At 33.4% G+C, this 144179-nt stretch overlaps 11 protein-coding genes across 14 annotated transcripts in view; 5 read left to right on the top strand and 6 right to left on the bottom strand.

Annotated features, from left to right (window-relative positions):
* LOC130613395 (zinc metalloproteinase nas-6-like) overlaps window positions 1-2611 on the bottom strand; it is a 3039-nt gene extending 428 nt beyond the window's left edge. The window contains exons 1-7 of the mRNA XM_057434746.1: window positions 2608-2611; window positions 2069-2215; window positions 1615-1756; window positions 1171-1358; window positions 959-1030; window positions 420-647; window positions 282-332 (exon numbers count right to left, since the gene is read on the bottom strand). Coding sequence (XP_057290729.1) covers window positions 282-332; window positions 420-647; window positions 959-1030; window positions 1171-1358; window positions 1615-1756; window positions 2069-2215; window positions 2608-2611 — 832 coding nt within the window. The remainder of the gene's footprint in view (window positions 1-281; window positions 333-419; window positions 648-958; window positions 1031-1170; window positions 1359-1614; window positions 1757-2068; window positions 2216-2607) is intronic.
* Window positions 2612-22036: 19425 nt separating this feature from the next.
* Window positions 22037-23369, top strand: LOC130613393 (slit homolog 3 protein-like). Its single transcript, XM_057434745.1, has 2 exons — window positions 22037-23195; window positions 23340-23369. Exons 1-2 carry the CDS (start codon window positions 22155-22157, stop codon window positions 23367-23369), a joined length of 1071 nt encoding a protein of 356 aa, XP_057290728.1. The 5' UTR covers window positions 22037-22154.
* A 6494-nt stretch (window positions 23370-29863) lies between these two features.
* On the top strand, window positions 29864-31144 carry LOC130613392 (leucine-rich repeat-containing protein 15-like). Its single transcript, XM_057434744.1, has 4 exons — window positions 29864-30565; window positions 30607-30665; window positions 30784-30895; window positions 31061-31144. Exons 1-4 carry the CDS (start codon window positions 29864-29866, stop codon window positions 31142-31144), a joined length of 957 nt encoding a protein of 318 aa, XP_057290727.1.
* A 2324-nt stretch (window positions 31145-33468) lies between these two features.
* LOC130614763 (enhancer of filamentation 1-like) lies at window positions 33469-50298 on the bottom strand. Of its 2 annotated transcripts, none has more exons than XM_057436212.1 (3): window positions 49362-50298; window positions 37329-38882; window positions 33469-36470 (listed from the first exon to the last, which is right to left on the bottom strand). In XM_057436212.1, exons 1-3 carry the CDS (start codon window positions 49362-49364, stop codon window positions 34773-34775), a joined length of 3255 nt encoding a protein of 1084 aa, XP_057292195.1. In that variant the 5' UTR covers window positions 49365-50298; the 3' UTR covers window positions 33469-34772. The 2 variants fall into 2 exon arrangements, with proteins under 2 accessions (XP_057292195.1, XP_057292194.1); XM_057436211.1 differs by lacking the exon at window positions 49362-50298 and adding an exon at window positions 39441-40130.
* Window positions 50299-53071: 2773 nt separating this feature from the next.
* On the bottom strand, window positions 53072-62107 carry LOC130614765 (charged multivesicular body protein 1a-like). The gene is made up of 9 exons (XM_057436213.1): window positions 61954-62107; window positions 59310-59329; window positions 58860-58937; window positions 57631-57777; window positions 57194-57262; window positions 56979-57038; window positions 55973-56026; window positions 54604-54746; window positions 53072-53370 (listed from the first exon to the last, which is right to left on the bottom strand). The coding sequence occupies exons 1-9, from the start codon at window positions 61958-61960 to the stop codon at window positions 53349-53351; spliced, it is 600 nt and encodes a 199-aa protein (XP_057292196.1). The 5' UTR covers window positions 61961-62107; the 3' UTR covers window positions 53072-53348.
* A 1471-nt stretch (window positions 62108-63578) lies between these two features.
* On the bottom strand, window positions 63579-64064 carry LOC130613391 (uncharacterized). The gene is made up of 2 exons (XM_057434743.1): window positions 63740-64064; window positions 63579-63676 (listed from the first exon to the last, which is right to left on the bottom strand). Coding segments are annotated over exons 1-2 (327 nt in total). The 3' UTR covers window positions 63579-63674.
* A 4481-nt stretch (window positions 64065-68545) lies between these two features.
* Window positions 68546-73333, bottom strand: LOC130614697 (hatching enzyme 1.2-like). The gene is made up of 8 exons (XM_057436136.1): window positions 73200-73333; window positions 72295-72447; window positions 71531-71648; window positions 71167-71270; window positions 70521-70592; window positions 70133-70348; window positions 69383-69502; window positions 68546-68721 (listed from the first exon to the last, which is right to left on the bottom strand). The coding sequence occupies exons 1-8, from the start codon at window positions 73276-73278 to the stop codon at window positions 68594-68596; spliced, it is 990 nt and encodes a 329-aa protein (XP_057292119.1). The 5' UTR covers window positions 73279-73333; the 3' UTR covers window positions 68546-68593.
* Window positions 73334-75303: 1970 nt separating this feature from the next.
* LOC130613725 (uncharacterized) lies at window positions 75304-104733 on the bottom strand. Its single transcript, XM_057435060.1, has 24 exons — window positions 104495-104733; window positions 101912-102451; window positions 100031-100129; window positions 98831-99055; window positions 98226-98469; window positions 97578-97855; window positions 96147-97166; window positions 95234-95413; window positions 94484-94618; window positions 93511-93757; window positions 92880-93044; window positions 88851-92425; window positions 88398-88650; window positions 85859-87993; window positions 85454-85700; window positions 84645-84996; window positions 82081-84463; window positions 81193-81418; window positions 78919-80657; window positions 78632-78751; window positions 78132-78249; window positions 77553-77875; window positions 76927-77152; window positions 75304-76764 (listed from the first exon to the last, which is right to left on the bottom strand). The coding sequence occupies exons 1-24, from the start codon at window positions 104529-104531 to the stop codon at window positions 76056-76058; spliced, it is 15576 nt and encodes a 5191-aa protein (XP_057291043.1). The 5' UTR covers window positions 104532-104733; the 3' UTR covers window positions 75304-76055.
* A 9774-nt stretch (window positions 104734-114507) lies between these two features.
* LOC130613856 (glutamate receptor ionotropic, NMDA 3A-like) lies at window positions 114508-126989 on the top strand. 2 transcript variants are annotated; one of them, XM_057435212.1, is made up of 6 exons: window positions 114508-115018; window positions 117119-117481; window positions 119014-119462; window positions 124131-125058; window positions 125729-125892; window positions 126514-126989. In XM_057435212.1, exons 2-6 carry the CDS (start codon window positions 117179-117181, stop codon window positions 126881-126883), a joined length of 2214 nt encoding a protein of 737 aa, XP_057291195.1. In that variant the 5' UTR covers window positions 114508-115018; window positions 117119-117178; the 3' UTR covers window positions 126884-126989. The 2 variants fall into 2 exon arrangements, with proteins under 2 accessions (XP_057291195.1, XP_057291194.1); XM_057435211.1 differs by having other exon boundaries at window positions 124101-125058.
* On the top strand, window positions 119180-121780 carry LOC130613858 (uncharacterized). The gene is made up of 2 exons (XM_057435215.1): window positions 119180-119298; window positions 119400-121780. The coding sequence occupies exon 2, from the start codon at window positions 120080-120082 to the stop codon at window positions 120977-120979; it is 900 nt and encodes a 299-aa protein (XP_057291198.1). The 5' UTR covers window positions 119180-119298; window positions 119400-120079; the 3' UTR covers window positions 120980-121780.
* An 815-nt stretch (window positions 126990-127804) lies between the features above and the next one.
* On the top strand, window positions 127805-136713 carry LOC130613857 (large neutral amino acids transporter small subunit 1-like). 2 transcript variants are annotated; one of them, XM_057435214.1, is made up of 2 exons: window positions 127805-127976; window positions 133473-136713. In XM_057435214.1, exon 2 carries the CDS (start codon window positions 133494-133496, stop codon window positions 135009-135011), a length of 1518 nt encoding a protein of 505 aa, XP_057291197.1. In that variant the 5' UTR covers window positions 127805-127976; window positions 133473-133493; the 3' UTR covers window positions 135012-136713. The 2 variants fall into 2 exon arrangements, with proteins under 2 accessions (XP_057291197.1, XP_057291196.1); XM_057435213.1 differs by lacking the exon at window positions 127805-127976 and adding an exon at window positions 129599-130149.
* Window positions 136714-144179: the final 7466 nt, after the last annotated feature.

Raw genomic sequence — 144179 nt, 5'->3', positions numbered from 1 at the left:
AATATTTTCTGGGATCGTTCTAAACGTGCCTACATTCAAAAAGACTGAAATTGTCCCTATAAATATTTCTGCACGATTTTTTTTTGCCTTATATGGAAATTCTTCTATTCATCAAACATTATGCGTCAAATGTTACACCAAATGTCCATCTTGGTATCATAAGTATCCACATGCATCCTCACACTCTTTTTACATGAGAACCACTTTCAAAAAATCGACAATCCACAGAAGGTTCAGGTGCATTTCTCGTTGTGATGCCACATTTTTAAATATTTACTCACCTTGCGGTGGTCTTGTATATGGCTTTGGACCAGGGGTCGGGAAATTGTCAACTATAATGAAAGTAGATCATTTACGCATCACATAACGTGTGGATTTTGAAAATCTTATAAAAATGTCTTCATTGTCACGTGACTTACTTTGCGTGCAATAATACATTTTGTTAATCTGATATTGATCCGAGACCGAAAGATGAGCCCGCTGTCCGATTTCATATTTATCTAAAGGATCTTTTGTTTCTATGGTAAGATCTCCAAGCGTCCATCCAAAAGCATTCCATGCACAATGCATTATTGAACGCAGGTCGTATGGAACTTTTCTTGAGTCGACATCTTTGATGGATCTTTTGTTGAATTTGTCCTGGTAGCCTGTCAGAAATAATATGATATTTAGTCCAGATTTAATTTAATATTTCAATTTAATTTGAGCAGAACCAACAAAATAAATAGAAGAAAGGTAGCATTTTTAGTAATAAATAATTTCCCTCATATTTTAAACAAAATATGTCGTATATTATTGTAAAGTTAAAACTAGGAAGGTAGAAATTCCAGCCTTCTTGGCTAGACACAAATTTAAATCTCTTTAAATTTCATTGGATACATAGTGTATGAGAATGCTGATTGGCGCTGCCTGCAAAAGTTTAAAAAGTTGAATAAGATATTAAATACAATGAGCTAACCTTTCTCAATATTGTTCCAATTGATTTTTACATGATTATCTCTATCTGGTCGATTGTGTTCGTGATAAAAACCTAAAAGGATATAGCGGAAAATTCTAGAAAAGACAAAGGCATTGGCAAATTTCACTGCATATTCAACAATGACTATTTTAGACTAGCTTAAGTGACCTCGCACGTTTAGGTGCAAAATTTGAAATAAGCAAACATCATACCTAATACATGCATAATTTGATGCATTACAGTTATATTGTAATAGCATCCAGCACCTAACGAGATAACATGTTTCTTTCCTTTTCCTTTATATCCAACTTCAGAACTGCATCTGCAATGAAAGAAAGGTTTAGCTAATTGAATGTCAATACTACTATGAAGTTTAACTGTTTCAATTTGTGCATTACTACTAAGTACAAGAAAATATATAGTCTGAATTTTTTTGATAAATGTCACGCCAATAAGAAGGTAATTCACATTAAAAAACAATATATGCAATTTTTACTAAATGTATTCAAATTCTAAAACATAGGAATTTCAAAATAGTTTTTACGTGTCAAAACTTTTGCATTTAGAGTAGTCAATGACTTCTTACTGCTGCAAGATTTTTGCTAAAAATTTTTTTTTGGGATAAACTACATTGTCAGAGAATTTTATTTTCTTACCCTCCTTTTCCCTTTTGAAAAGAGATGTAGCCGTGATACAGATTGTTTGGAAACCTCCATCGATTGTTGAATTGAACACACGTATATTTCTGAAACATGGCGATGGCTTCCATTACTCCTTTCTTTGCTTCACTATTGTTAGCTAAAAGAAAAAAAACATCTAAACTGTCTTAGGTTGTGTCACTTAAACTCGTTTATTTTTTTTTTTTTACAACATATGAAAATTATTGTATGAGTTTTATACAGGTTGAAATATTATATATACCTGTTATTTTAATTTACTATCCTGCTTTGTTTATTTGCCTTTGCTCAAAAACTACATCAACCAATTTTATTCAGATCAGTTCTGTTGACTAATTTTTTTATGTACAATTGTATAAAGCTGAAGGTGGCATAACTGTTTATAGAGTTAACTATTTAAAATTATTTTAAAAGATATGCAAAAGCACAGTACCTATTTCTGGTGTTAATTCATACCACACGATACCAAATGGCCATGTTCTACCATGTCCTCTCACTGCTGCAAATGAATTTGTGTTTGTTAGAATTTCCTGTTTTTGCTTTTCATCCACCACCATATCTCCTTCAAATAGGTCTGGATCTAAAAATAGTTTATTGTATATATAATTGGAAATCACTATTGTCGATAAGTATAAGGCTAATTTTATAACAACAGAGTCTTGACGAAGAAAAATATAAACAAAAAGTGTAGTTATTCTTGTTATTTTGATAAGTTAAAAGACATCATTCCACAAACTGAATATAAACTTTTTTAGTTTTTAATTTTTTCGGATTTAGTTCATTTTGCTATTTATTTTGTCGATGACAAGTCAATGAAATGGACAACAATGTATATTAATTTGACAAATCAAATGTCTTCTGGTGTAAATAAATAAATTACACAAATTTGTCATTTAAATTGACTTTTATGACAGGGGTTTTTCTCTGATTTTCACATTTTGTCAACATGCTTTGATGAAATGTTCAAATAACCCATTTTCTGGACTAAAAAATGTTAAAAATGTTTTTACGTCTTTGAGTGATAAAAAATTTAAATAAAGCATTTTTTTAAAATGTCTTCACGTTGTTCTTACTATAAAAACGCTGAAATAAAAACTTATCAAGTGATAAATTTACGTGCAAACTGAGAAAAAATATGTAGCAGGTTCTGAAACCTAACAATGTAAGGGCAACCTGAACTTATATTATAAAGCTTGAACATGTTCAAGAAATGATAAACTTTCCACAGTAATATGAATACTGAACAGACAAACCGAAATAATATCTTGAAAAGATGGTTAACAAGTCTTTTTAAATTTTTTGAATTTATTTTTTTTTATCTGAGTTATAAGGATTTGAGAAAATTCTAACTTTTGAGCATAAAATGTTTCTTTAATTATTTTAAAATATCACAGTTTTTTTGTTTAAAACTTCGTATGTCGGCAGAGGTTATTGGGTAATTTTTTAAAAAAGTTGTTTTCTAATTAAAAAAATATTTATTGAAGCAAATAAGACATTATGAAATTATTACGGGGTCACAATTTGGAAAAGAGGACTTGGAATGAGAATTTTTGTTTTTGTACGCTACATGCCGGGAGAAAAATAATATTTATATCTAACAAGATTCTACTAACATTTTTGTTCGATTACAATAAAAACTATTCTTTACAATGTCATTAATTTCAGACTTTTCGTAAGGTTTTCTTTATGACAATGTTTTCATCAATTTAATTTTATTATTTAACAAAGACTTACTCTATAAATTCTTTACAATGTCATTAATTTCAGACTTTTCGTAAGGTTTTCTTTATGACAATGTTTTCATCAATTTAATTTTATTATTTAACAAAGACTTACTCTATAAAAAATGTTATTGCAGTCAAAGGCAAAAATACAAATCCATGTATATCATTTCTATTCACTTAGTCATTGTAGCAAAAATAACGAGAAAATATACATTTTTTTAGTATGTTTTACTATGTGTTTGTACAAATTCTATGGCTATATAAAAATTAATAAGATTCATTGTTCATTAAAAATTTCTGAGCGCAGCATGAGCTACGCCTCATTCTCTTTTTTTTTTTGTAAATCTCGAAAGTTTTTTTTTTTTACAATGTTCTAACACATAAATAATATAAATAAATAAAAATTTGATGAAGTTTTATTTCTTTGTTATCAAATTTACACAAGTAAATATATTTAATTTCAATTTTAATTTTATGCTTTATATTTATTTTTATTAAACGTTTATTTTTTTCCAGGACTTCCCTCGTTTCAGTACATCGTTTTCCTGGAAGTCCTGAACAAAAATAAAATAAAAATATACAAGACTATATAAGATCGCATAATAAACAAAAAATTAATTTTAAAGTGTATATAATAATAATAATAATAATTAAAAAACTTCATACCATCATGCCTATACATTCATATCCTTTATGTCCTTTAGCCATTGGGAATTTCATTATTTTTGAGTGACTATTTCTCACAAAATAGGGATCCCTACGACCGACCGTGTATTTTACAGAACAAAATATAGTCCACTACACTACAAACCTTTCTTTCCGCACTAGTAACTTTTTTTCTATCTTTTTTTTTTTAAAAAATTACTTAAAATTTAGCGAAACTTTAAAAGTTGGCATTTGTAAAGATTAATTCTTTTGCTTGTTTATTCTTAGTGAAAAGGTTTAGGCTTGATTGCAACATGCACTAGTAAAAGGGCCAAAACAAATATTTAAATATCGCACTACAAACAAACATATTTTACTTGAGAATGCATGCGAAACTAAAAGCCATATAGGTGTGAGTTTATTTTGCGTAATTTTTGGGTGTTTATTTTTTTAATAATTCATTTATTTTGTTGGTCTATTACTTTGTTTGTTTGTTTGTTATGTTTGGAAGTCATCAATGTACATTTTACGCAAAAAGAAATCGTGGATGGATTATATTTTCTGGTCTCCGCTGAAAAGAAATTGTATTTTATTACAGCACAAAAGGTACCAGTAAGAATAGTTACACATCTTAAATATCTCAGATTTATGGCATTAAAAATTCCTGAAAAAAGAAATAAATATATTTTCAATTTGAAAAACGCTGTTAAGTATGTATGTGCTTTTTTTTGAAAAAAGGGTAAATATCCATTTATTGACCAAATTGAAAAACAGAACGAAAGGCGTCCTCACTACCTTAACATTTGCTAAAAATTGTGTAAGATGGGATTATATTCAGAACTCGATAATACTGCTGCTGACTTCATATCAACAGTTGCACGTGCTGCAAACTTTTTTAGGATATAACTAAAAATAATCAAAGAGAAGATGGAAAGTCTAATTTTATCATCCAAAATAAAATTAACAGAGAGAATATTTCAACTATATTCCGCAGTGTAAGATGTTTTTAAAATCCCTATTTACAACAAAACCAGAATAACTTGTTTAAGTTTCTACTGGCACAACGTTTTTTCAAGAAGAATGCAAATGGTTAAGGCAATAAACAATACATCGTGACTGATTAAGGGATAAAGAATTTTTATCACTTTTTCGTGGCTGTTTTCCAAATGTACTGTTATTGCCTTGACGTTTTTAGTGAAGGCAATATCTAATCCTTCTCACTAAAATATAATGTTTGCTTTTCTTCTGGCACGATTAATAATGTTTCAGCGAAGTAAATCCAAGTGTTAAAACATATGAAAATAGACTTCAAAAAAGGAGAATTTTGTTATTTCTTTCACTAAAATACAATGTTAGTTTTATAAAGAACAAAAGCTGCAAAGTTCGTTGACTTTCACTTTAGCTAAATGTTTTAAGAGACAGGAATATTTTGTATCTTATAGAATGAAGACTAAACTTATGAAATAAGTCAAAATATGAAGATTTTTTATTTTTTATTTGGGACTTTTAGATTAGTTGAATAACGCTAATTCTAAAGTTTAAATGTGTTATAATAAAGAAAATAGAGTTTATTGAAGCTATTTAAATCTCTAAAAAAAATGTTATTTAAAATTTGATAGATTTAAAGTAATTCAACCAATTATTAATTGGTATTGGCCATAACATATAACAATAATATATAATATATAACACAGAGCTTTAACTAGCTTTCGGCTGTATACTACAGCCATGAGCACGTTTAAGAATTTCAATTCTGTTCTCTCTCTATATATACAACTTCAAGGATCATTAAGAAATAACAAAAACTATATAATAATCGTTTTTTGCTTTATTTCTCGTCTGACGGTTAATTATGCTTATAAATATAACCATATTATGAGGAGATTGCAGCTACAAAATGTAGAAACAACAAGAGAGAGAATTAAAGAATTAAAAACTTTTTTCAAATTAAATATTTTAACAACCCTTCCAGGTTTTTTTTATTATTTCATTATAGCAGACATGATTTTTTGATTGTGATTAATGATTTCTAAAAAAGTATAAAATAGTTTTATGCTTGATCTATCTAATCAATTTATGCTTGATCTATCTAATCAATTTATGCTTGATCTATCTAAATCAAATAAAAACTATTTAATTTTACAAATATTTTAATAACATTTAACTTGCCATAATAATTTGTCAACTTGTTATGATTTAAAATATAAAGTATAAGTATAAAATATAAAGTATAAATACTAACTTTAGAAAGATTTAAAATAGTCTAACGACATTACCTTCCACATATACCGTAATAATCCGAACAAGCGCCCTGGGCGCTTATTAAATTTTTTGGATTATTTGCATGGCCGCTCAATCGAGGGAGGCGCTTAAAAAATGCTGGGCGCTTATAAATTTTTCAAACTTTGTACAAATTAAAGACAACAGAAATTTTTAATTTTGTTTTTTATTACTGAAAAATAAATAAAACTGAACAAAAAATTTAACAACATAGACTTCTCAATATAAGAAAGTAAAATTTTCAAATAAGCGCCTAGTTTCTCAAGGTAGTTTTTCGATTAAGCGCTCGCTTTTATCAGGTGGGCGCCTATTCGAGGGTGCGCTTAATAAGTGCTGGGTGCCTATTGAAATTTGTGCAAATTACCTGGGCGCCTATTCGAGGGAGGGGGCGCTTAATAAATGCTGGGGGCTTAATCAGATCATTACGGTATATAAAACACGACATTTTTCTATTATAATTTTTTGGGGGTTTTCATATGAGATTGAGTTATAGAAATATGCATATAAAAAAAAAAAAACGATCACGTGATCCATTTGCGCGCAAAAAGGTAGCGCAAAATCAAACAATAAAAACCTACCCTTTCTAGTTATTTTTCGCTTTGCAAAGCATAGAAATTCCTTTTTCCCCCAAATATGATTTAATATGATAAAAAATAGGCAATAATGTTTTTACTTAGATTCAACAATATTTTTCCAGCCATATTTATCCATCAATAAGAGAAATAACCTGTTTCAACACAATTATTAACACATGCAACCCATGATTGCAGTCCTTTCACAATTATTGTTTAAAACCGATGGCGTTGCTAATAAATCCAAAATAAATAAATAAATTAAATTAAAATTTAGACAACATAATAACAGCTCTATTTTTGTGTGTTCAAAATGGCTGCATGCAACTCCATACCAGTTTCCCGCAGATAAAATAATTTGCTGACGGCAGAACCCTGTGAATAATATTTTCAATATGCATATAGAAATTTTGTGTAACGCGGATGTAAAAATCACGATTGTGTAGAAAAAACTCTCTAAAAGAGACATCCTAGATCATAAAAAATATTGTCGAAATTTAACACTGGTTGTATGATGTTGTATACTTTTATATTTTGGTAGTTTTTACCTGTAAGCTGTATATATCTTAAATTGTGAAAACAAACAAAAGACAACGAAGAAAATGTTATTGTTATAAAAATTTTTTGTTAGCAACTCCCCTCCTCATACGGATGTTTTACGGCACGATATCGACATAATTCTTGTTTATCCTTCTGTCAGTACCTTTCCGCAAACTATAGTATATGAAACCAATTGAAACTTCATTGTTAATTTCATGCCAGTTATTTGTGTTTTCAATTTTCCCGCCTCTATTGCAATCGTCCTAGTCCTCTTAAACCCATCGAGTATCAAACGAAATAAACAATAAACGTTTTAAATCAAAGAATGTTAACAGAGTTTAGTGGCGTTTTTCTACAATGTTTTAAGATACTTTATAACTAGTTGTTTAGTTGCTTTGAAGAAAAAAGCTTATAAGTGTGTAGAAAAAGAAAAACTCCGAAATGTTTGGTTTGTTTTATAAATTTTGTTCCTTTTTTCTGCTTGATGTAATTTACTTAAAAAACCTAAGCAAGTTTCTTTTCTCTGCTTTGCTGTTTTCGCACTAATTTATAGTTAAATCATCTGCATTTAAGCTGTCTAAGGGGCCTTGATCATGATTGTAAATGAGTAAAAATATTTTTCAAATTTGAATTATCTAGATTGAATAAAATTCTTTAAATTTTTTTTCAGGCTTCTATAAAATACTTTTATTTTTAAGAAAAAAAAATTGTGCTGTAGAATCAAAATATGCGTAAAGTATAAAATATTATGATAGCACTTATCTTGTAAAAATATTTGAAATTGGTTAGATAAGATATTAATTTTAAGCCCACCCAGACCCCGTCTCCCCAACGGTATTGTTCTTTTTTTAATGTGTAAATTGCTACAAATCTGAAGTATTTTCTCATGATGTTGCTACAAGTTACTTTTTCTTTTACATTTCTCCAACAATTTACGAAAGATAGACATGCCAACCAAATCCTTTTTTTGTCTTCCTGATAAAAACTATGCTCTGCATTATACAAGACTTTTGTGTACATTTTTATTTGAGTGGAACAAATCCTGTGATAAAATAAATTAATTTCAGTAATGAATATCTTGCTATTGCATTCTAATTTGTCGTGACGGGTTTTAAAAACACAGGGAAAGTAATTGCTTTGTTATAAATTAATGTACGAGCAAAGACACAAGGAATTAATCATTTTTAATGTTACTGTCTGTTTAAAACGTTTTATTTGCATTTTATTTAATGAAATTAATAAAAAACTGTTTTGTGATAAGCACAATAAATTATAAAAAAGTATTTTTTTATCCTTATTCGGTTCGTAGATTTTCGAAGATATTATGACCAATAGAGGGGGGATATATAGTACGTTATGAAAGAAGCAAAAAATAGCAGCGATGAAACCCATATACGTTTGTCTGTCTATCACGGAAAATGGTACCGAAAGTAGTTAGAGGCACGCAATCCACTTTGGGATTGAACAGAAATGAGTGGACACTTCAATGGGTTTAGTTAAGTACCACCTAAATATTTTTACAGCTATATTGTGTGAAGACTCTGTATAGTATTGATAATGAGAGCTTTTTATGAAATTATATTTTTTTACGGAATTTTGCTTGTAACGAGTTTTAAAAACATTTGATTTGATATTTTTTTTAGAAATCAATCAAATACTTTTTCATGAATATCAAAATGAACATTTTTGGATTAAAAATTGGACCTAATAAAATCTGTTTTATTTCACATTTTTTCTAAAACCTCTAAATTTGTAGAAATCAAAAGGATTATAATAGAAAAAAAAACCCGTGTTTTTTGTATTCTTTTATGTCTATTATTTCACATTCTGTAAATTTAAAAGCGATTTACTACAATTTACGTAGATTAATTTTTAAATTTTTTGTTTCCGTCTTGATCATCTGTTATTAGATTAAACAGTGAAAGAAAAAATGCAACAACAAAACACTTACTTTCCATCTCCTTTACCCACGCCTTTGTGCACGTCAGAAATAAAACGATTAGGTAAAAGCATTCCATCTTCCTGTACAGTCTCTGAAACTTTGAGTTTTTTCATGCACAGGTATATGAAAAAACTGCCATTGACGTCTCTATATATACCTCTTTGCAAAAGAGAATGGGCTCTAGTATTTCTTGTGTAAAATCATTGATGTTTAAGCGGCATTGCAAAAGCCACCTAAGTTATTTAATTCGTAAACAATACGCGCACCTCACAAGAGAATGTGAGGTTTTAAAACGTTGTAGGTGGTCGTTATGTATGAGGTCAAACATATTTTTTTCACTGACTTCCAAGCTTGGATTAACTTAAATCCACGTCATGAGAAGATTGCCAAATTTATAGTTTTACTTAAATTTTAATACTAGAGTCTGTAATTCTTGTCTTAGATCATGATTATTACTTCTTTCAGGAAACTTGTAGATACATGCTTTGCTGGAATGAAGGTACTTAAAATCATACATGTCACATGAATTATTGAGAGATGGATATGCGTTTTGCTGATCACTCTTTGGTCACAAAAGAACTTTTTTGTATTTTTATTTTACGGTACTTCAATTCCCTTCCACTACTACTAGGACACACCCCAGCAAAGTCATTTCATTAAATTGTAAAAAATCAAAGATTGGTCCAATTTTTTGTGAATTAATACAATTTGGTTAAGGCAATGATACTACATTAAAACCTCCCCTCCCTCTTTTTACACCAGTCTTTCCGTTTATTTGGCATATTAGAGTCATATATGTAAAACAAATTATCAGAATAGGCTGGTGCTGATAGGTTCGTGAAACTTTTAGATACATTTTCTGACGAATGAAAATGTTGCTATATGTTTAAAAAAAGAGGATTTTTGATGAGTGGATGTTTACAAAAAGAGAGAAAAAACAAACAAACATATACCACAGCTGTTATCTTCAAAAACTTTTGAGTAAACTTCATACAAAACACTCAGCATTGCGTCTCAATTATTATTATCGACGTTAACTTTTTTTGAGATTATTAATCTGTATTTGTGTATGAAGGAAAGGTACTAAAACTTGAGAGAAAGTAAGAAAAGATTGTGTTTTAGTGCATGTGTAAATTCTTACACAAAATAACCCTGTTGTAAAAAAGGGTGTTTTGGTTACGTTAAACGGAAAAGGGGTAATTTTTACATCTGTATTGTAATTCACAGCATTAGGAGCAACGAACCAAAACATCAATTTGATACTAAGAATCAATGCTGCCGTCATAATTTTATGTCATCATCTGTTTCAAATTTTTCAGACGTTTTTTTTATTTTTTATTTATTCATTTATCTTTGCCCACTTTGCCAAAAAGGCTATTATAACTTCTTTAGAAAAAAAGAAATGTAATGGAAATCTTCGATGAATGCGCACAAAATCTTAATTCTGTTTTACCTTGGAAGTTTCCCAATGGAAATAAATCTCTCACAGCTCTGTTGTTTTTAAGGACTTTTACCCGAATTTCCTAAAAAAGTTATCTTTTTCGGCCGTATGCCGAAGAAGATAACTCCTATTATTTAACTATGAAAGTATGTCTTAATTCACTTTCTTCTTTTGGTACTCATTATTTTATAAAAATATCAATATTTTGGTTTTATCAAAATGATTGCTCCCTAAGTGATCCAATAAGTGTGTCAAAAAAAACTTGTGCAAATCGTTAAACATCTGAGTAAATCTTCGCATAATGTTTGTCTTATGAACGATACTTTCTGACAGGATGTTTTACTATGAAATATTTGTCAAAATAGGTTTAGCGTCACAAACATGTACACACAGACACTAAGTTAAGTAATTAGAGCAATTTCTAGATAGGTAATCCTATATTTGCATCAATCGATGTTGATTAGGTCGAAAAATGTCGTAAAAACCACTTTTGGGTTACTGAAACTGGTGTTAAATTATAACACATTAACTGCTTTGTTTCAGCTTGTATTGGCTTTTAATTTGATATGAATTTTTTTTTACATTAAGCAACTTGTCTTGTGTGCTTGAGTAATCCTTCGATGTTTGTTGTAAAAATTCGAGATATTCTACCAGGAATTCACTCAAACTTAACTTTAAGGAATGAATGGAAACATTATCTTTAAACAGTTATTCTATTAACGTCAGTGACCACTTACTTTTTTGCACAATGTTTAATATACTCAGTGTGTTTAACAACTGGTGATCGTTGTGAGGGGAGTCTTGTTGAGTTATCAAGTCAAGTCAATTTAGGGAACTATTAATATGTTTTCGTCAGCATCTTTGACAATGAAATCCCTTATATTAATACGAAAACTGTGTGTGCGGGTGTGACCGTCAAAGTCGATTATATTTTCTACAATTTCTTTTAAATACGACTAAAAATGTTCTGTATTTTATGAAAACTTTGTGTACATTTTCAATTGGCTAAAACAAATCACGTGATAAAGTATAGCGATTTTATTGGAATTTTATTGTATGCTAATTTAAATTTCTAATATCATGTTTAAAAGCTGCTGAGAATTTAGTGGCTTTCTTATTAATAATTGAAGTGCGGGCAATGTCACGGGAAATCAACATTATTATTATATTATTATTATTATTATTATTATTATTTGAATAAATTAGATACAGTTGACTCTCCCTAATTCGAATTGCCACGGGAAAATTTTTTGTTCGAATTATAGAGATATTCGAGTTATAGAAAGTTTCCTTTTTAAATTTTAAAATCTTTTTTTTTATTTTAAAATCAGGAAAACGTAATTCAGGCTTCATTCAATCTTTAATTTCATAGTTTACAGAAAAAAAGAAACTGTATTTGAAAAACTGTTGAATATTTGATTACTTTACATTTTAGAGACGATCTCTTTCAACAATACGAGTTGCATCACCTGATGCTTTTCTCAGGTCGACATTAAACGACACTCTAAAATTTGAATTAGGGAAAGATTCGTTCTGAAGTGACTGAAAAACTGTTCGAATTAGAGAAAGTTTCAAATTAGAGAGATTCGAATTGTAGAAAGTTTTTTATAAAAGATTCTTAAGGAAAATTGACGGTGACGGAGCACTCGCTTGAAATATGGAAAATTCTTCGAAATATACAGATTCGAAATAGAGGGAGTCAACTTATTATTATCTCATGAACAAGCGAGTTTATTCTAGGCTACGTTTCGATAGCTATATCTGGCATAGATTATTATTATCATATATTATTATAATTTTCCATATCGTTCTAAAGTTTTAATTCATTGTTTGTGTCTTTTTAATGAAAATGACAACAAATCAGCATTAAATCAATTGTAAAAAAGCTTTTTAAGTGAATTCTTTTACAGGTTCATATTTTAAGAAAAAATATGACAAACTTCCCGATCATCAACATTTGTTTATGCTTGATAGAATTACTTACAACATATTACTTAGTTTGGACTTTTAAAATTTAGCATTTTTGTGTAGTTGCTCACAAAAATCACATTTCTGCATTTTTTATTTTTATTTTATTTATTTATTTTAAACAAACTTATACAGGATAAGCATTTCAATATTTACAATATTGCTATTAATAACATCCTATCAATGTTATACCTCTAATCCTAAGATCTTAAACCTTTTTTATACTAAGCTTTCTGGTTATAAATATATCCTGGTTGGTATTGGGACGGAGGGGGTCGGAAAAGAGAAAGAGGGAAGAAGAATTTTTTCAGAACGCTTTAAGCTGCATCTGTGAAGCTTGGTATAAATGTAGCATCATATAAAAAATTAACTAACATTTTTGCTATGACGTCATCAATATTCTTAACACGTGTTTTCGCCACTAACCATTATATATTGGGTTGGTTTGCACATTTTGCTTGCTAAATGGTGACTATGATGTTATCTCTTTTAATATTTTATTTTAAGATAAGCCGCTCAAAAAGGATTTTCTTGGACTACGTTTAGCAACACAGTTGCCATGGTAATAGATGAGATGAGTAGTTTAAGCGAAAAATTATCATGTCATTGAACTAGGAGTTAAAAATTAAAAGGAAAACACAGAAATTCGGTAAAATCAATGCATTGGATTGGTTTTAATAGCGAAAGGAAACGACATTGTTATTTTAGTCCTTTTTTTAAAAAAAAAAACATCTTTAAAAATATATTGGGAGGGCGAAAGTGTCTATGCCCGCCCTTTGTCCACTTAATACGACACTGGATTGCTCTTAAAGTTGAAATGCAACCAAACTCTCAACTTTCTGGAAAAATGACGTAATGTAATTCAAGGGAAAGAAAAGTAAACAAAATAACCTGGAACAAAAATAACAACAATAAAATGTCTAGCAAATACAAACCCACACAAATACTGCGTATGTTCGGATATATTTCGTCGGTCCGAAACTTCACTTGTCCCTATTACCCGCAGATTCCAACCCGAGAGATTTGCTTTAAACTTTGCGCTTACACGTTTCAACTAGTTGAAACAACTGCTTCAACTACAACCTTGGACATAAATTAGTAAAAAAGAACGGCTTAGTCAAAAAAATCTAACGGAAACAAATGCAAGTTTTTTTCTGCTTCATTATATAAAACACATTTTTTACTGATAGTGCTACTATTTTTAAATTGATGAGTTGGCAGTGTAGAAGTGAAGATATTGGAGGTAGTTTCGGTAGTAGGTTACTTACTGTAAACATTGGTAAGGAAGTGTTATTATTGGCGCATTTACAAGAAGAATTGAGCAAGTATTGTTTGGAACGTGAAGAGTTATTTAGCTATAGGGTGTGGTTTAATTAAAGTGCTTATATCTGAGTTTTTGCAACAAATCTATCTAGGCCACATCAATCCTTGGGGAAATAAATCTAAATTAACAGTTGCGTTATATCAAATACGCTTAGCAGGTTTAATTAACTAATTGATAATTTTTAAGGTCTATATTGAAGATTTAAAGAATACAAGTTGAAATTACTTATTTTTAACTAATTTCTTCATTTTTTCAGAGCAGTTTCGTCAGTTTATACGTCTTCAGTCGAAATAATATTGTTATCTTCGTCAATGGCGGGAGCTATAAACATATTTGCACACTACTTCATTTCGCTGCATAGGTTTGCATTTGGTTTGTAAAACAAGCACGAATCCAAAACTTTGTTTGAAACAAATATCTGGACTTAAAGTTAATACAAGTTCATTTACTTTACCCTAAGAATCTTATAGATTTTCAGCTGTTAGGGAGCATTTTTATATATGCAAGCAATGTTTCAAAGTATCATAACATGCTACATACAAGAATATATTGAAAAAAAAATGCGTAGATGCTGTTACAAGAACATTTTTAAACAACCAGCTAACCCAGTCCTAATTAGACTAGTTGATGGCCCGGTGGATAAATCCACGGGTTTGCTTGTCCTTTATTTAACGTATTTCGTGTGTCTCGCTACAGCGGTTACCATTTTGCGTGATAGGCGACGTATACGGCTATTACAATATAGATGGTTTTTAATCGGCCCCTCATTTGAAAAAAAAAGCGTTGTACTTGTAACATATGGATTCATAGTTTATTTCAGTCTTGTATTTGACAAATGCATATTGAAATGGTGAATATAGATGTTGGACAACGACTGGTACCCTCGTTGTAGAGCGTTCGCTTTCCGTGTGGGAAGTCTTGGCTTCAAAGCCCGGTCGAGTCATGCCAGAGACTATGAAAGTGTGAATCTATCCTTTCCCGGTTAGCGTTCAGCATGAGAATTAGGTTTTTTATATTAGCCGGTTGTCTAGTTGAGCGATTGCTGTGCTTGCACGACTTTTGTGGCTCAGATGGGAGCTTTAAATGCACCAGGACCCACCCCTCTCGCTGGATCCTCGTTGGTAGCAGTACCAAGAGGAACTGAAGAGGATATCCTGGGTATACAATTTCAAATAACAATGATATTTTGACTTAGTTTCTTGCATAGCTATACAAGGTACCAAAAAAAGTTATCAAGACAAATTTTGCACTGTAAGAATAGCACCATTTTGAATGTGGTAATATTTTCTTATGCTTAAATTGTCCATCGTATATTTCTATGTTAGACATTACACTAGTTAACGCCCTTCGTTACTAACATCAATCTACGCCCAACTACTTCAAAAAACCTCTAGCTTATGTCCACTCTATGCCCTGCAAAAATTCTATTTTTAGAACTTCCATTACTTATTGGCTTCCTTTGACCTTACTGAAGCAAATTCAAGTCGAAGCAAAATATGTATAAATGATTCCATTTACTTGAGTTTTTCTTAAATACGGTGCTCATTTTATTAGGAATAAGAGTTTTTACACATTTAAGTTAAATTAAAACAAGAAAATGCAGTTTGTTTTAAATCACACATATATAACTAATATTTCAATGCATGCGTTTTGGACAAGAATAGCGGAATAATGGCCAGTCTCGACCTTAGAGCTTCTGTTTCATATAACATCAGAAACAAAAAGAAGCCCTGGAAACGAGTTAGAAATATGTCGAGGTTCTGATGAAAAAAAGAATTAGCTGCATCTCCAGATGCATCACTTGCAAATTCTTAAATTGTGTATTAAGGGCGAATAATTAAAATTAAGCACAGTGAGTCAGACCAAATCGTTCGTTAAATTAATAAGAACATGGTGAATGTGTTTTTACCAAAGAATGAAAAAAACAAAAATAGAAGCAGACTATGACAATCATCCTGATTAAGAATTGTCACAAAGCCATATATATGAGACGAAGTTGTCAAACGTTCTACATTGCACATAATTGTGATTTGAGAATAAAGAAAGAAGGATTATGTATTTCGCCTATAAAAAAAGGTACATATGCGTTAATTTTTCACAAAAAAAGCAGGAGCAAGTAGGAGGCTTTGAGCCTTATCACCAAGGCCCCAGTTATTGAGTATAAAATGTTAATAAATAAAATGTTATATAAATATTCTACATGCATGTTTTTGTTTACTGTATGATTTTTACAATTTTGCCCATGTAATATTACAATACGTTAAGTAGCTATGTGTGAAAGAAAAATATAAATTTCAAAAAATGGAGGTTTAGATATGCTTAAGCTTCAAAAAGCAATCCGATATTTTTTGCTATTTTATGCTCTATTACATGAATATGAGGCTTCCAGGACAACGTTTTATCTAATTATACTCCCAAAAATTGCATTGTATTTTCTCTCTTTATGTTAATGCAAGATACTAATTTTACTTTCTCATTGTTGTGGTGTAAGTTGGATTTAAGTCCTTTGTTAATGATATTGAAGTGCTCAAATGTAAGAGCTCTTCGGAATGAATGTTCTCATGCTTGCTTTTGTCACATTTTAATTTTCTATTCTAGGTTGTATTTAGTTAAGTTATTTGATACTCTAAAATGTGCCAAATGCATTTAATTACTAACACGACAAGGTTGACAACAGGCATGATTGTCCACACAATGCTTGTCTTGACAAACCTTATCCTTAATCAGAAAAAACTTGAAAATTTCATTGTAAGGTGAAAAATGAAATTTCATGTTTTATAGTTTCACAAGTCAACAATGGAGAAATTCCGTGAAAGTTATTTTCTGTAAACAATGTAAACATGTAAATAAATAACGAATCATTAACCGGGAGGTATTTTTACCTAACATAATTCGATAAGAATGTTTAAAATCCTAGGAAAAAAATTTATGCATGATTCTTGGGTTCATAAGAATCACCAAAGTTAAGATCAATCAGAAAAAAGGTGTGTACAATCTACAGAATGAAAATAAAAATAGTGGGTCCTTGAAGAAAAAAAAGTACGTATGATGCTTGAAACCCCAAAAGAATTTTGGACTCTTTGAATTTTGAGCAGATCACAAAAATAAACCACAAAAATAAGGTCAAAACAGCGCTTTGTTTAATGGAAATTTCGCAAACATTTCTTCCCTCAATGGCTAATTTGAAATTCGAAACGAATGTTACAAAGTTCAAATAAAGTTTGCGGTGGTGATGCAAGTGCAATTGCTTTCGTTGTTGATTTTTACATAAGGGCGGATGTAAACAAACAAATGGATCAGTATGCTGTGGTTGTGAAGATAATGTGTCATTTTTGTGTTAATGCAATAACCATTTAAAATGACGTAATAATGGTATCGCCCAAAACATACTTTATCAGGAAAATATTAACCGAAGGTAACTTTCTTCACTTTTTCATTATTATATTCTTTTTAATTTTAAAATTCGTATATTTTAGTCAATGAATACTTTCCTCACAAATAACTCAAATAACGAAAACAGTCATTTGTCAAAAATAAATTAGTCAGGTAAAATTATTCGTGAGGAAAAATTTCGCCTGATAAAATTTTCGTCACTTCACGAAAATTTTGTTACTTCCTCCCGACAAATTCGATCGACAAATTCCCTGTGAGTAGCTACCTCGCGATGGTATCTCTCCTTATTTCGTTCGCTTAGTGTAGCAAGACATATATCGTTAAATTTAAAAACCGCAAATTTCTACAGTAAACAGAGAAGGCCAGTAGTACCACACGCATATCAAAATTTGTGCCAAGTATAAAAATATAGTTGGCAAGGGTGACATATTGTTTATTTGCGTTTATTTTGATAAGAAATAACGCTAATAGAAACATTGCGGAATTTGGCAAAGAAATGAGAAAAACCAGTGCTGAAATTTACTTAAGACAAAAAAAAAATGAATAAACTTATAAAAAATCATTTATTTTTAAAGTTTAAGCGTGCTGATGTTCATATTGGCAGCTTTCAACGAATAATTGACTTTTTATCACTTCTGGTAATGTACAATCCATTGTGCCTCGTGTTTTCTGTTCATTTTGAAATTTATTCAAACTGTCCTATATTTCAATCGTTTAGTTGTTTGAGATACACTCGTGTCTATTTTATAACTGCCAGTTTATTACATTTTAACGACCACACAGCATTTTCCACGGCAGCCGAGCTTTCATAAAAAACATATAATAATACGCAAAAGGTATGGGAAAATCGAAAAAAAAGAGTCTTTTCTTTTTTCTTTCTTGATTTTGTTAGTTTAGTCATAGTGATATGCTCGTTCATCGTTTTACTTACATCTGCCAAATAAATCTTCAAGAATCTTTTAAGGAGAGAATTCTTTATCGCGATATTTTTTAAAAGTTTTTATACTTTTGGATTTAGGTTATGTCAAGTTTAGCAAGTGAGCCTGTATTTTTTTAATTATTTTTTTGGCATTTTTAATTCTAGTATTTGTAAACGACATTTGAAGCTTCATATTCTCAATGGTTATGTTAGGCACAGAACAGTCGAAAGTATTACCGTTATCAACTTTATCACCAGGGCAAAATGCCTTGGCAGCGAGGTTGGTGGCCAATTTTCAATGCTATATTTGGGTAGTTTTTATTACCTACACCATGTAATTCTTTGCATTTTTGTGCTGCATTCTATAAGCGAAAATAGTTTCGATACGGGTACATGAATATTTTATGGACGAAAATAATCATCACTGAAATGAGTTTTATTTCGTTTGTAACCATATAAATTGGGCATAAAGACTAGAGACCGAAATAAAATTATTATCCCCTCCCGCGCTTGAAATGAAACATCATGTAAAGGCAGCTTATTACTAGAGTTTTAAATAAGTATCATTTATCATTCGTAACGGTTAAAAACAATGGACCGTGGATTATTTATTTATCCTGTGACTGTTTAATTCACTTTTTAACTGTTTCTCTACTTTGCATCGTTTTGAATTTTTATGTTTGTTGTTATGCAATGATTGTGGCCTGGAACTTGTCCAACAAACTGTGTGAAAATATTTCTTCTATAAACAATCAGGGGGCACTTTCCTTGCGTAATGATCTTTTATGACGCACCGAAATATGCAACTTTAAAAAATAATTCAAATTACTTGACTGAGTTTCGGAATTTTAAGTAAACGATTGATTGTTTACTGTCTTGATTTAATACACAAAGTAAACTGATACCGACATATAAAGAGATTCTATGTACCTTTAAAGGGAAAAAAAGTTAAGTGGATCCAGCAGACTTTACAGAAATCTGAGAAACTAAATCCCCGTTAACCCTATTCGGTCCGGGGTTTTTCGAACATACTATGACCATCACGACTATCAATAACTTTTCATAGGATTGTTCAAATTGAATCAAACTTGGCACACTTATAGTACGTCATTAAAGGAACAAAATGGCGGCAATAAATTTTTGCTTGCGTCAGCACATTTTATGTGACGTTATCAGAAGCTTGAAAATTGTTAAAAATGCCACTATCTGCTTAAAATATAATTACTTTTGTTCTAGAGCGAATTTTAACATTCTGTTTGAAGTTTCTGAAAGATAAATAAAATTTTTTTAACATACCTTTCGGTTTTTACATGGATCGGATAAAAAATTGCCAAAAATTGCCCGAAAATCTGTTTTTTTCCGATTTTCGGGTAAAATCCGACAAAATCGGGAAATCGGATTAGTCACGTGTCACAATTATTCAAAATGATTCTTCTTGATGAAACAAAGTTGTGTTGCAAGTTTCAAGTTCTAAGGATAATCCTAACAGGAGTTATTATATTTTCCCCATTATAAGGATTTCATAGAGATTTTAGGGGTAGTTTCGAGTAATGGCCAATATCAAAGCCTCTGAAAGGTATGGGACCTATACATTTAGCATGCAGGTGTCTAATAGATAAATGTTGAAACTCAGTAAGTATCATAGCCATATAAGAAAGCAATCAGGATTTATTAAAAAAAAACCGTCTGGGGGGCGGAATCCGCCCCCCCCCTCGGGCCGAATAGGGTTAAAACGTATTTTTTTTAACTAAAAACTACCAATTTTGTCAATTTTACCATTTTTTTTCCACGCCTGTGCTTATAGCTATAAGCTTTGTGTCCCAAAAATATTAGAAGTTGTATCTCCATTTTTTAAGAATTTTTAGTGAAGTACTCCCCAAAATACGTTTGAAACATATTTTTTTATCTCGCTCACAACCTCTTATTCTCCAGAAACTGTCATACTGCTTTCTTTTTTTATCTCAAATTTTCTCTCCTTATCTCAAAAAAGCTTTGCGCAATTCAGTGCGATTACAAGAGAAAGTCTTTTCAACAGAGAAAGACTAAATTGTAACAAAAGAAACGTAGAGGGAACACAGTGATATATAATTAGTTACGCCTGAAACTTTTTAAAGAAAAATCGTCAAAAAAATCTGCGGACAAGAGTAATAAATTTGAGTTATGTTTTTCGGAAGACAGCCCACGAACTTGTAACCACGCTTCACCACAGGTAATTAGTAAATTCTATTCTAAAAACTTTTAATCCGGACCAATTAGCTGAAAGTTTTACACAAAACGAGCATCAAATTTAAATTGTTCAATAACAATGCAAGAATATCGTAATGCTTCGAATAAACGCAACGAATTTTTTTTGAAATATCTATATATGAGAACCTTAGTGTTAGTAGCTGTAATGGAATAAAACTTGGTATATCTATTAGCACTTACGTCAGTAGCTACTCAATAAAGACAATTTGGTCTGTAAATTACCAATTATTATTATATTATAATATTATAATAATTATATTATAATTATTATTATAATTACCAATATTCCGGACTGCAAATTACACAGTATGCATGTCAATATTGTATGATGACTTTTGGTTACTATCACATACATAATCCCATGTTCATATAACTGGTTAGTTTAGAAAGCATTTATTTATAACACTACAATAAAAAAGTTGATATGACCACCTGTCAAAAAGGACAAATTGATATTGACAGGACAATTTTTGGAATTTTTTTTTAGTCCACTAAAAGTTAGAAAAAGTCACAAATTTTCAGGTAATTTCATCCAGTATTTAAAAAGTTATTACACTTTATGCCGCTTTTGAACTTCATTCTCTAAAACGTAATTCTTATTTTAAACAACAGAATACCCAAAGTATCGAAACACCGCCAACGAATCGAAATACCGCCAACGAATCGAACACTCACAAACTCGAACTTCCTGCAACTCAAGCAGTTTCTAAATTGTTCTTAAACCTTCGCTAAACCTTCATACAAACCACCAATTTAAATATTAGCTAAGTCCCTTAAACCTTTAGTAACACTTTCTCATTAAAGCAACAAACTACTGGATCTACTGGATATATATACTATATACTGGATCTCTGGGCCAAAAATACTCAATAACACCAAAATAATACCTTTTTTCTGAAACAAAAGTAATTGCTCTTCTTTAATATGTTTTAATGTATGTAAAGTTTAAATTTGTTTGTTCTTGCTGGTCAAAGTAAGTAAAACAAGGTAAAATAAAATATTGGAAAAGTAAAATTGTATTTTTTGCTAATATCCAACTAAAGGATATTGCAGTAGTTTCGTGTATTTTCGACAAAATCTAACAACCGTTTCGAAACCTAACCATACTACTTCAGAACGGAATTCTTGTCAAGTATAATTCCGTACAGCACGAGACGCCATTTTTCTTTAAATGACTCCAAAATTTACTTTTACCGCTCTTATTATACAAACTTCCTGTTCGAAAGGCCGTATTGCGACGAAAAGGGAAACGCGTAATGTCTTTACGCGTGTTCGTAAATGTCAATAAATTGTAACCACTATTAAAAGGAATAACAAACGCATCTTTTAGTAGTTTGTTGTTATTATTAGTATTTGCAGACACGAAAGAAGATCGATACAACATAAGACTAGCAAAGAAGATTCTGTTATCGCTTTTGCTTCATGAAAGGGACATCTTTCGATTACCTCAGAAAGATATATTAGTTGAAGATTTTAGTTTGTGGTGTGTAAACAATAAAAGAACTACATTTTGAAAATAATCCAATGATGACAATGCTGTCACTACAATTACGGTTACTTGTCGTTGCACAACTTCTTCTTAATAACGTGCAAGCATGTCCATTGCTGTGTTCATGTAATGGGGGAAAAGTTGATTGTGGCGAAACTGTATTAACAAAAGCTGATTTAAAAAAAATTGGACAGACTATATCAAAAAATACTAAAGAACTCATATTTCGATATTATAAAGAAGATATTATGGTGCTGAAATCATTCCCCATCTTAACAAAATTAACATCTTTTTCGATAAAAAGCAGCAGTTTGACTGAAATCCCTGATGGTTTGTCTAGTAAGATGCCATTGCTGAGGTCCTTCATCTCAAGACGCAACAAAATTAGAATTATCCGAAAAGATCAATTTCTCGGTTTGAACAGTTTAGCTAAAGTAACTATAAAACATGGATTGAAGGTCATTGAAGGCGGTGCTTTCTCTCGGCTACCAAACTTGACTAGAATAGAAGTGTCAAATAATAATCTAACAGTATTAACCTCTAGATCATTCTCAAATCTCAAAAATCTAAAATTTCTCTATCTTCGCCATAACCACATAGCAAAAATCCAAGACTCTGCATTTTTTAATTTGAAAAAACTAATTGTATTGAACTTGTTTAAAAATAAAATTAAACATCTATCAACAAAAGCGTTTAATGGTCTTCCAAGCCTATCGCGTTTGAAATTAACACACAATCCTTTAGTGTGTGATTGCAAATTTTATACGATGCTACAAGGTCTGAAGAATGCAAAAAGGGATATAAAACTTAACGGAACATGTTACCTTCCAACACCACTCATTACTGTGCCGATCTGGAAATTTACCATCGCTAACAAAAGTCAATGCACAATCTGTGATTTAACTTCTCCCTGTTTAAACAATGCTCAATGTGTTTCACGCAATAGCACCCATTTTTATTGTAACTGCACAAAAGAGTATTTTGGTGAGAAATGTCAAACGAAGATAGGTACAATGCAAAGCAATGGAAAGTCCAAGTTTATAATACCATTAGTTGGATCATTTTTAGCACTACTGGTCAGTATTATAATTGTTGTTTTCATTTGCTGGTATATACGTCATAAGCATAATTAACATAATTATAACTATAAATCATTCTTGGATTATATAGCTATAATTGTACTATTTTTTACTGTATTGTAATTTTTTACTATTCTTTAGTGGCAAGTCACATTTGTTTATTTTAAATGATTAGTTTTATTGTTTTAATAATAATATACTAGCCGAATTCCCGTGGAAGAATCCACTGAATCTCTCTTTGAATGCATGTACCAAACAAAAACATAAAACATAGTAATTTAAATTTTTAAAACTAACAATCCAATCTCGGCTCTTTGTCTCTTTTTATAACGGCAAGTCAAGAAGAGAGAAAAAAAAGCCCTGTGATCGGGGTTGCTCACAATCTGCACTACTCTATATAGAAAATATAAGGAGGTGCAAAAATAAAAAAGAAATAAAGTAAAATAAAAGTGCAAAATGTCCAACACGAGCAAAGGTTTCTAATAACCGTTATGTAAAAAGCTAAAACTATAAACTTGCTTTGCCATGCCAGAAGTAGCTACACCAGGGAAAACAGTATATCAGGCATATAGTATATCGGACAAAAAAATCCAATATATTTAGAATTCATAAAAAAAGTTATTACAAAAATTCTACAATGCAATGTTGCAATGCATTATACCAAATCAGCTATTCAGTCTATTGCATACAGCAACCCTCCCAAAATTTTGCTCAAAATATAAGAAATCAATAGTTACCAACACGTAAAATAGAAAGCAAAAACTTGAATCATTTGGTATATTGTATATCTACCGAAATATTTCAATCTAAAATCTTAAAAGAACAGAAAGAACAGTTTTTCCTACAAAACCAAACAGATAACCAAGAAAATCACGCATAAATTTAAAGAAGATAACAATGCAGCGTTTTCGAATTAAGGAATCGAATATATTTCAAACGGCAACATCTCAGATGTAAACATTGATTTAAGTTTAGGTTTTAGGTTTAGATTTATTATAACGACACCACACAGTCTGTAGTGTTAAAAACAGTAACAACGAAAATTAATTTTTGCAGTTTATGTAAATTCTTCTCTATGATAGTGTGTTTTCGTTTCAGCCTTGATGCTTTTAACCTTTTGGACAAATGCTATTGTCATTATTTTCAATATCTTCTTAGCATGACTATGGCCTGAAAATATATAATGCCTTAATAAAGTAAATCCTGCTATAAGTTACTATAGCTAATGAAAATTTCTACATTTAACGGCCCATTGCTTGGACAGAAAAAAGTTCAGTTGGTTTAATATACAATAAGAAAAGTTTTGTGCGTCATACATATGTTTATATTTAAAACAAAGTCAAGCTTAGACATATTCTTAGGATATTCTAAACTTCTGACCCATTTTTCGGAGTATATTCTTGCAAAAAAAGTGCTTAAAGGAAATATTTTTCAGCTCAAGACACAACAAGAAAGTTAATATTGGAGGGAAAATTTAACTCTGAAAGAAACGGCTAAAAAACCGTTATACATCCAAATTCATTTCTCTGCCAAATAATCTAAACAACATACCTGCTTTACTTTCGCTTTCTCAGCAGATAGCTTGCTAGCGTTCCCTCAAAAACTTCAATCAATTTCTTACTTTGAATACTAAACTTTGCTTCATCCCAAAGGAAACGCATTGAAAATGTATACTTTGGTCGGAAAAACCTTCGCGAAAGAAACTTTTGCGAATTTTGCGAATTTTGGCCCAGTTTGCGAAAGTTAGACGCGCGAAATCGTCTAAAATCGTCCATTCGCGAAAGTTTATCCAGTGAAAAAAAAGTCCGAATTTCGCGAATATTCGACGACTTCCGATGATGATACTTATGTATGTTTGGTTTTCTTGTTTTAGCTTCTTTTAAACCCGTTCCATCAGTTGTTTAACTTGAACTATCGCTCAAAGTCACGAACCATTCCTTCTCGTCAGTAAAACAAGTACTTAAGTTGTTATTAAGTTGTACTTTTCTGCCTTTTCGCTGATTTGCGAAAGTTTATCCACCCGAAATTTGTCATATTGCCCATTCGCGAAAATTTATCCAGAAAATTTCGCGAGTTTTTGACCTCGCGAAAGTTTTTCCGACTAAAGTAGCTAAAATTGCCTATTATATTTCCAGTCAATTCTTTTTGTAGTGTTAAATTATCGTTCGTTAGAAATATTTCTAACTAACAACACCAACTTCGTTCGACAGCAACAGTTTGTTTCTTTACATTTCAGATTCGAATTACATTCTATTCGAATTCGATAGATTTTCTATAAAAGGAAGCAACCTCGTTCAGAACAAAAAGAAGAGCTTTAGCTAACCTTGTGAGTAAGCATTGGCATTCTGTTTGAAATAACTTTTTTAAGGATTAACTTGAAAAACAGACAACCTTTTTCGCTTCGGTTTCCTTCTTCAGTTGAGAAACAAATTGTTTCCGTGAGATACGGCGCGCACATTGTAAACCGGTGGTAAAATTAAATTATTCATCTATAACGGCCCCGTGGGGCTTTTAAAATAAAAAAACAAATACAAACGTGTACAAAAAATAAAAATAGTTTTAATAAAATAAAAAAAACAGAGTTTTGTTTTCTTAAGTAATAAGAAAAATAATTGACTTTTTAAATAGTAACCCATTGATTTGCGTTTTTTTTATGCATGAGAAATAAAATAGTGACCCGCATACCATTCTCCTTGGCCTCACCGTGCGCACACACAAGGCGTAATAATATATAGATACTTACTTCTTACTGGCAATTTTTAATGGGAATTTTCAACATGCCTTTTCAACGTTTTGTTCTGTATAAATGAAGAAAAGGAAGAAAACAAGAAATAGAACCTATAGGTATAAATTTATCAACAGCTATTCAACTTGGCATTTTTACTAAAGATAATCAGTGAATTTCAAAATAATTCGGAGTCATTATTTTAACAAGCAGGGGAGAAATCGAAGGATGGCTACTGTAATCCGCCTATACGATGTAGAACCCTGAATATTTGAAAGCTCTTATATACAGCTGCTTCCGGAATAAGGTATCCCTTGCATTGCTTTGGAAAATATTAAATTATTTTTTTTAACATGAACAAGAAGCGCAGGGTTTTAAAGATTTCCGCCATTAGCCTGAAAGTTTTTAAAATTTGAAGTAGACCTTTAAAACGGGGAATTATGCGGTAAAAAAAATCATTGAGTAGTCTCAATTCTTATTGTAACTAACCTGCAATGTTCAAATACAACTCAATAAATAAAAAATACAAATTTTACATAGCTATATATATGAAGTACTCTAAAAAAATAAAATGAACTTTAACTGGATATTCTTAAAACTGATCAGAAAAATTTCAGAATACAAATCTTGTTATATATAAATTGGACGATTCGAATCTAAAAACTTCTGAACGAGCTCAATTTGAATGATGAATCAAAAACTAATAATTTACGTACCGCTACACTAGTCTGGTACCCTTCCCTGCTTTACTAGTCTTAATAGTAAAAACGGCGACAAAAAATAAAGCCCATTTTAAAGTTCTACTGGCTAAAGCTGTAGAACGATTAGTTCATTGCGATGAGGTAACCATAGTGCGCATAATGTGTTACCCGATTTCAATTTTTGAGCAACGGGTACCTGATGTATTCGTTTCACGTTCACACTACGGTGCATCGTTCGCTTCTTTTTAACCGTGTATAATGCGGGAAAGACCAATTTGTGTAATTATTGTCTTTATAACCTCTCTTTACCTCTTTGATTAAATAAGGAAATTTAATAAAAGGATACAAATCAATGCCATGTGATGCACAAGATATATTATATATATAAATTTACGTATGTAAATTTAATCAAGCTGGCTTTTGTTATCTTTGTTAAACAAGTAACATATTAAGCAGGTGATGCATGATTTTGAAACCTGTGTAAAATACAGGATTTATTTTGTTGAAATCAATTATTGAATTCAACAAATTTGATTGCTTATTATCATTTTTTGATTCGAATTCTTGAATTAGAATTTCTTTTTGGGAGATCGGATTAGTTGCAATTTTTGTGTTTGAAGGAAACTGATTGGTCTTTGTTTTGTTTCACAAATTAAAAAATATCTAACTTATGGAATTTAAATTGACAAATTGAATTCAGCAAGTTGAAACAAAAAAAAGGTAAACACACAATTAATAAATTTGCAGATTTTGAAGACTTCAACGGGTAATTATACTCTGCGTAGCGTCTAATTATCTTGCATCGGCTAACTATATATTCTTTCACAGGGTAATCATCAGTTCACCCTGACTGTTCGGTGCAAGTAACAATAAATTTTGTCATGTTTCGACAAGTTTTCTGCAAAAAATCAAAAAATATCCTGTGCAAATGTATATAGTTTTATTTGATAGAAGTAGTCCCTTTTCCCATGAGAACAGGATATGGGTGTCCCCAGTCATTGAAATATTACGCAAAGCAGGACAATGGTTTTTTGTTGCTGGCTCTTTAAGAAAAAAAGGCACTCTCATCAAAGCAATATTTTATGTAGCTAGCTAGTTCCATAGCTAAGTAACCAATTAAAAGGCGACCCAAATCAGGACCAAAAATTGAGATAGCTAGCTAGTCAATACACTTCTCTCACTTATAAATAAAATAATTCTTACCTCATAAAATACACGAATTTAATGAAAAGTGTTAAGCTCCCTAGCTACATTAATAAAGCTAAAACGACCACTTTTCGTCATGATCGTACACAGAATTTTCTTGGCACACGAAGAGTACACAAACTCTGTTCCGATTGGTCAATAAATTGGCACAGATTAAAATGAAGCATCTGCATTGGCTTGCAAGAAAATAGAAATTAACCGAGGCTTTAGCCTAAACACAAACCTAGCAGCGTTCCGCATAGCTGCAACTGTCTCTATCATCTATCTGTCTATTTCCTCAGGCGATCGCTGGCGGAAATCAATTATTTCGAATCATTCAAAATTTCATGACTTCTGCTATGGGTATTACTTTATAAGTAATCACTGGGATGTGCGAGAGCTATTAGCTACAGAAGAGGGAACTTCTTAAAAGTTTCATTAAATTATTTTTAAACTTCGTTCCTCGTGTTTTAACAGAGTGTACGTCCTCTAAGTCACATGAAGCGACAGTTTTGTGGTAGATTGCATACTTTATCTGCTTTTTTATTTAATTCGACTTTCGTATGGCAAAATTGATATTTCGATACCGTCATATCGAGTTTTTTCACGCACAGAAATATTGGTTTCTCTCTTTGCTGACCATCCTTTCTTGACCAACTTTGGGCAAAGAAGATGCAGCTATGACTTTTATAGGTTCGTTAAAATATTTTGCAGAAACTTTAAGGATGGATGTCCGTGCGGACTTCAATGATGGAATTTAACAAAACCTATGACGATAATAATTATATTACTTTTGTCTAATGTCTGAGAACAATTCTAAAACCAACCTAATACATTGTGTCCACTTTTGAGATAGATTAAATATAATCCTTCTTTGTTCGATTTTAAAGGCAAGAAAATGACATTCATCTAGAGCTACCTGGGTAAAGTTCAGAAAGTGATTTCTTTCTAAAACTTACTATATACGCTCCTAAACATAGGCCATTACTAAAACAGTTCAAGTCAGCATAGCTGATTTTGTATACTGGTCAAGTTTGACAAAAAAATCTCACAAATAATTCAGAAAAACGGATGATCACCAGATGACAACAAAACTATGAATGCCTAAAGATACATCTGATATAAACCCAGACAGTGCCAAAGTTTCTTCAAAAAGGTTATTCCAAATAGCTTTGGATATCAAAATGATGGACATTGATTGGTTTTTAGTAATCAACGTGCGGACAAAGCTGAGTAATAAAGACGTTGTATAGAGACGATATATATTTATATGCATCTATTGAGATCAGGTGGTAAAATGCTTTGGACGAACTAAAAAGTTGAAAAAATTTGACTTAGTTGCGACGAAATAATTTTCAGTCCAATTGGTGTTTAAAAATATTAAGCTTGATGGTTTCTTTATCAATAGCTTTTCTTGTCATAGCAGTTTAACAGCATTTGAGGGAAAAATTATTTTAAACTATTAATGAAATTACACTGATACAAGATAATGACGAAACAACAGTGCACAAAAGCATATTTCCGAAGAATGTTAATAAAAGCTTTCAAACTTAACCAGATCCTCTCACGATACTCCGTGTAACTTAGGACACTATTTTTCTTTAACTGACTCCAACATTCACTTTTACCGTTCTTATTATGCAAACCTTCCTGTTCGAAAGGTTGTATTGTGACAAATAGGATATATGTAATGTGCTTTCATAAATGTGAAACATCTTTCTAACACCTTTGAAGGAAATAAGACATGCATGTATAAATCAAGGGATTGTTTAGTTATTAATGTTTTCATACTGAAGGATGAATTATATAAAGCAAAAACTGGTGAAAAAAGATTTTTGTTTGTCGACGTAATAAAAAAGCTTTGTTTTAATTTTTGTATTTCTTGACAGAGATTATTCTAACTTATAAACGGATTTGCATAATATAGAGATGGAAAGACCAAGAATATTCATTTGGAGTATATCGACATCAGAAGAAAAAGAATATTCATTAGAATCGCATAGACATCAGAAGAAGATAAATTAAAAAGTTTTATAAATAATTCAACAGTAGCAATGTTAACATTGCATATATTGTCATTTGTCGTTGCACAACTTCTTTCCAACCAAGTACAATCATGTCCATTGGCTTGTTTCTGTTATGGGAGAAGAGTTCACTGCGGGAAGAAGGTATCATTAACAAAATCTGATTTAGAAAGAATTGGACAGACCATATCAAGAAATATCACAACGTTCGTATTGGAAAACTATAACGAAGATACTATTATCCTGAAATCATTTCCCGTTTTACCCACAGTAAAAGAATTTATTATAGAAAACAGCAATTTGTCTGAAATACCTAAAAACCTGTATACTAAGATGCCATTGCTGACTTTTTTTGGCTCGAGAAATAACAAAATTAATATTCTGAAGAAAGAGCAATTTCTAGGTTTTAGCAAATTAGTTAATATAACTATACAAGGCGAGTTAAAGATTATTGAAGGCGGTGCTTTCTCCCAGCTACCAAACTTGAAGAAGCTAGAACTATCCAAAAATAAACTTACAGTATTAACCTCTAGATCATTTTCGAATCTCGAAAATTTAGAATTTCTCTATCTTCGTCAAAACCACATATCAACAATCCAAGATTCTGCATTTTTTAATCTGAAAAAACTAACTGTATTGAATTTGTTTGGAAATAAAATAAAACATATATCAACAAGAACATTTGATGGTTCCACAAAATTACAGCATCTCCAATTGGCAGGAAATCCTTTGGTATGCAACTGCGCATTGTAAAAAATATTAAAAAATCTTAGAAACGTAGACAAGAATATAAGATTATCAGGGCGTTGCCATTTTCCAGAAAGGGCGTATGGTGTGAAGATCAGGAACTTTAACGCTACTGAGAGTCAATGCGCAATCTGTGATTTAACTTCTCCCTGTTTAAACAATGCTCAATGTGTTTCACGCAATAGCACCCAATTTTATTGTAGCTGCACAAAAGAGTATGTTGGTGAGAAATGTCAAACGAAGATAGGTACAATGTCAATCAATGGAAAGTCCAAAGTTATAATACCATTAGTTGGATCATTTTTAGCACTACTGGTCAGTATTATAATTGTTGTTTTCATTTGCTGGTATATACGTCGTAACACAAATAAATAAAATCATCGATCAATTTTGGAAATTGTGAAGCACGTTTTCCACTCAAATTAAACCAAGGAAATAGTATATTTCTACATCCCATGCGGTTCCTTCACTATTTTCCAGCAACGAATCTTTGGTAACACGGAGAGACTTCGAAAGCAAAACGATGACAGTTGTTTTAGCGTGTATTTTGCAAAATTATTATGACAGATAAAAGTTTTATACATATTCAATTTATGCTCTAAATACTAATACACGCTTTTTATTTTATAAGAATACATTATAACATATAAATATGAGAATAACATCCAGCCAGGCCTGAATTTTCATGTTTTTATAAAAATGTGTATTTCTGAATAAGTACAGCCACGAAGTAGTATAGAATATTCCAAATCAACGCATAATTTAGATGCGTCAGTTATGATGCTGTACTTCAGCTTAGTTTCTGATACTTTTCAAACTGTGATCATTGGGCGCGCGCAGCAGTAGAAAAGTCGTCAGAAAACAAAGATAAATATCTTCTAAAGAGAGAGCTGCTGCTTTGAAGACAGACATATATTAGAGTCTTTAATGAGGACCAAATATAAATGATAATAATCTCATATCAATTCATACGCTTTGTATTACTAAACGACTTATTTGAATTATCTAGCTAGACTATTTGGCTACTGTAGTGTATCACTTTGTAATCCCATCGCACATTGTAATACAATTTGTCGCACTTTGCAATGCCATTGCAAATTTTAACCCATTTTTTGTTATTTAAGCAGGTAAACTAAAGTCACCAAATGTTCAGCGCCATTGGGGTAAACCCATCCTAACGCCTTTCTTCTTTCTGATTATATACCTTCGTTACATTAATGATAATACAATGCGTAATTCACTAGTTGCAATACTTTCGTGAATTTTTACACAAGGATATAGCAAAAAAAAACTACATTGTTTGCGAAGTTTCGGATGTTCACACACCCATTCTTAAACAATCAATAATGTAAAAATATTGTGTTAAATGTATACAAAGTGTAACAGTAAGCATAGTTACAAATTAAATACCTAATTGTACAAATACAATGGAGCCGATCTGACTTTGTTAATTTCTGTTCGTTATTAGCAATGCAACGCTCGATTTGTTCAAAGCTGATTTATATTTATTATGTGCAAAAAGATGGAGAATTTCGTTTAATTAAGGCGGACGCAAATGCATGAACATTTTCATCGAAATCGAGTTACTTTTGTGTAATGAGTTTTTTTGGTTAAATCGAATGTTGCATTTGTATTAACTACACGCTTTGGGAGCTGTCTACGAAAAACATGCAAAAATTCAAAAAATTATAAGCTTACTCACTCGATTATTCTGATGGCTATAGAGACTCCAGCATATGAATGTCTGTTTGTGGATCATAAGGAATGGTTAATGACTCTGGCAACGGATATTCAAGACAGATCATTTCAGCTTCCTGCTGACGACAAATATTCTAATGGTGAAACTACACTTCACGTATTTCATGAAGATAATGCGTTCGCTCTTAAAAGATTTATGATAAAGCAATTGTATCAGCAAGGTTTTATCGCCGAAAAGAGCGCAAAGAATAAAACTATTTAAAGTTTAGTAGATGAAGAGTCTTTTTTAACCGCTATTAATCTGGATTCAAAACATGTGGTAGATGGAATTTTTACTTTTCTTCTTACACTATGCTAATGAAAAGCCCAAATTCAACCAACGTTTATCGTCCAGCATTCTTTGCCGATACAATCTTAAGCGATGGAGAAATAGCTGAAACATAATGGCGCGAACATCAAGCCAATGATTTGCTTAATACATTATACGTCTAACTTTATCTCTTATGTTTTTCGCACTCAAGCAGGGACAAAAAAAAATTATGGAATGAAATAACAGCGGATATGTTAGAGTGGTAGCGAATTCGGCTTGTAATCATAAGATTCTAGGTCTGGTGCAGTTTAAATGTGGTGTTGTCAGCCCATTTGGTGCCGTCTACTGACCGCTAACCGGCTTGTGTAGCAGGCAAGTTTGTGTGCAATGCTATACGTATCTCATTTTCATCATCATACCTAATTATTTACTAGAGAAATGTGTATATTAAAAACGGATAAACTAAGTGTCATATTTGAAAACATCATATGATTCAAAGTCCAAAATATGGAAAAGATTTACCCTTTTTTTGTTCAAAGTAAGCGAAATTTTTAATTCAACACACGAAACAAATGAATCATGGAGGTCCGTTTAAAAACATTCCAATTAGTTAGATCTGATAAATCGGAAACAAACTCTTCGCTTTGATAAATTTAATCCTGCTACCTCTATTGCCAGTCACATAATTAGAAGAAAAAAATAACTTCTCCGGATGTTGTTATTTTGGCATTCCAGACATTTTTCATTACTTTGGCGGTTAATTTGCAGAGATTATTTAAAAAATATAAGTGGGTACGTCGAATAAAAATATTCCGATGCTCTCATGCTTATTTTGTAAAAAAAATCCTTCAAAAGGAAATTGCAATAAAAAAATTCATGATAAAATTGTTGATACATTTTTTCATACATGTTTTACATATGATCAGCTAAAAAAGAGAATAAATTACCACAAAAATAGATGAAACGTAATAAAAATTACAATCTAACTCTAAAGACGTATAAGCAGAGAAAGAATGACCAACAACTCTCGAATTGGCAATGTACCGGGAGAAAACACGTCACAGCAAAACAAAAAGAATATGTTGCAAAGTTTGGCTGATTATTTTGACAGGGTTGGTACAGATTTTGTTACCCAGTCTAGTCACTTCCTACATGACTATAACAGTAATTCTACCACAGCTTAATCTACCATTATTGTTTTTAACAGAAGATATAGTATATACATTTCATGGTTTGTGTGCTTACCAATCATGCGTGAAAAAAGATGCGCCGCAGTTTTCACTTGTGTAAATACTAAAATATAAAAATGTTGTCAAATTTTTGACTGTTTGTACAAAACTATAGAATTTCTCTGAACACAAAAAATACAGTCAGTTAGATCAATTTTTTTGCCAACCTCTTTTTTAAAAAAAAATCCTGGCTAAAGGTGCGATTAGGACGAAAATTATGAAAGAAAACCTAGAAGAAAAAAAAAAAAGAAATAAAAAAGCGACAAGCAACAACGTTACGATACGTCACATGCATAAATTAATTGATGACATACATTAATATTCTCTGAACCGCGAAAGTTTACGCCCGTTAAATACTGATAAATTCGTACCAGCTGTCTAGTCATGAGAAGGATAAAAAACACTTAAGCCTAACAAAAGAAATTCATAGCAGATACACATTAGATGTGAAAATGGATAAATGACTAAATATAAATAAAAATAAAAAAATATATCAATTATCAAATAACAAAAAAAAAACGGCAAACAGAACAAACAATGACGAGCGATTATTACCAAAAAACAACTTAACAGTGAAAACTTTTCTCTATTCCATTCTTTAATTCTGCTTTAATTATATGTGGACGTTTGTTTACATCAGTTCAACGAAGCGGATAACCGCATACAAATCTTTGCCAATATATGAAAAAAAAGTGTAGATTCGTGGCCTGTTTGTCTTCATAAAAGTATTAGATTCTACTAAAAGTTTCTTTCAATTTTAAAGTGAGACCTTTTAAGGTTCGCGTGACCATAAGATGTCGAAATACATAGATAAATATTAAATACTGCTGCACGACACCGGGAGGCAAAGGTATATCCCTAGACCGCTCATTCGGTGTGACCACGCTAGGGATCGTGTCGTAAACGTTGCCTTGGTCAGTCAGTTGTTGCTAATCATCGAGACAGCGATAAAGTGCTATGAATTTAAGGCTCTTCTGCATTCACTGTGTAGTATACGAACTGCATCGCCAAGTGCTAGTACAGAACTGATCATTTCCATCATGGCACTTGGTTCAGGATATTCTAAAGCAGCCGTCTTAGTAGATGCGACCACGCCCCGTATGCATACAGTCAAATGGGCGGAGCCATTTTTAAGTTTCATTTTTATTTCTGGATTTTTCAGTCTGCCCAGTATTTCTTGTCCACCGTGCACAACCTTGTGTGCTGTAAGTATAATAAATTTCGAGTGCGACACAAAGACAACGGGCTCGTCACGATTCTCCACCGCTTCAGTTAAATTTTTCATCGACTCCCTCAACAACATGACTTGCGATTCGACTTGCCGACAAAAGAACTCCAACGACTCGATGTCGCGATGATCTAATGGAGACAGCGGAGGCGACTTCGGACCAGTATCTTCATATGCGAACGCGTTTTTCAACCTATCGTCCCATGGCAACGAAGCGGAGCGCGTGTGGAGCGGCGTCAAAACTGGCGATAATATGTTTGAGTCCGATGGGTAATTTCTCCCGAATTGTTCCGTATTAGTCTGTTTAATTTCGATATTTTCCTCTGGTATGCTAGCTCCTACTGACGAGGAGCTGGACATAGACTCAGTCGTGCGGAGCGGGCTGTATGCTGCCGCAGAATTTCGATCCAGGAGAATGGGACAGCTACCACCCCACATTGTTTTTTGTCCATCTGCGTAGGAGGGTGTAGCTGGATCTGACGCGTATTTTTTCTGCCGAGAATTTTCGGGAACGTAATCAGTAACAAGTCGTTCTATATGACCGATACCGCGATTTGCCAACGAGAAACGCGGCGACTCGGGTGGGTCTATTACTCCAGCCAGAGATCTTCGTTGGTTCGGTAATGTTGGTTTCGGTGGCAAGCGCGGAACAGGACGTTGCAATGTTGCTGTGCCAGTGTCTCGAGCTTGTTGTCTTCGCCCAGCTGTTTCTTTACGTAAATCCTCCAACGACGGTACACGCTGCTCAGAAACGTTCGGCTTTAAGGACGATGTTCTCGAGTCTGTTGACAAGGCACCGATTTGCTTGGTTATGGCTTCAACAGGGGAGGGTACGAATAGCTCATTCAGATTGTTCTGCACTGACAAACTGAAACCACGACACTGATCAGGAATGCGTTGTGATAAAATCATAATGGCGTTTAAAGTCGCGAAGAACTTTTCGTTTGAACTTTGTCGAATGTCTGGCACTGACCAGTTATTAGTATCTAAGTGCATCAGACAAATTTTGACCTTGTAATACGATTCTAACAACGGCTCCACCTCACCAATTAACTTATCCATTAAAATTTCTCCGTTTATATTTTTCGTTGTGTTGACAAGTGTTCCCAGTCCGAATTCTGTCAACAAACGAAGGGCCGTTTTTAATTTTCCTGAAAAATCGCGTATTGGCTGTATGGTCGTTTTTAACACCGAAATATCGAGCCAGTTTTCCCTACAATAAGCTATGAGCGTGGTAACACAAGTATCGACAGCTAAATGAAGTTTAGAAAGTCTGTCCGCCGCTTCATTGGTTGTCATTTGAAGCTCCTTTACGGCTTCAAAGTTGATTTGGTCCAATATCGACTTTTTCTGTTCACCGCTAAATCGCTTCTTTGCCGCATCACCGGGGGAAACTGGAGGACTGAGCTCCTTTGCAGATACTCCCTATAAACAAAGAATACGTTAATACTCAAAGATCAGTTCCATTCGAATAAACCACGAAATATTCACAATTTTGCGGAATACACATAGAAATACAAATTTATGAATGATTAAAAATCAGAAATTTGCGGAATTAAATTTCGCGCCCCTTAAATTTGCTGCTAAGTATGTAGCACTAACACTTCCGGTTAATTTGAAAAGATCGTATAAGAATGACTTTTACTTAGAACAAACATATTATTTCTCATTTGGTATCTGTAACAATGTAGCTATTGGTAAAGTTTGAATACGTACTCCTTAACAGGTCTACAAATATGATAATATTAACAATTTTCGTGCGACATGATGTAATTTATACAACATAATCAAATTAAACGCTCAAGTTTTTTAAATTTGAATTTTAAGAGTTTTTTTTAAGCATTTTAAAGAGATCTGTGAAACATGTTAAGCCCTATCACAAATTACTACTTTGCACTATTTCACTGCATAAAGCGAGCGTGTACGTCCTCTGTAATGTGACATTGACTTTTGCCTTGATATTAAAAAATGAGAAATACCTCTTTTTAGTTACCACAACCAATAAAAGACTTCATCTATATTATAATACCCGTATATGTCGGCCCATCGTCTGTCATGCAAAATGGTAACCGCAGTAGCGAGGCACACGAAATGCGGTAAATAGACGAAACCGTGGATAAATTCATGGGTTACGGACAGTTTTAAATAAATTACTTCGTTTTTTTAGGAAAATGTCTGGTCTTAGGGGTTAAACATCTCCTTCATTTTCTTTTCAAAGCCCTGATTTTATATTGATTGTATAACTAAACAGTTACACCATCAAAACAACAAATACACAATTACCTGAGTGTGGGCGCGCAATAAATCCTTGGGCGGCTCTTTGCTCCATATATCATGATAATCCACGTAGTCGTCTTCGAGTGAACCAACTGGCAGAAATGTATCGTTCTGACGATTTCCTTTGCGATGATTACTGTACGCTGGCGTCACATCAGCCATCACGTCGTTCAGGTTGTGAGAGGACGGAACATCGTAAATCTCGTCTCTCGAAATAGTGTTATTTTTCGGTGTATCGTATATCTCCTTATTCACCTCTACGTTGGAGGGTGGTGGAACATCGTAAATCTCCGGCGTCTGCATTAAACTATTTCCGTCCTGCGGCGTCGAGCTTCTGACGTCGATCGATTTCGGGGAGTCGTACACATCGTCGAGCAACTTGCGCTCCAGCACGGGTGTGCTAGGCGAAGACCTGTTCAGAGCTGTTGTTGGAATGTCGTATATTTCTTGTAAACGAGTACTTCGGGCGGGCTGAGCATTTCTAGGGCTAAAACCTTTTGGGAGTGTCTGCGAATTAGGTGGCATTGGTTTATTGGCAGGTGTTGGCCTTTTTAGAGTATTCGAGACGGGCACGTCGTAAACCTCCTGAAATACAGTCTTGAAACCGTCTTTATTGACTTTTGGTGCATCGTACGGTTCGGTTGCTGACATTGCGGAGAGCGAAGTGGTGTTACCGCCAACTGAATTGGGAGTGTCATATATTTCTGCAGATGCTCTTTTTGGCACATCGTAGAGCTCCTGAGACTGCCGCTTGTGTTGTACGAAGCTAGCAGGGGAGTTCATACTGTTTCGCGGTGTTGAGTTTTTGCTGTTTAGCGGAGAACGCTTGATCGTGTTGACGTTGGTGTCAGCGTTAAAAGGAGAGTCGTATATCTCTCCCATTAGTTTCTCCATATCCAGCACACTACCGGTCTTATTGGGGACGTCGTATAGTTCCTGGTTATCCGGACTTAATAAGCTTTGCTGAGCAGCAATGCTTGATTGAGTGGGTACATTGTAAAGTGTTTGCGTTGTGCTCGTCGTTTCGCTTGACTTTGGTACGTCGTAAATCTCTTGCGCGCTGGCCGGTCTTGGAAAGTCGTAAATTTCCTGCACAGGGCTCGTAGTATTTTTCGGCTTATCGTAAAGTTCTTCGTTTGACTGAGCCTTTGGTACGTCGTACACTTCTCCTAAGACGTTTTTATCATTTTTGTAAGGTATATCAAACATATCCTTTATGCTTAAAGGAGAGTGGATGCTAGTGGTCGCTTTAACTGGCGCGGGAAGTACGTCATAATTATGTCCACCGCCATCGGCAAAATCAACGCCGTCAGAAAATTCATCAGTTTCATACGAACTCCGTTTTTTACTGTCTTTTTCAAACTCGTCCAACTCTACAGGAGGGATGACCTTTACCCTGTTTCCAGGCACGATACCTTGCCTGCCGTGAAGAAGACATAACCACCACCCAACCAGCCCGTCGACATCTTGCTCGATCACTGTCACAATATCGCCCTTTCGAAAGCTTAACTCATCGGGAGCATCAGCTAGATTGTCGTATAAAGCCTTCGCTAACAAAGTCTAAACAAAAGATTGAAAATATGAGATAACACACTCACAACAAATAGGTTGCTAGTATTAAAGTTTCCCCGAAATATGTAATGACAATCATTTATGTCATCAGACATATCTGACCAAAGTTTTTGGATATATTAAGATGATAAGAAAGATTTAAAGATGGCCCAAATAATTCGTCGGTTTAGATTATTTCTTTGACCTAACTGACGAAATATTGACCAATAGTAAGTAACTATAGGCAGCCACTGGAGCAACGGACGTATGTATCAGGTCGGCAACCGGTCAACTTGACAATCCCCATAAAAGATCAAAACTATTCTTATGCTTAGCGCCAAACGCTGACATATACTAGTCGGGATTCGAACACACGTCCTCCCCAGCGGGGCTACAAAAGTCATGGTGGATACGACGCTACGTATAAAGCCACGTAAAACTTAGCTCCCAAACTTGTTTTATTTCATATTGACGTCATCTCACAGTATTTATTACTAAGCGTAAATTAAAACACGTTCATATAATATAACGAAAGAAAAAAACACAATGTTTATCGCCTATACCAACCTGTATTTCGTGACCATTTAACTCCAGATCAGAACATTGTATCGCACTATTATTATTATTGGAAGTTTTAATGATGTTTTGTTCGTTGATAATATTTTTCCGTTCTTTTTCTTTCTTCAGAGATTTCTCTCGTTTCTTAGTGTGCCAACCCATTGGAATGAGTTATGTAGTTAATGTCCTTGTTTTTATTTTTTTATGTTATACTATAAAACTATTAAATCGTGAAAAGAACTTTAAAACATCAATAACCGTAGCTGAGTGACTAACATTCTCAGCAAATACCAAAATTAAGACCGAAGAAAAATTTAACGGTTATTAACGACAACATTACAATAACAAAAACTATAACGACGACAACAAAGTAACGACGACAACAAAGTAACGACGACAACAAAGAAACGACGGTACATTAACGACAGTAACGACGACGACAACAAACGACGGAAAATAAGAACGACAGCAACATAAACGATGACAAAAACAGCAACGACGAAGATGGTAAAACGACGACGAAGATGAAAAAACGACGACGAAACGACATCAACAACAACGACCGACGTAACAAACGCAAAAACCACATCACATTAATCAGTAAAAATTTCTACAAATGTTTGAAACTTGAGTAACATTATCATCACACACAAACAATCAAACAAAAATCATTACAGCTATCAAGACACGCTCGTCACTGGCCACTGGTATGTGAACAGATCGCAAATCGAATTGCATACTACTTTTGTCTCCTTTATCTGTAAAAGCTTAACGTGTTATTAACAAAACTTTTACACATTTCCTCTCGTACATCTGAAAGCAAGCTTGATAACATAGAAAAGCCAGATTTTTTCTATTAAGGAATTTTAATTAATAAAAGCATGAGCTCATTAAACCGTCATTTAGAATGATTAGCCGATTAAAATAGTCCGACGAAGTTGACAAAGAAAGCCGACATGAACATGTAAACATAAAGATTAAATCACAGCGAAAAAATTAAAACACGAAATAATAAAAATAGAACACAAAATAATACATTAAAACATGAAATAATAAGATTTAAAAAAAATAAAAAAATTGTACAGAAATGTTATTTCACAATATGTATTTCAGTCAAAAACAAAATCATGACATCACAATGTCTTTTCACTGTATGCATTTTAGCCTGTACAAATCAGGTCGCTTAAAAGCCACGTAATGGTGCACTCTAAAGTTTAAAAATACACACCATCTCAACGAACGATGACAAACTATATGAACAGTAAGCTAATATACATAACACCAAGTTGTCAAGTACACGAGAAAATGCTACATGGTAGCGAGCTATACTTCCTCGTATATAACTCGATGTGCTTGTCTTTTGAAACATTACTCAAACTTATCTCGATCTAAAACCGTGTAAGTGAAAGTGAAAACAATGAAGTAAACCAAGAAAAATAAATCAATCATTTGTTCTTCACAAACTCACAAAAATAGCAACAGAAAGACGTCTATAGGAAATCCCTTCTAAGATAAACGGTCAAAAATCCAATGCCTTATGACCTGACCTATACAATTTTCAAATCAGTCCCCCCCCTCATAGGACCACGCCCTGTAAACAAAGATAATAAAAAATACAATAATTGTCGCCACAATAGCCACGTAACATACGCATATAAATTGAACAGAAATAATTAACACTCCAATAAAAGTGAGCATTTTAAGCTCGTCTTAACAGCAACTAAAATGTTCACTTTTTTTATTTATAAATCAACTGCATTGAAATGCAGGGTTTTTTTATCGACATGATTCGTGGCATCGCACTTTTACGCGACATAATAAACACATGAATTCATACACGCACACAAAAAGAAGTTTAGCTGAGTCTCACAAAAAACCAACAACTTTATAAACAGCTCGAATATAATGAATCCTTTTCGGGAGTGGTGAATTTATTTTCATAATAAAGGAAATTGTATTTAATTGTAACTAATTAGGATGCTAATTGCGAAGATTTGTCCAGAGAGATGAATAATAACACCAGGCTAAATTCGTCAGACAATCCATTGTTACCAGATTTAACTCTTCAATATTGATAACGACCAACTGGAGTGCGGTAATCCTACCAACTACCGCCACCAAGAACCTCACCAAAATAGATGAATTCTCACGCTGCGTTCGTCTTTCATCCTCACGCATAATGAAATACCAGTTATTACCAACAGACGTAATTAGCATAATCGATATGTAGTTAAGAAATTCCAAGTTAACCACATCAAGAGCGGAACAAACAAACAGAAAAATTGAGAGTAACAATTAGGATGGCGGAGAAAAAAAAGAAAATAATTTTCACGACAAAATTAATAAAAAATGTTGAAAAAACACAAACAACGAAAACCAAACAGACAAACAATAACATACATAAAAAACTCAACATTCAAAACGGGAATAAAATTCACACAAATGGTCACACGCAGAGCGCAGAGCAACTATAGAAACACCACTAACAACAATGACAAACGTCTGACTTCTTCAGTGCGTAAATAAACATTAAATTCTTTCATTAAATACGTTGACATCACCGCCAATGTCTATAAATGTAGCACTTAATAATATATAAATCGAACGGAAATTACTACAAACTGAAAGAATTATTTTATACAATTCGAGATGACATCACTGAAACACACACACCTCGCGTTGGTTGCACAAACAAACAGAAGTGAGAATTATACAGATAAAAAATGGCATGTTGAAATTCAATTATTACAATACTTCGTGACGACACCAAATTCCATTTTAAGATAACAAACTTTTACGTGTGATACGTATCCACGTCTTATCACTAATGACAACCATTGTTGACATTACAAAACACGCTCCATCGTAGTTGTTACATCACTCCTCACCATAGATATTACAATTTGCGATTTGTTAGAAAAATCAAGGAATCCAGGCAACGCCGGTATAAACTCAAAAAAAAAGGCGCGCAAACGAAGAGCCTACTATAAAAACCCTTGAAAAGTTCATTTTAAATTTAAAACCTCTTCAACCACTACAGCGTATCTATAATGTTCTTTCCATAAAAGGATAAAGGAAGAAATATAGAACAAAAAAGGATATTGAAAAGCAAAGAATAAAATAATAACAAACATCACACAAAAATGAATGAAACTTGAAATTTTTTTGCAAGATCGACGCTAACCACAGTTGGAAAGTGAAACTTGCAAACTTGATACACACAGATAAGCCTTTAAAAAAACGTAATTCATGTGAAAGAAAAATTGTAATGCCAAAATAAAGTTTCAACACAAACATATAGCTTACAAAGGGATAATCTCATCAAATATTATAAACCCATCATGCTTCTGGCAGTATACGATACACAAACCAATCATGTAAAATTTTCTGCCAATCTGTGAGACACATGTCGAAAAAAAAATGAAAGAAAAAAAAAAGAACAATTTCAAGGATAATTTAAATTTATAACATGTTAAAAAAAATTAAAACAAAAAAGTGTGTATTAGAACGAAACAATTTTAAAAAGATTACAGCAGATTTCCACGAGCCATTTCCTACTATAACATATAACAGCCATTTTGAAAGCCTCCTTTCCTTGGCGCAAAAAACGTTTTGATGAAGAGTATACGCATTTTCTACTAACATAAAAAATTCACAACAGTAGAAAATTGTAATCCATAAAAAAGTAAAGATTTGTATAAATTTTTTAATATCTCCCACAAACCATAATTATCGAGGAGCATGCATGTGCAATACACAATGAAACAGACCTTCGCCAAATTCATTAACGAATCGCACTTTTTTTATGACGGTTTCAAAAAAAATGTCTGCAATCCTCGTCGAGCAATTCAAAATATTCACTAGGTAACCAACCTTTTAAAGCTTCATAAATCTTATTAAAGTTTGCCTCGTTTTAAAAACGAGGCTAGTATTTTTACAAATTGAAATAATAAAAGGCTTCGACCACAAGAGTATGCGACAAAGATTGCACTGCCTGGCAACAAATAGAGTTGAAAATTTACAAAAAGAACGCTTTTGAAAGTATCTATCCAATGCGGTTTTATTACTAAAAATTCAAAATGCGTCGAAATAATAAATTCAAAGACGTACACTTTTTTATTATAAGAACCACAAGGTTTGACTTAAAGTCTTTTTATTTTTCAAAGATGTTCAGCCTAATATTATCCTCACTTTGTTCTGATACTTTTGAGCATTTTTTTAATTTATGTTGCAGTACATTAGGCCCCAAAATATGTGGGGTGAAATTGATACTTCAAAATTTCTGTCTTAAAGATATTCCCCATGTTTTTGTGTCCTTTCAAGAAAAAAAAAACGGTAAAGGAGTTTATGTTGCAGCGACCAAACTACACACAAACACAACTATAAATACTAACAACACTAAATTAAAAAAAAAAATTAGATCGTGTTCAACTTCTACACAATCAACTTTTTTTTCACACAAAACCAAAACATTTGTCCTTACTACACCACCTTCCATTTTTAACAATAGCCTTCAAATTTAATTTCATCAAAGTAGCCATCAACCATCGTTACGGAAAAAAAAACACGTAAATACAACCCCAGCTAGATTTGGCATCTTATAAAAGGACAGTACGCCTTCTCGAACTTCAAAAAATCACTCCATTGTCACTTCTCTTTTGATTCACATGAAATTGACCAGGTGTTAATGAAAGCCCTATGCAAACAATCAATGGAGTTATAAAAACATTTATTTTTTATAAACACTCAACAGCTTTATAAAGAAAAGCTTTATTTTTTATGCATAATAGATTTAAAGACGCAGAAAAAATTTAAATGTTTATGACACCAGTAGCTTAGTCAGAATCACCTTGTAATACGAATTTTGTAATCCCTTTCAATGTTTACTTTCCATTATAAACTGAGACAGCTAGTCACAATCAATATATACACAAAACCACAAAAAGGAATATTTTTATAGCTTTATACTTATTACAATATGTAGAATATATATTGACATAAGAAAACGTATGGGTAACATTTAAAGCTATTAAACCGTTGTGGAGGGTTTTAAAAAGTCCTCCCTAGCGATAACAAAAGATTTTTTTATATAAGAACAACGAGACTGTGAATCGCTGGAATATAAGTACATATTAACAACAATAACAGGGCTGAAATTTTGTTCGTTTTTCTTTTTTTTCCCTAAAAACACTTCGAATAATATCATTTAAACAGAATCTTCCAAGAATCATTTTTTGGGGAGAATTACAAAAAGTTGTAAATAAATAAATTAAAAATAATAATGAAATAATTAAAAAAACGCTCAAAATATAAAAACAGAAAAAGCACAATTTTAGACCGACCATGTGGAAAAATAAGAACACTCTAGGCTGAATCCCAGTTTCGTGTTTCTTACGAAAAAAATAGAGCTAGTTGCCTAAAAGTGTTAAAAATATAGCTAAACTTATCAACGATATCAATATGGCGTAAGAAATAGATTTTTTAAGTGGTTATGCACCGAAGAACTGGTATATGAAAATTTAATAACCTCTGATGCAATTTCAAATTTTACTAACATTTTCTTACGTTAAACTTAAAAGAACTCTCTAATAATTTCACTCTTTTTTTCTTATTAAACATGAATTATAAAAGAAAGAAAGCAAAATTCACACAAACATGGACAATCAAAACAACGTTGACAGTAGGAAATTCTATTTTGCCCATTCGACATTTCTCACAAACTAGCATGAAATATTTATTCAATGTTAGTATGCTGATAAAGGGGTGGCATAAAATATGTATTATGCATGTCTGAAATAATGACTAGCCTGGAAGTCTTCACGATACGACATACCTGTCACAGGCTAAGGCACAGCATCACAGATAAATTTTACCTTGGACAAAGGTTGTATTCACCCAAGGCAACACATTAGATTTTCTTACTTTCATACAAACAAAGCATAAAAAATTCTGAAATAATAAAATGGATAAGGGCTAAAATTATAGAAAAATCAATATGTAATCTTAATTACAAATAAATCAAATAACATGACAGTTCCTTTTGGCAGTGAGTAGTGGCTACTAAATCACACACAAAGAAATTACGTATCCACTTATCTCTGTTGATTTATGTCAAGGACTCTCTTTCATATTCAGTAAATATAAGTATGGATCCAAATGACACATTATAGTTTACAACACGATAAAGTTTACTAAAAATGCTGAACTATAAGAAACACATATTCCCTGCACTTTCATTTCCTCATAAACTATTATCTCCATGTCTTCTTACATAAACAGATCATATAAAAAAGCCAGCAAGTAACACGAAATTTATTTACACAGGTCATTAACTCATTGAGGGAGATCATTTACAAGTTACAATGTGGAATCAACACATGTGCACACAAAACAAATCCCACATTGGTAACATTTAAAAAAAATTAATTTGTCACAGTGCAGATAAAAAAAACATTTAGAAGCACTAACCTTATCATCGTCAATCATCTTTCACATATGTTGTTGTTCAAATAATTTTGATTTATGTTTTAAAAAAATTATCTTTTTTGTCAACATTCTTTATAAACACAACAAAAAGAAAGAACCATTCTATGATGAATTTCTCATCGTCAAAAAATACCAATTCTATAGCTTTTTTTCATAAACTGGCATACAAAAACCAAGTTGAAGATAATGCATATAGCTACATTTGTGTTGAAGCTAAATCTTTTACACCTCTTCATAATGGTTTAAAACAACATCAATAACAGATCCTGAAATCCGTCATGTTTGTTTTTCAAACACTCCTTCCATAAGTTGCCACAACAATGCGACACTTGCATGGAATTTAAAACTTCCATTTTCTAGCAAATACATGGAATAGTCTGGGTCGTACAAAAAGTATCAACTTTCAAATTTATGAATGCTTACAATTCAGATCTTGGAACAACTGAAATCACATTTGACAATGTTTTGGCTGCAAGCAAAGTACAAATAATGGAAAGTTTAAGTTACATCACATATCAAAAGTCAATAAACTAAATCAATAAATTTTATCAGTAAACGTTTGCAGACTGCAATTCAAGTAGAGACCATAAGCAAACCTTGGATTTTTTAGGCTTTTTGGATAGAATAGCAATATTACAACAAAAGTCTATTAAAAAAAGAAAAAAAAGGGGAGAAAATTTGAGAAAAAGTATAAAAACCTGAACCTACACCGAATAGCATTAGTAATGATAGGTATATATACATATATACAACATGAATTTACAGAAAAATGAATCCATTATTAAATATATCTCGTGTACAATGATACATACTAATCTCATTAAATTGTTTTTTACCTTCATGGTCTTTTATTAATGAAAAGCTTTGTAATTTCAAAAAATAATAACATTTTAACACATTTTATATTTCAAATTTTTTTGATTTTTTTATGGCGGAAAAGAAACTTTACAAACATGGTAACTACAACATTGGATCAATGTAAAGGTATGTTTTCAAAGTAAACCTAGAATAAATAAACAAATCAATCAATACTACAAACATAACAGTAAACTTTGGTAGTGTCAAATATTGCATATCTGAAGGAAATTTAGTAAAATATCAAGCTGCTTAATTCTTGGAGTCCTCCACATGTAAAAAAAGACACATAAACAAACAAAAAACAGCCAATTTAAATAAGCGCTTGCATTTTAACACAAAATCCATTACTTGATTATCCATTAGTTTGAAAATAAAGCTCACCTCTCACTCCCAAATAAAGGTTAACCTCAAAATGTTTATTATTAAACAAAAATACATTCGTTTTACAAATAAGTATGTTACCGCTTGTTTAAAATTTGTTTATTCTTAGTACTCTCTTATAAATAAAAATCAGGCAAAGATATATTTTTTCTTAATTACTAATGTTATGTAAAGTGTAAGTTTAATTTGTGTTTTAAAGTGCTTTAATGATTTGAAAGTGGCATGTAAAAACAATTTTTAGTCAAACTAGTAGAAGAACTCACAGGAATTCACCTGAATAAAAATCCACAGGAATTCGGGAATGTTACTACTTGCAAACCATCCTCTGCTCACAGACAGACAAGGAGCATCATGCTCTTAAACATTTTTCGCATAATATCTACTCTTTCAATAAACAAAATGGAAAACAGACGGTTATTCACTTCTGTGTTTTCAAGGACAGAAAGATATTACTTAATATTAAGAGTTTTTCCACCAATCATCTGTTCTAGGCTGCTTTGCCAAGATAATGTCGATATTTATCTTGTCTATGCATTGTGAACACAGGGTCCACATTGATAGTATACTTAGAAAAGCAAATGTAATGTATACATGCATGGAAGAGAGGTCACAAAAACGATACTTTAATGGGCACTATAGATGCCTAAATTTCCAAGTCAGTCCGAAAACAACTTCAAAATTAATAATATTTTTAATAATTCTTTCTGCATCTTATTCTGCAATCATTCCGGTATAATGTAAACAAAGGAAAACAAAGAAAACATTGGAGCCATCAGATCTCACATTTACTCAACAAGCATGAATTTTAACATCTACTTTTGATTTTGAAAATGACTCTGTAGTGTAAAAAAAATCTATACCTTTCTTCTAGAAATTGGCACCATTGGTCTACACATGATTTCAAAAATATTTTAACTAAGTTCATTGGATATAATGGAAAGAGGAATAAAGGATTGCCAAGTGCCTAGTTGCACCCCATATAAATATTTGAAGCAAGCAGGCAATATCTTTTAGATGATATTTTTAGCTCACGGACAAGCTGAATATACCAACACTGAAAATGTGCTTGGTGCAAGTTTTGCCATTCTTGCTTGATGCATCACACACGGAAAACACTCTACAGTATAGTGCTTGTATTAAATGAAACTCTGGACATAAGCAGAATTTTGCTCAGTAGGACAAAATTTCACGGTCCCTTGGATTTCCTTACAAAATTTAACAACAAAAACTTCACTTATCAGGGACCTAGGATAAGTGTGAAGTGTTAAGGGAAACTATTTTCTTGTTGGACATGAAAAATTTTGAATTAAAATATACACTGCATGGAAAATTACAAAACATTTGAATACATTGCATTGCTAAATATACGCACCATTTGTATAAACTATATCAACTTAAATGACGTTATCATCATTGGAAAAAAGCATCGATACGAAAACTAAACACAGCTAGCACTTAAAAATAACAATTTATCAAATTTGAAATGGCTGGTCATTCCAATATTTTGGCAATCAAAAAATCAAAATATTCAACATAATATAAATGCATCGTAAAAGCAGGAGTCTTTAATTAAACTTTGCAAATTTACAAATGCTTGAATATACTTGTATATATATCTACAATTTTTTACAGTGTAAAAAATCTAGTGACAAGGTTAAAAGGAGAAGTTATAACCCAGAATTTATTTTTTGGTATTTTATAGAACAAAAGTTAACAATGTTGCAATGTTTTTTTTTTGCATGTTAATTGACATTTTTAAAATAACATAATCATTTCTTTTATTTCACTATGTGCCAAGAGCCCAACTGAACAGGCAATCTTTAAATATTCTTTTGTAAGTTTCTTCGACAAGTCTATTTAATTTAAGCCTGAAACCGAGGTTGTTTAATAAGAAATCAATAACATCTGCTTTGCTTTCCATGTGTTTTTTGACAAATAAAGGTTGTTGTAGCGATAGTCACAGATATTTTAAATAATTTATGATTACTTTATTATATGCTAAAAATGCTAAATTGTGATAGCTCGTTTTACTATAAGGTATAAAATCACATCTCTAACAAAATCAAGGTGCATGAGAATGATTGTGCACGTAACATTAAATTAAGTTCGCGATGCACCGCTCACCAGGTGAAAAACTTATGACCAGGTCTGCATACATATAAATACATTTCCACAATTTATTATTCAAAATGACAACAAACTTACCATAATTCAACTCTTTCAATGCTTGTGTTTGGATTTCTGTTCATCCCTATGCATCATATAGTATGCTTGTATTTTATTCTGTCATCAAAAAGTAAAAAAAATAAATTATATATTATGTAACTGTAAAAGCAAAATAAAAAGAACTGAAACTACTTTTGAAGAGAGAACAACACACTGAAAAAAATATCAATAATGAATGAATATAATACACAAATTATTAAAATAATGGTTACTATTTATAATCAGTAATTCAATCAAAGTTAATGTTAGGTTCAACTTTTCATAAATTATTAACACAAAAAAATCAAAACAAAACCATGTACTAGGAACATACATACAGCTTTCAATGAATATCTTCATATAAAAAAAATAAAAAAAATATCTTCATTGTTTACAGGCCTATCATTAAAAAAATAACAGCCGAGCAAGAAATCACTTCCCCAAGGTTACAATAGTTTGAGCTGGGCAAGCAATCTGAATAAATAAAATAAGTTTATAAACACATATTATATCACAGTCTTTTTATCTATTTTATTTTATCTTTTTCTTATATTTTGGTTTCTTTTTGCTGTAAATAATAAGAAGGAAAACATTGATTTCCATGCGGGATGAATTAATATTGCTCAGCCAGAAAAACATTTTTTTGAATTGGAGGAGCAATTAATGGCTCATTTGGTTTCTCCTTTCTCAGAATTAGGCAAGCCTTTGTGTGAGCAAGAGCAATTCCTCTCCCCTTATTGATAGGCCTGCATTTATAGATGGAGGAGTATTTCCTTTAAATCTTGTCTGTATTCTAACACTATGGCCCATATATCTCCTATGCAACACCTTAGTAACCACATTTTAAGACATATATATATGTAATAGATAACTAAATGACTAATAAAACACATTGCAACATTCATACATGCAAGTGAACACATTTTAAAATTCACAAAAAAATTACCCCTGTTTAAAAAATGTATGATACACCTACAAAGCATAAAATTTTTCCAAATTTTTTTTTTAATATACATCTTATAATAAAGTTAGGTGTATTTTAGCATTTACATCCCGAACAAAAGTGATGCCAAAAAGGCTGCAGGCACTTCAGTGTTTTTAATGATGCAGACTTTTTAATGGTCATAACCTGTGGAACACTTGTGGGCAAATTATGCACAAGTTAACTAAGCTCCCGAGAAATAACTATTTTTTGCTTTTATTTTTGTCTGCTTTTCAGTTCTTAAAGTGTGTGATTGGCAAATTATTTCTGACTGATGTTATGGTAATCTTTTTACAAATATGTTTAATTGCAGTCAAAGCATTGCTTGTTTTTGTGCTATGTGTTCCAATCAATTTTCAGTGCCTCTCTGGTTGGCGCTAAGAAGGAAAATTTTAAAATATGAGCATTCTGGACTGTAAGAAAACGCACTTTCCAGTGTATAAGCATTGCACAAATAAAAAGAGTTAAAATAATGGTACAAAAACTTCTTTGCTATCTTCTTTTATATACCCTGGATATACCCTGTCTATTATTTCCAGGAGGGGGCATGGCTTAGATGGAGAGTCATAGAGTATTTAATGCTCGTTTTGAGCTACGCAGACCCAATTAGGGCCCGCGCTCTACTAGACAATTCCCAGCAACATCCAACGGTCCACACATGGAACCATTTCCCCAATTTTCCTCATATGGCTTGGGTTTTAACCCGGGGCTATGGTAACATTCACTTGCCCATGTTGAATCGCTGTCAAGAGAAATCAAACCCCGGTCTCCGGCACAGAGTATGAGAGCTATAACCACTAATCTACAGCGCCACATAACCACTAATCTACAGCGCACGATACTTTACTAGATCATGTGCCGTACCTATGGATGTGTATATTCATACATAACCTCAGTTTATACCCAACAAAAACTTGTATGCTGTAGCATTGTGGAAATATATCTTACTTACTTATAAGTAAGATATATTTTATAACCTTACTTACTAAATTGCTTCTTTGCTTTGTGGGGTGTGTCAAGCAGTAAGAGTAGTTGAAGTATAAAGGAAACAAGGGACATGCTGTTAAGGCGAGGGCAGGAAAAGGTCCATAATTTACAACCCTTTTTCCATCACCCGGTCTTAAAATATACTCGTCAACAAATAATAACCATATGTCAGCATCCCCGAGTGGCAGTAAAAAGCAGATAGTACCAATTAGTACCTAGCTAAAGGAGACACCACCAATTTGTGGACAGTTGTTTATGCTACCAGGTAAAGTTTTTACAATTACCTTAATGGGCCTATTCTAGTCAGACTAAAATTTAAAATTACTAAAGAAACAATAATAATAACAAATAAAATGAGCAATCGACAACCTTCGGGCTGTAAATGTTCACAGCTTCTGTTACCATTTTTAAAAGGTAGGTCTGTATTGTCACGTGATCTAAGTTCTCCTTCGTCAAGCCTTTTGTTTTATAACTGTCCCCCTCTAAAAATTTACACCCTCTTGCATTTTTTAAGCGCACGAAGTTTGGCCAGGATTAATTTTTACAGGACTCAGGTTTCCGAATTTGAACTATCGCAAAAATTATAATTTCAAAAATTTTCTCAATATTTACAATAAAGTTGTTGTCATATTCTTGCACAAACAAGAACAATATTGAACCGGTTTTTTTACATATTCTCGTATTGCACGGGGGTGCTGATGGGAGATTTGCAAAACAAAAATAGATTTCTTTATTTCAGGTTAGCAAGAATTATTTTAATACATTGATTTGGGGACGTATAAAAACTGGATACTTGACAAAAAAAAAACCATGAAGAGACAACACTGATGTTGTTGCCTGTGCGTGAGGTGATTTGTTTATATTTTGAGTAGTTAAGCTTTTTTAGTTCTAGAATCTGCGGACAGGCAACAAAGATACTTGAGCTGGCATCAGAGGTATTTTCAAGCGAATGTGTTTAGATTATGTGTGTAGAGTAACTTCATATAATATACGTTTTTGTTTTCATTAAAATTAGATTATCGTGAAAATTTGATGAATTTTCAGTAATGGTGGAAGACTTGATGAGGTTGGAATTATTGCAAAAATTATATTAGTAAGAATGAAAAAGGCTTGTAATTTATGGGAAATTTAGAGTATTTATGTTCTTAATATGTTCTTATTTTTTAAGCCTTAAACAACGTTCCTATAAACTAGATTCTTATAAAATAAAAAGGTGTAATTATTTAAAGTTCTAACGATACCTTCATGCGAACATTTGGACTAAAGAAACATGTTTCCTCCACTACGCAGATGTTAGAGCCGGAAGAGCTCACCACTCAAAACACAGAAAGCTGTCAAAAGAAAAAAACTGCTTTGATGACGCGCAGGTATTTTATATGCAGGTTTAAAAAAATATCGACGTATTTGGACGTATATATAAGTACATATTTGCTTTTGAATTTCTATATATTTTTTTGTTTTTATGAAAATTGGACAAATTGGACATCATGCACGATGGTTGTGTCTAGAAAAGCGTCTAAGGGTGAGAACAGCACAGTAATAATTACAACGAATTATAAAAAATAATTTTACACTTAACTACCTAACTAGTCTGTACGTAACCAACAAATAGTTTTCTATAGAAATCAAACAATAAAATAATTATCGCAAAATCAACAAAATTGTTGCCATGACTACATGTTATTGATGTAAAGGATATAAAAGTAGGAAATTGAACACTTCATAGAAATAACTCATCGCGAGCGGGGGCTAGCTGTATGAAAGTACAAATAATTTTTACATGAATCTATCTATATTTAGTCTCCACCTTCACATTTCTTTGAGTAAAAAAAGATGAATCAGTGGTGATGCTTTTTTTGCTGAAGCCAACATCATGCTCGATAATCCTGCACCCCACAAATCAATTATCTATGCCATGCAATAACGGAACAATTTTTTAATGTTTTTAAAACGCCAATGCTCCAAGTTGGTAATAAAACTATACAATGAAGTAAGAGTTTGTTAGTCAATAGTTTCCGTTAATTTCTTAGGGCAGCCAACCTGAAAAAGAAAAACAATAAATGTACACCATTTTTTAAAAACACAAACTATATAGGAACATATGACTTTAAAAGTCCAAAACTTTAGAACATTTTAAGAACACTTAAGGCTTGTCCATATCAAGAAGTACTAAAATTCTTCTTTAATTTCAAAAAATGAGAAAATATGACCTGTGCTTGTCATCTTGGTCACCATTTTCAAAAAGCTATATTAAAAAATTATACACTCTAGATTGGATTTTTCTGGAAGTGACATAAATTTCCTACAATATCAAATGCGACAAAACGAAATTTGTGAATTACATATTTTCGAAAATGCACGAATTTACCGCACCGAAAAGGGTTAAATTATTTAATTTGCGCTAAATGTCAGCTCTTAAAACGGCACCATGATCACAATGGATAAAAATAACTGATTTTTGTGTCTTATAAAACAACGGTAAAGGGGCGCGGGATTACCCTGGAGTGGCAAATTATTTTGAGGCACACAATAAATAAAGTGAGATAGAGAGTCTTGAAGATCTTATGATTGGCAGATAAAATGTCTGAAATTAAAGGGTCCTTATATGACATTGAAGGCCAAAAAACAAAATGACTACACTTTTTTCAAACTTTTAGCTTAGATACTCAGACTGCAATATCATTATAGAAGCACAAATGAAACAAATAAATTTCGTGTACAAATACAACAAGATTATAACTCAAATGACATAAGACCGCAAAAAGGTCTTCAATAGACACATAATAAGTGAGAAATAAAGAATTCCTAACTTATTTGGTGAAACTAATTTTTGAATTGCTAAAGGTGTTCCTATCATTGCGCTAAATCAATGCCGAAATAACAGGTAAAAAGACCACAACTAGAACAATCTGCTTCTTATTAGCCTCTTCATATTATAATAATGACGAGCTTATCATGCATCGAGAACAATAGTTTATTCGCACAATCCTGATCAAAATATGTTAAGAGAAAATAAATTTCGATGTACACTCGACAACTAAAGGTCCAAACGTGGATTACTCTAAACACAGGCGGCTAGAACGTACGACTAAGATATTTTTGCAAATGCGCATGTGGTTTGCGCATGTGCGATTTTGCATGCTGCGGAATATTGACTATTTTACTTTTGGGCATATTTTAGATATGAAAAAAAAGACTGCCGTTGTCTGGACAATTCTCTATTATCCAAACTTAAATCAGTATCTCGAAAAAGAAACTTTTAAGCTTGTTTACCTTCGGTCCAGTTCAGTATCTTTGCTCTCCTGCGTAGTAGCTTTAGGTGCTTCAAGTGTGGACGAACCAGGCTGTAACTCAGCCAGTTGGTCCATGACTTCAAGACCGTTTTCTTCGGCCACCTGGTGTATTAATGAGTCGACCTAAGAAGACAAGGGATTACTTTATTTTCTCCAATAAACGCACCCTCTCTTTTAAACGCCCTTTTCTATTAAACGCCCGCCCCCTAAGGTCATGAAAGGATGGTGTTTAATAGATTTTGACCCAACTGAGACGTTGAAGATACCAATATTGAAGACAATTTAATTGACTTTGATAAAGAAGAAAATGTCCTAAATAATGAGGATATATAAAAAATCTCACGTATCAAAAAATATAAATTTTGTAAATAAACACTCTCTTTTAAACGCCCGTCTAAAAATATCAAAATTTTTATAACGCCCAGGGCGGCTATTGGAAAAAATACGGTAGCGGTAACAAACGATGGCAGTCGGTATGGCGTTATGCAAGGAGGTTGGGAATGAGAAGAAAAGTAAAAGTGAGAAAAGACCGAAATATAATACTCATTTGAAATTTAAGATCTAGTAAATATCACATTTAATTTAAAATTTACGATTGTTTTAAAAATGACGAATATTAATGGTTATCTAAACTGAAGCTTCGATTTAATTCTTAAGGAACCTAAAAACGAATTATACACCTTATGAGAGAAATTCTTGCATGGATTTTTTTTCGCGAGTTATTTTTTTTTTAATATTTCTCGCGAAATTAATTTTGCCAATTGGCTATCGGCGGATTTTTCGCGAGGAATTCACGAATCCTACTTGTCAATTTGATTATTTTAAATTTTTTACGGTTAGTTAGTTTATATGTGAGTTACGGAACTCGGAAAGAAGCAGTTGAATCATAAAGGTGTTTAATTAAAAGGTTGTGTCTTTCTTTCTATGTTTTCTTTATTCTCCTTGTTACGTGACATCTTGCAAAATGTTTTTGACATGACCATGGCTAATAGAGAATAATTTTGGTAATTCCAAAGGACGAAAAAAAAAAATTATTTATGTATTTTTTGCAAGCATTTTTGGCAGGAATTTAATAAAAACATCTTAATGGATTGTCTGTAAGGCTCAATACACTATTTAAAATCTTTTTAAAATTTTAGGATTTGTAATAAAACAGACTATAGGTTTGTTAGCCAAAATTTACGTCCACAACACTTTTTACCCCTTACATCCACACTAACACTCATTCTCACAATTTCGTAAAACAGTTAAAAATTAGGAAATCCCGAATTCATAAAAATTCTACATTAGGAAAAACTACGCTAAGAATAGCAAGTTAATATAGTCCGGATAAAGTCCGGATAGTTTACCTGGTTTTGTGGTGTGGTGAGAGTAGTTGCAGCTCCCATGGTGTCTTCCATAACCTAAACACGAAGTATATCTATTGATTGCATTTTAAAAAGATTTTGCCTTCTATAACTGTTACCCAACTTAGAATTACTAAACCACATATCTTAATATTCCAAGTTTCAAAATACAGTAGACGTCCGTTAATTCGAATGCCGCTTAATTCGAACTTTCCGTTATTTCGAACAAATTGCCAAGTCCTTTGAGTTTGGTTTAATAAAGTCTTATGTTTTGAGCTGCTTAATTCGAACTCCGCTAATTCGAACATTTTGCTAATTCGAACAATTTTTTAGTCCCAAGGCTACATTATGCTCGTTAATTCGAAAATTTGTGTATTGATAAATAAAATCTTATGAGAAAATTAAAAAAACGTTTTCATTTTTATTCATTTTTATTGCATCAATGGTGACAAAATTTCTTTGAATTTATCAAATAAATTGGCATTTCCAATAAAATAAAGTTTACATGGAATTTGGAGGCCTTGCCCATCGCCAAGCAAACAACGTTAAAAGATTTTTAAAAAAAGTTGTAGTAAAGTTGTAAAAAAGTTATATTAGCATAAAACCTTTAAACGTTTATAAAATTCTTGTTTTTTCTGAACTTCCGATAATCCAAACATTCGTTAATTCGAACAAATAATTTAGTCCCTTGCGTGTTCGAATTAACGGACATCTACTGTAGCTGCAAATCAAATGAATTAAATGTTTCCATGAAAAACGTCAGCACGGTTGTACCGATTTTTGACCGCAAGCCCCTGCAAGAATTATCAGCTGAACACCCTCCCCCCTTATTGGCTTCTGTCTTCATTTTGACTACTTCCCTAAAGTGCAGACATCTTTTATGGGTGACCTATTTTGCAAAATAAACACAATTCAAATTAAATTAAAAGTCTCAAGAGAGAACTCGATAAACACATTTATATTTGGTACTGGTTAAAGACAAAAGGTGTAATAATAAGTGAACACATACCGAAGTATGAACGTCCATATGTTCGGCTTGTTTTTCGAACTTCTCCATAATTGCAGAAACCTATGTAAATATAAAAAAATAGTATGACGACCACAAACCCACAGAAATTTTTATCGGGCATCAAATCCTGCTTAGCTAAAAAAAAAAGGGAAACATTGAATTTTCCCAAAATGATGTGCATTACTGGTAAAAAAAGAAAGAAAAGACATCTATACCTTCTCCAAATCCATTGAGGCTAGAGCTTTGTCTAATCCTTTGACGGCTGTACCCATCGTTTTAGTTAGCTATAAAACAAAAATATTACGTAAATTTACAGCCGTACCGTTAATCTTTACGGCTTACTGGAAAATGGACATTGAGCTAACTATGAAAACAAATTTTATTTATATAAGGACATCTTGCAAACTTGGGTGGTAGATTTAAGAATACAGAACGATAAGAAGCACGTATAATTATTAGGAAACTTGAAAAAAGAAATGACAGCGCTTTTGTTATAGGCAAAAAAAAATCTATTAAAGTTATAAGAAACATTTATACTGTGTAAAAAATGTGAATGCAAATTATAAAACTGACTTTTTCTATGCCATATAAAACAGACAAAATATTTTTTACAAAAAACAAACTTAATGTATACAACTTTAGTTTTTCTTACCCCTTTCATCATCACTCCAGTCTGAACTCTTGATGAAACCGCATCAACTCGGGAAGCCATTCGTAAGTAATTCAATGACTCGTTTTTCTTTCTAATCGCATTTTCAGCGTAAATTTTCGCACCCTCTACATTCTTCTGTTGTAGTGCCTAAAATTAAAATAAAATTAAAAAATAACTTCACTGAAAAAAACAGTTTTAGCACAAGACTGCCCAAAGTTAAAACTATAATGGTTGAGCCACATTTCACAAGCATAAATCAAATATACTCACAATAAGAACATAAGATAATAGATATAAAATAAAACCAAAAAAAACAACTTTGCAGGCTTGATTCGGAGAGTAAAATTGAATAAAACTTCAATATGAGACTGAAAAACTGTATTAGTTCATGCTAAATCAAAACAAATAAAGTAGACCTTAATAGAATATAAATTGTTTTGTCTATCTAGAAAACAAAGAAATATTAACAGAGGTCTAAAGTATACACCAAGCTTGCAAGGTCGATACCCTGACCGAGTGTAATATTTCTCGGAAGAGGTAGATAAAAACAGTTAATATTGTATTTACTACCTGATAGCTATTCTATATGTAAACACCAGTAAATACATTTACGAAAACATTCAAATAAACAGAATTTTTTTTCACTTTGTGTGAGTGTGTAACTTTGTAGCTAGCTATGTTTTAACGATTCTTGGGCAATTTTATTTGTTCGTATTTCTAGCTACCATTATGGTTGCTATGAGGTTAAAAGTTATACCGTACTGCCTGTCGTTGAGGCTTTTTAGTCAAACAGCGCACCCAATTCCCGTAGGTAAATAAGTAAAATCTCTCAAAAAAGACGACAGACATTGAGTAACAATAGCGTGACATTTTTTTTTATTTTTCTGTTTTATCTTATAAAATTTAAGAGCACATCAACTTTAATAGTATTTCGGAGATCCAAATGTTTTTACTTGTGGGTTACAGCTGTCTTTCGATCATTAAATTTGTTGTAACCCACAGAAAAGAAGATCTGTATTGACAACGTAAAAATATATAGTAAATCAAAAGGTCCATAATGTTTATAATTTCAACTCACATCATAACGTGTGCAATTTTTCCTTGTTTTATGTATATTTTAGTTAGTTGCATTTGGGATCTAAGAAAGTATCGAGATTCAAATTGTAATCCAAGCAATTATTAGGGTGTGTTGCAGAAAAATGCAAATTATTATACCAAGCATTTAATACCTTTTTTATTTTTGCTTGTTGTACTTTTTGTTCCTTTTCGCATTTCTTTGATGCTCGTTCTAACTGTTTGGATGCAAACTAAAAGTGAGAAAAATTGTGATGTTAGAAAATTGCAGGAATTGTAAAACGGTAAAAAAAGTTTATCAACAGGCTCAAATATGTTAAACTAAACTTTGGGCTAGATTTATGCTTGGGTGTTCAAGGTTGATTTTTTATGTTTTTATTATTCCATCTTTATTTAACTTCTTTATTTTTTTCTCATAGTAATAAGCTACTGGTGATTTCTTATTCCTTATTCCTTATCATGTATGCAACCTGTTTCTTTTCTCATGTGTACAACAAATAAACAAAACATTAAATCTTAAATCTTTAACGCAAGTTTTTTATAAACTTTTTGTTTGTTTTTATTAACAGTTAGGGAAAAATAAAAAGGTTAAAAAACGTACTTACTTTTAGTTGAAACAATGTATCTAAAAAAATGTTTTGGAAATATATGCAGTGTTTCTTACATTACCAATCTCTGATAAGTTATTTTTAAGCATTAATAAAATACATTTCAACCTCAATTTTATTATTCTTATTTTTCTAAGAAAAATTAAGAAAATTTTTAACTATAGTTTTAATTTTTTAACAATTTCCAGACGTGAAATTGTCCCATAAAAGACGTAAAATTAAAAAAACTCAGTTACCCAGTTGAGCATGTAAATACGATACGATGCATCTAAATAATCTAAGGTATGGCTTACTCTGGTCTAATCTTGTACACCCCAACTATCTGATTTAGCAATTTAGTAAAAAATAAAAAAAACTTTGACAATAACGGAACATTATTAAGTAATGATTTTCATGAACAGAGTTGTTAAAGCGTTGTAATGTTTAATATGATCGCCAAAACAGTAGTACCTGTGCAGTGTATACAGGGGTAAAAGAATTCTGTTTTAACTTTTTCCTGGAATTATTAAGGTGTGTGATTCATTACACCTTTACAGGGAATTCCATGTATTTTAAGAAAATTATCAACAATATAAAGATGCCTTCTAACAGGTCATAATGATCTCTAAATATATCAAAACTATATATATTCTGAAAGCAAATAGATTGAAGTTTCATTTCCAGAAAAAAAATATTAATTATGATATCACAGAATTAAAAATGGTAGCTTAACTGCCAAAAAACACTAAAAATGTGGAAAATATTAGAAAGTTGCTTACTATTTAACACAGCAAAATACTAGCTTATTTCATAAATGAAAAATGTTTACAAGAGTGTCCTTGATCTGTGTGTGAAATTTCATTGTCAGAATCCCTGTTATTATGATCAAAATAACAAGCAACTAAACTACAAAAAAGATGATATTACTAGATGTCATTGTCAAGATAAGGCAGACGTCACAAATATTCGACCCTATTTTTAGATCGCAATTTTTAACAAAGAACTAAAGTGACAAAAATGTTCATGTTCTAGTTATTTCCTTAATCCCAGTACTCAAAATTATTATCAGGCTTGGCTGTAACATTCTGAGTGAGAGTGCCAGAAGGGTCCTACTAAGGCTGAGAGAAATAGCATCATGGCTTCTTGTCCACCGCCCACATGTGTTTGAGCTTCCACATAAAAAGTTTATTATTTCTAAAATTTATTTACAGTAATCATTCAGCATAGATTGGTGCAGCAGGTAAAGCAGATTCTAGTATAATTTGTAGAATGTGGGAGACCTTGTTTTCCTCACCATCGTTGTTTTTACATAATTTCAAAACACTTTTGGTTATATTATATACCTTCCACCTATTTTCTTTTTCTCTTTAAAAAAACTCACCTGTAATGTTTGTAAAAATCCATGAATTAAAAATAGTTTAACTATTATGAACCCCATTGTTGTTCTTTATTGTCAATCCTGAGCTTGATTGCCATATTTAAAAATCAAACGCTCGGGAGACGAGGGTGAAGACATATTTTGTTTGCGGATTTGTGGACTTGATCAGATGAAGTTTCTGGAATCTTGTGTTGTGCACTGCTTTGATCAACAAGATCTGGGACAATTAACTTCCTTCATCTGACTGCTCAAGGGGCAGACTCACTGAAAATGCCTGAATACTTGCCACTTTTGGAATAAAGTTCCAAAAGTGGGAAGTGTTAAAAGTGGCAAGCTCAAATTGAATGAGGCATACAAGTTATTAACTATCAGTTCAGTAACATGGATATATGAATTTATGAGTTTTTATTTTCTGACTGACCTTACTTTCAGGACACAAATGACTATAACGCCCTCAATCATGAGAGAAAATAACAAATGTCCCAAATTGAGAATACTTTCCTAAATAGTCTACAAAAAATGTCCTAACTAAGCTACTATCCTAATTTGGCATCAAAGTCTAATTTGCGCAGTTGTCTCACTAAGAGGGTGCTGATAAGCCGTGTACGCCAGCATATATACGTGAGTTCGGGTGACTTTTCGAATAAAATTGGCGGTTGTCCCCTGAAATCGCCCACACTTTCGCGAACTCGCCCAGAACATTCCCGAAATGCAATTCCTTGTAACGAACCATGCGTACAATAGTTGGGAAGAAGGCGCTTGAAGGGAAAGGAGTTAATAAAGTTTACATATACTTTATCAAAAACCATCAAAAACAGTTCTTTTAAGAACTTCACTATCACATAGCAAGTACTTTTTTTTCATTTATTTTTTTTTAATCATATTAGTACCTTTTTTTTCTGGGCATTGATCTGACCTATGCGGTTTTTTTGGGCGAATACTTGAATCTTTTTCCGAACTAACCAGAAAACGCCCCGCACTTTTTGCGGCGTATAAGGCTTCTTATTATTGGCACCCTCATGTTCACTTCCTGCTTTTTTTACTTACAAAACAGGTCCTCACAGGCCACTGCATCAAAAATATGTTATACAGTCGTTTTCTAGTTACACAGGAATTTTCCATAACTCAAATAGGAGCTTTAAACAGTCTATTAGCTAGAACTTTAATTGTGGTCCTTTCTGGGAAAAATTGTCAGGGTAGCTATCATCATTCCTCGGAAATAAAGCTAGCTAGCTACCTATCTAACATAAATACGTTAAATAAGCGTTAAGAAGAAAAATTTACCTTCCATTCTATTTCTTTGATATAATATACGAATAACTAAACCGAAGTTTCGTTAACTTTACGCTGGTGAAATATTGCGGCTCTTCACTTCACTTCCCTGGACTGTCTTGATATTCTGCATCGTTATGATTCAGTTTTTAACATAGGGATTTTTTATGAAACGGCACTTTCAGCGAGTCAATAAGTTTACTTATGTCAGCAAAAATACGTAATGTTGCTATTTTTATCTAGGCGCACGAACACTTCAACGCAACCTCGTCCCTAGGTTTTTTCGTTTCGACATACACAAGAAGTTATTCCTGGTACAAAATCAGCTTGGTTACCAGTGCTTAGTGGTGTACCACATGAATCTGTTTTGGGACCTGTTCTTTTTATACTTAACATTAACGATATAGATGAGGACGTAATCAGTCATGTTCTCAAATTTCATAACACAAAGTTATTTTCCAAAGTGAAAAAACAGAAGTGATAGAGATCAAGTACAAAATGATCTCAAAACTTTGTTTAATTGATCAAAACATAGTCACAAGAGAGACTGTTATTAGGTAATGTTGTTTAATTTGAGAGTGTTGAAAATTTAAAGAAAGACTCTATACAATTCTAAGAAGACTGCTTGTCTCAGTTCTAAAACGACCGCTGATGTTGGCCAACTAAAGACCACACACACCGGTGGATCCGGTAACTTAAAGGGAAACTAAGGTCAAAATTTTTTTTTTCATAAAAACGTTTATTATACTATTTAAAAAAGATACCTTAAATTTTTTTTCAAAAAAAATGTATTTTTATGAGGATTTTAGAGTAAAAAGGTTATTATTTACATCTCCGTTAGAGTACATAAAAAAACTCTACGATGGAGAGCAATGACGTATGATCCGCGAGTGAGTAAGTGAAACCATACTATAAGGTTCGCCTGATTTGATGTATGAAGACATAAAAGATGAATTTTACTTCTTAACTATAATTGTACATTTTGTCTTTACTACTCAAAATGCCAAGTTGCCTGGCATATGGATGTTCGCAAACCACTGGGAGAGTAACTGCTTAAAAAAGTTTTTTCATGATCCCAAAGCCAGTGAATACAACTGAGAAACTTCGCGCAGCACAATGGTTGCATAATATTGGTACTGGATTGAATGTAGAAACATTTCCATTTGGGAAAAATAAAGTTGTATGTGAAGACCACTTCCATCCTGACTGCATTAAAGATGATTTAAAAGGACGTCTAACGGGGATACCATCGAAACGGAAAGAGCTACTTTGTGGAGCAGTTCCAACTATTTTTAAACACAAAACTTACGAATTTATTAACACGGATGGCACTACCGTATTAAATTACAGATTTTACAAATCTACAAAAGCTTTGAATCCTGTATATTTTCCATCTTTTTCTGGGAAACTTTCACGAATTTTTTTCACAACGCATGCCGGTATAACAACTCTACATCCTTTTCCCAGTGTTTCATAGTAATGCACCCAAGCCGTATATTGTCTGTATGCTGAAAGCGTAGTTGTCTAAAAAGAATATAATATGTTTTGTTGTTGTGGAACCTAGGCCTTACAAAATGTTGTATATATATTTTTAAATATTCTTTGACTCACATTCAGTAAACGAACTTTTATGTAGATAAAGAACGCATTTTTTTTTTCGCATATGAAGTAATATTTTATATTTGTTTTGAAAGGTAGAATAATAAGCTTACTTGTTTTGAAAAGATTTTATATCCTTGAAATTATTTTGATATCTGCGATGTCTAATGCTTACTGTCTCTAATACGGTGCAAAATACAAAGAATATTAAAATCTTTATGCAAGGTAATACATGTATTCTCTTCCAGCTTTTCTCCCAGTAAAGTTGTAAACTCCAAACAACACTTGCATTCTTCAACAGTCATTAACTCGTGTATATCACATTTTTTACACTTACACCAATGTAAGTTTTCTTCTCTGCTTGAGTCTAAATCCTCATCTTCGTCGTCGTCTGAAATATCATTCGCAGTTTTTGATGAACAAATGTTTTTCAACTGACTTTCAGTATATTCAGGTTCGTTATCATAACACCCTTTGCAAATACTATGTTCACTAGCACAACTACTTTCTTCGCTGCTATCCATGACTAAGTGATTTTGAGTCTCGCGGCTCATACGTCATAATTCTGTATGGTTCACGAGGAACCGTGAATGGAGTACACGGTTAATTTCAGAAAACCTTAGAACTTTAATGGGCTAAAACAGCCTAAATAATGAAAATTAAGAGTTAATTTTTTTTCAATAGTTTTATTTAGATGTTATACAACGTTCTTAATTTTTTTTTTAACAACATTTTTTTTTGACCTTAGTTTCCCTTTAAGAAGTGAAGGAAACCGATGTCGTTCTCAGAGCTTCTTTTTTATTTTCTGTTTTTTCTTTTGCCATCAAATTTTAATTTACAAAATATGACACCAATAAACAGACATTTTTACGTGGAAGGCTACAAAAATATATTAAAATTCGACATGACGTAAAATAAGTTTGTCCTAAGTTAATAAATAAAGGAGAACTAATCAAACAAATATCCGAGATAGCATTATATTCTTTATCATTAAAAAAATGTTTATTTTCTGGAACCCCGTACACACAATAAAGTTTATCTAACTAACAAAAGCGAAATCTTCTTAGTTCTTATAAAATTTGTTGCTTGCCACCCTCGTCCCCAGGGTTTTTTGTCTTTTTTGATATGAAAAAGACATCATCTCTCATCAAGAAGGCTAGAAACCCTGGGGACGAGGGTGCTTGCTTGCAACTGTTATGTCCTTCTTTTCTGCTACCATTTCGGAAAGAAGTTTGTAAAACCGCATCCCTTCTCGACCAATTTCACCATTCGTCACGAATACCATTGGCGTAAACGAATCGTTTTTCACAGTTATAACTCGTTCTTTATAACTTCTTCTCCTTTTATCTTCCTTTCTTTTGAAGCATTTACTGATATCCAATTAGCGATTAGGTCGAAAATCCATACAAAAAATCCAAAAGCCAGTAACACTGATGTCAGGTCGCGCCCCTTGACTGGTGTTTGCACTGCAATGTTACAATTGTTCTCCTTTTGTTACAATTGTTGTTGACTCACGTCTCGCATCTTTACATACTTTTGATTTGCATGCTAGCGCGAAGCACTCTCCTTACGGTTTTTTTGCCTTTTTGATATGAAAGAAGACAGCAAAAGGTCTTCTTCCATTTTAGTACCTGGCAGCCTGATAAAAACAGGAATTAAAGTAATCTATAGCCAAAGTAAATGAGTAAATGAGTTTTTTAAGTCGACACATTTTTTAGGTCCCAACACTGTCCGCTATATACACAGAGAGAAGTTTTATTATAGCAAGTGACGAGGAAGTACCGCACTCAAGAACGCATTCGCATGTATGAAATGTAATTTATAAGGATAGACACGGATAAATATTTAAGAGCATCCAACATATATTTTCAATGCTATTGAGTACGATTACACAATCTCTAAATGTAATTGGTTTAAATATTTGCATTGTTTTCCATTTTAACCAACCTCGTTCTCCCAGGGCATTTCGCCTTTTTTGATTAATTTAGAAGCTACGGCTTAGGAATCAAGGGACCCTGGGGACAAAGACACATTTTAACAAACATAATTAGTTTAGTATGTTAAACGTCATTGTATTTAGTGGAAAGTTAAACCAACTAACTGACAAGGCTATTATTTTTTTGAAGCTTCTTAAATAAATTCAGCAAGATAGGATATCTCATAGCCTCGTGAAAGAGCGTTCCAATACCAAGGGAAACTGAAGATGCTATCTTCTGTAGTAATACCTGTATTTTGCCTCTATGCAAAATGGTTTCAACACAGGCGGGACAAACATACTTGAAGTACCAATGCTTCTTTGACAGATAACGACTAGTCCTGGGTAAATAATTGTGACTAAAAACCATATATAGGGCAAGTCTATAGAATAAACGGACATAAATATAATAAAAGCATATCATGCAAGACTATTCCTGATTATAGTTATGAGAAAACATCCAACTGTTACGTAAGTTCGTCCGTTATCCATTTTCGTAAACTTGTCGACAGAAGTACGTATAAAATGGCGTCAAATGTTAAACCGACGGCGTATGAAATCCGACATGACATCAATACCGCCTTTGAGATGTTTGTATCAGTATGTTGCATGCAAAATAAAACTGTTCGATTCGTCTTCGGTGTGTTTGAAGACATTTGAATACCAACACGGGGTGCAGTAGCGTGAACCCTGTTCAACAGTGTGATAATATAGGAATAGGTGATGATACTAACGGTTAGGAAAACCAAGTCGGCTACAGGATAGAGATAAAGATAATGAAACTTCTCAATTGGATCATATCCATGCTTTCTCACATACACAAAAAGTAAAATAAACAAAAAACTGGTCGTGCCCCAGAGTAGAATCATTGCATATCTTAAAAGTCTTTTAGAGCAGTATAACGGATATTTCAGGTTGAAATACACTTCAGCAAATCGATCCAATGTCAGCAGGTACATACCTATATAGTAAAGCAGGCTACTAGAAAGATTTATGACGCTAACAAGTTGAAAGGTAAAGCTTCTTTCCCCATATAACTGAAACATTAAATATCGAACGGAAGCAGTTAAGGTTAAGAATATTTCTGATACACATAAATTGATGATCAGATATTTTTGGTTTTTACCAATTTTAGCACTTTTTGTGGTCAGGAGAAATAAACGGACACTGTGTAATAGGAATGGGAATGCATATGTTATAGCTGATCCTATTCGTATATTCATGTTTCTTCGTTTCACTGGTAATCTCTCGCTACACAGCAGATTCTTCGAAATATGTTATAACTGCAAATATGTCATTCGTTTAAAGATATAACCAGTTATAATGGGTTATAATGCGCTGCATATGAATCTATAACAATTTTGATATAATTCTGATCAATAAATATGCATAAATTTCAACCCAAAATTTAAATTAGTTATTATACTTAAATCTAAGAACGAAATTGTTTCATCAATTTTTCTATGAATTTTTTTTTTCTAAATATTTCATAATTTAAAATACACGTACATGTAGAAGGAAAGTAGTGATAAATTAAAATTATATTACAAAAATATTTTTTGTACAATGTTGTAATTATTGACCTTTGTGCTATAAATTTATAAGAGAAAAAGCGTTTTTTTGAAAGTATTGTTAACGAAAACTGTAGGTTGCAAGTTACAAAACATTTTCGTATTAAGTATTTTGTATAGGATTATAAACAATGAAATTGGCAGAGAAAAAATGTATGTTTAATAATTTATATACATTACATGAAAAACAAATCCGGATTTATTTTCTCATAATTTCAATGTAGCATACATTTTAGTCCAGCATAGTAAGTTTGCGTGCGTGCATGCGGAAAAGCGAGGAACAAATTTTTTTTTTTCTGTTTTACCGCTTTAAAAACCGATTGTTTTTTTTTTTAAAGATACTAATAATTTTTCTACAAACTTAGGAACAGTGCATAATCATGAACTACAGAAAGATGAGTGAGAAAATAATATCCGAATAAAGTATACGAAATGTCAAAATGTTTGGAATTGTTATCCATGACTGAAATAGTAAAGTAACTTCGTTATGAAAAAAAATGGAATGGTTTTGCGAAAACCATTTTGTCTTTTTGTTTGCTAACAAAAACACTTATAAGATTTTTGCGCTACAGTGGCGTTACGCACCCTTAGAGGAGAAAATTAGTACCATTGAGACGTAGTAAAGTTAACCTCGTTCCCAGTGTCAAAAGAGACGAAAATCACTGGTAACGAGGTTGGTAGTTAAATGTTAGCTTCTGTTATGAGCAAGTTACAATTCTTCTTTGATCCAAGAAATAGGACAATAACAAATTATTTTTGTTATAGTCCTATTTCTTAAAATTAAATTTTTGAAAATAAATTAACGCAAAATGCATTTTACGACATAAAATAAGACTTGGCGAAAATTACTCAAAACTCCATTGAAAATAATTAAGGTATACGTTTATTTTCCATAACAAGTAGCCGTGTCTTTAAAAGCTATTATGACAAGTAAGCATGTTTTCTAAGAAATTCGAATTTCAATATTTTAATTTCATATTCAAGTCAACGTCGTCATGTAAGTTCTGTGTCGCAGTAGCGCTGCAATTCTCGCCGTCAGGTATAAAAAGACTTACTATACCCAATAGCTGAGAGCTATGGACTAGGGGTGCACCTTCGAAAGGGCGCACAATCAACATTAACACACACAGTTGGAAGAAGAAAACCTTTAAAATATCATTGACTAAAATTGCTATTGGTAAGGAAATGTATTTCTTTTGGTGATAAAAACTTCCAAAAGCGCTTTAGTCCTTCTCATAATCTTTGGATTTTACCACAATCCCCGACATAGTGTGTGCAACACTATGTCCGGAATCAGGTTTTTTATCAGATTCTACAGTGTGGGCATATGAATAGAAAAATATAGTTTTGAGTCTTACTTAGCGCAGGCAAAAAGCACACATTTACTCTCTTCATGTTATTACGATGGGCCATTCAGAAAACTTAAATCCATTCAGAAAACTTAAATGAAAGAATCTACTTGAAAGGTCGCGACCACACGCGAAAGAACTTTATTTTATCTTTTATCTCAACACAGTTTGCAAGATTTTTTACAATATTTGTGCATGTACTGCTTGTTACGCCAACACTCTCCCATCTTCTCCCAAGCGTCGCATCTAGGATTTTCGTTTCGGCAACCGCATGAGCTGTTCTTACCTTTAGAGAGGAGAGAATTAAGGAAGATGATCAAAATAGAAAAAAAATTAAAAACGAGATTTAGCAAACAGACTGATGTTAAATAGTGGATGTTTTGAAATCACAACGACACTACCGCATAACCACCCGGATCTTCGACAGTTGATCCCAATTGTCAATAATCCTAAGGAGTGGTGGTGAATAGCCATTTAAGCTTGCAGTATATTTTCAAGCTTTTTCATGATTAAAACTTCAAATGCATTTTTAGACCTCGTTTATCAGTTGAAACTCACACCTTGTCGGCCCATCTTTACGTTTTACATTGAAGTTACCTGTCAGTTTGAATTCAAAGACAAGAAGTCACAGGTAATAAAATAGGCAAACACAGGAAGAAGAAAAGACTTTTAAACAGAATCTTTAACTACATGTGTCAGTTCTGGTGTCTTAGCCAAACCCGAAATCCCATCCAAGATGTCTTTTTAAATCAAAAATTATCTGCACAACTTTGCGGTGTAAAAAGGTTCTCAATTACGCATTGCCAGAACACAGGCAGTAGACGAAATTTCTCTCACAACCAGAGCGAATGTACACAGGACAAACCTTTTACCACACGTGAGCAGATTTTTATGTACTTGATTACCAGATTATTCAGTTCTTAGTATTAAACTTGCACTGGTCTCACCTTCGCAAGCTTTGCAACAATTATCTGCCATCCATTGTTTTTCTTTTTTATCTGTACAATATCCTTGACTTGCCCAACTGACGCAATTTTTGTCTTTGTTGTCACAAACTGGTGTATTTTCTAAAAAGTGGTTTATCTTATAATCAAATATTGACTACTTCTTAGCCAATCACGTAAGGTTTTCTAATGTTTTCACGAACAAATAGTTGCAAATGCTCCATAGCAAAAATCCTGTATGTATTGACTTTATGTTGGTTTTTTCATAAAGTTACTTTAGGTTCTACTAAGTGCAAGCTTAACTGTACACCCTACATGCATTTTAGTTTGCTATAAGTTTAACCACACGTTCTTGTTATTAAAAAACTGATTTGACTTTAACCTGAGGTGTTCTTATTTTTTAAGTTACTTGTTCGGCCTGAAACTGTTCTTATTTTGTTCTTCAATGTTTATCTTTTGTTCATTTTACAGTACGTTACAAATATTTATACCTTACGTACCGCTTCGCTAAATCACAGTAATTGATTGTGTGAAATATTCGCACTTGAAAATATTATTTTCATGTTTGTTGTGTCAGAAACAAACAAACAAAAAAAAATTAGTAAAATTTCGGTCTTACCATTCTTCTCATTTCCTTCTTGTTTTCAAAAATTCTTAGCAACATTATTCTTAGAAAAATTGTTTTTATAAAAAAAAATACATTTTATAATTTCCTTCAATGTCTTCTGACAATGAATTCAGTATGGTACTTACTGCATTTATACATCATGTTAATTTGTCGTATATCTATTTCACTGAATCCATCTCTTTGTCCGATCCAGTCCTCCTTTGACTTGTCTAAAACTTGAATAGTTATTCTACCTGCACCAAATGCATCCTTCCCATAATGCATCATGCTGCAAAGATCGTATGCTGTACCCAGAGAATCAATATTTTTGGGTGCTTCTTTAGCAAAATTTCCTTTCATTTCTATATAAAAAAGATACATAAAAGAGAGATTGTTTTATGGACATAGTAGAAACCTTATAGTCAATCCTAACTGGTGAAACTAATCATTCTCAAAAAATGAATGATTTTCACATAACTTCCAGTATAATAACTTGTGTTGTAGCATTTCTTTGTTGTTGACAGATCGTTGTACCTGGTAGAATATTGTGCCAGTTGATTTTGACGTAATTATCTCGATCGGGTCTGCTTTGTTCATGCATAATACCTGAGAAAAAAGACAAAATGTCATAGCTTCTCATTTTCTTTCATACCAGCCTTTTTATGCCCGCTGTTATAGATGAAATCTGTTGTCTACATTTCCAGCGGTGAGCTGTTTCGGCTTTGTAATCTGCATGGCATGACAAACGATTGGGGTGCTAGGTGAAGTAAATTTAGTTTCTGTCCATTTTTTTACACGAAGACATTGTTGGGGCTTTAAATGAATTTAAATAACTTAGAAGGCATCGATTTACACTCGATAAAAGTTTAAAACCTCACCCGATGTTTCCGTGAGAAGACATCCACAGGAAAAAACTCTCTTCACCAAATCCTAGCATCTTTTTCCCTAGCACGCAAATGCCAGAGCCAACGGGCTTACCGTTAACAGGTAAACAATTAACGACACGCCGAAATGCATCTATTGGCGTTTAAACTCCCTTGGTTGTAGATATTTATTATCAAAACTCTAAAAATGGTACCTGTGCTATTCAATAATTAATGTCCTTAAGATTGGCGCTAATGAATTGCGCCAACACTTCCCTAATTACACCAGACAAAATTTCAAAATTAAAAAGAAATACCTAAACTATGAGCAATTTCATGCATGGCTACACCCTTCTTCCAACAGCCTGATGCAAGAGAAATACTGTTCTTAAAACCGCGATAACCAACAGGAGATGAGCATCTAAAAATGATATCGAAAGGAAATGAAAAGCCAGAATACTTTAGTGATTGTTCTTAAAATATTATAGATAAATGTTGATATTAGTTTCATCTCATCTCTTGTTACTTCCAGTCTTATGAACTGTTGCGCCCTTACCAGCCTCCGTCCCGCCCTCTCCATTGTATACTGTTTTGCCCTACATACAATTCTTTATAACGCATATTTCGCACTTGCTTTCAAACAATTGTGTATGTATAGTGTCCTATTGCAGAAATACATACCCATTTCCCCGATAAAAACTAAGGTAAGCTCTTTCTGAAGTTCGTGTTCTAAACCGAAGACAGGTGTGCTTCTCGTACTCAGCAATCGCTTCTTTTATAGCCGTTACTCCTGCAGCACCTGAAAGAAATATGTTTATATCATTTACAAACTGGTAATATTTTCAAATTAATAATTATTGATTTAGGAACTGTCGAAATGTTTTAGAGTGTGGTTTGCTGGTAACATTAAAATAATTAAGTCAACCTAAAGTTAGGGCTATCTTTCCGTAATCGATAAAAGAGAGGTTACTTAAATATTGATGACAAGATGACAACAATTTTTTGCTATACTATTTCAGAAAGGCAAATCCTAGAACGAAAATAAGTAGTAAAATTGCGTAACAAAAGGCTGAAAACTTTTCTAACACTGTAGCAAAAGCTAAATCCATTGAAAAATCTCTTTAATTTCACGTCTTCTTAACAAAAAAGGATTTTTTGACAGTTTTCTCCTGCGTTTGTAAAATACTGTTGAAGCAATACTCGAAGGAATAGATTTCATCCTTCGATTTGGTGTTTTTTCATAGTTAAGTTGTTTGTTTCCAGTCATGGTTAGGATTGCATTCAACAACCTCGTCCTCAGGATCTTATAGGATTTTTACATTAAACTTCAAAAAAACATAGAGATGAGGTTATCTATCAAGCCCAATAAACCTAATAAAGCATATAATCCCGGGGAAATGGGATGGGGGGAGAGGATTTAAGGTCATCCCATAATTAAATTATACCTATAGATGAGGTGATCTCGTAAGCTATTGGTGTTCCCTGTGGCCAATGTTGAAATTCTTTTGAATTGGTGGTTGCGAAGCCATAGTTGCCATTTTGAATTGCTTTTCTTTGTTGTGGATTCAATATCATATCTCCTTCAAATGCGTCAACGTCTATGAAGAACACAAAGGTTTCTTAAAAAAACCTTATAAATATCGGCAATATTTTACATACTGCTCTTTCGGACTGATGTCATGTTACTCCGGATGGAAGTCGTCCTACTCCGGATTGATGCTATGTTACTCCGGATTGATGTCATGGTACTCTGTACGGAAAGAAGTTAAAGTCAGAGTCATCTGGCAAAGACATTTGACTCTAAGGTATTCTCATTTTGTTCTCAAATTTTGAGCATTCTTAATTCGTTGTATAGCACATTACAAATTTTTGTGACCTAAAATCTATATGCATGTTTTACAAAATCGCAACAAACGAGCCTGTTAAAAAATCTGCCTTGTTCTTATTTTCTTCTTTTTTTATGTGTGTGGTGTTCATTTCGTTTAACCCTTGACAGACGTGTTCCACAAATATCCAGTCAAAATCGGATAAAAAAAGCCCAGCAGTTTGGTCGCCATAATTCCTGAGTACCAAGTTCTCAAAAGAATTGCCTTCTATGTCTTAGAAAGAGGATAAATAGTGACCTACTCAATGTATTCAATACGAACCGTCCTGGTGTTGTCCTCTGTCACCAACCACGACTTAGATTTCGAGAAACTGATTATTTGTTGACTGAAAAGTGGTCGAACCGTCCTTTAAGGATAAACATTTCAGACATTTTGTTTGCATAAGGAATCGCACAAATCAATAGACAACAAATCTACGTTACAAACATAAACCGAATTTTTAAGAAAAAACACAATTAACAAACTTTCCATTTCTTTGATCCAGATCGCCTGAGACAATTTGGCACACACCAATGTGCATAGAAAAACTACCGATCGACACATATTTCAAAGCAGGTTTTTCCTTCCACAGTAAAATGTGTCGAGGGAACTTTTTTTACAAGTCAAAAATATACAAAATGTGTTTCTATACTGACTTCGTGCATATTCTTCTTTTCCATAAAAATTTATGGTATTATGGCTATTATCCTGGATACGAGTTGTTAGTTTACCCAACTGTGTTTAAAATAACGACATTAAGTTAGATGTGTACACAAAAATACATGATTTTAAGAAGTACCTATCACGTGAAAAACGCCATATTTTTGAAAGAAATGCTTTAAATGCAAACATTCATTTATTATGTCAAGTACACGACATTTTTGTGATATAAACAATCCTGATTGTTTTTGTCATTGTCATTTTGGGTATGGCATATTCCGGTCGGGCAGGAATGTAGCGGCTACCATTATCTGTCAGGCTTTGTTTAGTGCAGTATGTTTAAAATTATAACTACTTTTGTTTTAATATAAAGTTACTGAAATTTTTAAATAAAACAGGTGGCAATTACCGATCGGTAGCCTTGTGGGAGAGCATTTGCTTCTTATACTCGGTCGAGGATTAAAATCCACAGCAGTTCATGCTAAAAAGACCATAAGTGTCAATTGATCTTTTTTGCTTCGTGTTCCATAAGTATAAGAAGTATAATTTGTGTTTCTCAACATACTGGAGACCATTCCGATGGGATTAGACCTAATGGTAGGAATGACCACCAAATCAATTCACAAGTTTGAAAAGTAAAATAATTACAAACTTGTGCACTCATAAATAATGATCGATGGAACAATAAAAGGCTTGAATGTTAAAACCACTAGCTCAAAAGGAGCTTTAAATGCGGGACTTCTTCGCAGGACCGTTGACGAACTTAAAAGAGTATAAAATAAAAAACGTATGAATGAGGCTTATAAGTAAAATTGATGTTTCTTGACCTGTTCTAAATTTCTTGTTACAAGCCAACCTTTTCAAAGCGGACACCTTTACAAAGCGGACAGTCAATAAAGTTAATTCTATTCGCGGTCTAACGTGAATATTTTGACTGAAAGTGACTTCCACAAGCGGACGTAAGCAGACATTCTTTTGTTTATTCAATTCTTTTCTAAGCGTTTTTATTAATATCTGTATAAGTTGCAGAGTATTATATCAATTATACCCCTATATAACCGGCTATTATTGCTAATAAAACGTTTGTTTTTTCGTAAGATGGACGAACAGTAAATTTCTTCCTTCCTTAATAATCCCATGCTGTTGGTCAATGAGAAGTGGTCAATGAAAGGGGGTCCGTGAAGCATAAAGTCGATTTAAACTTAGGAAAAGATTCAATCAAAACCGTTCATAGCAGAAAGTTACCTCTCTAAAGCTAACAAATTTAGTCAAGGTTATATTTCCACCACATTTTTTCAACAATTCAGAGTACTTCTGTTACATTTACCGATCGACAACTTTCTTGTTACATTTACCGATTCTTGTCAGAGTTATGTTCTTTTTTTGTAAGAACTATTCACGTGATACGTAAAAGAAGGATAATCACTGCGTAGTTTGTTATAAATTAATTGCCTTACCGTGGAGGTTACGTAGCACCAATAAAGTAGGTCGTAAAAAATTTGTGGTTAAGAAATAATAACAAAAAAAAAATTATTAATTTTTTTAAATGTCTCTTAATCTTTGACTACAGATAATGTGGATTTACGATTTCCAAAGTTAATGTTAGTAATCCTACTGCAGGTAGAAAATAGGGGCATCGCTGCATGCCAACTTTCTTATTCAGTTCCTATATAAGAGCAGTTCCGTACAATGCATTGATATTGCTCTAAAACACTGGCACCACATTGGCACAAAGCGCTCGAAAAACTATCAATTGATCTTGGAAAATTTGTTCTTGGTTGTCTTACGTTAAAACAACTTAAAACAAAAAATATTGTTCTTGAAGTTTCCTTTGTTATTTCACCATCAAAAAAGCACTTGGAAATCTTATTTTCAAACTTATTTTTTAGGCCTATTTGTGAAGAAGAAAAAAAACCAGCTTTAAAATGAACAGTTTAGAACCGTGCAAAGACTAAAGGTGGAGGTCTCGTTGCATAACAAAGCGAGAGCTAGTTATTTCGTTAAGGTTACGGGGTGTTGGGTTAAGGTGGGTTGAAAGTTACAGAATATAGCGTTGTTACGCATAATGTTTGCTTTTGTTTTCCATGGGTTATAAACCAATTCGTTCTGGGTACGTCTGGAGAGTTTGTGTGTAATATTTTGTGGCTTGGCCAGCCCTCCAAAGTTCGCCTCAATAGGAATGCGATGCAGGGAAGCATTTAGTGAATTTACAAATCATAGCTTTCGCAAAAAAATGCTTCTTGTTCGTTATTGTTTTCCCAGGACAAATTTTTCACATAATCATTGAATGTTGATTTCCATAAAAAAATGCCCGCCAAATCGAGCTGATTTCCGTAACATTCAAAATCGTGTTTTACATTTACAAATAGCTACACTTTTAAATTAATAAAAATATATATTTCTATTTTGTGCAAGGTGCAAGTATATACATACGTACATAATTAGTAAACTTTTGTCGCCCAATAACATCAATATTTTGAGCAGCGATAAGTTAATGTATTTAACTGAAATTAATATGATGTCTAATCAAATGAGTATAGTATGGGCAAACAGCCATCCATGAAATTGTTATGCGCTTTTTATCACTACGCACAATGATCGGTCATGACGCTGATAGCTCGGACTAAGTTATTTCGCACGATGCTCAGACTTGTGCAATGTGAAGATTAGGCTTAGAGCTTCTAGAATTTTAGCTTTCTACGTTTCATTATTTTTGTTATTATTTTGTTGTATTTCATTAAATTGTAATTTAAGTTATCGTGTTCTCTGCGAACAAGTACATGTTTTTTCACCTTTCCTTTTTTGATTTTCTTTTTATTAATCCCAGCACTATTATTGGTCTGATTAATCGAGTTTTTCTTACCAACAACATTTTTCACTGTAGAATTAGCTGGTTGTGTATTTTGAAGATAAATTTTTTTGTTTTTGTATCCAACTTGCTTTTCAGGTGCTACAATGCTGACACTGTTATTGGTTAACAAACTTGCTGGCGTAGAAATATCCACTTTGCTACTGTTCAATGAATATCTTTTGGTTTCGTTGTTTTCGAATCCAGTCATATTTGATAAATATCTCTTTGAACCGACACTTTCTACTTTCTTCTCCCTTAAATAATTATTCTTTGATTTTCGACGGTACTGCCCTAACCCTTCGCAATACCTAAAATCAAAACGTCCCTTCAAAACATTATCCTTGTACGACCCAGGAGAATTTCCTTTTTCATGGTATCGTCCAACGATATAAGTACACAACATGCCGTCTTCTTGTGACGTCGCTTTACCGATACCGAACGATTTTGTCGTTTTCCATACCATTTGAGTAAATGATGACGTGCCATTGGCTGGTTTGTCGCTTAGGAAACTGTACCCAGGGTGACAAACTTCATTGTACCTAAAATTTAAAAAAGTTTTGAGATACATAATGTGGTTCATCAATAAAATTTTCTATTAATAACCGTGCTAACTTAATCAAACATTACTTTGAAGGAGTCTGAAAACAGTCATGGATATATGTGAAAGTGAAAACTCAACAAAAAAGCTACATGTGAGTTACCATTTTCTTACAGCCTCGTCTCCATTCATTTCCTCCATGTTAGTAGTGCAACTTTTTATGATACTTTCTCCGTCGCTTGTGTCGCTATGTTGTGTACCTTCACTTTCTGCTAATTTCGTGGCGTACATTTCAGCTTCAAGACATAACGATTCGTCCAATTCCATGGAGGGAGAATCATGGACCGCCCGAAACTCATTTTGAAGATTCAAAGCTTCTTGTCGAAAGTCTAGTATGTGAAAACATAACAATTATTATTATCATTATTGAAATTGTTTACCAAGGATAGACTCTTCCGCTCCCTTTGTTACTGCTATCAAATGAGGGTTCTGCAAAGTGAGTTTTAGTGCATTTAAAACCTCCAATTTAGCTACTAAAGTCGTGCAAGCAGTAATGGCTCAACTAGACCGCCTAAGATATCAATCCTACTCTCATGCTGAAGTTTGTTACTGAAAGTGAACCAAGAAAAATAATGGCGCGGAGGGAAAGTGTTATTTATCTAAGGATTCACTTAGGCGTTTAATACGATATTGGATAAGCAAGAATGAAAAATGATCCCATTTAACAAAAAGACGTTCTTATCTAAAATCGCAGCCTTGGAGAGTGTATTGTTTAACATCTAATTTTACCTTCGGTGTTGGCCGACACACTTCCTAGATTCTTGCTTTTCTTTTGTTTGCTGTCGCCGACATCTACAACAGCACCCAGTCCATTACAATACGACATCGAGTCGTACGAACCTTGAAGTACGTTGCTTCTAACGTCAGACTTACTAGCACTTGGATAGTAACGGGCCACAATAATTGTACAAAAGTTACCGCTTTTTAGGAACGTTGATCTACCGATTCCCAACTTTTGTGTCTTTTTCCAGACAACTTGAGTAAATTGGTCTGAGAATTTTTGAGGCCGGTCAACGTCAAATACAAACTCAGGATTACATACTTGATTGTACCTGAATAAACAAGGCAAATAAGCAAAATAAGCAAGGCCTATATAGCAAATAACCAAGACGGTTTTTAAAATAAAACATTTAGGAATAAAGAAATTGTTTTGGATTAATTTCACGTCAATACAAATAAAAAATGGTATAGTCGGTATATTTCTTGACACATCTCGCATCTAGATTAAGAATGTATCGGACAGCAACATCCGCTAACTGAAAATATATAAACTCAAACATGTTGAATATATTGGCATTGGTACTCTACCATAACAGGGTTGCATCTGGTCCTGTCATTTTCTCTTCTTTGGTACCATCTTTGCAGCTCATCGCCAGGTTCTCGCCTTCTTTGTTCTCCACCCTTGATTGTCTTAATTCTCCTATTCCTACATATAAATTTATTATTAACACTGTATAAGTGTTTTATGGAGTAAGTACAATGTAGGGAGAGGAGGAAGGCCCTTCTAATTGCACAACACTCTTTTTACTTCCTAAAAACATTATTTGACGTTTTTTATAATATGCTTATTATTTGGAAGCAGAATTTGTTTTATTTTTACATCATCATATTTCGGTATTATTTTCGCTTCCAATTCGCTTTACCATATCCATATTGGAGTCTGTTCAATAAAAAGGAATCAGAATTTTCCTTGGTAGAGGTATTTTCATGTAAGGTACATAAGGAGAAAGGAATCATTCTTTGTACAATAGTTCTGATTTTTTTTGTTGATAATACATTATAACAGACAATTTTTAAATTACAATCACCTGCAAGTGTCTGAGCCCGCAAGCTTGCTTCTTGGTTAAGGTTTTGATCGAGTATTAAGGGATCCACATTATGAACGTTTCGGAATGCATTATGGGCATTTAACGTAGCCTCCAAAAATTCTAAAAATACATTAATGCATCAGTAATTTATTAATTAATTCATTCATTTTTCCATTTATTTATTCATTTTTATTCATTCATTCATTTATTCATTTTCATCCATTAATTCACTCATTATTTACCCATTCTTTTCTTTCTTTCTTAATCAAGTAAGTCTAAGGAAGTACCTTCGTCTTGTGAATCTTTTTTATTTAGTGGCTCGCTGTACTTTGCTGTTGTTGCATCTGAGCTATTTACAGAGTGATTTTGCTGAGCCAGTGCTGCGCCAGCAGTAGACAAAGTAGCATTTTCATCAGTCTTCGAAATAGTTTGTTTCGCTAAGTTCTTAAAGGTATTTTCAACAGCCTTAGCAACAGCGTTGTTAATGACACAATCTCGTGTGCCGGCACATTCACTTTGAATGTTATCTTTTGACGAAACGCCTCCTTGATCGTTCAATAATGACATAGTTGGCTTTGTTGAGGATGTTTCCGTCCGTTGAAGATGATGCAATAGATCGTATCTCCTCAAAGAACTTCCGGACAATTCTCTCTGTAATTGCTGCTTTTTCGCCAATTGTAGCGCAATTGAACCGATTTTGGCCATTTTTAGTATGTCTTGCATTGTCCCGACGCCGCTATCACCAAGCAGCAAATCCGACGGCAATTTAGCTCCTGCAGCTAACGACGACAATGCTTGCGACTTCTTATTATCTTCAAACTTTCCTCTTTTTAAAAGATCATTCCCTAGACGTTGTGCTATTTCAACGGAAGCCTTGTTTAGATGTAGCGTAGAAGAAGTGCTGGAGGCTAAATTTGAATGCAGCAGCGAGGACGCCGATACTTCGTCGTGACGTTGAATCGAAGCATGCGTAGTTTGACGATACGGATCAGATTTGAGGTGAGCATTAGGCACGCCCAGCGCATCTAAGCTTAAAGGCACAATAGATGGCTTGCATTTAGGTTGATTAGAATTTATATCACATCCAACTTTGCGCCTCTTAGCGTAAAGAGGCGGCACAATAACTCCACTGTTTTCGCTAAATTTTAGTTTAAACAAATGGTTAAGCTCGGCGACCGGCCCTTTCGACTCGTCTATATGCTTTATGGCGACCATTGGTGTTTGCTTGAATTCCTTTCCAATAATATCTTCCGGGTTATCTTTGGTCTCAGCAGTGTTCTCACCTTCATCGTTCCCTAAAGAATTATTCAAAGCGGAGAAAGTACCCTTCTTGTGAGCGTAACGCATATCATTTGTAGATTCCAGTTGTTTTCTTCTTCCTTCTATCTGATTTTTAAAACCTAAGAAGGGAATAATTACTTGATGTGGCATTTCATCTTTTTTGTGGGCATGTGTTTTCTTCCTGAATCTCTTTCTTTTTCTTGTGCGTTGTAATTTACGTTTCTCCTTAATATTTCTGCTTCTTTTCGTTGGGCGGTTTTTGCTCCTGGAGTCTTTGTTAATGTGGGTAAACTTTGCGCCATTGTGGATTTTCTTTTTTAGTAGGGTAACGCGTCGCAACTTTTTCTTAGTAATTCTACTGGTAGCTGAAATGTTCGTTAGGAACCCCTGGTTCCTGTTGGAAACCGAGCCATTGTGAGTCGATCTAGGTTTTCTTACTTTTGGAACATCTGATCTTTTATAATTAAAACCGGGATGATGAAGTATTTCGTCTTTTCGGGCCAGGTTTATACATTGTTGCGAGTGAAAATTTCCACGAGGTACGTTCTCAGCAAACTCGTTTATAAAATTACCAGCAGGTCTGTAGCGTGCCACTATGTAGGTACACAGTAAACCATTATGCATTTCAGCAGCACGTCCAATCCCAAATTCTTTCGAATCTTTCCACACAACCTGGGTGAAGTGGCCCGCCTTGCCGGCCTGGGCAGCGACAAAATCATAGCCTGGATCGCACACCTCTCTGTACCTAAAAGCAAAGGATATCTTTTTTCTTTGTTTTCTGTTGCAACAATGCGCTAAATCATTTCAATACAGTATAATCCCGGTAACTCAAATCTTCGATAACTCGAATCTACAGTAATTTAAACAGCTCTTCAATTCGCCTTCAACTCTCACTAATGCTTCCTCCTAAAAATCACCTCTGATTCGCCCCCTGAAAAGTCAAATCAATTCAGTAGTTCCCTGGGCCAAAATATCACCCAATAACTCGAACTCAAAAAAAATGTAGACTTGTTTATTAAAAGAGGTATAAACATCATTTCAGTAGTAAGTTCCCAAGTCTAAGACACTTGTTAACTGTTCGTCATCACAAAGTTTATACGTATCTTTGTGAAAGTTAATAAAACTTTCGCTAGGTCGGCTATTATTTTTAGTTTTTGTCTCGATAACTCATTCGATAACTCGAACTATTTTCTAGATCCTTTTGAGGTTTAAGTTATTGAAACATATAAAATTACTTTTTAGTAGATTCCGTGTCCGACGTTTAAAATTACGACACTTACCACACGTTTGTCGCCTCTTGTCCCGTCATCAGCATGTTTTTATTCCGACATACTGTCGCGATATTTTCACCGTCATCTGTCTTTGAATGTTTCAGTGACCCTAACTTAGCTATCTTTTTCGCATATTCCGTCGCATCCAAAGACATTTCCTGGTTGAGTCGTAACGTCGGTACTTGGTGTGTTCGACGATATGTGTTGTGGGCGTTCAGTGCAGAAAGTTGAAACACTATAAACAGGGAAAATTTAGATTTTCCATGAAAATCTACCGTACACATTTAAGTGGATCTTTATAAGACCTGTTTGACTACGTATTGCAACACATTTGAGCTGTGATCTCAAAACACCATTTTTCCATTTTCAATCTTTACGTACGCTGAAACTATATTAATGCGTAGCCTGGAAAACATGGTTGTGTATCTTTTTACGGTGGGTAAGCCCAAAAAGGAACACTTTTTGTACGATAATAACGGATTTGATCTATTTAACGCCTTCTTTTGTTTTTACAGTCCTTTCTTAATTAACCCCCGCACTAACTGCTAAAAAATTAAATAAATGTCCTCTTATTTTTAACGACTTCTTTCCTACTTAACTCCCTTCTTTATATATCCTAGAAAGGGTTGAAATTAAAAGATGCCAATGATCTGTTAAAATTGACAAGCAAAATATGTTTTCTGAAATTCTTAAATAAACGCCCACTTTCATATTACCGCCTGCTATTAAAGTTTAATTTTTGATTAACACCCAGGGCGTTAAATAGATCAAATATGGCAGGTGGAATACGAACTTAATATTAAAATCTTAGAATAATGATGACAATGTTTTTCAGGTTTGCTGAAAGAACGTTTTAAATGTAAATCGAAATGTCTCAAAAGTAAAGAAGGGTCTTACATGATATATCACCAAACATCGGTGCAAGAACCGGTGCTGAAGAAACTTTTTGAGCGTTATTATCACTGCAATCAAAAAAGTCATGATGAATTTTGGCATTTTTCATCTTGTCAGCGCATGATATTCTAAGTGGTGGGTTTTCGTCAATATTTAACTCGTTCAATTCAAGATTTGAGGGCACTTGTTCTTCAGTTGAAGGATTTACGGTCAGTACTTTAGCTCCTTGCGTTTCTTGCTGTTTTATATGGTTTAAAGGTAACCGTTGGGTTGGTGGTAGCTTTTCACTTATTTCTTCTTCCTGTTTTTCATTTTGAAGCTTAGCCTGAAGTGTAGCTTGAAGTTTGAGTTTTTCAAGTTGTTTCTCTTCTTCCTTTTCTTTTTCTTCTTTTCGTTGTTCTTCTTTCCTTTGTTCTTCTTCTTTTCGTTCTTCTTCTTGTTTCTGTTGCAATAGCTGTTGTAGTTGTTTTTGTTGTTCATCAACCTTCTCTCTTTGTTGTTCTTGTTGTTTTTGTTGTTGTTTTTGTTGTTGTTGAAGCAGCAGCTGCTGTTTCTGCTGCTGCTCAAGTTGTTGTTTTTGTTCTTCTTGTTGCTTTTCCTCTTCTTCTTCTTTAAACAATTTTAATTTCAGCATATATTGCTGCATCTCTCTTTCTTTCTCCTCAGTTTGCAGTTTTTCTTTCAGTTTTTTATTCTCCCTCTCCTTTTCTTCTATTTCCAGTCGAAGTCGTTCTTTGAGTTTGAGTTGTTGTTCTTTTTTCTCCTCTTCTTCTATTGCCTGTTCTTCTTCTTTTTCTTCTTTTTTTTCCTTTATTCGATCGTTTTCTTTTCGCTCTTCTTCCAATTCCTTTTCTTTTTCTTCTTTTTGTCTTTCTTTTTCCATTTCCTTTTCCTTGTCTTTCTCCTGTTTTTTCTCATCTTTTTGTTTTTCCAGTTTTTTTTCGTTTCTGTCTTTTTCGTCGTCCTTCTCATCTACTTTTATTTTATCTTCTTCCTTCTTTTCATCAGCTTTCTGTTGCTTTTGCTTCATTTTCTCTCCTTCTTCTTTATCTACAGTTTTTTCCTCCTCTTCTTTCCCTCTTTCATTCTTGTTTAGCTCCTCTTCAGATTGTTCGGAGATCTGCTTTTCTTCCTCCTGCTCCAGTAGTTTATGTTGGTCTACCTCTCCAACATGAATTGCTCCCTGTACTTGTAGGCTAACAGGATTCAAAGGATGTATAGTTTGCTCTGTTACTTTATGAGTCACAGTGTGTTGTAACACGGGTAGGATACTTGCTCCCTCTTGCATTGTTGCTGTCGATGTCACTTGATGCGGAGCTTCCTCTTCCAATTTATATTGAGAAGACAACTCTGAATGATTTTGTCCGTTAGGAGTTTCTTTACTTATTGCTAGCTCATTTTCAGTTTTTACGTGCGCTTTTAAGGGTGTGGTGATAAGCTCTAAATATTTCTTTGAATGGGGTAAGCCTGCAGTTTCCCAAGCATGTATGGGTTCAGAATGAATTTCATGAATAGTGCTTTTATCATCACCATTTGAAGCTGCTTTGTTCCTTGACTTATAATTGTCCATGTCTTTTACTTGTTGCAGATATTTCTCGATGACATCAGCAGTTTGTTCCAAACTATCGTTTTCTTCTTGTTTGTCAAGTTCTTTTGCACGCATCGTATTTTTATCATCATGGATTAAGATATCATCATGCTTTTTCGAATTTTCCTGCTTATCTTTCTGTCCAGTCAGACTCTTTTTACGAGCCACATGCCCCCGATTTTCGGTCTCAACTTCAACCTGCTCTTCGGTATCGGACTGTTTCGTGTTTTGCACCGCAGATCCTATTTGATTGATTTGTGAAACCTTGGATTCATCATCAGCATTTCTTATTGCTGCCTCCAGTCGTTTTATTTCAGCAATTTCAGGATCCTTATTAGTTTCCGCAATTTGAATCTTGTTGAGATCTGATACTTCATTGGTTTGATGTGTGGACTGTTCACTGGAATCTTCTTTGCTATTCAGTGCTACTGGATTGTCATGATCTACGTCCACATTAGTAGCACTAGAAGACAGTTGAGTAGGTCTGCTGTTATCTAACGACACTGCCTGCTGCGAAATGGCTTCAGTACCTGGCTTACGCATCCATTTATGTCCACCATCAGCCTTATCGTACGTTTCAATATTTGACGATGTTGTATGTTCATTATTATCAAGAAGACTCATCTCCACAACTCCATTTTTATTATCCGTTGACATTTCAGGTTCGTCATCACCACTTAGTTTTTTGTTCTCACCACCATATGGTGAAGCTTGCTCATTCGTTGAAGAGAAGGGAGGCAGTGGTGGGTTTTTTCCGTTCTCCATGTCAATTTGATTCAGCGTTTGCTGCTCAGCTTGCTAAAATAAGAGAAAAAGAAATAAGGAAGGCACAACCCCTAAATAATGAATCAATATTAACCACATATTTACCATTCACTACTCGGGTTTGGCACAAGTCGACAGACGAATTGGTTGGTAATTAGACTAACTAGTCAGCGGAGAGCATTACGGACAAAACAAATTTGATTAAAAGTCTTACTCGTAAATTTTTGAGAAATTCCATTCTTGATTCATGTTTCTCCTTTTCCACCATCTTAGCTTTCTCTTCGTTTCTCCTTGAAAATGTCAACAAGTTTTTAAAGACATTAGCGCATACTTTCTTCTCTTCGAACCCTCCAGTTCTTACATTCTGGCTGTAACCAACGTTTTCATTACCACCAGGAAAATATCTGGCAACAACATAGGTGCAACGCAACCCGTTTTGCATTCGAGTCGCTTTCGCCATACCGAGCCGTGTACTATTTGCCCATACCACCTGTGAAAAGTGACCTGTGCCAGAACATGTGGTGCTTTGATTGAAGCAGTATCCAGGATGGCACACTTCTGCATACCTGATAAAAATGTGCATGTTTCTTTTAACGATAAAAACAAAAGAAATTAAATTAAAATTCCTCGTGATGAACATTATCATATTTTAGGCGCAAAATCTTACTTTATTTAACAATAAGATTCTCTCGGCAAGAAAAAACGAATTTCACCTTTTTTAGTTAAATGTTAAATTTAACTAAAATGGTAAATTGATGTTACTAAAGCCCTGAAAGATTAAAGTATCTCAAATTATGTTAGCTTTATCTTTAAGGTGAATTAAATATTGAGCTGATGAGAAAACCTAACTTCTATTTCTGTTAAATATAGTTTCTTAAAATAGAAAACAAAACTTCCTTTGTACCAGGAAAAAAAATAGATTTTTTTTGAAGTAACAACCTTTAACTTTTACAAGTAAAAAAAAAAAATGGCTATGATGGCAAAATAATTTAAAATATTTTTTCGGAAAAACTAAAAACATACCATCTTAAGACAGCCTCTTCTGCCGAAATATCATATTCTCCATCATAACATCCCATCAAAAGATTTTCACCCATCCCCATAAGCAAGTCTGTGCTTTGGTGTTTTAAATAACCAAGATGCGTCAATTCTGTGGCGTGTTTTAATGCTTGCATTGTAAGCATTGGATCAATTTTTACTGGAGGTGAGCCATGAATTTTTCGCAATCTATTGTGAACAGTCAGACCAATTCGCAGAAATGCACCGGGGTCTAAATTTTATGCGAGAAATTAGTAACTCTGTCTTAAGAAACATAGCATCGCACGACCGGAGTGAATTATGTAGCATGCAAACAAAATTGTATTATGATATGATTTTCTGTATAAAAATGTAATTCGAAAACATAAATAAACCCATACAAAAATATACCTTCGCTATAGCCAGTATCTCCTAAATGCAATACTACTGGACTTCCAAAACTTGCAAATCCAAAAGAAGGAAAGGTACCCATAGTGTCGGCGGATTCAGTAGACAGTTCGCTTGGTGCTTCGTCTTGGTCACTGACAGATGAACTGATTGGCTTAGGATGAGCAACTGGTTCTTCTGTTGGATGCAATCCAGATATGGGCTTCATCACGCTCATTTGTGGTTTGGTTGGCTTTAATGACACTGGTGATTCTTGTAGCACAGTTTCTGCTTCAGAAACAGGCCTTATAACACCAACTTGAGGTTTTCCAGTTTTCAATGGTAGAGGTACTTCTTGCTGCAGATCCTCAGGCGGCTGAAATGGCGATGCATTTAGCGGATGTAATGGCTTTTGCTCACTGTTGTCTGGAACAGGATGCAAAGAAGTATCTGGTTTCTTTTCAGGAATATCTTCAGTTGAATCATAGTTTTGCAACTTTATTGGAGCTTTTGGTACATAATTTGTATCTCCAGGGCGCTTATGATGATCGCTTTCTTGTTTATCAGTATTAGCATGTCCTGTCATGTCAGACTCGTGCTCATCGCCAGTAGCCACTACCTTTGGCTGCATTTTTGAGACATCCTCTTGATCTTGCTTGTTGGAAAGGGTAGAAGGGTTATGGTGTTGATAATTTCCACCAAAATTGTGAGGAACAGGATCAACCAACTTCTCACTGTCTTCTTGTTTTGGGTTAAATACGACAGTGTCATCGTCATTATTATGCGCTAAGTTGGCTACTTTATGGGCATGATGTTGGTTTTTGTTTTTGTCATTCGAAGCAACATTCTTAAGATTTTGCAACAAGCCAGGGTTTTGTCTGAGTATATCCGCTAACGCTTGCTGAACGCCTTCTTGTCGCTCGTGTTGTTTACCAAACCTCACTTGTTTCTCACCTTTAACATTCATATGGTCAAGTGAAGGAACAATGCTGGTCGTATCTTCAATTTCCTCGTGTGTTTTTTGCAAAACTGCGGGAGCAACGATACGAATGTTATTTTGCAATGGTCGGTGATTCTTTTGCAATGAATTTAACCCAATTAAGTTTTCTTTATCTTGACTAACAAAACCTTCTATTCCCTTCATGTTGTTGTCACTGTCATCTTTGCTAAGATTCTCTTGTTCGACACTTTTCAGCAGCTGCCCAGTAGTTTTTTCTGGCTTGTCGCTTTGCCTGTTATGATCAGATTTAATACCTCCATCTGTAAAATGAACCACCGAAGAGTGTTCTGAAACGTCGCTGTCAAAACCAAAGCTGCTATTCCCAAGTTTGACATGAATTGGAGAGGCGTTAAGAGATACATGTACAACTTGTGTATCATCACTCTGTTTCTGTTCAGATTCTGAAGTCTTTTGTAAATAATGCAATGGTTTCTTGGCTTCATAACTATGGTGTGATTGTTCTTTCTCCTTGTTTTCAGGTTTTTCTCCGTGAGATGACAATCTACCATGCATACTCTTACCGGTATCTGATAATTCATGTTGATCTAATACTTCAAATGCATTTTTAATCAGGTGTGTGGTCTTGTGGGGTCGATAAAACGATGAAACTGACTCATGTTCACCTATCTCCTGCTCGGCATCTTTGTGTTCATCTTTATGATTGAATGGAGAGTTTGGCGCCGTGTCATCGTGGGACAGATGTTGAATATTTAAACTTTGCTGTTGAAGTTTCTCTTCTTGATCATTTAAATTAGCGTTTGTATTTAGTTTAGGAACACCAGACTGCTCTTTGTGTATTTGTTTTTGTGGTGAAACCACAGGATCTTCAGAAAGTGGCGAGGGAGAAGGATGAGGAAGTTCATTATTTTCAGGATCAGCTACGGGAGGAGATTTGATAGCTTTTGTAGTCATTGCATCACAAACACTAGCATCGAAATCACCCTCGTCAATGTTTTTCAAAAACTGCTCTGGTATATTACCTTTCGGTTGATACCTCGCTACGATGATCGTACATGTCATGCCATTACGCTTTGTTAAACTTTTCCCGATACCGATATATCGACTAGCTTTCCAAATAAGTTGGGAAAAGTGTTCAGTGCCTTGTGTAGACGTTGATGGCGTGTCGAAATTATAACCATGTTCGCAAATCTCGGAATACCTAAGGAAAGGAAAAACAATCAATACTTTGAGCTAAATCCGCTGTTGTGAAGTATTGAAAAACTTAACATGCTTTATATATTTCTATTTCTATATCTAAGTTCCTTCCTAAATAAAATTTAACACAATATTGTATAACATCAATTAAACACCCGTTCCATCCACTTATCCCAGATCACGTGACTTTTGCATGATTTTGTAATAATAACGGGTTCTAATAAACGCTGACATTCAATATTATATTGGCTTAAACTTAATTAGCCTTAAGTGAAATATTTCAATAGGTGGTGAAAAAATACTTAAGAAGATTGACCGAAAAGATTTGTACCGATAAGATATACGCTGCACATTATAAATTGCAGAAGAATATGTAAAAAGGCGATATTTGGCAATAAGAAAGTTTACCATTTGTAACTGGCTTCTTCTCCAGTCATCTCCGCATTCTGTGGATCACAATTTATGGCTAGATTTTCACCTTGATCCAGTCTTGTTTCAAACGGTGAATCAACTAAAACTCCATCATGCTTACGAACTAAATCATTAGCATATTTTTGCGCTTGCTTTGATAGCTCCTTGCTTAATTCCAAGGCTGGTGCGTGATGAATTCTTCGAAGCTTGTTATGAGCCATCAAAGCAGACTGCTGCACTGGCGATGGATCTGAAAACAGTTTGCACAAATCACGTAATTTGCTCAAAGAAAAATAAAATTGAAAAAAAAGCGATGTAATTCTTTTTGTACGTCTTTAGAGATTGCTGTTCTCATATTCCCGACCTAACATTTCTGTTAATTACACAAGTCACTCTATAAAAGATCCATAAAACGTTTTTTTTATTTATGTATTCATTTTCTACACTTACCTTCGGGCCTTTCTCCCAAATTATTTTCGTCAGCATTTGGATATTGGTCATCAGTCAAAATATCAGATTGACCTTGTGTAACAGGTTGTGACCCAAGTGGTTTATTCAAAAGGGCTGTATCGGCAGGGGTTTCTTTATCCTTATTTAAAAGGGCTGTATCTGCAGACGTTTCTTTATCCTTATGTGGCGAAAACGTATCCACCGGTTTCTTTTTTGGTTTTTTAACTTTTAACGGCTTCATATCGTCCTCATTATCGTTTTGACCTTTGTCTTCTTTATCATTATGTGAAGATTCTTTTTCTTTTTCAAGCTTTTTTTCAATTTTAACAAGTTCTTTTATTCCGTCTGAGTTTTTATTATTTTCGTCCTTGTTATGACTGTGAGGCTTGTCGGCTGTGTCAACATATTTAACCGTCACGGCAACTGTATTGTTATCATTATTACTGTCATCATTTAGGTGACTGTTTTCTTTTAAATGATCTTCCTGGGTTTCCTTATCGTTTTCTTTTTGTTTAAATCCGACTGTTGTATCACTAACCGGTGTATTTTTTGCTTTCTCAAAAGCAGTGTGCAACCGATAACCTTCAGTTGAATGTAAAGGCTTCTCCTTAAGTGTGGTGTTAACAAATTTATTACTGCCCGACTCTTTAGTTATTTTACCATGGTCAACTTTAACGTGCATCCCTTGACCTTCTTTAATTTTGCTTTCCGATGTCTCTTTATTATTCTCGCCATCGTGCTCGTCTTTTAGCTCGTTAGACACAGCTTTTTCGGCTTCTTTTATTAGGTAGCCAATCTTTTCGAGTTGACCTGGTCTCTTATTAACACGAGCATGATTCAGTGTAATGTGCTTTAGCTCTTCCGGTTCAATGCCACTGCTTGTGTCATCGTATTGCAACAACAGTCCATCGTTACTTCCAATATGTTCAACAACTTTAGTGTTGCTTTTTCCAGTTGTGTGCTGAAGTTTTTCAGCTTCGTCTAGCCATTGATCCGATGCTTTGTTGACATCAGACGTTTCTACAGCGTGCTGTAGCGTTTCTTTTTCTACTCCTTCTGCATGGTCTGGAATTTTCTCAATACTTTTGATTGGTTTAAAATAAGTCGGATGGTTTTTTTCGTCGTGATAAAATAACGTATTAGTGATGTGATCTCCAAAGACTTTGGCTTCGTGATTGATGGCTCTTATTTCCTCCGGACTAATTTTTATGCCGAGTTTGTTTTCCGATGGTAATTTCGTAGGATTATCTTGTAATTCAATGTCGTTGATTAAATGAGTTTGTGGTTTCACCGGTAACATTAATGCGCTAGTTTCATCTACAGGTTTTACCGTGTGTGTTTTCTCGATAGAGCTAAGAGATTCCAACTGCTGCGATGCATTTTCTATGTCCTCTTTACTTTGGAATTTATTCTCTTTGTCTGGCACTAAATTGTCTTCCTCCATCTCAGAAACGTCTTCCTCAGGTTCTCCGTCATCATCTTCATCATCCTCACTGACTATTGCTTCGTTCGCACTATCGTGTTCGGTGGTATCAACATTTTTTATTGCCTGATTCTCGAAGTTAGATCGGGTCCCTTTCACGTGCTCAGGTAGTGGTGACAGCGTCGATGCCACTTCGTTGGCATGTATGAAATCGCGATCGTAAAATTTAGCTAGTGAGTCGAGTTCTTGTGGAGTTGGATCATCTGTGTTTTCTTTTAAAACATTATTGATTTTCACTAAACGTCTTCGCAGCTTTCCAGAGATTGGCTTATCCGAAGTCGCTTTTGTAAAACTTTTAACATAATCGTCAATGCTAGAATCCAGTGGTTCAGTTATTGCGTTTTCAAAAGTTCTCTTTTTGGCAAAATCAGACGTTAGTTTTTCTAATTTGCTTAAAGGTGACTCAGGTATCGTTGACTGCTTGTTTAATACGCCATGCATTGTTTTAAACTGAATGGCCTGCTCATTTAAAATGGCAAACGTTTTTATTTCGCTGTCAAATTTTTGCTTATTTTTCGCATTTGTTTTCTTATCGAAATTGTGCAGTTTGACAACTATAGATTTCAAATACTTTTCCAGATCGTCATCTTCAGTTGTGTTCGTCTTTCCAGTAGTCGTTTTGTTGCCTTGTAAAGGGTTTAAAGTCGAATTTTTCCCTGTTACCTTTAGGTGAAGTGAAGTTTTGCGTGTTGTCTTCACGGGTTTCACATCATGTTTTTGTAGCTGCTTTGTTACTTTTACTTTATTACTGATCAGCTTCTGCTTCACATTCATCTTTGTAACCGTATGCTTTCCTGACTTTGTTTTTGTTACATTTTTTCTTGACACGTGTAATGAACTGGTACTAGTTTTGCCTTTGTTTTTCGGTTTCGTTGTCACCTTCTTCATTACACGGCGGGTTTGACTGTGCTTTGATATAACTGTTTCGTTTATAATTTTATTAATACCTTTTTCCATTTCCTCTCTACTCAATGTTGTACTTTCAGCCTTCTTTAGGAAATCGGTTTGGTTTTTGGTTTTCTGACTTTCCTTTTCACTCTTGTGTGATGTTTTCAAACTGGCATCTCTACTCGCAGATTTATTTCCACTTTTAAAACGCATGTGATTCAGAGACTTGGCAGTGTTATTAGAAATTTTCGCAGACCTTGGTAACTCTTTAATCTTCTCCGGTTTTGTTGAGTTGAACATGTTAGCCTTACTTGAAGTTATACTATTATTTCTTTTTGAACTATGACTAGTATTTGAATGCATAAATGATATATTCTTAATTACATCAGAAATGTTTTCCTGGACTGGTGGATGTAAATTATTCCTCATGGCAATGTCAATAACATTATCATCGTCGGTAATGACCTTTTTTCTCGCCTTAGCATGCCTTTTTACTTTTTTTATAGTAGAGCGTTTTTTCACATTTTCTAAGTTAGACATCACAGTTTCAATGTCGATCTTGTTCACAGAAGTAACATCCCTTTTGGTCTTGACATGATTTAATTTTTTTCTAGAAATAAAAATGTTATTCTTTTTCTCCCAATGAATTAATGAGTCTTTCTTTTTCTTGACTTTTGCATATTTAGGAATTTGCCTTTCATACACTCTATCGATGTGATTGCTTTTTAAAATAATACTTTTTGACTGTGGATCTTCTTCTACTCTTGATTCAATATGAGGTTGCATATAAGGACTTTTCAACTCTTTCCAGTCATGCCCCAGTACATTCGACAGGCCAGGCTTTTGCTGTTGTGAGAGTTGTGGAACTTTGTTGGTGAAATTTTTAGCATAAGATTGTGTGTAATGGTGCAATATCTCCTCTAAAATTTCAGGTTTTACATGTTTAAGTTTTTTGAACATATATTTGGGTTCAGAACCTTTTTTGCTGCTGAGTCTTTTCGCATTTTTAATCTGGTGACCTGCTCCGCGCTTCATTGCACTTTCAAAAGTATTTTGTGCTGGCAGAAAATTCGCATTTAAATTTCCAAGAACTGGATCGATGTCCTTATCAAAATTGGGATCATCTGAGCATCTGGACTTGTCGAAAAACCCTGGTAAGACATTTTCTTGAAATTTACCCAAGTAATTGCCAGCATTTTTGTACCTAAAAAGAAATTCATAAAAGAAACGTTACCATCACATATTTTCATTTCTGTTTGTGAACAATACTTAGGGTGTAGTGGTTAAGATTTCAGTTCAGGTAAAGATGAATTCAATTTTTGGCCAATCAAATAACACTATGGGTCAATACTGTTATTTTAGTATTCATAAAGAGAAAGTAGAATTGAAGGTTTGGGTATTTAATAATTTGTGTATGACATTCCGAACTCAAATAAACACCTCAAATGCATTAGGATCTCTCTTTACTAGTTTTTCAAAAACATTAATAGCGACTGAAAAGATATTTTGAATAATAATATAGCTAATAAAAACGAAAACATTTTTAGAACATCATCTTTTTAAGAGTTTTATACACCTTAGAAGATGACGTTATTTTTTCTAAATTTGTAAAAGCCATGGCGTCTACAGTATCTAGTTGTTATATCACGATATGATACCTTGTTACGACATATGAGCAGGAGTCTCCACTCGGAGTATCAGCTACAGCTAACCCAACTCCGAGCCTTTGTGTATCTCTCCAAATGATTTGCGTGAAGTGACCGGTGCCTGGCTGCTTGATATCCTTTGTAAAATCGTAACCTGGATTGCACACTTCAGAATACCTAAATATTTGAAACGCTGAACTCGTTTATGAACTTATACACACTCCATACCTAATTCTCTGCAACTTGTTATAGGTGTACAGATAAGAGAGACAAGTTTTCTCATAGGTACCAACATACATCAAAAATGTATGATTTATAAAGCTGGTTATTGTTTACAAGACATATACTTTCTTATTTGCCCAACCTTCATAATGAAAAAGAAGGTCCATAAGTTTTTGAAATTAAAACTGATCACCTTCTATTGGACAGAGGTAATTACGCTCTAACAATATTAAAACTAAGTTAAATATGTAAAACATATATGGAGAACTGAATGTAACTGATCGCCTTCTGGGGACAGAGGAAATCACGTTCTTGAAATAGCTTTCGGAGCAAAAACTAAGTTATATATTTGAAAAATATATGGGGAACTGTCAATTTTGCACCATCTGTTTTTTGTCACAAGTAAACGATTGATTCATACCATTTGTTGACGACATGTTCCGCTGAAGGAAGAACTCCCTCTTTCGTACACATCTCCGCAACACTTTCTCCAGTATCAGGTCTTGTGTCGGTGTTGGAATGAGCTACCGTTCCATGTTTTGCAGCATAGGCTGCATATAACTGTGCATCACGACTTAAGTCATTGTCCAGCAATAACGGTGCTGATCCATGTAACATTCGATACGCATTATGTTTTTTCCAAATTTCGTTGCGAAATTCACTGAGCTCTAAGAGTAAAATAGAAAATAAAAATAAAGTATTTATTGAATTTTACTTAAACAACAATTATTGTGTAAATCGACTTGGTGAAATCTCTGTAATAATAGCCGTCGTCTGTCTGTCTGTGTGTCCGCAAAAGCCGTGTCCCGTAACAGAAACACGAAATTTTTAAAAAGCCCATCAATACCAAATGCGATAAATTTTTGTCCACTTTGTTGCAACGGGCTAATTTAAAGGACGGGTCACCCCGTTGATTTTTCCACGGGCTAACGACTAGTCTATATTATAACACCCGTATACGTCTGTCCGTCTGTCTGTCACGCAAAATGGTAGCTTAGCTGCGCAGGTAGCAAGACGCACGCAATGCGGTATAAAAAGAACGGGCGAACCCGTGGATTTTTCACGGGCTAACGACTAGTTTACCTAAATTACATTGAAACAAATGCCTGAATATTTATGTTTAAATAAAGAAAAAAAAATAGAAGACAAAGGAGTAAAGAATATATTCTTCATTTCATGCAAACGCGATTGTGACAATGCATTAAACAAAAAAAATAAGCAGAGTTTGAAGCACTCGTATGGTTTATATGCAAACCTGACGTAAGTACTTTGGCTTTCTTTTATTGTATACTTAATCATTTTTAGCATGATAAGGTTTACAAAAGAGCCCGAGTAGTGAACTACACTTATAACAACGGTGTAAGCCAAATATTTCATTAAACATAAACATGTACCTCTGGAAGGCAGCAACTGAATGTAGCGAGCGTCATTAACATCAGGAGTTACTTGAACGTCTTGAAAGAAGTTCTGTAACATGTGTCTTGTGGTGGAATCGCTTGATTTGGTAGTTTCTTTTTCGTTGTGAACATCTGATGTAGAAATTACATAGTACATAGTACATAGTAATTTTAATACCTTTGAAACTTCAGATTTTTGACAATTTTTACTTAATTTTACCAATCTTTTTGGCAGCTGTGGCGAAGCATTCTTAACTTGCGGGTTTTCTCTATATAACATCTGTTTAAAACAGAGGGTAAAAACGCCAAAGTTTATATTGCAGTAGGTTATTTGTGGTGAGGATTTCCAATGTTTTATATCCATTTTAGGTGTAGTATGAGAGTGGATTAGGTGAAAAAATTTTGCTTTTTTTCTCTAGTTTTGCTATTAATTGCAATTTCTCTTTATTTATTTAGTTATTTTCTAGTAGCATTTCAATAAAGCTGAGATCTTCAAACAAAGAAGACTAAAGAAGACTAAAGAAGCACCACTTTTGACTGGCATATAAAATCAGATTTTTGACATATACCGTGCGTGTTATCAAAATGGTGGAAAATGTATCTGAATTTAAAATTTTCAACGTCTCTAACTGATGTAGTAGTTTATGTTATGGTGATGGCGAAAAAAAAGACCAATGCGATTTCGTAGCCCTTATAATAGTAAATTTTACCCAAAATACGCAAATTATGAAATAAGCTATTTATTACCTTCTCCATCCGAAGATTGCTTCGTTGTATTATTTATTCTCAGCTCAACAGGTGCTTCTTGTGACGACTCCTTTTCTGGCTGACTGTCAGAAACTGTTTTTTCTTTGCTTATCATTTCGTTCATCTTCTGCTGTATGTCTTGAACTTCATTAGAAGACTTGTTGATGAATACCATAATATCTACAACAAAATGAGTCATAAGTTTTATTCTGATTTAAATCAAAATTTTATTTTTTCTTACAACATTGTACATTGTCTAAACTAAGCTTTGAGAAAGAAGGTTTCATTTTCGCAATTTGAGAAAAAGATTCATGTAAACGCTGCCTAAGTTTATATTTTCATTGATATATAAAAAAGGTTAAGAACATTGTGAAAACATTTTTAGGCTATGACATATAAAAATTAAGAACATTGGAAGGCTATCCCCGATTTTTGTGTTCTTATAAAAAAACAATGTGTATTCCATTTAAATAGTTACGATAGATATCCATAATGTACCAGAAAATTTGTAATCAGTGTTTAAACAACCTTCTATAAAGCTTATCTTGTATTTCAGTCTTAACATTTAAAACTTTATACTTCTTCTGTTTTTAAAGCTTGAAAAGTTGTCTAGGAATCCCTATCTTAAGGAAACTAATTTTTTCGCGAAAACTTATTTTCGCGAAGTTGGTAAGTCCTAATATTTGGCAGGAAATAATGTTTGCGAATTTCGCCAAAAAAAGAATTTTGATGACATTAAAATAAAGACTGCGCCGAAATTGAAATTCACATGTAGGTCTTGGTGAATCAAAAGCAAAACAATAAAAACAAATTTCTGCATAGCATTTCAAGGACATTGACACAAAATTAGCTTGTTTGAAAGTTTAGGGTTAGCAACCGACAACAACAACAACAAAAATAGCTTTTAAATTACCTGGATTGTTACGGCTTGTCTGCTGTCTATGCAAAGAATTTGAAGAGTTTGGTAAAATCCTTGAACTGTTGTTTGTGTCGGTCTGTTCACTCTTGTCGTTTACTGAATACTCATTCTCCTTAACATAAACGGTTATTCCATTTGAATTTGGATCTTGTTTAAATAGATTATTATCATTTTGTGTTGTTGCATTACTTGCGTCATCATTCGTATTGTTTTTTATCACATCAGCTTCCTTTGTATTAGTTTTATTATCAGTAGAGGTTACAGATTCGGTGTTATCTCGATTCCCTGCAAAGCTATTAACTTGCTTTCCTTTATCGTGAGTACTACCTGTTTCAGGTTGTTTGTTTGTTTCATCCACATTAAACTTTCCATTATTGTTCTTACTTGAAAACTTTGCACTATGAACATTCTCAGTGTTTGCAAGTTTGGATATAAATTTTTTGCCCGTTTCTATGTTTGATTGTTCATTAGATTTTATTTTTTCCTCCAACGATTTTTCTTGTTTTATTTCTTCTGTTAAGCCTTTCTCTCTTTCCTGCAAATGTTTATGTTCAACATGTAATGCATCTATAGTAGGGTGGATATAATTTTCATGGGTGTCGCCCTGCCTCAAGTTTTCAAAAACATGCGTGCCATGATCCGCATGAAACGACACAAGAGCAGGATTACGGTTGCCATTACCTTTTTTCATTTGTCTGGAACTGGCATTTACTGGTGTTTTGTGAGTCCTAGACATATTACTTGTTCCAGGAACGATGACATTACCAACTGACTTTATAATCATTGGGACGCTAACAGCCTTAGAGTTTGGTGGAGAAGGAGAATCATTGTCTATCTCATCAACTCTTTGTAAATTACCTGGCATGTTGTCGAAGGTGCTTGATTGTGAAGGCTGCAAATCGTCATATTGATTTAAATCTTTTAGGCTTTTGTGCGCTTTATTATAAGACGAACTTCCATCTTTGTGAGATAAATCTTTCACAGTCGAATCGCTTGATTTATTTTCAACTGAAACTGAAATTTTTCATTTTCAATTTAATTATTGCTATATCAATCAAAAAGGAATTTATAGGTATAAAAATCAATAATAAGAGGATTGAAAAAATAAAGATAAGATAACTTCCTTGTACGTAATGGATATTTAAGTACTATTTTAAAGGTAGACGTAACTCTTACTTAAGAAGATAAAAAGAGTTCTTACAAACAAGTTACCAGAGAAAAATATATCTTAGATATTGTTAAATTTTATATGTACTTTCAACTAATTTGCAGAGCAGGACTTAAATCAGTTTGGAATGATAAGTTTCTTGAGACGTTACAACAAGACAGCCAGCTCGATAAAAAATTCCAGAAAATTACTTCAACTGCACCAACATATTGCCCCAAACTTTATGGAATCATATCAGAAATAAATACTCGTCTTACTTTTCGCATTATCTTCATCAGGAACTCCTGTAAGACACTTTTTAGAGCAAAACCCGATCTCATTAAAATCTCCTTTAGGTACATTCTCAACAAATCCATCTTTCGATGCTTGCGGTGAATATCTAGCCACAATGTAAGTACACATCAAGTCACCATTTTTCTTTGTTGCTCTTCCCATGCCAAGATAGTTCGAGCCTTTCCATACAACTTGTGCAAACTGACTTAGTTCTGGAGAATACCCATCGAAATGGAAATCGTTCTTACATACTTTGTTATACCTAAGTGAAATTGTGATTCGCTTAAAAAAATGCATATTTTTAGTATGTGGCGCCAGTCACAAAGTTGTTACCCATTTGCCTGTGTAGCTTGGGAGAGGGGAACTTTCTTTTATAAAAAATAACCCTAGCAAATGATAATGTTAAAGAGATAACAATATCATTTGAAAAAGTCATAACAAGATACATCAGATACTTATCTGAAAATATAGCTCATAAAAACCAAAACCTTATCTTCAGGTTATACAGTTCTGTATACAGCACTCTTCAAAAGTAAAATGTTTTTAAACCTTTATGGACCTAAAGTTCCAATAACCTAATCTGTTCAACCAAGCCAGCTGCCTAAATTTAAAAAAAAAAAATTTAGTCCTACCAATACGAAACAGCTTCCTTGGCTGTTAGTAAAGTTTTATCATCTGAGCAGCGAACAGCAATATTCTCTCCTTGACCAGGCCTTTCTTTTGGGTCGGAATATGCTAACTTCATATTTGACAACTTTTCTGCATACATTTGAGCTTCTTGATTTAAAACATCGTTTAATTCAATTGGTGGTGTTGAATGCACATTTCGAAACGTTTGGTGTTGAACTAAGCCATGTTTTCGGAAGGAGTGTAAATCTAAACATTGGACATTATTATCTTATATTTTTCTAAGACCCATTTCAGTGCACTTTGTGGTGTATGCATTGACTTCAATATCTAATGGTATTTTAAAACACAATGTTTTTAAATTCTGTCAAGTAATTTCGCTGCTGAAGTAAATTTTTCCCAAAAGATTCTTACAAATGGTGTTTAAAAAAACTTGTAGCGAAAAAAAGAATGCACTTTGTAACCAGTACGTATTTGTGTGACTAAAAAACTACAAACAAAAACTGACTTATTGTGTTATCAAAAATTTATGTACCAATAGTAAAAAGAGAAAGAAAAAATGATAATCATTGAAATTAAAAATATATATATATCAAAAAGAACCCCTTACCGCTATCGTAACAAAGAGGGTCAGTTGAATTGCTACAGTTTGCTGCAGCTGATCTTGCTACAGGATCACATGTCACATTGTTTCTTTGTGCGTGGGGGTTCAGCAATTTATCCAACAAGATGCTATCAACAACATTCCTATATCCTTCGTTATAATGTGGTTGAGCAACTGCACTTTCTGTTGTTGACTTTGAAGTTCCTTGAGGACTGCTTGAAACAAGTTTTCCTTAATAATAAATAGGAACACTTTTACTATTGATATAAAATAAAGTTTGTTTACATGACAAATTAAGGAATGATCCACGATATTAAATTCTTTCGAAATTTAAAAAAAACATCTTTGTTTCAATAACAATTAGTCTTTTTTATTTAGTTTTGGACACCTAATACACCTTTCCCGAGACCACGAGTCATACTTTTTTTAAACTTGTAAAATATGAATACCATTTTTGAATTCAGCATAGTTTGTTTAATTTATGTGTAAAAGTTTAACTTGATACGCCAACAGAAATTGCTATTTTGAGGAGATATATATCACAGTTAAAGTCTTCTTAATGCTCAAGTTACCATGTCCTGCCTCGTTTTCAAAAAGAGGTTGGACATGCCACAAATCTTTAAATTAGAATAGCAGGTTGTTTACTTGCTGCATTGTTTCGAAATTTTCTTTGTTTATGACATTTTTGATAGGGAATTCAAATATGTTGTCCGTTTTTCATAAAACTCGACAGAAAAAGTTGTGGCACATCAAAATAATAAGTCTCGGGAAAGGTGTATGTAAATATTCTGCAAAATTGAAATCCAGCTTTCATGCATTTTAAATCCTCAAAATCTAATTCTTGCTCAAAATGCATCATTTTTTTTCGCAAAATAAAAATACTGTATAAAATATCGCAGCATAATTACTTGTACAAGTCGTTAGCCCACGAAAAACTCCATGGGAGATCACCCGTCGTACTTATTTTCCATATCGCTATTTCGCGCATCCTTACCTGCCTGTTAGCATGTAGTAATAAAATTTACATAAATGGGGGTTATTACTATGATTATACAATGATTAAAAAACCTTATTGGCTCACAGATCGATAGCTAATTATAAAACAGATATTTAAAAAAGTTGAGAACAAATAAAGTAAGACTTAAACAATATAATGTCAAACACTGCAAATTATGAAAAACAGAAAAAATTAATTAAAACACCAACCAACTAAGTTTTCTTCAGTCTGCTGCAGACCTTCCATTTTTAATAAATTTGTAGGTATCGAATCCTCAAATATTGCTCTTGTGCTTTCAGGTGCATTTGCTGGAAATATAAAAAAAAAATAAGTAAATATTAAAAATAGTATGTTTTGGTCCGCTTCATCCTAGGTTTTTCTAGACCTTCGCCCAGGCTCCCCCCCTTCTACCTCCCTCTGTAACCTTTAATCTAGAATTGGTGTGATAGTAAGTATGTCATGTCTATATTCCTTTTTTTATTTACAATGTGACATTAAAAATCCTGTTGACGTCATTTTGCTGATGTCATCAATTTTAACATGATATATACCACACATATACTTGAAAGAAACTAAAAATTTGTTAATTTTTTTTCTCTCCATAATATGCATTTATATTAAGTTTTAAAAATTAAGGAATTTACCAGAACCTCAACTTAAGTGATGCCGAGATATAAAATGATGCTGGACTTAATAAAAAAATTTGTAGCTCTTAGTAATAAATTTTGAGTACATATAGCCCTTATATGTTTACCCACAAAATTACACCTCACTCACATGTAAATCCCAAGTTATGGGATCATCAGCAATAAATTAGAAGGCCTAAGACGAGCAAACAAGTGTCATTTTGGAAAAAAAGATTATGTTCATTAATTCACCTTTATATTATCTATGCATTAATAAAGGTTACATGCACATCCCTTAGGTTCAAAATTACTGATGACAGAAAGTGTCAAAATTTGCTATTACTTAAATATGACATTATAATTTATGCAGCATAATTTAATCTGAAATTCTATAAATGTAAATATCTTGAAAACGAGAAGAGCTTTTTAAAAAATTTAAAAAGACTGTTAATCAACTTTTTTTAACTCTATAATATAAGTCCAGCATCATTTTATACTTTAGGCTCCCTTTAATCTTCAAGTTGAGTTTAAGTTTTGGAACAGAATTATTTTTTAATTCTGCTGATTATTTTTTTAAATCCAGCAGGAAAATTATTTTTGTAGGATTAAACTCACACATAAAAAACACAGAAAAATACAGAGTACAGTGAGTAAATGAGATAAAATATAGTAGCATCCATTTGCATAGGTGATAAATACCAATGATTGATTAGATATGGATAGATTAATAAGCAGCAGACATAAAGGTATAAGAAAAACTGTTAACACTAAAAAAGGTAAACCATAAGGCAAATGCAGCATCAATACTAACAAACTGCTGCCAAAATAAGTGCTACTGACTTGACAGGCACATAGGTAAATGGTACATATGTACACTAACATGGCAATGACAAACACTCATAAATATATAATTTATGAGTCACATTTAATTTTGTATTGAAATTTCAATTCGCGAAATTCACGAAAACATTTGACATTAATTAAGTTGACCTGCATTAATTGGAGTCATGTCATTACAAAACAACTTTGGTGCACATGGAAATTTGATACACTACTTTTTATGTGTAAAAATGAGATTTTTACCTTCATGCCTAGAATTTTTAATCACGCCTGTATAGTCTTGATAGTGGAGTCACAACATTTTGCACGTTCAGTTGATTATTTATATTATATATATACTTATATTCTATATTCTATATTTTTAATACTTATTTTCGCAAGAGAAAAAATCACCAGAATAATTCGATATACAGACACCAATGAAGGCTATACATTTGTTTTTTGCTCTAATGACAGTATTTCAAAAAAGGTGTGTATTTGAGGAGAGCTTATTTAATGCATAAAGGTAATCATATTCTGATTCTAGCTGCAGCAACCCATTTCCAACTACAGTAACTAAGGCAATTTATATATATATATACAGCAGTTTGATTAAAAAGTAATATATATATAGTGATCAATTACCTATTTGAGCAGAGCTTTGTGGTAGAATATATGAAGAATCTGCATCTGATCTGTCCTCACCATACAATCTGTCATCTGCTGGAAGTGCGTAGCTCTCATCTTGACTTTTTGAAGCATATCCTTCGTCAACATATTCACTCTGTCTACGTGAACCAATCAAGTTTAATGCTGATTGGGGTGCAAATCTGTAAGAATTCTGATATAGCTGGTTTTGCAATACTTGGGTAGGTTGTCCAGTTAAAATTCCTGTATCCACTTGAGGTAGCAAAAGAATATCTCGTTTAGTTCCATTTACAGTTAGAGTTTTCCTTTTCTTACCACTGTAATAGTACTCTGGTGAAAAGATAATATTCTTTGGAAAGTTTCTACTGAAGCTGGTTATAGTACTGTTTCTTCTTTTAAAAGTATAATTTCCAAATGGGTGTTCCCTTTTACTACTTTGTAGATTTGAATAAACATGAGTTCTATGATTATTATTTCGCTTGACATTTATCTTTCTTGAATAACATAAAGTATCATCCAACTCAATACTCAGCAACACTGCAAATATAAAGAATTTGAGATGGGAATGTGACAGGTCAGAACATTTCCACCTAGTACTTTGTAAAATGAAAGCGTTTACTGGATAAACAAACGTGCGCCATCTTGTATTAAAATTCTTGGAACCCTGATACTTTCGATAGCAAGTCAGACATTTCTTAAAGCCTTTTTATATGAGACCGGGAAACTCGGTCCACCGAGATATCGCGCATGACTGAGATCTCGGATATTTGCGGAAAAATGCTGAAAATTAAATCGTGTTTATATGGTGCATGTTCGTCTGGCCCCGGTTACAACGGGAAACTCGGTCAACCGAGATCCCGGGCAAGTGAGCTGGGATCCCGGTTAAACGGGATGGATATTTGTCCATGTAAACAGAAAAATCCGGTGGCTAAGTACGAAAAAAGTTTATGCAACCTTAGAGGAGCAAATAATTATCACTATTACTGCATATCAATGGACATATTTGTTTTTGTATCATAGTGTAATTGTAATAAAAGACACCAAATCCATGAAACATACTGAAAACACCAAGGTTTACTAAAATTACAATTGAGAATGATCTAAGATTAACTTTTAATCCTGTTTCAAGCGTGTGGAAGATTTTAATAAATAAAACTTAAATTGGTCAGAAATGATAGAATACTGGAGTTTTCAAAAAATTTGAGAAATAATTAATAGTGATAACACAGTTGTTTCAAGAATCAACAGTATCGCTATCTTCTTTTTTCTGTTGTTGGAAGCCATATTTGCTTACATATTCACTCCGCCACTTTTAGTTTCCCGCCAATTTTTCTTTATATAAACCTGGGATGGAACATGACAAACTTACATGTAAACCCGAGTTGATATTAACCTGCTCTACCGGGAAACTCGATGGGTGAGTTTCTCGGTTCTCATATAAAAAGGCCCTCAGGGCCATTATATAAAGTGCAGCGTGCCGATTCAAACTTTCAAGACTTTTTAGCGCGGTTCTTTTTATAAGGTCGAGTCAATCATGACGTGAGGCCAACCGGGTCAGTTGTGTGCCAAAGCCGTGTTTCACAACGCTAGAAAAGGTGTAGTTTATACCTTATGTGGTTGATCACACTAATTTCCCGGATTAAGAACAAAGGCAGCTAAAGTGTTTAAAGCTCTCATTTGAGCTACAGAAATCTATGATTTTTCTGTACAGCTAGACATCGGCCTTATGTAGGGATCGAACCCACGACCTTTTGGACATGAGTCAAGCGCTCCACCGACTGAGCTAACGATCTGCAATGTTGGAAATTGATTTTACAAACTGTACTGAGGCGAGCCATGTGAAGGTTTTTGTAGTTTCGGTTCCGCGCACAACATAGCTTATATAATGGTCTTGACTTGTCTAGCTATATTTATATTTTCATTTAATCATAGCACTATCTAGGCTTCTTTTATCAGATACCAAAATTAGAGGTTATCAGGATGTATTTAATCGCGAAAGTCTTTTTCACAAAAGCAACAGATTAATACAACGGATAATTGGAACTCCCGAACTCTTTCTTTGTTTCGCCTGGAATACAGCCTTGCTAGTTCCCTATAAAACTTATTGGTTAGAATGTCGTGGAACCATATACCCTTAAGATGCATTTGCCCCAAATGCGACATGCGAAGTAAAGGGGTTAAATTATGGTCCGTCCTTTAAGTATTCTAAACACGCAAGCATTTCTCAAACATCACCACATCAGATTTATTAAACTTTCCTTAACTCAAACAAACTTCCGATTTTCTTGAGGTTTCGAGCCAAACGGCGGCTACTGCAGTGGTGTTGTTTGGTTTCCCCGCAGCTAAGATTATGTTGTATGTTTTCAAAAGTAAGGAAACTACGCTATAATTAAAAATTAAAATTGATTTTTGCTTTTGAACAAGAAGTGTAGCATTGTTTCCCGTGTTAAGATTGTTAGGAAAGACGAACTTACAAGACAAACAAACATTTCAAGCATTCTGCCATAGAAATTAATCCACTTGGAGCTCATGTAGACACACTAAAGACGAAATTCATTAAACAGATTCCATTGTTCTTACCTGCAGTAATGGTGTATATCTTTAATAAATAAGCCATTCTTTTAACATCATGCCTGTAAAGTTTCTACATGAAAAGTAATTGCGGCTAAAATAATTTTAACACAATACCCAGTAACCCTTTCGCGTATCGTTAAAATTAACCAATCAGAAATTGACTTCCAGGAACGATAGCATTTGAAATATATTCATTATTCTATTGAAAATGATTTGTAAAAGAGAATGTCAATTACTTTATTACTGCTGATATAGTTGAATAATCATATTTTTGTTTATTTTTGTATTCTCAGTGTGAAAGCGCACTATGTGTGGAGCACTGAAGCGTATTTTCATTGTTTAAAGAAAGTTTAACGAAAGTTTAACCATGGGTATCGAATTTTATTATACACAAAACATGCAAGTGAAGTGTTTGATCGTAATAAACACTAATAAAACTTTAATTTTTTTCTGTATTTAAAATTCATTGTCACTTTATTTTTGTCTTTTTGTAGATGTGTACAGAAAGGTCCGTCTTACGTCTCTGTACCAACCTTTAAATTCTTATAATTTCGTTATGCGTTAATATCTGATTCCAGCAAATTTTTTCTTCCTTCGTAACTCATAATTTTTTCTTCTGCCTTGACTGAGATTTTAATAGTTTGGAACAAAGAATTAGTTTCAAACGACGTCTGTAGAGCTTTCTCAAGAGATAAGTGTCTGTTTTAAAACAGCCTAACTTTTTTCTAAAATTTATATTTTTTTATCTGACGACTTTTTCTGTCATGTTGCAGAAAAGTCTGCTTAATGTCTGACCAATCTACCCAGTCAAACAAATTTGCGGCTAAAGTCCTGGGCAGCATGTGTTAACTGAAAAACTGGAATCATTTGGAAATCATTTGCGCGTGATAACATTCTCTATTAAAACTTTAGCATGTCAGCAACACGTCCAATTTGGACTTCCTACTATTACCAGTGCTACACAAGCTCGTTCCAAGAATCTTTTATTTTTTTTAGAATGTTAGCTCACGAGCAAATAAAGCTTTTTACAACGACCGTTTCAATATGGGATTCGTTTTGAAATAGGGGAATTTGTTTCTGCAACGAAGGGAAATACAGTGAACGTAAAAGGTAACGTTAAACATGATTCAAGTTCTTATATTTCATTTTTATGTGTTGCGAACTATTAATTTCTTATATTTCGAGTATAACTTTGGAAGGTTTGCTGTATGCAATAGACTGAAAAGCTGATTTTGTATGACTTAACGAAAAATGTTTGAATTTTTTTTAATGTTTGGTATCCTTTTTTTCCCTGGTGTACTTCTGGAATTGCAAAGCAAGTATATAGTTTTTAGCGCATTTCGGTTTTTAGACGCCTTTGATTTTTTTGGACATTTGCCATTTTTATTTCATAATTTTTTTAAAACCTTTTTTGTTGCACATGCTTATATTTTTAGACGTTTTGTTTCAGCGCTTATAAACATAGAATAATGCAGATTGTGAGCAACCTCGATCCCAGGGCTTTTTTCTCCTTTGCCATCCCGTTATAAAAGAGACAAAGGGGAGCGGGGTAGAGGTTGAAATGTGAGTTTTGAAAATTCACATTAGTGTGTTGTATTCGTTTAGTACTCTTTATATCGGTTTAATGAGAAATTCAGTGGATTCTTCCACGGGAATTCGGCTAGTATTTATTAAAAACAAAATTTATGTAGGCATTTATATCAATGTTTCAGTTTTCAGTAATACTTTTATCGACAACTTAGAATGGTGGATTACTTTTAGATTTCTCTCATCACACAACTTCATTCTTTGAAACGTAGAAAATTTACCAGGTCAGAAAAAATAAATTTACAAAACTCGGTTTTATTACCAACGTAAATGCTTAGCGAATTTTTGGCAAAGATTTATTTTGTTAAGTCTGATGGAGATGGCTTGTGACAACTCATTTTACGTTATGACTTCATTTTGTGTCTTTTGGAATCGCGCCCTGGGACCGATTTTTTTTCTTTTCTTATTTATTGTCATTTCTTTCAGTTGCAACACTGCTTGTATTTGAGCCTATGTTTGAACTGTAACTTTGTTGTATGGTTCGATTTCTAAAAATAAAACGCTATAGTAAATGTTCTTGGTCAAGTAGCTTAGTTAAATAAACTTTCTTCGAGGATTTAAAAAAATTAAGTTCCTCTCATATAAAAGCTTAGACGCAGACGAATGTGTCAGATCTCTATGGTCAGAGCAATTCTCTAATTCAAATCCACCAACAAAAACAAAATAATTTCTCAGAGCTAGCCTCCAATTAAAATTAAAGAATAGGCACAAAGTCAGTGCGATTACATTTTACCCTCATGTATAGTACGGAAATTAATTATGTCTGTTCGGGTGAGTGAATGCCCGTCCAAAATATTAAAGAATAAAGGATTTCCAACTATCACGTGAGTAAAGAACAATAGAAGTAATCAATTAAAAAGCTCGGTGAGTATTCTGACCGCAGGAAATTCGTTTGCGACCTAGTGTTTTGTACCATTTTACCTATTCCGACTTTGCTGGGCCTCCTAGTATTAGCCAAGCAGTAAATAATGTTTTACGATTATAATATAGAGCGCGTGCTTACTGTAAATTTGCGTCTTTTCAACTAACTAATCTGATCAAAAGGACCGATATATATGTAAGAGTTTGGCTCTGTTATTCAGGTCATAATAGTAATTGCGATTGTTCGCTTATCCTACATATGCCGCAAATGACTATAAAATTACCTTAAAATAACCGTAAAATGACCGTAAAATGATCGTAAAAACGATCGTACAAACAATGAGATATATATTATTTTAAATATCTTTTACACCATGCATATATTCTTAAAAAAAAGAGACCGTAAATTAATTTGTATAATCTTATAGTGTTATAGAGGGCGACGTAGAAAAACAGGGAACCTTTTTTTACTTACACAATTCCTAAACAAAATAAATTGACGATGTTAACAAAAACGTATATTTCCTGTTAAATTGATAACTAAGAAATACCTTCTGCTTGCTCTTGTCGTTTTCTTTCCCTTCTTATATAAAGTATTGATAAGATAATAATAAATATTGTTAAGCAAGAACCTGTCGCAACAGTACCAATTGCGAATGTAGAAAGACTTTCTTTTGCTGGTAAAAAAAGAATGGTGAATTTCATTGGTATATAAAATTTTTTAAAGCCTTAAAAAATTCTTACTGTACTTTTCTCCTCGTAATGTTAAAAATATTTGAAAAACGCTTTAAAATGGCTCTACTTCACTTTATTGTCATTACCCGATTTCCCCCAATTCTCTATTGACTAAAATTCGGATTTTTACAATGGCTACAATCGTGGTCACAATATGTTGGTACAAGACAACAAATTTCCAAGTTCACCACCACAAGTATTGCGTAATTACGAAATTCTTTTGGTAATTACGAAATTCTTAAAATGTGCTAATTGTTACTGACGGGGTTCCAACGTAAATTATTTCGGTGTGCGGGCGTGTTAAAGAATATGACTAGCAACTTTTTAAAACCCTGTCTGCGTGGCCTACCTTTGTGCCAAAGTAGCGACTTGGCAGCCTGTCGGCTGCAGAGCATTGGCTGTTTGACCGTTTTGTCCATATTTAGATAATGAGTAAAACACAGCCTTAGTCTCAATGTTTTTGTCCACGATTGTAGCATATGACTGTTTTTTTTTATTTCTTGAAAAAATCGGGTTTTGGTGAATTTATATTCTTTATCGAACTTTTTTTTAGTTTATAATTTAAATATGATGGAATTTGAAGACTATTTTTATTTAATTTTGTCCTGCAGCAATATATTTTGTGAATTGTTATTCCTTTTTTTTTGGAATTTTTTTTTTAATTTACATCTGTTGTACTATTGTATGATGCAATTTGTGAATCCATTTTTTTAATTTTGTTCTGCAGAAGAAGATTTTTTGAATGAGCTTTTGTCTGAGTTGACGAGTACCAATTAAAACCTTGTGGTGAAACCCTACTGACGAAATATTACACAAAATTAAGTGTAAATGTTGAAAAAATTGGATTATAACCTTTGTTCTTTCTGCACCAAAGCTCTTTGCAAGTTTCGATGTTACAATAAACCCAATTTTGTTCCTGATCGACATAACCATGGCATCTTACCATAACTTTGTGGATTTTGACAGAAGTTTTTGTGTAAGTTATTGTAGACATTTGAATTTAAAAACGGGTTGACGTCCCAAGGTAAACAACTCTTTCCAGTTGATGTGATAGATACTGTACCATTGTAATATTCACCTTTGCCATTGAAACACTTCTCAGTGTTGTTTTTTAAATCAGGTGCTGAAAAAATACGTTTTTATAAATTTATTGTCACATTACATTCATTCTGTACAAAATTATGACTTGAGAAAAGTTAATATAGATGTTTAATCCTATTTAGTATACCCATCCCTGGTGCCAGCTGCAAATTCAAATTTTAATATCTTCTGAATTATTTGCTCAATTGTTAAGGAACTTTGTGACTAATAACTTTTTTGTGAGTGGCATTTTTTCAAAAACTTTTGACTCTACCCGTTTTTGACGTTACAAGCTATTAGACATTGTTTAAAACCACCATAGTAAACTCACTAAAACGGTAAATGCTATAAATTCTGATTTAATCAAATAAACCAGGGGCAGCGCCACTAGGCGGGGGCTGGGGGCTGGGGGAAGGGGGAAGGGGCTTCAGGCCCCTCACTTTTTTGCTAAGTAATAATTTTTTATTTTTCGCTAATAAGTGTCTCCATCACTGCATAAAAATTGATGTTATCCAAGTCCAAGTTATGCAAGTCTGAAGCCCAAGTTAAAGCCGTTTTACGTTTTTAGGACTCTAAAATTGCATTGGCTACCAGGACCCCACCATGGGGCTTACAGCGCTCCCTGGATCCCAGCTGCTTCGGCAACTCGCTTTGCTCGTTGATTGTCACTAAAATCTCAAAGTCTACCACTATGCCTATAATATTTTGGTAGGCAGCTTATTGATCAAAGACAGGTTTTGTCAGTAAGATCATAAAAACATACAACGATGCAAAGAAATGGAGAAGCCGAAATAAGGTAAAATAAGAAAAATGATACCTTTGTGGTATATTTGAGCATTTTTTACACAAAAAAGTTATAATAAAATATTTTTGCCAAATATTATTCGAAATAATAAGTCTGGCTTTAATCATTACCTTGACACTATTTTGCTCTAATTTTTTTGGCTCTAATTTTTTTCGCGAGTAAGTGAAAACAATTATATCGACAAATTTTGAAGGAATTTGTCTTTGCCGCATTAGAAAGCTAATTTACTTATAAAGCTGAAGTAAATTTCAACTTAAAAAAAGTCTCCTATGCATTTGTAAATAGATTCTACATCTATTAAACTTTACCTACAAGAAATGAGCTGACAGCGGTGAATATATTTCATATCTGCCGGCGGAAAATTTCCACAATGTTCTAGCAGCCTGATTGGTTGATCAAAATCGACTGTTTCTGTCAGACAATAGTATCATCAGTTTTATGATTTCAAAAAACGAGTGTTGTAAACTCGAGCAACTTATTTGCATGTTGTTGTTGCATGCTTCACGGCATATCGGGGATGTAATGGTATGGTTTTGTATGAAGCAAACAGGATGGTATAAATGGCAAGCCAACTCTTCAGATTGGAGACACAGTTTTTAAAGGCGTGTAATGTTGTGGAGTTTACAACCACTTTGACTTTGGCAGCTAAGATATTTCTCTTTTGCAAGTTTCTAAGGGAGAACATAACGTTAAGGCTTGTCACGAAAAAAATACTCTTGTGGAGTATGTTACAATCAGTAGCAAAATAAAATAAAATAAATATGATGATGATGAATTTGATGCCAAATTTGATTATTGCCATGGGGTCAAATTTTATCTTGAAATTTTTTTGTGAGGTGCAAAGGCGAAAGATGAAATCCTCAAATGCTAGTGGGCTTTAGAATAACATTCCGCCACCAAACTTTGAATTGCTTAAACATGGCGTATTTTTAAGGAAAACCTTGATTTTTAGTGGTGTTTTTTTTATGACTTTGCGCCTGACAAAAAAAACTTATTTTCAGCTGAAAATTTTACGTCTTGCGATAATGACGTAAAATCTCTTTATATAAAATAAAATCTGATCTGATTTTGTTTCCTATTTGTAACCACTTAAAATGATCAAAATTTACGAGACAATGTGTGACAGCGAAAATATGATTTTTTTAATGCAAATGTGCAGGATTAGGGTACAGATATGTTACGGGGAATATGATCAATAATAATGACTGTTATACCGTAATAAGAAAGTTGGAATAGTAAACAAAACAAGACGTATGCTGAAAATGACGGTGAAGTAAAAATCTTTTCCCATTTTTGTCACCTTGATTTTGTTTTTGTACAAAATGAACAAAAAAACAAATTTTTTTTTTCAGGTAAACATTTTAGACCAAACTTGGACCAAAAAAATGGAAAATGCTTCGTTTTCGATTATATCGGAATAATAAACAAAAAAAATAATCCTGGATGACGACGATTTTGCTTTGTTTGCTAAAAAAACGTAGAACATTGAGCTAAAAAAATATGCTGAACATGATGATGGCAATAAAAAATAAATCGTTACCTAATTACTTTTTTAGGTCAAAATTGGTCAAAATTTGATTCAATAAAATTGGTATATGTAAACAGAAAAATCATGTTGGTAATGATAATCAAGATGTTGATTTTGTGTCACGTAAAAAAACATTTAGGCCAAATAGGTAAACATTTCATATTTGCACAACATAGTACAGTATTTTCAAACTAGACCAGAAATTAAAACTAATCTCTAATATTCGAATTCTTATAGATAATTATTCCCTATAGCTATAGCATTGAATTAACTCTTTCACAAATTCGTTAGTTTTCAGACGATCAAAGAGAACTATTTAGACAACTTACTGAAACATTTTGGCACTTCAAAGAAAGGTTCTGTTTATTGTCGGTTGTTATAATTTCCTAAATTTCAATCGCGCGTTTTAAGGATACACGAAACACTCAAATCGTTATTTTTCACATTTTTATATTTATATAAAAAGCTTGAAAAGTTCGTAGAATATTTATTCTAAAAGAAAAACATGAATTATTGACAGGAAATAGATTGAAAAAAATAAAAAATGGGAAAACATAAAACAAGGGTTCTTTGCATTACATTTTAACTTGTTTACAAAGTTTGAACCACAATATTTCGTGAATAATGTTCTGCATGCTGAGCTCTCTATAGGTGTCTGTTTGTTCTTCATTTGAATGGTATGCTTTTTATGCGGTAAGCTTTAGATGCCTGCACCTTTTTAGACTTAAAAATGGACAAAAAAAGCGGTTAATAAGCCCCTTATTATTTTATGACAAAAATAATACTATTCGATAAAAGGTTTATCTGACTTTCAAAAAATATGGGGAAATAACTTTTTAGGCATTTGTGTACGAAAGATGGTTGTAGCCATACTCCACCCTTATTAAAATCATTGTCATCTACGACATCCTTTTTACCGGTATTTTCCTTTTTTGCATTAATCCTTAGACTCCGAAGTACGTCGTGGCAGCGAGGGCGAAATACCGACATGCTGTCTATTAACCATAACTCATAATCACTCAACTTTGAGATATCAAGGGTTCGATAAAAAAAGATAATTAACTTTCCTCTCCTCGTCTGTGCTCAAGTTTAGTACATGTCGAGAAATCGTATTCAAAGACGAAAAATTGCTAGCAAAAAATTATGAATATTTCGAGTTTTTGGAAAATATGCTTTGACGTATACAGTGCGAGAAAGAATTTTCTTTGCGTTTGTTAGTACATGATTTTCAACGAAACTTACGAAACACGTACTACGGCTGCTGTGTTTAGTTGCATAAGAGATGTCTGTGTATTCTGTGTATATTTTGATCAGTTCTTTGTTGTTGTAGAGAGCTTCTTCTGTTGTTTGGAGTATTTTGTAGTTTTTCACATATTGCAAGCATTCACATTGCGGTAAAACACTAACATAGTTCTTGCAATTCCTAACGAATAAAAAGAGCTGACATTGATAGCTGTTTTTTTTTCTAGATACGATAGCTAAAATACTTTTATACCTTAGCTCTATTTTTACGGCATAATTTTAGGTTGGATATTCCGGCAACGAGTTAAATTAAAAGGTAGGCATTAATCAGTAGGCGCGCAATTAAGGGGCTACAAAATGAGCTGATGATTTTCGTCTTTAGTGACTTACACGAAAGTCAAGCTTATGGCGGGAGGAAAGTTTATGAGCATTGAGGATGAAGACAACATCTCAAATCATTTTGAGATATCGTATTTGACACCCAAATTTAACAAAAAACGATAGAAAATTACCTTAATTTTTTTTGTGTAAGCTCTTACCTTGCTGTTAAATAAGGTTTTCTGGGTAAATTAAACTTTAAATATTCAAATATTTCTGACCTAGTTAGCTTGCTATATTCTTCTAAATTTTGCATAGAAACATAGCTACTAAATTATTGCCAGTTAAAGCAGAAACGATGACATTTAAATCTTTTTAATTACCTTTTTAAGGATATTTAGTATATTCTTTTGCTTTGAGCATGATATTTTCAATAAGGGCACTTATTACAGATCATGGGATTCCCGGGGAATACAGATCATGGGATTCTTGCCGTGCTTTGCCTTTGCTTTAGCAATCTCTCTGCCACACTTTCTATATTGCTTCCTCACCCAAACATGATATGTATATTTTTGCCTTCAAAAAATGTGGCAAATCATAAAAAAGTAATTATTTATTAACAGGTTGTCCATATTGTTGCAGTAAAGTGGGTATATTTCTTGTACCTTGATCTGGTCTCATTATTACACAACTTTATTCAGAATGTGCATGATTTAATGACGGAGATCTTACTTGAGCCGCTTTGTAGCCCCTTTAACAACATTCCCGGTAAAATAGGGCAATCCTAATTCATCCGGTAATTACGATAGTTGATCGAATAAAATGATTTCGCAGTTCTTTTTATATTGTAACCAAAAACACTAGAAATTGGATATTCAGGTGCAAACGGCTATTTTGACATTTCAAATATGTAAAAACGAAAAAAACGTGACAAATCATTTTACCCCAGACTTTAAACAAATACATTAAAAGTTGGATATGGCAGTTGAGTGAAGGGATTTAAATGTATCAATACTAACACTATCGTTCCATTTTATTTACATACCACATTTGTGCTAAGTTTAATTTCAACCAGCAAAAAAAGGAAAACCAAAGGTGAATACAAAACATTTTCGTAACAAGAATCGAGCAATGTCCTCTAACCGATAAAAAAGCAATAAACAAAAAAAAACAATATGCTAGAGTTATTTAAAGCTTAAACTCTGCGCTGTGAAAGCTGTTTTAAAAGATATCCACAATGTAAGGAGCAACAAAGCCAACCTATCCCATTTTGAACTTAGAAAAATTGCTACAAACGGGGAATGAATAAGTTATTTATTATGTAATTATGGATTTACGCATCTTAAATTTCCGTCCTGTAGAAGGAGGATGTCGCCACTCGTTTTTAAATGTTGCGTGTGTTAAAGCGATTCATAATGGAAGTCGTAGTCAACACCGAGCAACAAACAAAACAAAACAAAACAAAACAAAACAAAACAAAACAAAACAAAACAAAAAGAAACAAAAAGAAACAAAACAAAACAAACAAAACAAACACAAATCGATAATCATTATTATTATACTATATTATATAATATAATTTTTTGTGTCAAAAAGGTAAAAGTTGCAGTTAAAAATGATTGTGATATATTAAGTTGACTGTTTGAAGTACCATTGTTTATGGTGTTCGCAATAATGCGAAAAAAACTGTTCTGCATAGGTTCTAACGACCGACGTACAATTAGACATCATAATACTTGGTTTAAAAAAATACTGGATCAAGTATTTAGAAAAACGTTTCTGCATATTTAGGCTAAACATTTGATAAATCATTATTATGGTCTTGGCAAATGTGTTTTTTTTTTGGACACAGATAATTTAAAATATTTTCTGTCAGATTTTTTTTGATAGGTTGGCGTATTCTTACCGAAACTAATTAGATAGAAAGTACTGTTACTATGGATACTATAATGTTACTATGGATACTATGCCCGTCAAGGAAGTTGTTGATTAAATGTAATAGGCGTCCAATTTTAATTCAACTATACGTCCAATTTTCTCCATGACCTTGCGTTTGTTTTGTTTTTGTTTTGTTTTATTCTTAAAATAAAAGAAGAATCGTTTGTTTTTGCGCCTATACTTCTGTTCTTTAATTATCATTGTTATTATTGTTTTAATTTATTTTATTAATTTATATCTTTTGTTAAATTTTATTTCATTTTTGGTGTTTTTAACTACACAGTCTATTTCTTTCAAAACATATTTCAATAGAAATATGTTTTGCGCAAAAAAGGTAAAAGTATTCTAAAAGAAAAATCGAAGTTGGAAAGATTAAAGATAATATTTGTAAAAAAAGAAGATGGACTTAAGACCTCAATTTAGCAAAACGTTTAGGGTACGTTTTAAAGGTTTTTAGATTATCTTACAAGTGTTAACATCTCGAAATTTATCTTCTTTTAAATTCTACAGAGTCTAGGTAAATATTTTTTTTGGCTTTTTCATTATGATTGTAACCTCAAAGTACGTACAGTTTGTTGAACCCGGTATCATTTTATTACAGGACTTTGAAATTGATTTCATAAGTGGATAGTTTGGAAAATCTGTATAATCGTTACGTCGGGAGTTTTCTCTACGAATAAGTATGGTATCTTAAATCTTAGGAATTTAAACTTTATTGTACAATTGTAATGTTACCGTATTTCTGTATTACCGTGTGTTACCGTATTTTGAAATGAGTTTTAAAATAATCCCACCTCTCTATAGGGGAATTTTCACGAAGCGAGTTGGACGACAAAGTTTTGTTTGTTTTGAATTTGCTTTAATAAATTCACTTCGCGGAAGAAAAAAGTAGAAAAAGTTTCTACTTTTTAATGTGGGATTTTAGCAAAGCAAATTGTAAATGGCGAATTCGGTGGCGAATTAGCTGCAAAACACTACATACTAAAAATACAAAAAGCACATTTCGATGTTAAAAACAAGGTAGTTAATGTTCTACGGCTTTAGCTGTAGAACTTCAAAATGGGATTCTTTTTTGTCGCCGTTTTTACTATCGAGACTAGTGAAGCACGGAAGGGTACCAGTCTAGTGTAGCGGTACGTGAATTAATAGTTTTTGAGTGTTGATAACAGAACTACCCTGTTTAAACGGTACAAAAGGTACAAAAACCTATTATTTTTACAAATAATCATTTTGAATTATTATTTTATGTTCAGTTGGTTGCGCCAATTTCACCAAGCTATAACGGTCGTTTGTCATTTTTTTTGTGATCTGAAATTTTATAAAGCTAGATTTTTATTTGCTTACAAGGAGTTTCAACAGGCTAAAATTCTTTTTAAAAAGCAAAATAAATCAGCAATAGTTGTTTTTATTGATTTTTACGTTTCATCTAGTTTTCATAAAAGCAGCTGGGCTGGCTCGGCTAACTGGGGTGATTTTTATCTCGTTATCATATGAAGTTTTTTACATCCAGGCCAACCGGGATGGAAAAGTTGTTTACATTTCACAAAAGATTCATAAACAATGAAGACAAAAGAATATATTTCGAACTTTAAACAATTGATGAGAATTTTTTAAATCTATTGTTAATTTCATCTTGCCTAGGCCTGCCATATGAACACATTTTTATTTTTCTGTGTCTTTCTTAAGAACAGCGAGATTCCGCTCAGCCGAGCCAGCCAGCCTCCATATGAACAGCCCCTAAAACTCATTTTTTTACTTTCACATTTTTCCTTCGTCTTTTGCTGTGCCAGTTGAAATAATTAATTAATAATAACGTGATCACCATTTCTGCACAATTGGAGAACTAAAGGAAATACTACCCGTGGAGGTATTGCAATCATTTAGTAACACACCGTAAAAACTCCTGCTAAAACCGCTGGTTTATTTTGAACTCTCTTTAGCAATGAATTGTTCTAAGATTAAACACTAAAGATTGCGTTCTAATTGGTTAAAAGTTTACAGCGAAATATTTCGCTAAGATACATTTCACCGGCCATTTCGCTTAGTGAAATCGTTCTTAATACCCCCACCTCTATAATAATGCCACCTCTCTGATTAATGTGCCTTTATTTCCAAGGTTGAAAGGCTAATCCTGTGGTGTAAATAATAGAGTATACCATATTGCAAAATTGGGAAATTACAATTTAATATTCATTGGTTTGACTATATATAATGATTTTGGTTGGTAGCTACCGACTTGCCAACATCTAGCGCGAATTAGCTAAGCATTGTCAACATGCCGACGTTGAGCCTAAAGACGCTGTTTTGCTTGTTTGAGGACGGTGCTACCTGCAAATAAAATTCGTGAAATTAAAGAATTTAAATCAGGGAGATATAATAGAAAGATCTATGCTTAAATTGTTTTTTCTTCTATTACAGAAATCTAATTCATGAAAAGAAACTTTTGGTTTTACGTAGCATGTTCAGCTTTCAACGATTTAGAAACCAATACATCGTCGCAGGAGACTTGGTAACAGTTTCTTGTTTCTTTTTTTAGAAACCTGATATACTATGGACGACAGATGAGAAATAGTACAGACTTGATAAAAAAGGAGTTATGCTCAGCTGTGATGATTTCGCGTTGAGCCAGTTTATTATAGTCATTTTACTGAAGAACTGGAGTCAACAAACATATGCTTCACATGGTAGCTTTTCAACTTCAAGCCGTGACTTTTATACAGCAGAAAACATGCTAGATATATGTTCCATCCATTCGGGATCACTGTTTGAAATTGCTAAATGTTATTGTGATTCTGTAAGTAGGAATCAAACATTGTCCTCGCAAAGTCTGAATCAAAGATTGCAGCCCAATACGAAAAGGTTGTTAGTGTCCATGATACGGACGGAAACTATTTTGCCGGTAAGCCGGATTTTTCTGTTCCTTGCAATTTTACTATAGGTTAGTTTTATTTACTAGTCATTATCCCCTGGAAAGTGCGACGGGAATTTGCCTGTTGCAAACTGCACTTACAATTTCCGGGGATTACATTATCAATTTTTATTTATTTATTTTTTCTATAGCTGGAGTAAGGTTTTTAAAATCTATTATTATTTTTAAGCATTATAAGTATAAAGAAATAAAAGGATATCAGGAAAAAGTTGTGAATTAATTTTTTTAGAATTATTTTACACTTTTTTTTTAACAACAATTTTCTATAAACAAGCAAAGAAGCTAAAAAATAGACGAAACGAACTGTTGATTTTTAGTGACTTACACGAAATTTTTGACCAATGAGGATCAAAACAATGTCTTATATCATATCTTGTAATTCGTATTGACACCAAAAGTAACTGAAAACGACAGAAAAGTATCTTACAAATATTCGATATTCATAGTATATTCTACATAAGCACTTTGCTTTTTCAATACCACGTGACAATACAAAAACAAGCTGTTACAAGGCTGTGTAACATGTGATTAAATTGTCACTGGAGTTTATGATCAACTAAAAAACGAGCGACACCCAGGGTAGTTAAAGTTGAAAAATTGAATGATAGAATTCTGGATTATGCGTAAAATAAACCATGCTGCATAAGCACAAATTGAACTATTAAAAATTATTGACTATTAAAAGTTGTCAAGTGTACCTGCCAAAAGTATTTTATCAAGCTTACGACAAATCACACACACATTAGAAATAAAATCGAAAAAGATAGAACACGAAGTAAATACAAATATTATCTTTCTTATAGGTATAACCCTGACATGTTCAATTCTTGTCCACGAAGACCTTTGCTATGAGCTACCACGCCTACTTTATACATTCTTTATGCCCGCTAAGGAATAAAATTGACCTCTTTCCCTCAAGAACTTTCTAACTTTTTTAATTTGGGGAAAGACGTCGCGCTGACGATAGAAATAATTAGCATCGTTTAAGGCTGCGAGGCTAAGTAACCTAACACATTCTGAGACTGATAATGCGTGTGTTACATCTAAACTGCTTTTAAAACTACTTTTATCCGAAAGTATTTCACCTTAAATTACATTTCTGCTTTTTAAAAAGCAATATTTTATTATAACGTGGGCTTTAAATAATGTGATATAACTCTTCCTCGGTACGCTTATGATCTTATTTTTTAGCCATACCAATCTGTTATTATAAGTGAATATTTCTTTCGTATACTTAAGCATACTTAAGCATACTATTTAATATATATTCTTTTTCCTGTTTGTAATTACCGTTATCACGACGTATAACCAATTCCTGTTGGTTCAATTTACACGTCCATGATCTAATTCGAATCCTTGTTTTTTTTTTGCAATGTTTTTATTCTAATTTGTTATATTACTTAGGCATACGCTATTTCATAGATATATTTACGCGTTTCGAGACGAAGATCCATATGCTTGAGTTATTATTATTAATATTATTGCTATCAAATTTTCTTTAGCATCGCACTGATAAGAAACAAACATTTAAAATCCAAGGAGCTTTGATGAATCAGTTCAAACGACACCACTCACTGCTTATCACTTACAAAAAGCATAAGAATCATGCAGAGTCGATCAACAACATTCCCTCTCCAACATGGTCGCATACCCTCTATCTACCTGAACGTTTTGGCATTGCATTTGTGAAAACGCAACTCTTGTACCTCCTCTCCACTGACATTCGTGTCGTATCGCTGATCTGCTCTGTTGATTGTACTTTCTTAGTCTTAAAAGCTGCCGCAGAAGTAGGTTTTCTTGCTTCTAAATACATGTGGCTTGTAGACTATGTGGAAATTGATTACCTTTTGGGTAAGTTACCAGGACATGTTATTTTCATTTCAAATAGAAACAAAGAAAATAACTACGCTGCAAAACGGAATGACTTATTACACTGCAGAAATTTGGACGGGTGGGTATTTTTTCTTTTTTTTAAAAAAAGAGCTGCCAATTTCTTGAAACTTCTTTCTTTGTCTTATATATACAAATATAATATATACAAAGTTTAACAGTAACCATAGATACAGATTAAATACCTATTTGTTTAAATACAATAGAGCTGATCTGATGTTGTTATTTAACCCGTAACGTAGCCAAAAAAATTTTTTTTATCAATCTAATACTGCAGTATCATCGTATTTGTTTGTTAAGCTAAGGCGCCACGAGGAACATTTTCATGCGCGTGCTATGCAACATTGCTGCATAGCACGCGCATAAAAAAAATTACTCGTGTCCCATGCCTATTTTTCACTGCAATGCAGCAAAAAAATGTTGCATGGAGCAAACATTTTGCTCCACAACTTCGGGGACAAAATAGATCTGAATCTATTTTGCTCCCGTGCTCCGGGGACAAAATGTGCTGAAAAATTTGTTGTGGAGCAAATGTTGCACGTGTCTGCAACAAATATTTTACAAAATTATTTGAGGCATTATTTTATTGACCAATCAAATCACAGAAAGATATAAACAAGTTTTTTTCTTGAGAAGTTGAACTGCAAGTGAAGAGTAGCTAGTGAGAAAATAGCGAAAATGGCGGATGAAAAGAAAAAACTATCAGACGAGGAGAAAGTTACTTTAATAAACTTTTATAAAGCGAACCCAACGTTATGGGACAGTGGGAATATATATTACAAAAATAAAGACAAAAAAGAAGCTGCGAAAATAGACCTTGTCACTGAATTTGAGGGGGCGTATAGCTGTGATTTTCTAGAAAAAGCATTCCATTCTCTTCGTTCATCGATGCTCCGTGAAGTTAAACGTAATGCTGGAAGCGAAGTTCCATCGAAAAAGTGGAAGTTTTATGAACAAATGGAGTTTATCGTAACTGATCTAACAAAAGAAAAGAAAAAAGCGCAACTTTCGTCCGACGAGTTGGAAGAATTGATTGATTTTTATCGTGAAAATCCCGCGCTTTGGAACCACACTCTACAAGATTATAGAGACAGAGTGTTGCGCGAAGCTCTGATGGTCAAACTGAGTGAGCGTTTTGATGGGAAGTATACCGTAAACGAGCTCAAAACGTCATGGCATAACGCATTGACAAAGTATAGAAGTGAGCGCAATAGGGAGATTGGATCAAGATCCTCTGGTGCAGGTGTAAACGAAGCATATTTTTCTACCTGGGACCATTATAATCAAATGGATTTCGTTGAGATTACTTGCGATATGGATGAGACCGTCGATACAATGAACGAGGATGAACCACGTACCCCTGCTCCTAAAAAACGACGGGAGAAGAAGATGACGGAGGAGCAGTGTGCCAAAGCCGAACTGTGGAAAGCGTTGACAACTTCCATCACACAAAGGGCTGATCACCATGAAATCCGGCCGCAACAAGCTTCTACATATGGATGCGAAGCGCAATCTGCTGTCGAAAAACGTGCCCAAATTTTTGGAAGTACAGTGGCCGACAGTTTGGTCCAGTGCTAACTAAAAGATTGGCCAAGGTTGAAGAAAAAAATCATGGATATTTTTTTCGAGTATGAAGAGCAGAAACAACACCAATCTATGCCTACCAACCATCATGCTCGTATGTTCGCAGCTTCAACGTTTACTCCATACACCCCATCATATCCCATGGCAAATACATATACTGGTATGCTGCAATCGCCACCTCTACCTTCTCAAAATCAGCCGTATTCACCCGCAAATTCATCCTGTTCGAACGATACGTTTTGATACGTTACGTTATGGTTGGCAGACATTTTCTGGAGTAAAATAAATCAGAAAAATATATTAAACGTTCAGTAAATCTTATCATTTTTTATTTATCCTCGCAAAAAATAAAATTAAATGTCAACTCTAGCGCAATGCCACTGCCAGCGTACAGCACCTTCCATTACGAAATACTCCGTGAACTCGTCTCTTATTGCTTTGGCTTGATTACTAGATCGATTGCCGTAAATGTCATTGGACAGTGAAAACCATGTGCCAGTAGGAGTATCTTCTCTCCAAGCACCTTCGATAATTTCACCACGCTCATTCTCTCGGTCGACAAGACCAATTGGTAGCTCAATTTTGCCCACAGAACTTTTGCTCCTCTGCCAGTTATGCAATGCCACTGTTGCCATTGTGATGGTAGAAACCTTTTCTGGTTCTAAGTTTATAGGTCGACGAAAAATGCGCCACCGATTTGCCAATATCCCAAATCCGTTTTCAGAAATTCTTCTCTTTCGTGACAGTCGATAATTGAAGATGCGTTTGTTTACTGTCAGATTTTTTTGTGGATAAGGCTTCATCAGGTAATTCTTAAGAGGAAACGCATCATCTCCTGTTATCACATACGGCACTTTGTTGTTTCGACCTGGTAAATTGCAAACCTCTGGTAAATTTAGCGATCCACTGTCTAGCGCCTTCTTTAAATTACATTGGTCCCATATACCTCCATCAGAATTTCTACCGTTCGCTCCAACTTCCACATAAAGAAACTCATATTCTGGCCCGACAAGAGCCATGAGCACTACACTGTCTGTCCCTTTATAGTTTCGGTAATGAGACCCTGAATTTGGGGGCTGCTGAATGACGATATGCTTCCCATCGAGAGCACCTAATCCATTTGGGAAGTTCCAACGCTCATTGAACTTTCTGGAGATATCTAGCCATTCCCCCTGTGTTTTCGGAGTTGAAAGGAAGGTTGGACCCAACCTCTTTATGATAGCTTCAGATACCTCCATAACAGCTGCTGAAATTCTTTTTCTTGACACTCTGAATTGAAATTCTAAAGACCTGAAAGTCTCACCAGTCGCTAAGTAACGTAGGGCCACGCAAACGAGCTCAGCTGGTGTGATAGAATTCCTCATATTTGTATCTTGTTTCTGCAAATCCTCAGAAAGAAGACCGACTAGGTATTCGAATTGAGCGTTATTCATACGTATATACCCTCTACATTTCTTCTCATCGTTTTTTATTTCGTTGAAGATTGTATGAAAAGCGCCAAGACACTCTCTATTCCCAAGCCACGGTTGCACCCAGCAATTTCTTGGTGGTTCTTCACGATCTTCCTCTTCTTCTTCGTCCAACAAAAGTAAAGCTAAAATAACTTCTCTGTTTATTCCTGCCATATTTTAATCACACATGAACTCAATAAAAAACTTAAGGATACGGTATACCCTTTGAGCATGATTTTTTAACTTCGATTTTCGAAATAATCTTGCAGCAAATAAGATGTGGCGCCACGAGAAACATTTTCATGCGCATGCTATGGGACATGTTGCATAGCACGCGCATGAAAATGTTCCTCGTGGCGCCTTAGCTTTACTCTTATTATGTACACATTTTTGTCCACAAATATTCATATATTTGTTGGTATAATCGGGAACAAGGTTATTTTGCAAAGAAGAGCTTTGCGAAAAAAACTTTGTCCCTGATTGTAGTTGGTAACACGTTGCTTTTGTGGACGAGTCCCTTAGGCCAGGTACGGTAGAGAACTTTTGGAGCAACAATGATTTTACCATACACTCTGCCGTAGATTAAAACATATTAAATTATTCCACAGTCGCCATCTGTCTCAGATCGTTATAGAAAGAAGCATAAACTTTCATAAAGAAGAAAATTTTCGCGGTAATAAATTCTCGCGAAACTTATTTTTACAAATTTGACCCCTATTCGCAAAATTTCACGTTAACATAATTTTTGTTACTTTTTTAATACTCAAGAAAAAGTACATATGACAAAGGTCTGTTGAGTTAAAATAATCCACTAAGAGACAGTATTAAAAAATTTTCACTACAAAACATTTTTTCAATTACAACCAAAAACCATAAATGAAAGAGCTTAATAAAGAAATAAACCACTTACAGAATTTTTTTTAAATTTATTTTTCTTCTCATCATAAAATTGTTTTTATATTTTTTGTTAAAAAGGCGCGAATAATTAAAACGTTCTAAACGAAATAGACAACGATTTATCGAGGGAACAATAGAAATTATTTACCTGTGACATTTGTTGATAAAACTTTGAAACTATTTATACATACAAACAAAACACAGAGTAAATATAATCGCTTACCAAATGCGACCGCCTATTTCTTATAAAACAACAGCAGATTTGCTTTGAGTGTTACAAACACAAGAAAGCACCGTATTAATGTGTAAGACTAGTTGTTCAAACCCGTGGAAAAATCCACTTAGACGGACTACAAATGTGAGCTGTTAATTTGAAACTTTAGGGACTTCCTGAAAGTCGAACTTATGGGTGGAGGGAAACTTTATGAGCATTGAGGACAAAAGCAACACCTTAAATTATCATGGATATCATATTGGACACATAAACATAATTAAAAATGACAGAAAAGTACCTGACAAATATTTCATATCCAAAATTTATTCTATACAAACACGTACCTTGGTTTTAAATCAAGGTTTCTGGTAAAAGAGACTTTAAACTATTTTTGACTAATGTAGTTAGCTATTTTCTTACAAGTTCTGCTTAGAAACATACTAAATTATTACATCTTAAGCCTGTTAAGGCAACAAAAATAAGTTTAAATTCTATTCGATTTTACTTTTTTTGGTCAGCAATTTTATACAAGATGGGTATTCAACTTTTTTAGAAATTATTCTACCCTTCGATATAATTCCAGTCACAGTATGTTGATGGATATTGGTGGGCGATGGATATACAAGCGAATAGACAACAAATTAGAAATTATCGCCACTTATCATGAAGACATAATAAAGTTTAACTCTGAAGGAAAAAAGATGAAAAGTCAATTCCTAAGAATAGATGAACTGCTTCGGCGTAATATCAGGGTAGTGACAGTGATTGATGGTCCTTTTACACTCCTCCATGAGGACTCACATGATATCATAGATTTTGATGAGATGAAATGCAGTTCTGGCAAATTATGTTGGCGAAACGAATCACGGAACAATACAACAGCACGTGTGCCATACTGTTGTTATGGATATTGCATTGACCTTATTCAGCACTTGGAAGATGATTTGAGTTTGATACCCGATATATACATCGTGGAAGATTCTACCTATGGTCAAATTGTGAATGGGTCATGGGTAGGCATGGTGGGTGATATTGTTAGAGGAAAAGCTGATTTAATTTTAGCAAGCTTATCCATGAACACAAAAAGAGGGGAATATATTGATTTCTCACACCCATACTTAACGGGGGGTGTTGCGTTCATTGTTATGGAGAAGCGCAGCAGCATTGCTTTCTTTAACTTTGACTCTTTTGCTCCTTTATCGAATTTATTATGGGTAATCACATTCGTTGTTGCATTTTTGGCTAGCTTTGTTTTGGTTGCCATCGAAAGGAAAGGTTACACTCTTAAAAAAACCGTGTATCCGTGGTCTGAAAGCATAACCTATCTAGCTGGATTGGTATTCCAAAAAGACATTGCAGGTGCAAATCCTAAACGTTTGACGACTAGAATTCTTTCGATTTTGTTGGCAATATCAATGATGATTATAATGTCCGCTTACACAGCAGTTTTAACTGCAAATAAAGTCACTTATGAAAGTAAGCTACCTATTACAGGGATACACGACAAAAAGGTACGTATCATCAAGAATTGCTTATCTTCAATTTGTATTTCCTACGAAATTTGAGTAGGATGTAATAAACCGCGACAGAGGGTTTTTTGGTCTATTTTGTACCGAAAAAAATCAATTCTCTATTTTACCAATAACAAAAAATGCATAAAACTCTGCTAACCTTAACCTTTAATAATCTTGAAATAAGTGTACTTTCTTACTCCAACAAGGTTTTTGTTTTTCAGGCAGATTATTCGTTACACCTAGGTAAAAAATACTGCAGACACCTACTTAACATCTTTCGCTCACTAAGACAAAATCTTAAAATAAATATTTGCTGTTCATATTTTTGTTTAAAACGCGTTTTATATAGTTAAATTGGCAGGGAAAGGACCGAATAATTTCTAATACAAAAGAGCAGGATTTGGGTTATGACAGTATAATTTCTGGCACCGAAACCTTTTTCCTGTTCTGTTTTAAAACTATTTTAAAGACCAGTGCGAGAAATTGTTTGTAATGTAACTAAAGTGCTTAGAACTCCCCAAAACAACCTTTACTTGTAAATAACCAATGTAGAACAATTCTTGAACCAGCAACCATAACCGAACTTAAATTTGACAATAACTACTTCCAAAAAAGTTTTTCCTTAGCAGCTTTATCTAGCCATTTTATAATTCTTTGTTTTTTAAAGGTTACTAATCCATCACACAAGTTCAAATTTGGAACGTTAAAGAACTCATTATATTCACAAATGTTCGTTGATAGTACAGATCCCACATGGAGTCGGATCGGAGCCTTTATGAAACACTATAACTACATTGATTCCGAAGCAGCATTTGCCAAGCTTAGATCAGGGTACGTATATTTTAAAGCACATCTATATTATAATGCTTGCCATACGTCTCTGCCTGCTTGTCCATCCATCTATCCGTCCGTTTGTGCGTCTGTAATCTAAAATGGTACCTGCGGGCATCGGCGGGTAAATTCCCGTGGATTTATATCACTTTTAAGAAGTAAAAGAAAACTTATCCTTAGCTCGTAGAAAATTCCACGTTGGAACGCCCGTTCTGGCATCGTTAATTTGTGCACCCTTACCACGTGTTCCCATGAAGTAACGAAATTTACCTGGACGGGGGTAGTTACTATAATTACAGATAACGAGTATTACAATATAGATACTCTAAAACATTTAAAAGCTAAACCGAAATTTAAGTACGTATTTTGCGACAAGAAAACTTTTTGGTATGGCGTTCACATTTTTTTAAAACTGTTTTCAAACTTTCGCTATTGGATTTAATTCTACGGCTTTTTTTCTTTAAAAATTCATATAGCGCTTTGAAAGCAAACCTTTGTGAGAATAGCCAAAAACTTAATCCGAATGGTAACAACGGGATTTGCATAAACAGTCTATCGAGCAACTACGTTAGATTTTGTTTGAATAATTTTCCTCAATATTGACATGTACTCTTTTTATAGGGAACTGGACGCTATTTTTCATTCAATATATGGTTCTTTGCATTACATGAGCGAGGATTGCAGGTTAAAAGTTGCAGGTGAAATCATCCCTGAATCTGGTTTTAGCCTCGGTGTACAAAAAAATTCACATTTGACTAATATTATCTCGGAAACCATCCAAAGGTATAACGACGATGGAATATTGAAAAAAATTAATGAGAAATGGTTTCCCGACAAGTGTACTGACGTGTTATACGGAAAAAATGACAATGTTGTTGAGTTTAGTATTAATTACTTTGGAGGATTGTTTTTGGTTTTGATGTTTTGGTTTGTGTTATCGTGCATCGTGTTTCTGTTGGAGATGGCTGTCATGAAATATAAATCGCATTGAAAAAATGTTTTTTAAATGAATAGTGATTTTTATTTCAGTGTCGGTATTCTTAACTTGTTGACAAATAATAACCTCGTATATTCTTAATACATTCTCAGTATGACTACGGCTTGATAACCTATTATTAATAAAGCCTAAACCCTTTATGGCTTGCGCGTTTTTGAATTACTGGAGCAAAACTTTTTAAATTTTATTTTGGTTATCTCCTTTTTGCACAGACGTATTTAATCGCCGTTGGAAAGCCATTTTTTCACCCTCTCACTTCGAGTAACAGCGCCCCTTTCCCACACTGTAACGCGGTTATTTAAATTGATTGGACAAGACCATTGCATAGAGGCCTTTAAGACCATGTGTGTATACTCCTTGAAAGCTTGATATTTAAGTTTAGACGCTATACTGATATATACTGTGTCAATTACTGCATAACGTTTTGTTGGGATAAGTGACTCCAAACATGTTTAAAATTGAAATTTCTTAGTGGTCAGATCTACTTTTTTTGTAAATTTAAATTTGCGATCGTAGGAAATAAACGCGGGGCCTTTTGTTACGTTTTTTGATTTAATGTTTTTAAGAGCAAAATGTTCTTTTTCAATATATATTCCGAAGTGTTTGTTTCCAATAACTTATTGCTGTATCCTCTATATCACTCTCACTTTCAACATAATTGTGAGAATATATATCATTGCTCTACAAAAAAGTAGAAACGTCATTCATTTCAAGAAAGGCGTTTATTTGAAACGAATATTTTGTGCTAAGAGACATTCAGCTGCATCATTTCAATGTGCGTCTGTGCAATATATGACTCCTTCAATTTTGTCTGATATCCTCACATGGATGGCACGTCATTCTTTGTGATGACGTGTATATGTGCAAAAAAATAACACGTTGAAACAGGAAACCGATTTCTTTGCTAGATTTTGCTCATGTTATTGTGTTTTTTTAAGATAAAGCGTGTAAATAAGCAGTTTTTTTTCGGGATTATATATATGAACTGTAATATATTCAGTTCTTTATTTGCATGAAAGTTTATATATTCTGAAGTTTATATATTCTCAACTTTGGAGCAAGAAATAGCCATGTGGTGACGGAGAAGGTTAGTGACAACGCAGGTTAGCTTATTTCATCGTCTTTTTAGACGCTTTTTTCAAAAGAATATTAAAATTCTAACCAATCTGGTTATTTTTCTAATTTCTCCATTGTTCTAAACAATAGATCTATTGCTTTTAACCTGAAATCTCAGCCTGGTATTCTTATACAGCATATTGTTATACAAAAACGTCTATTTATAATTATTTGCGGAAGAAAATTTTTGCGAGGCATATTTTTTTTGGATGAGTGGTCCCAAAATGCTTTATTTTGCGGAATATATTTGCGACTACCGTCTTTCGTTGCACTCTACACCTAAGTTCCTAAGTCCTTAAGTCTTCAAAGCGGATACGTAAGTAAATTCTAAAGAGTTAAACTTTTAGGGAACACCATCAAATCTGCTTTGTCGCTACTTATATTATTTGCTTCATTTGGTATGCTGTATGCGGAATCTTTTCTTGAGAAACCCGTTACCATGAAGTTAATTTCATAGTTGGCCGCGAAAAGAGCCCGACTATGATGTTTAAACCGAGATTGATCAAAAGTTTCTTGCCCAACAAATTCTCTGAGAAACTTTGTGCTCATCAAGGTTTTTTTGAAGTTGGAGTGATTGTGGGTGTGGATTTCACCTCAAAACATAAAAATAATAACATTATTGGGTGGAAGCATGCACGTATCAGTAAGTAGGTAAGTAACAGGAAGTTTTAATGTTTTTCCGAATGTAGCTATGTTATAATACCGTTAGAGATACATTGCTCTATCCTGCTTGTCTGCCACACAAGCCGATTAGTGGTTAGTAGATGGCACTATTTGTGGAACAACACAACATTTAAAGTGCACCGGAGTGGGGACTAGAACCTGAAACCTTACAAACACAAGCCGAATGCGCTACCACCACACCATCTCAGCCCTTTATAGTTTTCTATTACCCTGTGGAAGAAGGCCCTAATTTTAGTTAGATTTTTTTAAAATATAAGCTTTTCACGATCCATTCTGATGAAATGTGATGAAATAATATAATATACCGAATATTTATTTATATAGCCACTTATATATTTATATAGCCATGCGGGTCATGTGTTCGAGTATATACATTAAGTATACACCGCTTTTGCTACCTCTAGCGCCTATAGTGCTTGTATTTTTAGGAGACGTTTTTGGATACTAGTGTAAACTTACAGTATTATTTTTTCCATAAAGAGATCTGCTACGAATTTTACACCGCAATTTATGCAAGTCGGCATAAAAATCGCCTTTGCGCTTCAGCCGAAAACGCTAAGCATTTTGCGTTACATAACACGTCTAAAAATTAAATATGTGCTTTAAAAAACTCAAGTGGACAAAAGTTTTTGCATTTTTCGAGGACTACTCCAAATAAGAACACAGTAAAACAGTTTCAACCACAGTTTACACGTACACATGTACGCTTTTGTCAGAGAGTTGGGATTGATAAAACGTCTCTTCTTCGCCAGGTATGGTCGAATTTCCACTAGGAAATACAACATATTGTAACGTATTATTTTGGGTTTAATGATTGGCTCAAAAGAGAACTATTCTAAGTTAATCTTTTGTTTGTTTAATTTTTTTGTTTGATATGTTATATTATTAGTATATTGTCCTGGAGAAGGAGTTGCGCGAGGCCATGTGATTTGGTGGGGTCACGTGACATCTTTGTTTACATTTTTTGTACGCATTAGTTTTTTAACAGTTTTCTAAGAGAAGAACAACGTTTTTGGGTTTTTTAAAAAGTTTACATATGAGAAGGATAACACGACATTGGTTGCCATGACGAAAATAATTGATCAAATAGTTTTATTGGTCCATATAAACTTATTTAGCAGATTATTGGTATTGTTTTAAAAAATCACAAAGACAAAAAAATTAAATAATTGTAAAAGAATAAACGAGGCGTGTGAGATAATTATTTTCTAAATTTGATAACTTTAGCGATAAGGTGATCTCGCAGTAAAGCATAGGCTAATAATCAATAAACTTCCGCTTAAAATATCACGCAGCTGTCTTTGCTTAAATAAATTCCTGTCTAAATGTGTCTTTAGGAAAATAAAATACCGTTCCAGCAGGAGGAAGGTTTTCGATTTTCGATTATTAACGTAGAAAAAGTAGTATTTATCACCGATTGGGACAGAAGTAATGACTGAGTGATAGGGGAGACATTTTCGGTAAGTATTCTTTTGTTCTTTTAAGAATGTCTCCCAAATAGAAAACCGTACACTTAACGTCAAGCCAACGTTAGAAAGAAAGCTTTAACCATTTAATGTTCAACTATTTTAAATAGAGAAACATCTATTTTTTGAAGAAGGAAAAGTATTTGAAACTGAGTTATCGTCTATACTTTTCCTAGTTGGTCTGGGGGCACCTGTATGCCAAATATTTAGTCCCATACGCTTCAGAGCTTTAGATATTGGCTATTACTCGAAACGACCCCTGAAAATCTCTATGGAATCCTTAAAAGAAAATAACTTTCGTACTTAAAACTTACAAGACAGCTTTGTTTCGTTGAGTGGAATCTTTCTGGAAATTTACTGATCCAATTACCCGATTTTTTGGAATTTTACCAAAAGAACAGAAAAAAGTCGGAATTTCAGGCATTTTTCGGCTCCCTATTCATGCGATCTATGTACAAACCAGGAAATATGTTTAATAAATTTTATTTAGTTGTCAGAAACTTTTATCTGGATGTTAAAATTCGCTTTTAGAAGGTTAGTAATTGAATTTCAAGCAGATAGTGGTATATTAGACAAATTTTAAGCTTTCGATGACGTCACAGAAAACATGCTGACTTAAGCAAAAATTTATGGCTGCCATTTTTTTCTTCCATAATATGTTCGAAATACCCCGGACCAAATAAAGTTAAGTGGTGTATGCCCCAGTGGTTATGACTTCAGGAATTGATAATAGAACAATAAGCGTTTTTAATTTTATTTTTAGTGCAGGGATGGAAGGGGTTGAAACTAACCGTCGAATTAATATTCAATATACATTTTTAATTTCTGAATCATTACTCACAATGGAGCTGACGAAAGTATTATGACATGTTTGAATTATAATGTGTTACTTTTATTTCTTAATTACCATTTTTTAGTACCTATTTTTTTATGAAATTATTGTACGTGTTTTTGGAACAATAGATTGATTCCTTTCAAATTAAAGCAATGTACTTTCTGACCATATGGCAGCTGATCTTGTATAGAAATACCTACCTCCTGGGAACTACAGAATAAGCAGGCGATTCTTTATCCTTACTATATAAACAAACGGATAAAAGTATTGTCAGAGCGACGACATTAACTGAGTTCCGTGAGAAAAGTGAAATAAGAAATGCTTGTTCGCGTTATAATTGCTCTTTAAGAAGGTTTTACGAAAAAAGGGGCGGCAACGTGGTAAGATAAATACAATGTAAATTCAAGTTAGGTTTACACTTGTTTTTTCGTCTTTTGAGGAACGATTCTTCAAGGACAGTATGTTGTTGTTAATAGAGTTTTCATTTGTTTGTTTATTTGTTTATTTGTCTGTTTGCTTTCTTTTTGTTTTGTTTTTTTGTTTGTTTAAACCCTATTCGTGTTGTGGTGAAAGGCGATTTATTTCCCAACTTTTATGGAATATTTTCGGGTTGAGTTAAATCGTGCATAATTTTTTTCTTATAAAACTTATAAAATGTTTTTAGCCACTTACGGCGGTAAGAGAGTTAATCATGTTCACGTAATTTTATGCCCTTGTTAGTAAATTTAGCATAAAAATGGAGAATTGTACCTAGCCGCCATCCCTGTTTAAAGGTAAAAATGTTCCTTAAACAAAAAAACAACTCGAGTTATGATGTGCCTAAGAATACTCAAAAACACCCACTCATATTCTTTGTCAATAAAAATAACAGCACCGCCAAAAGGAGAGTAAAAAAAATTCTATACTTTTCACTCTCTAACAACGTTTAAGGCAAATTCTCTCTTTGGACTTGCGCTGCGCCAGTCCTGGTCATTATCCAGGTAAAGAATTGGTATGCCAAATCGCCAATAGGCAATTTTTCTTCTGTTTTTAATACTCTGTAGCACTAGCGGGGATGTTCTTCAACTTCTCCTGAACAAGTGAGACTTGCTGAAAACTTTTATAAACTTCGAATAACCAAGCCGTATACACTCTGCTCTTAAAAAAAGGGACAGCAGTTGTAGAACTCTTAAAACTAATATGACGTATAAATAAAAGCAAGTGAAGAAAAATATCCAACAATTAAACAGCCATTTTCCGCATTATAAAATTTGTCTTTCAGAATCAGCATTATAAACAAAATCAATCGTCTGACATTCCCCACGAATTTTGGTAATGTTGGGATGGGTGTACATAAAAAAATGGGCCCAATTGAACACAACTTTTTAAGTATTTGGGCATTTATATAGTTAAAGAGTTAAATGAAGGTATTCATACGACTGCACTATCCGCTCTGAGTGGAAAGAGCTAGGGAGCTTTTGCACAACCTTGGACAATGAAGTAGAATGACCGCTGACTTACGTAAAAAGATGCGAGTTTCTCTCAAAAAGTTGAACTTATTCGACTTTTTAGCGCGTTTTTTTTCTTTTGAGCGTTTTAAGCAATAAAATTCAGGGAAATGTAAACAAAACAAAATTTCTTCTGCACTTTTTTACTTATAAAAAAACAACACCAGAAATAAGTGTTTAGTGTAAGCAGAGCAAAGAGACCTGTTAGCATTGAATTTATGAATAAAAGTTATGGATTCATAGATTCTTTTTAAATTTTCCTGACTAACACAAAAATCAACTACTTGTTGGAGAACATTGGTATTTAAATTCATAAAATAACAGTAAATAAATAACTGTCCCTTCTTTCCTGAAAACGTTTTCTCATCTTTTTTAGTTTTTGTTTCCTATTACGTATTCTTTTAATATGCTGCCATAAAAGCAAAGTTGTTATTATTTTTAAATTTCGTAGCAAAACGTTTTTTCTGGCAGCCATTTTATTCTGAACATCTTTTTCTCTCAAGCGGGAAATTGATTTCCATTAAGTTCGAACTCAAGTGCTCCCGAGTTTTACCTGCTCAAGCGAAAAATGCAGTCGTATAGAAACTTACCTTAACCTTGCATTGAAGAGATGTGAGAACCGCATATTGAGCATGAACATGAAAACTGAACACATATCTTCTTCAGATTTTCTGCTCATATTCGGTACGTGAATACGCTGAAGGTGATGCAAAAACAACCGAAAAAAGGCTTACAGTTCCGTAAACATACGTCTGTTGTCTAGATCTGGATATCTAGAACTGGATATCTAAATGCCGAATGTTGGGGAAAGAAGACGTTACATTGTCTTTGCATTGTTTTTTTGTTTATTTTCTGCAGTGTTTTGATTTTGTACCTGATATCGGCATTATCTTGCCGTCTGAAATAGCATGAAATGTCTTATACTACAATTTACATACGCAACATCTGCATTGCTACTAAATAAACTGTTTTAATAAATACATGTTATGTTTCAGGTGTCAAAAATATACGTTAAAATGAGTATCCATACGGAAGAAACAGAGCTGTTACTATCCGGCAAAAAAGATGTCCCCAATTACACAACCGATGAACTTGTTCTTCCAGAAACACGAGTTCTACAACGCTCGTTAAAGTTCAAACATGCATTTGCATTGATTCTGGGAAGCTTAATTGGATCAGGCATGTTCGTTTCGCCAGCACTTGTAGCGCAAAGATCTCCAAATATGTTTACCGCTATAGCGATTTGGATGTTGGCAGGAGGCTGTGCACTTCTGGGTTCGCTTTGTTACAGCGAGCTTGCGTCAATCATAAAAAAGACTGGCTCATCTTATATCTTCGTATTTGAATGTTATGGTGATGTGATGGGGTTTGTGATCTTGTGGTCTACCAATCTTATTACTGCACCATTTGATATAAGTATCTTATCGTTAACATGTGGTTTGTACGCATGCGCACCGTTTTTCTCAGATCACACATCAACTACGTATATTTGGACCTCAAAAGTTGTTGCACTAGTTGCCTTACTGTTCACCATTATTGTTGCTTGTTTCGGTCTGAAAGCATCAGGAAAAGTTCAAATGTTTCTGAGTGCTGCTCAGTTCTCTGTTATTGCCTTTATCGCCGGTTTAGGTGTATACCAAGTTATCCACACGGGTGATGCACCAAATCTTCGCCCAAATGTTATGTTCAATAATACACTGGAAGGTCTAAAAGATGTAGGCTCGCTTGGATTAGCTATGTTCAACGCCTTGTTTGCATATGATGGGTGGTTGTTCATTGCAAGTTTTGTTGAAGAAGTCGAGAAACCAAGTAGGACTATACCATTACTGTCATTTACTGTGATGCCTTTGGTAACTTTATGCTATGTGTTGGTGAATATAGCTTGTCTGACAGCATTAACTAAGGAAGAGATGGCAATTTCTCCTGTTGTCATTAGTACCTTTGGTGAGAAAGTTGTAGGCAAAGCCATGACTTACGTTATACCTATATTGGTTTCAATATGCTGCATTGGCAATTTAAATGGATTATTCTACTTCTTGCCGAGATCTATTTTGTCAAGTGCGAGAGAGGGACACTTTCCATCGGTGTTTGCAATGATCCACAAGAAGTCATCAGCTCCTATACCTGCGATTTTATTTATTGGATTTATTGGTTGTTTGGTGACGTTGTTTTCAAGGAATATAGAAACAGCAATGTTTTATTTTAATTTATCATTGTGGATCGGATATGGTGTAACGATATCTACAGTGATAGCTTTTAGATATAAATATCCTAGTAAAGAACGAACGTATAAAACGTGGATCTCAACCCCCGTCTTTATGGTAGTACTTTCGGTTGCGTTAGTTATTGCTTCAGCCACAAAAGCACCGATTAGTGCTGGTATATGTTTAGCCTTCATGTCAATAAGTTTTCCTTTGTATTTCGCATGTATACGTTGGAACTGGTTTGCGTTTTTAAAATTGGAGAAACTTTGTTTGAAACTGTCACGATATACACCGTTGGTGAAATGTGTTGTGGAGGACGAAGAAGATTAATGAAGTGAAGTGAGGAATCGAAAGCAAAAAAATACTTATTATAACATTTATTTCCTTGTAATTATTTCCATATCTTTACCTTAGTTGATTAGTAGGGTACATATGTAATGTTATGTCGATCTTTTAAGTGATTATCACCTTAATCTGGGATTTCTTGCGGCTAAACACGCTTTTTTTCCAAAAATATTTGAAAAAGGTCCCCACAAAAGGATTTTTTTACAGTAAAAATTTGTAGCTATTACTGATAACGTCAAAGAAAACGCAACAGCTATTGTGTTACGGAAATTATAATCGATATACTTTTAAAGGTCCGATCAAATCCAGTATTGAACCTTTTTGACTGTTTTAAAGGCTGAGTGCCACTTTTTTATAAAACACGCTGTTACATAAAGTGTGTATAGTAAAAAGAATAGTAATTGTCTGGTGCGATGACAAAGCTATCTTCCTTTTTGTGGTAATATTGTTTTGCTTTTTTCCGTCAAAAGTATAGACCGACTAAAGTTTCGAACAGACTAATCTATCTATTCTATTTTTGCAGTATATGTATGTCGTGTGGAAGGTATATTTTAAATAATTATGCATCTTCGTTGTTCGTTGAACACACTTAGATTCTTCGGATCTGGTGTAACCGTAAATAATTACTCCCTGAAAAAAGTACTCTCCCAGTAATAATTTCCTTAAGTTTGTTTGTTTTTCTATTCTTTAAAGCTCTAATAATCTATTATTTATTTCATTTATGAATTTTTAAGTTCAAGCAGTTCATGTTTTCAAGATTTTATAAAATTTCAAGCTTTGAAAAGTTTTTTTCTCTCGTGATTTGTTAGCTATAGTATTTTGTTTTTAAACTCAAAACCGATTGTGCATTTTTGTATTTGTTAAATTTATTTTCTATTTATTTTATTACAGTTTTTCGTTGTAAGGTTACTACCTTCCATATTATGAGAAAATGATCGTGAAATGATTATTCTAAAGTCAAGTTCAGCTGCATATATACCAACCATTTATAAGAAACAATTAAAATCATTTGATTCTGAAAGCTTTTTGTATTGACACTTTTTTAAACAACTCTTGCTTCTTATAAAAACTTGTATATATATAGATTCTATTGGTCCCACTGAAAAAGAGAAGCCAGACCCACCCCACCAGATTTTTAACTCTTTCGGCATTCCACTGTAAGTTCTCTTAATAAATTCTTTTTGTAAACAGCATTATAATGGTCATTTTTTTTTTATTTATTAAGATAGGGTAGTGAGAATTTCCTGCGGGGTGTAATAATTTTCTGGTAAATAGATAGTCCCGGGAGTAACAATATCCCGGGATATAAGTACTGGGGAGTACTTATTTCCTAGTAAATTATTACTGGGGAATAAACTTTTAGGGGAGTATATTTTACAGTGACACCGGCTTAGTTGTCTTTACTGTCATGACTGCCATCAGATTACTCGTTACGTTTGCAGTGCAAATATTGGCGGTTCAGCTTTGACACAAAATTTTTGCGTTTTGCGGGAAATTTTTCGCTGGAGAGGGACTCTTTAGTTTTATAAGTTTTGTGTTATAACAGCAAACCAATTTTCAGAGACCATTTGATTTTGTTTTAAAACTTTCTAAATTTTCCAAAAACGTTTCCTCCACGTACCTTCCTTTCCTTAAAGCACAGAAATATTTTTAACACCTCAGTAATGCGGGAAAACGGAAAGTTTCACTTTTCACAATCAAGTATCTCAACCAAAGGCTACTTTCTTGCCTTTGATACTGACTATATATTTTTTTGCTTATTTACAAACTCAACCTAATTTGAAATTAAAAATACTGCGATCAGAAATGTCAACTCATTAACAACTAGTGACCCGTCAACTCATTAACAACTAGTGACCCGTCAACTCATTTACAACTAGTGACCCACTTTCCCGCTTATGGACACATTGAAAGCAACTTCTGTATATAGGAAGCGATTTCTCTAGGCAATGGTAAAATAACAAGGACGTCCACTGTCTATGTCTAGCGCACATTTAAATGAATAAACTTGTAAAAATTGTAACTAAATTACAAGGAAACGATAGATCCCAAGAAGAAATTAATAATCCGAATTCTACTACCCACGATGCGAGACCCTTAATAGAGGGCTATCTTTTTTAACAAGACATTTTCAATACAAAATTAAGAATATTATCGACAACGAACCGTTCGGTAAATTTTGACACCATCAAAGTTGGATTTCAAGTGAGAGGAGCCCACACATTCACTTCTTATTACCTCCAGTGAAGAAAATTTCGCGAGAACAAAGTTTTGCGATCAAGGGCCTATAAATAGCGAATTTTCTGAAAAATATTTTCGCCGGTTCAATCTGGAAGAAATGTTTGGCGAAAGAAACATTTCTAAAAATCAGGCATTTTTTATATTTTAGGCCTGTTCACAAATGGACCCGGAAGCTCTTTTATTGTGAACAGAATTTTCCCGACGGATAATTCTGATGCCAAAATTTTGTCTTAAATAAAATATGTAGTCAAATGAACATTACTTTATCAATCATCAAAAATTTCACAGTTAATTTTCGCGAATGGGAACTACAGTCTACTCTTGATAAAGTCAGGGAGAACTGAGCACTATGAAGTTGGAAATAAAGTGGGCGAACAATTTCCTTCGCCAATATCATCAAAATAACGTATATTTACAATATCACTTGATCGGCTAAGAAAAAAGTGCTTACCAGGCCTAAAAACTCCAAATTAGGTACTGATGACGTCATAAGGACAGCCATTTTTAGAACTTGTGTGTATATCGATCGAAAAGTAAATGGTAAATGTGAAATTTGAATAGTTGAAAACGTTCGAAATAAATATGTCACTAATTTTCATCAATAAAAAATACAAAAATAGGAAATAGCGCCAACATTGTCGCTAGCGTAATTTGTCTTGACGGGGGATTAGATTTTTTTGTGTCGTGCTGTTACTGTGCCAAAAAGAGATAAAATTGAAAACATTTCTTTGTCCACTAAAATTCCGTAATTTCGTCATTTTAGCAACCCAATTCTCCCTGACTATAAGTGGAATCACGGGTAAGTGGAACTTTTGTAAGTTCCCCGGTTCCTTGAATTTGCATTAACAAACCTCTGTTTTCTTATTCGGATAAGTGGAACCCTTGATGAATGGAACATTCGATAAGTGGAACCATTTTTTTTGGTCCCCTGAACAATATTTATTTATATAAGTGGAACTTTTCAAAAGAAAAATCATCTACAGTACGTTCGAATCATTTTAATTATTCGTAAATTCCTCGGTCTCCCGAGATTTCAGATAAGAGAGAAGCTCGATAAGTGGAACTTTTTCTCGGTTTCATAGAGGTTCCACTTATCGAGTAATTCGGATAAGTGGAATATTCGATAAATGGATCCATTTTTTTCGGTCCCGTGGGGGTTAAACTTATCAAGAGTAGACTGATAATTAAATTAACGAAATTCTCTTCTCGCGAAAACTTTGATTAGTTAATGAACCGCTTTTACGTAGCGATAATAAGGAAAAAAACCTTCCTGACAAAGAAAGCAATCCAATTCTCTGCAAACACATTACGAATCTTGTCGTAAATATAAGAACAATAATTGTCGATACTCGATAAATCTTTTATCGACCACAAGCAATTGTTGAGAAACCTAAAATCTCTTAAAGAAAAAGAGAAACACAATTGAAGAGAAGGACTGTATATCAAAAAGCAAACAACACAGCACTGCGGATTTTATAACAGCATGCATGGTATAAAATATAATTAAACAAAAAATAGTTTTTTCGGTAATATTGCGTGTTGTTCTCCCTTCATAAACAAAATGTAAAATTACAAAATCAAATTATTTCTACCCTTTACCCAAAAATTTCGAATTTCGAATTTAATACACCTTTCCCGAATTTAAAATATCGATTACATTATCGGCATGAAAACGAGGCACTTCTTAGTAAACTTTGTAAACATTAAAAATACAGCTGGTGAGTGTGATACTTTTATGCGTTGTGAATGATCTTTTATTGTGTATTTTTCTAAAGGATTGCAGGTTTTTCTTAACGAAACTACTTATAATATATTTAAAAACATACTTGTCTTGTAAAAGAAGAATATGTATTTGTGATGGCGAGTAGCAATCAGAAAGGTCAGCAAGAAATTTAGCATAATTTAATCTATCCAGGCATATCGACCTGTCGACCTGGTAACTCTTGTTGCGTACTGTTATGCAAAAGTTCTACTCTTAATAAACCCAGAGTTAAACAGGAATTGGAATGTTTTCATTTCCATCGGATCCAAGTTTGAGAAAACAATGGGTAAGCATCATTTCAAGATATCGTAGAAGGGGAGGTGTGATGTGTTCACAGTAAACAAGAACACAAAAGTATGCGAAGTCCACTTTGAAGTACACTGTGTAAAATTAGGTTTTGGTTGTGAACGGAAAACATTAATCAAAGGCTCTGTTCCATATATATTTACGTTTAAACAAAATAATACAACACAAAAAAGGAAAAGTCTGAAAAAAGAGCCCTTCCAGTAGTAGTCGAAACAGATTCTGAAAGCACATATGAAAGTTCTTCATCTGATTCTGCTGAGATCACTGAAGAACAACCTGTTTTTTTTTCATTCCTGATGAATTAGAAACTATGAAAACTGAAAATTCAATGTTAAAAGAAAAACTAATTGATGATACTATAAACGACTTTACTGAACAGCTAGCTGTGTGTGTAATGTTGATTTAATTTACCCCAATCTTTTGGGATTAATACAGGATTTACATCAATAAACTCATAGGGTTGTGTTTCGTTATGTTTTGATTTATTTGAAGTATTTGATATATTAATATTAGTAACAATCTTGATGGTATGTTCTAACGGTAGTACCTGGTGTGACAATGTAGATCCGACAAGAAAGCTCGCATATTTAATGTTGTTTTTTCTTTTTCGTGTACTGTCAATACAATGAGTAAAACCAACCCGTTTGTCAACCATAAGCATATCTTCTTGCAGTTTTAATATTCTTGGATTTATGTTACACAAATTATCATTAATTCTAGGATCATATACCGTTAGATGGATACCTTTTTGTCAGCATTACTTTTTACAAGTCTTTAAAAATTCTGTTTTTACTTGGAGCAAATGTAGTTGTTGATGTGAAAATGCTATCAGCAGATATGTATAGTTCATCCCTAAACTTTCTGCCACGCTCCAAAGTCTTAATAATTGCCACACCGTGCTGTTTACCACTATTTTGTCGATGCATTTCAATTTCTTTTATCGTGAACGGTGGCATTCCCTCCATGTCTTCCCTCACGCTTTTTCTTCAGTTCATCGAAGACTAAATCTATATTTTCCTCAATTATTTAAAGCAAAATATCTCTCATAGTATTGTGTTCCTCCATGTTTATATGAACGCGAATAATGTTTACCAAGATTTGCCTCGTTTTCATGCACGCAAAATTTTACAAAATATAAATTCGGGAAAGGTGTATTATCGCGAATTTTAGAATATGCGATATCATATGAAGCAAAAAATTACGAGAGCAGTCGATTTCACGGTAGTAAAGCGGTTTCCTCTATTACAAGGCCGTTTGGAAATCTAAATAAAAGTTTACTTTGTTTGGAAAGACAATGGTAAAAATTTCAAAATTTTAGAAGAGGAAGTATGCTTTTGGTTAATTTCCACTTGCATCAAGAGTATGAAGATGATACAAAAGCTATTTTAGAAAAGATTGCTGATAAAGAGAACTCGGTTGAGCTTAATTAAGGTTAATTTTATGACTTGTTAATTTCATGGAATAAGGTTAATTATAAGACAACTAAAATCGGTTATTTCTGTCTGTTGCATACCGTCCTCTTCCACAGGCATAGTATGCCCGTGGACAAATCCACTTTATTAGGGAGGAAAACAGTTACGGATATTTGATAATGGTGTCAATGACCCGCTACAATTTTTTTCAGAAGTTTGTGGCGTTGTTCCTTCCATTGTGTTCACGTTAAAGCAATGATCCGAATAACGTATGGGATCCACTGCTTTGCATAAGTGTTAAAGATATATCATGTTTAAAGGAATTTTTGATGATGTCACCAGACCTTTTTGTATAAAATATTTTTTTCAGAATCTTTTTACTCTATTACTGTGTCAAGCTAAAAGAAACATTTCGCGAAACTCTTGAAAAATTTAGTGGATGTTCACACATTCTAGGATGTTTAAAATCAGGTGTGACACCGCTGCAATGATCTCGTACGATCGTGAAAAAAATCTTTTAAATATCATACGTCACAGAAATAACAGTAAGTTTAGCAATGTCACGGGTAAGATCACATAATAACACGCACCGAAAGTTGATGACGAAAAATCATAGTAGATACTCACTACAGGAGTATTCCAATCGTACATATATTTTCCGCATCATAATTGTGTACATCCTTGTTCTCCTCTTAGCAAGAAGTGATATCTTTACCGTGGATGTCCGAAATAAAGCTTCGACGCAACCATTTTGAATACACAAACAAAATACGAATGTTATTATAAGAGACTAGTCGTTACCTCGTGACAAAATTAACGGGTTCGCCTGTGTTTTAATTTCCACGGGAATTCGCCCGTTGTACATACTTCCCACATCGCTTTTCTGTGCATCCGTGTTCGCTATTTTATAGCATGAAGTATTAAAATTACTCAGCAGAGTTCAGAGCAAGCTGCTGTAAAAAACGATCAACAGAGAGACCAGTTAGAGCTCAATGGAAAAATCCACGGATTCGCCCTTTTTTTATTCGTGTGGCTCACTACTTGCGCTACAATTTTAAGCAGAGACAGACAGACAACAGCTATTAGTAAACACACTAATCGGTGGCCTGTGGATAAAGCCACGGGTTCGCCCGTCCTTTTTATATTGCATTTCTTGTGTCTCGCTACTGTGGTACCATTTTTTTCTAAGACGAAAAGATGACGACTATTATTATAGGGACTTATCGTCTGCCTGTGAAAGAATAAACGGATCCTCAGACTTTTGTCTGTCGTACGTTATTCTCTCCATCGCCATTTTATGCATCCGTAGCACCTATCGGCGATTGAAACGCTAGGTTAAGCTACCAGTTACCGTATTAACCGGCAATAAAGGACTCGTTGAGCGGAACGCCTTAGTAGCTACAGGTACACAGTATGTGGTAGATCGAGTGAGCACACACAGTGTTAGGGTGCTGAAATAAAAACACGGTTTTTAAGCTGTTGTGTCCTTGTCATAGCTAAAGCAGTCGGTTAATATTTTTTATTTTGCGGATAAGTTTTCGTAAAAGCCAAAAAATTAATCGTGACACGGGCTGAGTGCTTAGTACAGGTAAACCGTATCGCACCACTGTAATACCCTTTTCAAAAAAAAACTGTATCCAAACTTTACTTTAAATAAAATAACAAAACAGAAAACAACCCGTCGATACCCCGTCCATCTAAAAATCAGTAAGCAATAAATGCTAATTATCAAAGGTTGCTGTTCTCTCATGGAACCAATGAACTTTGAGCTGTTGACAAAGTTTATAGTACAGTATAAGGTGTAGTTAACAAACTAAATTTAGTTGATTACTAACTGTATTTGGCTCTTTTAACTTTTCAGCCAGGCGTAGCTAACAGCTCGATGCCCACACAGTTGCCGCTAGTTAAAAATCAGATTGGTGAAAACAACACAAAAAGAAATAATAATAGTCAGGATATAAAGCTCTTGTACAAAACTAAATAATATGGTTAGCTACAATCGTGGTCACAATATGTTGGGACAAGTTGTTAGTTGGATTTTTAGTATGTCTTCTCGAAATTTATGTTTGTAGCCAAAATCTTAAAATTGGCGAGACAATATTTATCTTCTTTTTATCTATAAAAAACAGAAGTAAACGACTTTCAGAAGACAAAAACTTTATAAATGCAGATTTACCAACTTCAACGTCAAAACTTTCAAAATAGCTGTAATCACGCAGACATAGATGGCTTCCTAAAGTCCGTAAAAATCAGGTTCTGTTGGGATTTTCCAAAATAAAGGTGCACAACCCTTTTGAAAAGTCTAATAAATTTTTAAAGAAAAGTGTTGACGTGAAAAGAAAAATCAATCAGATTTGGCTACTTCACTGCAAAGAATGCGGAAGTGACCAACAGAAACTGAAAAACTCACAAGAGTTAAAAAAAAATCCTAGTTTTTCTCTATTTTTGCGTGCTTTTATCAGTGTTTTTTATATCACTTTTATCTTACCAAATAATCTGACGCTCTACCCACAACTTTTAGCCTGATCTGCACATGGGCATTAAAAAAAATTTACTAGGCCTGTAGTATAAACTACTGTAAATTCTCTAATAAGGGAGTGGATCTTCTTTTTAACGCCCCTTCTAAATAACGTCCCCCTCCCATAAATTGAAAAAAATAAATAAACACGTCCCTCTTGTTTATTAAAAAAAAATTACTAAGCATATTATAGGAATCCTACAAGTAAGAAGAAAAGAAAAACAAATCATTCCTTTTCGGCCTTGTTTTGCCATATTATTTATCACACAACGAATGAAAGGTTATGGTAAGTCTTTTTGGTTGTGATGAACTTCCATAGTCTTATACTTTTCTTTTCTCTTGTCTAACTGCGCGTCGAATATCGAAGAAGGTCGTTTACAAGAGGTATAATAGTCAAATTTTGCAAGAACAACTAAACCAATCCCCTTTTCCGCTTTCCAATGACAATAGATTTTATGAAATTTGCTGGATCAGCATTCAAGACATGATACATCAAACAATACAAACAATACGTCCAACTAAATCACTTTCTGCATATTTTTTCTTTTGTAAATCCTGATTGAAAATTTATCATACTCTCTAGCTTCATCTCTCGAGCCTTGATTAGAAGATAACGTTCCAATCAAAACAAATGTCCAGTTAGAGCTTTAAAAACGTTTTAAGCTCGGACAACACTTGAAGAAGCTCGAATTTACCAGGAGGTTCGTCTACCTGTGCCATCTCTGCATTGAGTGCCATATGGTACATAAGTTTAAGATCAAACTTGGTCAATAATTTGGATAATGAGATCAGAATCTGACATTAAAGAGGCAAACATCTCTTTTAATCTCCTCGACGAAAACTCAAATGAGGACGATTTTGTTAATTGTTTTGTAAAGCTGTGATTTCAGAAAAAACAATCAAATTTATTTTTT

Source organism: Hydractinia symbiolongicarpus, chromosome 11, assembly GCF_029227915.1.
Source record: "Hydractinia symbiolongicarpus strain clone_291-10 chromosome 11, HSymV2.1, whole genome shotgun sequence".
Taxonomy (NCBI): Eukaryota; Metazoa; Cnidaria; class Hydrozoa; order Anthoathecata; family Hydractiniidae; genus Hydractinia; species Hydractinia symbiolongicarpus.
Note: the sequence above shows the minus strand (reverse complement) of the source record. Positions and strands in the feature narration are given on the sequence as shown.

Coding starts and splice junctions, on each gene's coding strand:
- LOC130613393 (XM_057434745.1), top strand. CDS start 22,155: ATGATGACAATGCTGTCACTACAATTACGGTTACTTGTCGTTGCACAA. Junction 23,196..23,339: donor GATCATTTTTAGCACTACTG/GTCAGTATTATA, acceptor ACTATTCTTTAG/TGGCAAGTCACATTTGTTTA.
- LOC130613392 (XM_057434744.1), top strand. CDS start 29,864: ATGTTAACATTGCATATATTGTCATTTGTCGTTGCACAACTTCTTTCC. Junction 30,666..30,783: donor TTTTCCAGAAAGGGCGTATG/GTGTGAAGATCA, acceptor ATTTTATTGTAG/CTGCACAAAAGAGTATGTTG. Junction 30,896..31,060: donor GATCATTTTTAGCACTACTG/GTCAGTATTATA, acceptor ACTATTTTCCAG/CAACGAATCTTTGGTAACAC.
- LOC130614763 (XM_057436211.1), bottom strand. CDS start 39,593: ATGGGTTGGCACACTAAGAAACGAGAGAAATCTCTGAAGAAAGAAAAA. Junction 38,883..39,440: donor TAAATGGTCACGAAATACAG/GTTGGTATAGGC, acceptor TCTTTTGTTTAG/ACTTTGTTAGCGAAGGCTTT. Junction 36,471..37,328: donor TATTGCGCGCCCACACTCAG/GTAATTGTGTAT, acceptor CTTTGTTTATAG/GGAGTATCTGCAAAGGAGCT.
- LOC130614765 (XM_057436213.1), bottom strand. Junction 57,263..57,630: donor CTGGAGTGATGATGAAAGGG/GTAAGAAAAACT, acceptor TTTGTTTTATAG/CTAACTAAAACGATGGGTAC. Junction 54,747..55,972: donor TCACCACACCACAAAACCAG/GTAAACTATCCG, acceptor TTGTCTTCTTAG/GTCGACTCATTAATACACCA.
- LOC130613391 (XM_057434743.1), bottom strand. CDS start 64,064: ATGGATAGCAGCGAAGAAAGTAGTTGTGCTAGTGAACATAGTATTTGC.
- LOC130614697 (XM_057436136.1), bottom strand. CDS start 73,278: ATGTGTCGATCGGTAGTTTTTCTATGCACATTGGTGTGTGCCAAATTG. Junction 70,593..71,166: donor TGAAATTGCTCATAGTTTAG/GTATTTCTTTTT, acceptor CTTTTTTCTCAG/GTATTATGCATGAACAAAGC. Junction 70,349..70,520: donor CTGGCACAATATTCTACCAG/GTACAACGATCT, acceptor TTTTTTATATAG/AAATGAAAGGAAATTTTGCT.
- LOC130613725 (XM_057435060.1), bottom strand. CDS start 104,531: ATGGCTTATTTATTAAAGATATACACCATTACTGCAG. Junction 95,414..96,146: donor GACAAGCCGTAACAATCCAG/GTAATTTAAAAG, acceptor ATTTTGTTGTAG/ATATTATGGTATTCATCAAC. Junction 88,651..88,850: donor TTTGGGAGAAAGGCCCGAAG/GTAAGTGTAGAA, acceptor AACTGTTTTCAG/ATCCATCGCCAGTGCAGCAG.
- LOC130613856 (XM_057435211.1), top strand. CDS start 117,179: ATGCTCAGCTGTGATGATTTCGCGTTGAGCCAGTTTATTATAGTCATT. Junction 119,463..124,100: donor CACTGCAGAAATTTGGACGG/GTGGGTATTTTT, acceptor CAACTTTTTTAG/AAATTATTCTACCCTTCGAT. Junction 125,893..126,513: donor TTTGCCAAGCTTAGATCAGG/GTACGTATATTT, acceptor CTCTTTTTATAG/GGAACTGGACGCTATTTTTC.
- LOC130613858 (XM_057435215.1), top strand. CDS start 120,080: ATGGCGGATGAAAAGAAAAAACTATCAGACGAGGAGAAAGTTACTTTA.
- LOC130613857 (XM_057435214.1), top strand. CDS start 133,494: ATGAGTATCCATACGGAAGAAACAGAGCTGTTACTATCCGGCAAAAAA.